The 144179-nt window shown below is 41.3% G+C and overlaps 1 pseudogene; it reads left to right on the forward strand.

Annotated features, from left to right (window-relative positions):
• Positions 1-10131: 10131 nt before the first annotated feature.
• On the forward strand, positions 10132-112055 carry LOC145076487 (putative sphingolipid transporter spinster homolog 2; annotated as a pseudogene).
• Positions 112056-144179: the final 32124 nt, after the last annotated feature.

A 144179-nucleotide genomic window follows, 5' to 3' on the forward strand; every position in this document is an offset into this window, starting at 1 on the left:
ACGATTTGTAAGGTTCCCAAACCCTAAATTTCGTCCACCCTTATATCCATAAGGATACATAGCTCAAAACAAAACTATCACACATTTGACAGTTTATGCCCCTTTATTCAATTAACCTCTTTAAGTCACCAAATTAATTCTTAATTAATATATGACTTATATTAATCAAATAACAATATTATTCCTTTAATATATTACTCTTATAATATATTAAAAATAATATCTCTTCTCTCTTAACAAATCATCCTATCAAGTTGCTATGGTGAAGGCAACCCAAAAGGACCATGCACAACCAGGTCAAGTATTTACCAAATATAGTTATAGTCTTAGACACTAATCCAACAGTCTCCCACTTGCATAAGTCTAGTAACTATATATGTAAACACAAACCGATTAGCAATCGTAGCTCTCAAAGACGCTGTCAACTCTGATCTTATCAGTCTCCTGTCCTTTAGATAAGGAATCGTACAGTCCTCTATTCAGATATTTAGCAGACAATCTCATGGAACTTATTGTCCTGCAATTTGTTTCTCGATCTCAGATTCATTTGACATAGAACTTAATTGAACACATCAATTCAGTCCTAACTGGGCCCGACACATAAGTCAAATCAAATCATCGAGCACCCGTGATATCGCTTTTATTCTCTTAGAATAAAAGTAACAGATAAACTTCGACTTATATGCATTTACTATCTACTAATCAACTATATACAACAATGCGTTTTATAACATCAATTTATTGATGCAGTTTCGCATTATCAATTCACAACCAATTAATAAACAACAAACCATATATCTTGGTTTTAAGACCATTTGATATTATCATCTTGCGATCACTCGTGTCACATTCCATAAAGAGATCCCAGCAAGTACGAGTTTATTCCAATGCTCAAAACTTGTTCATAAGCACTCACGAACGTTGTAGCAAACCTTTGCTATGTCTAATACCCATTTAGACAAACTACACACCAATTCATGACAATATTCATTCATACCTACTTGCAACATATGAACGATTTTGGACCATTCGAATAATTCGATTATTCTTAATAACCCAATTATTCAGGAAGTCAAAACATGCAAAGTGAAACAATAGTTAAACAATTAACATAAGACAGTAGCTTTACTCATAAATAATACTCTTTTATTTAATCATCAAATGTCAATTACATTTATCTATTACATGTTTCCAAACTATCTAATCTAAACTAATACCATCATATCGTCTTTTAGCCCAATGCTTCTAGCATGCTGTAAATGCTTAAACCTGCGCAGTCCCTTCGTAAGCGGATCTACTGGGTTATCCTCTGACGATACCCTCTTCACTACGAGGTGTCCTTTTTCTACTTGATGTCTAATAAAGTGATATTTTATGTCGATATGCCGAGATCTACCATGATCCCTCGGTTCCTTGGTCAAGGCAACCGCTCCCTCATTATCACAGAAAATTTCCATCGGCTCCTTTATGGTAGGCACAACTCCAAGATCACCAATGAAGTTCTTCAATCACATTGCCTCCTTTGACGCTTCGCTCGCTGCAATGTACTCTGATTCGCATGTTGAATCAGCTACAGTCTCTTGTTTGGAACTTTTCCAAGTCACTGCTCCTCCATTCAGGGTAAAGACCCAGCTCGACTGCGAACGGTAGTTGTCCCTATCAGTCTAGAAGCTGGCATCACTATACCCTCGCACCTTTAAGTCATCACTCCCTCCGAGGACTAAGAACCATTCTTTGGTCCTCCGAAGGTACTTAAGTATATTCTTGACCGCAATCCAATGAGCTCTACCGGGGTTCCCTTGATATCTACTGACCATGCTCAAAGCAAAGGCCACATCAGGGCGACTACAAATCATAGCGTAGATGATTGAGCCAACTTCGGAAGCGTAGGGTACTCGGCTCATCTCAGCTATCTCAGCTTCGGTACTCGAACTTTGAGTCTTACTTAATTTGGCATTACTCTGTATCGGTAGTTCTCCCTTCTTCGAGTTCTCCATACTAAAAAGTTTTAGTACCTTATCCAAGTAAGTATTCTGACTAAGTCATATTGGTTTCTTACTTCTTTCTCTCACTATCCTTATTCCCAAAATATAGGAAGCCTCTTCGAGGTCCTTCATAGCAAAGCACTTCCCGAGCCAGGACTTAACTTCCTGCAAAGTCGGGATGTCGTTTCCTATGAGCAGTATGTCATCGACATACAGAACGAGGAAGCAAACTTTACTCCCACTGGCCTTGACATATACACATGATTCATCTTCACTTCGTACAAATCCAAACTCTTTGACTTTCTCATCGAGCAAAGATTCTATAACAATGTAATTTTCAAAATAATTTTTCATTTTTAAAACATTCATTTACTCTTAAATTAATGTCAAAACATATTGTATCAAATGTTACTATCACAAAACATTTCCCCCAGAATCTAAAACATAAACTCCACAAGTGTGTACGAATCATGTCGGCGTCTTCCCACGCTCATCACTGGTACCTGAAACACATCACATAACAACTATAAGCATAAATGCTTAGTGAGTTCCCCAAAATACCGCATACAATACATACGCCACTCGAGGCTATAATACGACCTTCCGGTCGATGTGTCTCAGCGGGACCCTCCAGTCCCGTAGCTCGTTGGACCCTCTAGTCCGGTCATAGCTCGTTGGGCCCTCTGGCCCGGTCTGTATCGTTGGACCCTGCGGTCCGGTCTATAACATCATACAACATACATATAACACATAGCACATAAGACCCTTTGGTCCACACAATATACCACTCTAGGTAACGTATAGTGAGAAGACTCACCTCGGTGTCTCGGTAAATATCTGACTTGGTAGAAGTGTGATCTAGCCTCCGCCTAATCACATAAAGTAAATACTCTCATAAATACCACTGTACTCAACCCTAAAAGTCAACAAGGTCAATGGTCAAACTTTGACCCGACTCATCGGGTGCACTAGGGCGACTCGGCGAGTCCACACGTGTCCACTGACTCTCTTAGACCCTCTCTTGGCACGTCGAGTACTTCCCTAACTCCACGAGTTCCACCTGGCATGAATCGCAGGGCCACCTCGACTCAACTCGCCGAGTCTCAAGAACAACTCGGCGAGTTCCACTTGGACTCAGTCCCCCATGACTCTCCCTGACTCACCAAGTTATTCCCCAACTCGGCAAGTCCACTCACTATGTGATTTACGGGCAACCTTCATACTACTCGCCGAGTCTATTCTTCGGACTCGGCGAGTTCATGCCATGCACAAACTCTATACAACTCCTGAGGTCAGATCTGTTCCATACATTCATAGATATGGCCTTCCCAAGCATGATAATCACGTAAAGTTCGGACCTTGACTCTCATATAACATCTAAATGGTCCAAAATGGTGATTTAGCCCCAAAAATGCCATCCCAAGTTCATGGCTCCCAAAATGACTCATAAAGCTCTAAGGGTTGAGGCCTCTAGACCTCTTTGGGTCCAGATCCAGAACACAAACTCGTGAAGGGACCAAATACTCCACTTAATTAACCTCTAAAAGGGTTAGAAAACCCTAACACTAAGAATCAACACCAAAAACGAAGAAGGTCTGAGAATAATACCTCAATACAAATTCGCACCTCCTTCAGCCTCCTCTTGCCTTGGTCACTTCCATCTTGCAAAAACACCCACAAAAGGATCAAGAATGGCCTCTCCTTCCTCACAAACGCTCTAGATCTCTTAGGGTTTCTCTCTGGGGGTTGGCGGCCGCAAATGACAGCCATAAGGGCCTTTAAATAGGTCCCAAACCCTGGAAATTAGGGTTTCACTAAACAACATGGACTCGCCGAGTCCACTCGTGAACTCGCCGAGTCCAGCTGTGAACTCGCATACGAATTCGCGACCATACTCGGCGAGTTTAGACGCCAACTCGCCGAGTCTCCTCACAACACCCAAAAATAAAAGAACAAAATATAATACCTGGGAATCCGGATGTTACAATTCTCCCCCACTAGAATCAGACTTCGCCCTCGAAGTCTCACTCTGCAAACAACTCTGGACGCTGCTCCCGCATCTCACGCTCTGGTTCCCAAGTCAACTCTGACCCTTTCGGATGCTGCCACTAGACCTGCACCAGAGGCACCACCTTGTTCTGTGACAATAGTCAAATTCGGGTCAAGTCTAAATCGGACAAGGTCAACGAGTCAAACCGGTCAACTCAATTTAAAACCTTGTTTAATAGGGTTTATATTGTGTAATACTGTATAACTCACTATTTTAATGAGAAAACATCACTTGGAAAGTTCGTGTGTTTAAATTTCTGTAACCTTAGTGCTAAACAATGAACAAAAACAATAAAACAATGTTGCATACTCATAGGGAGTGTGTAAGATCCTAAAACATGGCACAACGGGGTCCAAGGACCTTGCATTGCGAAGCCGAACACTTTCATTCATCACACACGAAAACGCTCTCAATCGTTTTCACGCTATCTCTCCTTATGTGAAATCTCTCCCAAATCTCTCCAAGTATGTCAAATCTCTCCCAAATCTCTCTAAGCATGTGAAATCTCTCTCAAATATCTCTTCGTATGTGAAATCTCTCCAAGTATGTCAAATCTCTCCAAATCTCTCTAAGCATGTGAAATCTCTCTCAAATATCTCTTCGTATGTGAAATCTCTCCAAGTATGTCAAATCTCTCCCAAATCTCTCTAAGCATGTGAAATCTCTCTCAAATATCTCTTCGTATGTGAAATCTCTCCAAGTATGTCAAATCTCTCCCAAATCTCTCTAAGCATGTGAAATCTCTCTCAAATATCTCTTCGTATGTGAAATCTCTCCAAGTATGTCAAATCTCTCCCAAATCTCTCTAAGCATGTGAAATCTCTCTCAAATATCTCTTCGTATGTGAAATCTCTCCAAGTATGTCAAATCTCTCCCAAATCTCTCTAAGCATGTGAAATCTCTCTCAAATATCTCTTCGTATGTGAAATCTCTCCAAGTATGTCAAATCTCTCCCAAATCTCTCTAAGTATGTGAAATCTCTCCCAAATCTCTCTGAGAACGAGGAATCTCTCTCGAAATCTCTCCCAACTTTCTATAATCACTCGGGGCATCCCGACCCTCGAATTTGGCGAAAAATAGCCCAAAAACGGAAGTCTACGCGAAAAACGGACTCAAGGAAACGAACCCTCCGAACCGAAAGTACTATTCATCAACCGAACCGAAAATACTATTCACCAACCAAACCGAGAGTACTGTTCATGAGCCGAACCGAAGCTGCTAACCCATGAACCGAACCGAAGCCACTGTTCATCCGAGCCGGACCGCGCATAGAAGGAAGGTCCGAACCGAAAGTACTGTTCATTACTGTTCACAACAGTTCCTTCGGTTCTGGCCTCACTTCGGACCGAACCCTCGCCTTCGCTTCGGACAGCTTCTCATCGGACCGAGCCATCGCTTCGCGTCCCGCCTTCTGATTCAGCCACTCGCGTCCGAACCCTGCATCACCTGACCGAACTTCGGCCCAGAGACCGAGCCTCGGCCGAGATCCGAGGAGTCTCGCTGGGAAAGTTCATTTTTCACCCGTTTTTGCGTATTTTTGCGTTTTAAACCCATTTTTAATTATTTTAACATAGGATTTTCACCCAAAACTTTATTTTTAATTATAAGACCCCTAAATTAATGATTTAATCACATTTTAAGGATAAAATCTTATTTAAAAAGGAGTTGGTAAAGTACAAAAAGAAGAGTGTTGACCTTACCTTAGTTATGACGCAAGCAACCCCCACACCCACTCAATGACAACCCACACTCCTCCCCACCATACCTTGTACCTTTTACTCTCATTCACAAGTCACCCCCACAATCTAAGGGCTGATCATACACCCTCTCTCCTCATTCTCTTCAAACACTCTCAAATTTCACCAAGATTGAACTCCAACTCTTTCTCTCCAACTTCTCTCTCTCACTCACGATTTCAAGGCTAATCATCAAGTGTTCTTCCACTCTTGGTAAGTGTAATCCACCCTCCTTGTGATTCTCACACTTCGTTCTACTCAAATCATTGATAGCTCATACAAACTCCATAACTATCATGCTAGATTCTCGAAATCTTCAAGACATTCCAAGTGTCCTTGAGTTAAGCACCTCCATTCTTCATCAATCATCTACTGAAAACACTTAAGGTGAGTTCATACCCCTACATTTTCATGTTTTCTCAAGTTTTTAGGGGGGGGGGGGGGGGGATACAAGTTAAAACATTAAGAACATTACTACATTTTTCTAACAGCTTTCATCAGAAAAGTTCAACTCCATTCACGGATTGTTTTGGACATCTTAAGAATTTTTGTTTTCAAAACTGTTTTAGGTGCATATAGTTCCACTTCTTAGCTTTAAAATGACTACTTGCACATCTCCATACGATTTTTCTACAATTTATGGTGAATTTTACAAAACTGCCTATCATTCAAAGCACCAATCCGGACCAGTCTGTGATTATGGACTTTTTCACCCAAGTTGGAGGTCATTAAAAATCATGATAAAAATTATGAGTAAACTAGACACATTTTGGGAACTCTCAGAATTTACGGATTTAGTTTTCGACTTCGTATGATTTTCTATGGCTTTTCTAAAACAGTGCAGGAAGGTCTAATTTAGTTAACATCATATAATTTTCATAACACCTTGTAACATGTTGAGCAAGGTGTATATTATTACGTGTTCATGTATATTTGCAATATATGACATTCTTGTGTTAGTATCTAGACATAAACCTGTTAACAAATGGATTTTTACTAGACAAAGCATAGATTACACAAAGCGTTATTATTGAAGTATACCCATTACACACAAACGTTAAATAAACTATGTTAAGTAAAAATTACGTACTTTACTGTTACTACCTTCGTTTTGCCAAACTATAATAGGTATAGTTTACGATGGATTTCAAAATGCATACATTACAAAAAGGAAACTTTCATTATGATTAAGTGTAAATTCGTTAATAACTTTGTGAGACATCCTCTTCACATAAATCATAAGTCCTGTATTGTAACCAGAGTCTCCTGGAAGGAGAGCGTGATAGTTGTATATAGATCTATATTGGGATTGACAACCCACACCAGAGCTGCTCGCAACAGCTAGACCGGCAGGTCTGTGGTGACAAGTGTCATTTCAGTTCTACGACGCCCGAAGAACGTCGTATTTAGGCCACCTAGGTCATAGTATGGTTATAATAGCTCACAGAGAGTATTAACAAACTTAAGAATATACGAGAGTTTCACTGATATCATACGCGTTTGTATTGAAATAAACACACATTATTTTCTGTAAATAAGAAAGATTACTCATATATTTCAGTCTTTGGATACAAGACTACATTATTCATTTTAAGGAAAATATCGGATTTTTCTGGAACAACTATACAATTACATGACGAGCTTTTTCATAATTATATACAAAAACTTATGAACTCACCAACCATTGTGTTGACATTTTTTTTAAACTACTTGTATTCTCAGGAAATCGCTAAACAGGTAACAAAGTACTTTTGAGGATGGGACGTTGAGGCGTCAAACTTATCATATTTTGTCAACATATTGTAATTGATTTTGAAACATGTAATTCATACAATGATGTAACTCTTTCAATTATATGTATGTTGGTTGCGTTTACTTTCATCACTATTACCATTGTTGTTATGATACTACACATGAAGTCCTCCACCCCTGGACGTTTCCGCCATCCTTGGTTCGGGGGTGTGACAGATTGGTATCAGAGCACGGTTTATAGTGAATTAAGTATATCAAACAGCATAGGATATACAAACTATAAACACATTTGGGACTAAGAGCCTCTGATTTTAAAATATTCTAACCGGTTATACTTTTTGAAAACGAATAAGTTTTGTTTAAAAGTATACCTACATGCATTGCATACTCGCGTAGTGTCATAACTAGAAGAACATAAACTAAAAGAAGAGGAGTTGAACGCTACGAGTATGCCTTGGTATGAGTAATCAGTTTTGGGAAGGATATAGCCTGATCAACTATATTAGTCCGGAAAGTGATTTACTCATATCGGGGGATAGTCGTAGGAGGGAAACAAGTCTAATAACCTAACTTCACCCTACAAAGAGTGTTATAAGAACCAAATCTAAACATTTAAAATACTATAGGAGTATTTGTATGTTGCTATATCGCAATATTATTAATATCTACCGCTATCCGCTTCTTACCCCTCTATTCTCGCGCAGACGACATGGCAGGATTTCACCTACCAGGAGACCCATACTTTCCCAACCAGGGAAATGCCGGCTGGATTGAGGAAGAGCCCGAAGAGCTGATTGAGGAGGATCCCGAAGAAGATCCCGAAGAAGAGCCCGAAGAAGAAGAAGAGGAGGTAGACGAAGAAAAAGAAGAAGAGGAAGACGACGAGGTGGACATGGATGAAGATGAAAGTGAAGAAGAGCCAGAGGAGGAAGTCTTCAACCCTCCTTACATTGCTAGGGTGCCTGCTAACCGCTGGGGGCACAATGGGCCCGAGCCCCGTTGGGCAACCATGATCGAGAGGTGGAGTCGGCAACAGCGCCAGAGGTCACCCTATGGCGACCAACGAGGTTATTATGACCTCAGTCACGGGGGACCGGCCGACAGAGCTCTCCCCGTTATGACCCAGCACATCACGAACTTGGGGAACCAGAGTAGGGAAATGACAGACCAGATTCGAAATCTCAGCGCTATTACGGCAGCCACCGATGCACGCACCCGAGATTTGGAGAGGGACTTCTATCCATTGGACCGACTCATCGAGGACCTTACCGCTGCTCGGGCGGAGGTAAGGGAGTACCAGGTGAGGCACGCAGCTCTCGAGGAGAGAGTGATCGCGGCCGAGCGCCGGATTGCAGAGCTTCAGGGAGCCTCGACCTCATCCCAGGGCCGCCATGGATCAGATGCCTCATGCCACGAGTAGTGTTCACGCTACTTATATTCTGTTATAAATCAAGGATTTCGAGTATGCGTTGGTGCTACTCTTTATTGCGAATAGGTTAACCTCGCGACTAAGTGATCACACTAGTCAAAGGGGCTTTTGTACTGCCAAAACTTTAACTTTATATTAATGTAATATAGACCTTTATGAGATCAAATTCCTAAAAACATTATGTACTAGCAAATTATCAATGAATGTGGTTTGTATTTTATTTCCTTTGATGCTGACACAAACCAAGCACTTGACTCTGCTCGAGTCAACACTATTTAATTCATAAGTTTAATTGCATAAACTTGGCGATTAATTGCTTTCTAAATTAATAAACTCGGACAAAATACAATTGTGATGAAACAAGTAACGCTCGACTCGTATCACCATTGAAGTCTTACCGTCAAGCCTTTCTTTTTATTTTCTTATGTCAGAACCATGCCACCAAGGAAAAGACCAAGACCTTCCGGAAACTCAGCACCACCCACTCCGCCGCCACCTCCGGAGTTTGATCCGGTGATGTTTCAGGCTGCAGTAACAGCAGCCGTGGCGGCAGCAATGTCGCAAATGGGTACAAATGGTTCCGGCGGTTCCGGATCCGGGAATACTAACTCGAATCAGGGGGACAGCACGGGGCGCACTAAGGAGTGTACGTACAAGGACTTCACTAATGGCAAACCCGATTCTTTCGACGGAAGCGGGGGCGTCATAGCGCTGATGCAATGGTTCGAAAGGACCGAAGCAGTCTTCGAAATCTGTGCTTGTCCCGAAGCAAGCAAAGTCAAGTATGCGGCATTCACTTTCACAAGAAAAGCTCTTACTTGGTGGAATGGCCGAGTTAAGTCACTTACTCCTGCAGTGGCTAACTCCATCGGCTGGGAAAACTTAAAAGCATTGATGTTAAAGGAGTACTGCCCGAGGGGAGAAATACAAAAACTCGAAGAGGAACTCTGGAATCTCAAGATGTCAGGGATGGATCTCGAAGCTTATACCGCCCGATTCAATGACCTAGCACTCCTCTGTCCTGCAATGGTTACTCCGGAGGAGAAAAAGGTAGAACGATACCTTTAGGGGCTATCATCCCAGATTCATCATAGTGTTCTGGCCTCGAAACCCACTACCTTTGAAAGTGCCAAGGAATTGGCACAACAACTTATCGATCATAGGGCCAGCCGTGGCACCATGGTAGCCACCACCAACCAAACGAAAGGAGGAAGCAACAAGAGGAAGTTCTGGAACGTTAAAAAGAAACAACCGGTGCAGGACCCCGCAAAGAAGCGACAGACAGTTGCTGTCCGTGTAGCCACTACTGCTTCTGCTCCAGCGCCGCCAAGGCCATATGCTGGAAATCTCCCCAAGTGCAACTTCCACCATACCGGTGCTTGTCGGGAAATGCACTGCAGAAACTGCAACAAGAAAGGGCATACCGCTCATTTCTGTAAAGCGCCAGTACGATCAAACAACCAAGTTGCCAATGCGGGGGCAAGCCAAACCTGCTATGAATGCGGTGAAGCAGGACACTTCAGGAGAGACTGCCCCAAGGCACAAGCTCCTAATGTTGGTGGTGCAGGGAGAGTCCTGACGATGGGACACGGAGAAGCAGTCAAGGATCCCTCGGTGGTTTCTGGTACGTTTCTCCTCAATAACACATATGCATGCGTACTATTTGATAGTGGAGCAGAGAGGAGTTTTGTGAGCCATGAATTCAAACAATTACTAAAACAAACCCCTCATTCATTAAAAGATACATACGTAGTAGAAATGGCTAATGGGAAAGAAGAGCACGCTAATGATATATACTCAGGGTGTACCCTCACTCTAGACAACCATTCGTTTAAAGTAGACCTGATGCCGGTCACAATAAAATGCTTTGACATAATCATCGGTATGGATTGGTTAAGTTCACATCGTGCCGACATTCTATGTTACGAAAGGGCCGTTCACCTTAATCTGCCGAATGACGAAACCCTCTTCATCTATGGCGACAAACCCAGTTCAAATTTGCAAGTCATCTCTTGCGTCAAGGCCCAAAAGTACCTCCGAAAGGAGTACCACGCATTTCTAGCCCACGTAGTAGATACGAAACGAGAGGTGAAGGATGTCAACGACATTCCCGAGGTGTGCAACTATCCCGATGTATTCCCCGAAGATCTTCCAGGTGTACCCTTCGCACGACAAGTCGAATTCCGGATCGACTTAATCCCAGGAGCTACCCCCGTCGCCAAGGCTCCATACCGTTTAGCACCGGCAGAAATGCAAGAACTTTCCAGCCAGTTAAATGAACTGTTAAGCAAAGGATTTATCAGGCCAAGCTTCTCACCCTGGGGAGCGCCGGTCCTGTTCGTAAAGAAGAAGGACGGATCTTTTCGCATGTGCATAGACTACCGGGAGCTAAACAAACTCACTATCAAGAACCGATATCCCTTACCCCGAATCGATGACCTCTTTGACCAACTCCAAGGAGCAAGCTACTTTTCAAAAATCGACCTGCGGTCGGGTTATCATCAACTGCGAGTACAAGAAGAGGATATTCCCAAGACTGCGTTCAGAACTCGCTACGGGCACTATGAGTTTGTGGTAATGCCCTTCGGATTAACGAATGCACCGGCAGTATTTATGGACCTGATGAATCGAGTGTGTCGACCCTACTTAGACAAATTCGTGATTGTGTTCATCGACGATATTTTAATCTACTCCCGAAGCGAGGAAGAGCAGCGTCAACATCTCCGGCTAATCTTGGAAACACTGAGGGCTGAGAAGCTTTACGCCAAATTCTCTAAATGCGAATTCTGGATTAGAGAAGTGAATTTTCTTGGCCATGTGGTTAGCGAGAAAGGGATACACGTGGATCCCGCTAAAATCAAAGCTATCAAAAACTGGTCAGCACCTACAACCCCGACGGAAATTCGACAATTTTTAGGGCTCGCCGGCTACTACCGAAGATTCATACAAAACTTCTCGAAGATCGCCAAACCACTCACCGCCCCGACTCAAAAAGGTGTGGTATTCAAGTGGGGAGATAAACAAGAAACCGCTTTCCAGACATTAAAACAAGCCCTATGCAGCGCACCAGTTTTGTCTCTTCCAGAAGGAACTGACGACTTCGTAGTATATTGTGATGCTTCAAATCAAGGCCTCGGATGCGTGCTCATGCAGAGAGGAAAAGTCATCGCCTACGCGTCAAGACAGCTTAAAACACACGAAGTTAATTACACTACCCATGACCTTGAATTGGGAGCGGTGGTGTTCGCTTTAAAGATCTGGAGGCACTACCTCTACGGCACAAAATGTACCATCTTCACCGATCACAAAAGTCTTCAGCATATCCTCAATCAGAAAGAGCTCAACATGCGGCAACGAAAATGGGTTGAACTGCTAAACGATTACGAGTGCGAAATTCGCTACCACCCGGGCAAGGCCAATGTAGTGGCTGATGCCCTAAGCAGGAAGGAATATTCGGGCCGCCGAGTAAGATCCTTAACCATGACCATCCATTCCCACCTGGCCACACAAATCCGGGAAGCTCAACTAGAAGCCTTGAAACCAGAGAATGTGGCAGGTGAGGCATTAAGGGGAATGGATAAGAACTTAGAAGTCAAGGATGACGGAACCCGCTATCTCAGTAACCGGATCTGGACACCGAAGTTCGGTGGGATCCGAGACGTGGTCATGAATGAAGCACACAAGACTCGATACTCCATCCATCCAGGGTCAGACAAGATGTACCTAGACCTCAAAAAGTTATACTGGTGGCCGAATATGAAAGCCGAGATTGCTACATATGTGGGCAAGTGCCTGACTTGCGCCAAGGTCAAGGTGGAATACCAGAAACCCTCAGGACTACTACAACAACCTGATATACCGGAATGGAAGTGGGAGCGGATAACCATGGACTTCATAACCAAGCTGCCTAAGACTTTGAGCGGGTTTGACACTATATGGGTAATCGTAGACAGATTGACCAAGTCTGCGCACTTCCTACCAATAAAGGAAACCGACAAGATGGAGAAATTAACCAGAATATACCTCAAGGAGATTGTGCGACTGCATGGTGTACCAATATCTATCATCTCAGACCGAGATAGTAGGTTCACTTCGAGATTTTGGCAGTCCCTGCAGAAATCCTTGGGTACTAGGCTAGACATGAGTACGACCTACCACCCACAAACCGACGGGCAGAGCGAGCGCACTATACAGACCTTAGAAGACATGTTGAGAGCATGTGTGATAGACTTTGGTAAAGCGTGGGATACCCATTTGCCGCTGATTGAATTCTCATACAATAACAGCTATCACACCAGCATTAAAGTCGCTCCATTCGAAGCTCTTTACGGTCGCAAGTGCAGATCACCCCTATGTTGGGCTGAAGTGGGGGATACTCAGTTAGCTAGGGAGCAAATTCCGAATAGCACCCTCACTAGTCCTGAAATCATAAGGGAGACCAAAGAAAAGATTGTTCAAATTCGAGAAAGGCTGAAGGCCTCCCGAGATCGACAAAAGAGCTACGCGGATAAGCGACACAAACCTTTGGAATTCCAGGTTGGCGATCGTGTGTTACTAAAAGTTTCCCCTTGGAAAGGAATGATACATTTCGGCAAACGTGGGAAACTAAACCCGAGGTACATTGGACCGTTCGAAATCCTCGCCAGGATTGGTCCTGTGGCTTACAAACTTCGATTACCTCAAGAACTCGATAAGGTACATCCCACCTTTCACGTATCGAACCTGAAGAAATGTCTGTCCGACGAGACACTTGTAATACCTCTCGATGAGATCGAAGTTGACGAAAATCTCCACTTCGTGGAGGAGCCAGTAGAGATTATGGATCGGGAGGTCAAAAGAACGAAACAAAGTCGTATTCCCATCGTGAAGGTTCGATGGAACGCTAAACGAGGACCTGAGTTCACCTGGGAGCGCGAAGACCAAATGAAACAAAAGTACCCGCACCTTTTCCTAAACCCTTAAAGCCCTGGCCAAAGCGTAAATTTCGGGACGAAATTCCCTCTAACGGGGGGATGATGTGACAATAGTCAAATTCGGGTCAAGTCTAAATCAGACAAGGTCAACGAGTCAAACCGGTCAACTCAATTTAAAACCTTGTATAATAGGGTTTATATTGTGTAATACTGTATAACTCACTATTTTAATGAGAAAACATCGCTTGGAAAGTTCGTGTGTTTAAATTTCTGTAACCTTAGTGCTAAACAATGAACAAAAACAATAAAACAATGTTGCATACTCATAGGGAGTGTGTAAGATCCTAAAACATGGCACAACGGGGTCCAAGGACCTTGCATTGCGAAGCCGGACACTTTCATTCATCACACACGAAAACGCTCTCAATCGTTTTCACTCTATCTCTCCTTATGTGAAATCTCTCCCAAATCTCTCCAAGTATGTCAAATCTCTCCCAAATCTCTCTAAGCATGTGAAATCTCTCTCAAATATCTCTTCGTATGTGAAATCTCTCCAAGTATGTCAAATCTCTCCAAATCTCTCTAAGCATGTGAAATCTCTCTCAAATATCTCTTCGTATGTGAAATCTCTCCAAGTATGTCAAATCTCTCCCAAATCTCTCTAAGCATGTGAAATCTCTCTCAAATATCTCTTCGTATGTGAAATCTCTCCAAGTATGTCAAATCTCTCCCAAATCTCTCTAAGCATGTGAAATCTCTCTCAAATATCTCTTTGTATGTGAAATCTCTCCAAGTATGTCAAATCTCTCCCAAATCTCTCTAAGCATGTGAAATCTCTCTCAAATATCTCTTCGTATGTGAAATCTCTCCAAGTATGTCAAATCTCTCCCAAATCTCTCTAAGCATGTGAAATCTCTCTCAAATATCTCTTCGTATGTGAAATCTCTCCAAGTATGTCAAATCTCTCCCAAATCTCTCTAAGCATGTGAAATCTCTCTCAAATATCTCTTCGTATGTGAAATCTCTCCAAGTATGTCAAATCTCTCCCAAATCTCTCTAAGCATGTGAAATCTCTCTCAAATATCTCTTCGTATGTGAAATCTCTCCATGTATGTCAAATCTCTCCCAAATCTCTCTAAGCATGTGAAATCTCTCTCAAATATCTCTTCGTATGTGAAATCTCTCCCAAATCTCTCTAAGTATGTGAAATCTCTCCCAAATCTCTCTGAGAACGAGGAATCTCTCTCGAAATCTCTCCCAACTTTCTATAATCACTCGGGGCATTCCGACCCTCGAATTTGGCGAAAAATAGCCCAAAAACGGAAGTCTACGCGAAAAACGGACTCAAGGAAACGAACCCTCCGAACCGAAAGTACTATTCATCAACCGAACCGAAATTACTATTCACCAACCAAACCGAGAGTACTGTTCATGAGCCAAACCGAAGCTGCTGACCCATGAACCGAACCGAAGCCACTGTTCATCCGAGCCGAACCGCGCATAGAAGGAAGGTCCGAACCGAAAGTACTGTTCATTACTGTTCACAACAGTTCCTTCGGTTCTGGCCTCACTTCGGACCGAACCCTCGCCTTCGCTTCGGATAGCTTCTCATCGGACCGAGCCATCGCTTCGCGTCCCGCCTTCTGATTCAGCCACTCGCGTCCGAACCCTGCATCACCTGACCGAACTTCGGCCCAGAGACCGAGCCTCGGCCGAGATCCGAGGAGTCTCGCTGGGAAAGTTCATTTTTCACCCGTTTTTGCGTATTTTTGCGTTTTAAACCCATTTTTAATTATTTTAACATAGGATTTTCACCCAAAACTTTATTTTTAATTATAAGACCCCTAAATTAATGATTTAATCACATTTTAAGGATAAAATCTTATTTAAAAAGGAGTTGTTAAAGTACAAAAAGAAGAGTGTTGACCTTACCTTAGTTATGACGCAAGCAACCCCCACACCCACTCAATGACAACCCACACTCCTCCCCACCATACCTTGTACCTTTTACTCTCATTCACAAGTCACCCCCACAATCTAAGGGCTGATCATACACCCTCTCTCCTCATTCTCTTCAAACACTCTCAAATTTCACCAAGATTGAACTCCAACTCTTTCTCTCCAACTTCTCTCTCTCACTCACGATTTCAAGGCTAATCATCAAGTGTTCTTCCACTCTTGGTAAGTGTAATCCACCCTCCTTGTGATTCTCACACTTCGTTCTACTCAAATCATTGATAGCTCATACAAACTCCATAACTATCATGCTAGATTCTCGAAATCTTCAAGACATTCCAAGTGTCCTTGAGTTAAGCACCTCCATTCTTCATCAATCATCTACTGAAAACACTTAAGGTGAGTTCATACCCCTACATTTTCATGTTTTCTCAAGTTTTTAGGGGGGGGGGGGGGGATACAAGTTAAAACATTAAGAACATTACTACATTTTTCTAACAGCTTTCATCAGAAAAGTTCAACTCCATTCACGGATTGTTTTGGACATCTTAAGAATTTTTGTTTTCAAAACTGTTTTAGGTGCATATAGTTCCACTTCTTAGCTTTAAAATGACTACTTGCACATCTCCATACGATTTTTCTACAATTTATGGTGATTTTTACAAAACTGCCTATCATTCAAAGCACCAATCCGGACCAGTCTGTGATTATGGACTTTTTCACCCAAGTTGGAGGTCATTAAAAATCATGATAAAAATTATGAGTAAACTAGACACATTTTGGGAACTCTCAGAATTTACGGATTTAGTTTTCGACTTTGTATGATTTTTCTATGGCTTTTCTAAAACAGTGCAGGAAGGTCTAATTTAGTTAACATCATATAATTTTCATAACACCTTGTAACATGTTGAGCAAGGTGTATATTATTACGTGTTCATGTATATTTGCAATATATGACATTCTTGTGTTAGTATCTAGACAATGGATTTTTACTAGACAAAGCATAGATTACACAAAGCGTTATTATTGAAGTATACCCATTACACACAAACGTTAAATAAACTATGTTAAGTAAAAATTACGTACTTTACTGTTACTACCTTCGTTTTGCCAAACTATAATAGGTATAGTTTACGATGGATTTCAAAATGCATACATTACAAAAAGGAAACTTTCATTATGATTAAGTGTAAATTCGTTAATAACTTTGTGAGACATCCTCTTCACATAAATCATAAGTCCTGTATTGTAACCAGAGTCTCCTGGAAGGAGAGCGTGATAGTTGTATATAGATCTATATTGGGATTGACAACCCACACCAGAGCTGCTCGCAACAGCTAGACCGGCAGGTCTGTGGTGACAAGTGTCATTTCAGTTCTACGACGCCCGAAGAACGTCGTATTTAGGCCACCTAGGTCATAGTATGGTTATAATAGCTCACAGAGAGTATTAACAAACTTAAGAATATACGAGAGTTTCACTGATATCATACGCGTTTGTATTGAAATAAACACACATTATTTTCTGTAAATAAGAAAGATTACTCATATATTTCAGTCTTTGGATACAAGACTACATTATTCATTTTAAGGAAAATATCGGATTTTTCTGGAACAACTATACAATTACATGACGAGCTTTTTCATAATTATATACAAAAACTTATGAATTCACCAACCATTGTGTTGACATTTTTTTTAAACTACTTGTATTCTCAGGAAATCGCTAAACAGGTAACAAAGTACTTTTGAGGATGGGACGTTGAGGCGTCAAACTTATCATATTTTGTCAACATATTGTAATTGATTTTGAAACATGTAATTCATACAATGATGTAACTCTTTCAATTATATATATGTTGGTTGCGTTTACTTTCATCACTATTACCATTGTTGTTATGATACTACACATGAAGTCCTCCACCCCTGGACGTTTCCGCCATCCTTGGTTCGGGGGTGTGACATGTTCCTTAAAACCTTGATCTTCCGATCCCTAATCACCACCGGCCTCTCAGCATAATTCAGGCTCGCATCTACCTAAATATCTTTTAGTGGCACCACTGCCGACTCGTCAGCTATACACTTTCGCAGCTGCGACATGTGGAAAGTGTCATGAATCTGACCCAACTCTGCTGGCAACTCCAAACGATAGGCTACCCTGCGTACCCTCGCGATCACCCTGAAAGGTCCAATATATCGAGGCCCCAACTTGCCCCTCTTCCTTAATCGGATAACTCCTTTCCAAGGAGAGAACTTCTGGAGCACGAAGTCGCCGACCTGAAACTCGAGTTCGGACCGGCGTCTGTCCGCATAACTCTTCTGACGACTTTGAGCGGTAAAGAACCTATGTCTGACCTGCTGGATCTGCGCTGTCGTCGGAAGCACAATCTCGGTACTACCCATCACACGCTGCCCTACCTCTCCCTAGCAAATAGGGGTCCGACACCTCCTCCCATACAACAGCTCAAAGGGCGGCATGCCAATGCTCGAATGATGGCTGTTGATGTAAGAAAACTCCGCCAAGGGCAAATACGTGTCCCAACTCCCACTGAAATCCAACACGCATGCTCGGAGCATGTCTTCAAGTGTCTGAATCGTCCGGTCACATTGCCCGTTAGTCGGTTGGTGGTATGCGGTACTAAAATGCAGTTTCGTACCCAATTCCTCATGAAACTTCTTCCAGAATCTGGAAGTGAAACGTACATCTCGATTTGAGACAATCGAGATCGGCACTCCATGCCGCGATACCACCTCTCTCACATACATCTCCGCCAACTTCTCCGCGGAAAAGCTCTCACTGATGGCCAGGAAGTGAGTACTCTTCGTCAACCTGTCCACAATCACCCAAATTGCATCGACACCCCTCGCGGTCCTCGTCAATTTGGTGATGAAGTCCATGGTAATTTGCTCCCAGTTCCACTCGAGGATCTCTAACGGCTACAGCTTACCATATAGACACTGGTGCTTGGCCTTAACCCTGCGACAGGTCAAGCATCTCTCTACAAACCATGAGGCATCCCTCTTCATACAGTGCCACCAATACTCCCTCTTCAGGTCCAAATACATCTTAGTGGCCCTAGGATGGATCGAGAATTTCGATCGATGAGCCTCATCCATCAAAATGGTACGCGTGCCGCCCACAGACGGTACCCAAATCCGACCCTGAAAAGTCATAAGCCCCCGGCTATCGGTAACTAATTCCGATACCAACCCGACAACTCGCTCTCTCTGCTGGTTTTCTGGCTTCACAGCTTCAGCTTGGGCCCCATGAATAGCATCCAACACCGGGGTCATCACTGTCAATCTCAAACAAACATCTCGCATTGGGGCGCTCTCCACCCTACGGCTTAGTGCATCGGCAACAACATTAGCCTTGCCCAGGTAGTACAGGATCTCACAATCATAATCCTTGACGACGTCCAACCACCTCCTCTGGCGCATATTCAGGTTGGGCTGATCCATCGGATACTTCAAGCTCTTGTGGTCCGTGTATATCGTACACCGAACCCCATACAGATAATGTCGCCAGATCTTGAGAGCGAACACTACCGCTCCCAGCTCCAAAATCATGAGTGGGATATCTCGACTTATGAGGCTTAAGCTGCCTCAATGCATATGCTATCACATGCCCCCTCTGCATAAGCACCGCTCCCAATCCGGATATCGATGCATCACAATATACCACAAAATCTTCCATCCCTTCCGGAAGGGCTAACACTGGGGCTTCGCATAATTTCTGGCGAAGTGTCTCGAACGAGGTCTGCTACTCCGGACCCCAAGAAAACGCAACACCCTTCTGGGTCAACTTGGTGAGTGGCACGATGATCTTGGAGAAATCCTTAATAAATCTTCGATAATAGCCGGCCAAACCCAGAAAACTCCTTATCTTGGTGGGTGATCTCGGCACCTCCCACCTCATAACCGCCTCAATCTTGGCCGGATCGACCAATATCTCATTCTGGTTCACGAGATGCCCAAAAACTGAACCTCTCGTAGCCAGAACTCACATTTGGATAACTTGGCATAAAGCCTCTCCGATCTCAGAACTCTGAGGATCTCCCTCAAATGCTCCTCATGCTGCTCTCTGGATCTCGAATACACCAATATGTCGTCGAAGAACATGATCACTGAGCGATCCAACATCGGTCTGCACACCTTGTTCATGAGATCCATGAACACGGCCGGTGCATTGGTGAGTCTGAAAGGCATCACCACGAACTCGTAATGCCTATAACGAGTCCGGAATGCTGTCTTCTGGATGTCCTCCTCCCGCACCCTCACCTGATGATACCCAGACCTCAAATCGATCTTGGTGAACCAAGATGCTCCCTGCAACTGATCAAACAAATCATCGATCCTCGGCAATGGATAACGGTTCTTGACTGTTAGCATATTCAACTTACTATAATCAATGCACATCCGGTGCGAACCGTCCTTCTTCTTGTCAAAAAGAATGGGCGCCCCCCACGGCGAACTGCTCGGCCTGATAAACCCCTTCCCCAGCAGCTCCTGGAGCTACGAGGATAACTCCTGCATCTCCGAAGGCGCAAGGTGATAAGGCGCCTTGGCGATAGGCGCAACTCCCGGAACTAATTTAATACCGAACTCTATCTGCCTCTCCGGAGGCACACCCGACAAATCCTCTAGAAACACATCCGAAAACTCACACACTATCGGGACCTCATCCACTGACTCCGGTCCCTCTGAATCAACCCTCGCATCCATCACATATGCCACAAATCCCCTACAACCCTGTTGTAGACTCTGTCTCGCCCTGGCGGCCGAACAAAATGTTGACCCCGTACGTGTACCCTCGCCCGTACACCGTAATAACTCCCCCACTAGGGTCTCGAATCGTCACCAATTGACGCTCGCAGTCTATCATAGCCCCATATCGGCTAAACCAATCCATACCCACTATCACACACACGTCCCCCATCGCGATCGGAACCAGATCTATCGGAAACTCCACACCGAAGATCTCAAGGACACATACTCGAATCACATTCGAAGCATACATTGCTTGCTCATCAGCTATGGAAACTCGCAGAGGCTGATCCAACGCCTCTCGACGGGTACTAATATGCTGACTAAATGCTATGGAAACAAACGACCGACTCGCACCCGAGTCAAATAATACCAAAGCAGGCACATAAATCACAAGAAAAGTACCTATGCATATCATCATATAAGCTTAAAACTCAACTCAGATAAAATATGAATAGAGAATACATACCAGCCACAACATCTGGCGCCGCGCGGACCTCCTCCGCAGTCAACTGAAATGCTCTCCCACGAGCCTTCGGGGCCTCGGCCTTCACCGGCCGAACCTCAGTAGCCCTAGCAACAGGCGCAGATCCCTGCGCTGATCCCTGAAGTAGCTGAGGGCACTCGGCCTTCCGATGGGCGGTCTAATTGCAATGGAAGCAAACCGAAAATCCCTTGGGGCAATCCCTCGCGATATGCCCCTCCTTCCCATACTTGTAGCATACTCCAGCCCTGCATGACCCCTCGTCACTCTTACCGCACTTCCCACAAGTACGACCCTTCGTGCCCCCAAATCTCGAATCGGCGGGTCTAGACCGCTTGGCTGCTGGCTGAGACTGAGTCGGTTGCTGATCCACCCTTTGTGACTCGGCCTCCTCCCTGGCCTGACTCTCCAACTCAATCTCCATCTTCCGGGCATTTGCGTGAAGCTCAGCAAATGTCCGGTATGTCGAGTTCGCCACGAACTCTCGAATATCTCTCCTTAGAACACCCAGATAACGGCTCATATGAGCTTGCTCAGAAGACACCTACTCAGGGAAAAACATCGCCCTCTATTGAAACTTCCTGGTGATCGTTGTCATAGAATTAGTACCCTACTTGAGGGTCAAGAACTCCTGAATCAACCGTTCCCTCTCCACCGGGGGAACATACTCATCTCTGAACATAGTGGTGAACCTCTCCCAGGTCACCTCGGAAATCTTAGCTAAAGTAAAGTTCACCGTCACGAACTTCCACCAATCCTTTGCTCCCAGGCAGAGCTGGTTCAAGGCGAACAAAGCCCTCAAGTGCTCTGGACAAGAACACGTATAGAAACATCCTTCGATGTCAGAGATCCACCTCATAGCGGCAATCGGGTCCTGCGTCCCGTATAACTCTGGTGGCTTCGTGTTGCTGAACTCCTGGAACAACAACAAGTCACCTCCCTTAGGTCTGGCAGCAGCAACAACAGCAGTAGCTGCAGCTGCAACAGCCTCAGTCAGCGTTGCATACTGCTCATCAAAAGTCTCAATCAACGTGGTCTTGATGTCTCCAAACATCTCAGGAATCTCAGCCCGGATGGCAGCAGCCACCTCCTCATGAATCAATCGACGAATCTCCTCGTTGTTGACACCACTGCTCTCAGGTGTGTGTCGCGTCCCAACCATGATGCCTCTGAAATACAACAAAATTATTAGAGACTCGATCGATCATACTCATACTCGATGACGCAAACCTACTTGTCCTCCGTTGTCCAAAAGATTCTTACTTGGAATGCCCACTGATCCGGTGTCTTCAGTAGTACGGGCCCAATACTATTGACCACACCGCATCAACATTCACTCCAAGTCCTCCTCCTTGGATCTTGTATTACAAGTACTCTATTCTAATGAGCTCCTAACCGTTATCTACTAGCTCTCAAAGCATCTCAGCAGCAGAAATCTCCTAGGCTAAGGCATCACAAATCAGGCCACTCTAGTCCTAATATGTATACCTAGCCTACTCTAGCATGCATAATGTAACATAACATATCTCATAACACATAATGTAAGGGTACGTTTGGGGATTCACCGTTCGGGGGCTGGCTGATCGTACACACGGCTCTGCTCTATTTTTCTCAGAACTCTTTTACTCTTTTTCAAAAATTTTACTTCATTATCAAGATTTCGTCAAATCCTCAGTTTGATTTCAGATATGCCCGAAGATGCATCCGAATCCCTCAAACCAAGGCTCTGATACCAACTTGTAACAATGTAATTTTCAAAATAATTTTTCATTTTTAAAACATTCATTTACTCTTAAATTAAAGTCAAAACATATTGTATCAAATGTTACTATCACAAAACATTTCCCCCAAAATCTAAAACATAAACTCCACAAGTGTGTACGAATCATGCCGGCGCCTTCCCGCGCTCATCACTGGTACCTGAAACACATCACACAACAACTGTAAGCATAAATGCTTAGTGAGTTCCCCAAAATACCGCATACAACACATACTCCACTTGAGGCTATAATACGATCTTCCGGTCAATGTGTCTCAGCGAGACCCTCCAGTCCCATAGCTCGTTGGACCCTCTAGTCCGGTCATAGCTCGTTGGGCCCTCTGGCCCGGTCTGTATCGTTGGACCTTGCGGTCCGGTCTATAGCATCATACAACATACATATAACACATAGCACATAATCTCATACATAACACATAAGACCCTCTGGTCCACACAATATACCACTCTAGGTAACGTATAGTGAGAAGACTCACCTCGGTGTCTCGGTAAATATCTGACTCGGTAGAAGTGTGATCTAGCCTCCGCCTAATCACATAATGTAAATACTCTCATAAATACCACTGTACTCAACCCTAAAAGTCAACAAGTTTAATGGTCAAACTTTGACCCGACTCGTCGGGTGCACTAGGGCGACTCGGCGAGTCCACACGTGTCCACTGACTCTCTTAGACCCTCTCTTGGCATGTCGAGTACTTCCGTGACTAAACGAGTTCCACCTGGCATGAATCGTGGGGCCACCCCGACTCAACTCACCGAGTCTCAAGAACAACTCGGCGAGTTCCACTTGGACTCAGTCCCCCTGACTCTCCCTGACTCACCGAGTTATTCCCCAACTCGGCAAGTCCACTCACTGAGTGATTTACGGGCAACCTTCATACTACTCGCCAAGTCTGTTCTTTGGACTCGGCGAGTTCATTCCATGCACAAACTCTATACAACTCCTGAGGTCAGATCTGTTCCATAAATTCATAGATCTGGCCTTCCCAAGCATGATAATCATGTAAAGTTCGGACCTTGACTCTCATATAACATCTAAATGGTCCAAAATGGTGATTTAGCCCCAAAAATGTCATCCCAAGGTCATGGCTCCCAAAATGACTCATAAAGCTCCAAGGGTTGAGGCCTATGGACCTCTTTGGGTCTAGATCCAGAACACAAACTCGAGAAGGGACCAAATACTCCACTTAATCAACCTCTAAAAGGGTTAGAAAACCCTAACACTAAGAATCAACACCAAAACTGAAGAAGGTCCAAGAATAATACCTCAATACAATCTCTAGGAGCTCAAAAACCACCAAAATTGCACCTACTTCAGCCTCCTCTTGCCTTGGTCACTTCGTTCTTGCAAAAATACCCACAAAAGGATCAAGAATGGCCTCTCCTTCCTCACAAACGCTCTAGATCTCTTAGGGTTTCTCTCTGGGGGTTGGTGGCCGCAAATGATGGCCATAAGGGCCTTTAAATAGGTCCCAAACCTTGGAAATTAGGGTTTCATTAAACAGTGTGGACTCGCCGAGTCCACTCGTGAACTCGCTGAGTCCAACTGTGAACTCGCATACGAATTTGCGACCATACTCGGCGAGTTTAGACGCCAACTCGCCGAGTCTCCTCACAACACCCAAAAATAAAAGAACAAAATATAATAACTGGGAATCCGGATGTTACAGATTCCATCTGCGAGACGCTTTCTTAAGTCCATAAATGGACTTCTCAAGCTTGCACACTCTACTGGGATGCTCCGGATCGACAAAATCCTCTGGCTGAGCCATGTAAACATCCTCAGCCAACTTCTCATTAAGTAAAGCGGTCTTGACATCCATTTGCCATATCTCATAATCATGAAATGCGGCAATGGTAGCATCACCCTAATAAACTTTATCTTAGAAACTGGTGAGAAGGTCTCATCATAGTCAACTCCAGGAGTTTGAGTAAATCCCTTCGCCACCAATCGTGCTTTATACGTGTGCACATTCCCATCCACATCGATCTTCTTCTTGAAGATCCATTTGCACCCAACCGTCTTACGTCCGGGCACATTGTCAACCAAATTCCAAACTTGGTTGTCATACATGGACTGAATCTCGCTGTCCATCGCCTCTTTCCATTTTGCAGACTCTGGACCTGCCATGGCTTCCTTATAGCTATAAGGTTCATCAAGATTTATTAGTGTACCATCACTAATATACGTGTACCCTTCGGTAGTAATATGAAAACCATAAAACTGGGGTTGAACTCTAACTCTTTCGGAACGTCTAAGAGGTAAGGACTCGTCAATCGGTTCAATCGGAGTTTCCTCCTCAGGTTGAGTGTCAGCGGTAGAGGTTCCTTCATCACTCGATTCTTGAATCTCTTGAAGATCGATTTGCCTCCCACTGTCTCCTTGGTTTATGAGTTCTCGGTCTCGGAAAACACCTCTCCTCACAACAAAGACAACGTCGTCACTCAATCTATAGAAGAGATATCCAAAGGATTTATGCGGGTAGCTGATGAAAATACATCGCTCACTACGAGGTTCGAGCTTGTCGTGAGTCTCTCGTCTTACGAAAACTTCACAGCCCCAAACCTTGATACGTGCCAACGAGGGAGCTTTCCCTGTCCACATCTCGTGAGGTGTTTTGGCAACCTTCTTTGTAGGGACTCGATTAAGGATATGAGCGGCAGTCTCTAAGGCATACCCCCAGAATGAGATAGGTAGTGAAGCATGACTCATCATAGAACGAACCATGTCCAAAAGGGTTCGATTACGCCTTTCTGCGACACCATTCAACTGCGGTGTCCTAGGTGGCGTCAATTGCGAAACTATTATGCATTCCTTGAGATAGTCGTGGAATTCAAGACTTAGGTACTCTCCTCCTCGATCGGAACGAAGCATCTTGATTTTCCTGCCCAATTGATTCTCCACTTCATTTTTGAACTCTTTGAACTTTTCAAACGTTTCTGACTTGTGCTTGATTAAGTAAATATACCCATATCTACTATAATCATCGGTGAAAGTCACGTAGAAGCGGTTCCCATCCTTTGTGGTGGATCTAAAGGGCCCACATACATCGGTATGTATGAGATCCAATAAACCCTCACCCCTCTCACAAGTACCAGTGAAGGGTGACTTGGTCATCTTTCCAAGTAAACAAGATTTACACGTGTCATCTTCCCTAAGGTCGAATGACTCCAACACTCCATCCTTTTGGAGTTTGGCTATGCGCTTCTTGTTGACATGTCCAAGACGACAATGCCACAAAGATGCTTTATCCATACTGTTGGAAGAATCCATACACAATACATCATTTCCTAGGTTATCTACAACCATAACAGTTTCATAAATTCCATTACAAGGCATTGCTTCAAAGTATAAAACACCATTTAGATAAGCATAAATAGAACCATTCTCATTATTAAATGAATATCTAAATCCTTGTCTAAATAAACCATGAAAAGAAATGATGTTTCTTGCTATATCTGGTGAGTAGCAACAATTATTTAAATCTAAATTCAATCCATTACTAAGCACTAAAGAATACACTCCAATCTTGGTTATAGGTGACGATCTTCTGTTTCCTATGATTAGATTTATTCTTCCAAGCTCCACATCCCTATTTCATCCTAGTCCCTGCAAATCAGAACAAATGTGGTAACCACACCCTGTATCAAGAACCCAAGAAATAGCATGAGATGAATCAATAGATTTAATTGTGTAAATACCTGCGAAAGATGGCTTGATCTTTCCATCCTTGATGGCCTGCAGATATTCCGGGCAGCTTCTCTTCCAATGCCCTATTTTGTGGCAATGATGGCATTCTGCCTCCTTTGGGTTAGGGTTGGGCTTGGCAGGATCAACCTTGGTCCCATTAGAAGAGGAACCATCTTGGGACTTTCCCTTGCGGTGGTTCTTCGAAGAAGCCTTCCTCTTCTTTCCCCTTCCCTGCCCAATAGCCAAAACAGGAGTAGTGATCGGGTTTAGAGATGGTGCAACAGAATTGTCCTTAAGGTTGCTCTCAGCAGTCCTTAGGAGCCCTTGGAGTTTTCTTAGGGTGACCTCTTCCTTGTTCATGTGGTAGGTCATCCTAAATTGGTTGTAGCATGAGGGCAAGGAATGGAGAGCAATGTCGATAGCCAAATCTTCCCCAAAGTTGACATTCAACTTGCGAAGACGATCGACATACCTTTGCATCTTTTGCAAGTGTACGGTTAGAGATTCTCCACTTCCTATTTTAGCAGTGATCATATTCGTTATGATCTCATAGCGCTCTTTCCTCGCGCTTTGGTGGTATCGCTCCATCAAGTCTATATGCATCTTATAAGGATACATGTCCTCGTAGGACTTTTGGAATTCGGAGTTCATTGTGGCTATCATGATACAATGGACTTTCGTTGTATGACGTTCATGTGTCTCAAAGACAGCCATTTCTTCGGGAGTAGCAGTTTCTGGATTGATCTTCTCGAGCTTCTCGTCGAGAACATACTCTTTGTCCTCATAACGCGTGATTGTACGAATGTATCTTATCCATTCGCTAAAGTTCGATCCATCGAAGGTCACTTTTTGACAAAGGCTCATTAGCGTGATTGAGCTAGCAGCAGCGTTGTTTGCATTAGACATCTATAAATAGAAAGGAGCAAAGGTGATTAGAATTAAGTCCCTAATTAGCACCCAAATGAAAATTTAGGGCTAGGACCCAACAACATTATCTACATATTAGAAAAAGGATACCGTAATCCAACATGCAAATAATTTGGAGGTAAGTGAATGACGATTCACTAATTCTTCACCATGAAAAACATAAGCTTTAAGTTTTAAATGTATTGAGAATTCCTAGATTTCTTTGAGATCCATTGAAACCTTTCAATGGCATGTTTAAATATCACTATGCCCCTCTAGTTTGTGACTGGGATACCGAGGATCACAAAATGGGTGTGAATAACCATGCAAATCTACATGGTGCCTTCATTGTTACAATCACCTATTCGATGTGTCGGTAAACCACACACGCTCCATTGAACTATGACAAACAATGAATCACCCTTTGCCACCTTTGCTTAGAAACAATTAGTGTGTTGGTTAACCACACACGCTCCACTAACTTCTTAGCAAGGGTGCAAACTGTAATTTCATGGGATTGCATCAATTCACTTTTCCTAAAGTAACTAAGATTGGGAATTTTATATAACATGTTTAGTTACTTTATGTAGTTTCATTATACTTATTAATGAGGAGAGGTTTTCCCTATCCTACCCGTTCGGCTAACGATCCTCCACCAGTCAAGCAAGCGGTGGGTGTCAGTGTACACCCATTAAGCGCCATTTTATAGGCAACAACCTTATACCCACCTTATAGATTGGCTTCGTGAATGAGGCCTACTAACGGTAAGACTAGCATATTTAAACTCATACATACATATATATATATATATATATATATATATATATATATATATATATATATATATACATATATATATATATATATATATATATATATATATATATTAAGCTTGTAATAATATATAATATAGTATTGAATTTTAAACTTGTAAAATTCTAGGGTTTGAAATTTAAATTATTCAAATTAAACTTTTAATCATAAACTTAAATTTCAAAACTTGAGGACAAGTTTTAAACTCTTCAAAACATAAGGATCAAATAGCAAATTGATGAGATTAAAACAATAACTTTTAATCTATAAAGATCGATTAGATCGTGAACAGGTATATGAATATGAAACTGCAAGAACACAATATAAATAACAAGGCAGAACGCAATAAAAGGAACAAACAGCTTGAATCAAACGTGTTGAATGATTAAACAAAATCCTTAGAAGAGCTCGATTAAGAACATCAACTGTAAAGGATTGGAAGATTACAAGAGAACAAAATCGTAAACTCTGGAACGCTAAAACTGAAATCTTGAATCTTGAATCTTGAATCTTGAATCTTAACCTAATATGCATGCAAGCGATAACTTATATACTATACATAAAAGGCTCTCGGTTGGACAGGCCCAAACCGGAGAATACTAGGCTAATCTACGAGCCCAAAAGACGCAATACAAAACAGAACTTCAGCCCAACAATCTCCCCCTTTGCGTCAATTTGGAGCGAGACTATCACTTCGTACTTGGGCCGGCAGCTGAAGCTGGTACCTTCTTCTTCACGGTACTAAACAGACACTTGGTTATGGAAAGGATGGTCTGTCTAAACCGGATGTACCAATTGATCATATCTTCAAAATATTTGATGTCATCAGCCGAATTGTCCTTACACCGCTTGACGATAGATAGAACGTGTTCCAAGCAGGGAGTGGTGTAGAGGTGCTTGTCAGCTAACGCGAACAGACATTTCTGTCCTTCGGCTCTGGTGAACATCACAGAGTTTCGCCTCGAATCAATCTTGCCCATTTTCATCGTGTTTAGGTCACTGGCCGATCCCACAGGCTTGACTTTCGGTTTCTTCTTAAACACTGTGGCAACCTCCTGATCCATTAGGGCCACCTCCATGATGTAGCATGCCAGCATCCTTTTGACATGGTCTAAGATGGGACCATATTCGGCTTCGTTTGTCAGCAAGATGTTGTACAAGACTATCCAATCATGAGGGTTCAGATTGGGCAGATCCGCCAGAGAGATCATGTGAGCAGTTCTTGCAGATCCTCGGATAAGCTTGAACTTGACGTTCGTGAATCTCCCCACGGCAAACGGCTTCATCACCCGAACATTGACAATCTTCTGGGCGCTCCATGTAAGGTATTGAGGGCGAGCGGCCTCCAGATAAAAGTCAATGAGCTCCCTGTCAAGCTCATCGTTCGGATGTGGGACTTCGAAAATGTTGGAGAAGGCGTGGAAGATGAACGCCTTTCGAGTCAGCGGCATATCAAATTGCGAATCGACCGAGTTGATGCAGTCGAATGATATCACCGGCTCGAGCCATAGTATGCTTGGAGTCTCTATGGCCTCTTTTATCAGTCGATCCCTGGTCCAGGCAGGGAAGAGCAGCTTTCGGCTCTCAAGGAGATCGTTGGCTTCTTTTTGTTTACGTTCGGCTTCTTCAGCTTCACGTGCCACACGACTGACATCGTCATCAGTATTGCGACTGTTTTTCCTCTTTAACATGTCCGCAATAGTCTCCTTGTCTTCATCTTCATCTTCATCTTCATCTCCTCCCTCTGCAATGTTTTTGCCCTTGTCCTTCACACCCGAACCCGAGGCATGACCAGTTGGGGGTGGTTCGGTTGTGTGAGTTGCTTTTGAGGAAGGAGGTAGTTTCGATCCTTTCGTCTCATCTCCCCCTTGTTTCGGAATGGACACGAAACTGGGTAGGCCTTCAATTTTACTCAAGAGAGCCATGGCCGGAGAGAGTTTCTCAGCAAGGGTACGCCTTACCGAGTGATTGAGGATGGGGTCGTGTGCTTCCAGGATGTTTGACAGAGCGGCGTGGACATCCGAAACACACGTCTTGATGATTTCCCTTTCGGATCGAAGAGCCTCCAATTGTTGTTCGGAGTTGGAAAGTTGGGTGCTCTTGACCTTGAGGGCAGTAGTCTTACTTGCCAGGACGTCCATCAGTTTATTTTCAGCCGCAAGATCCTCCTGTAGCTTTGCCAAGCGGGCTTCAATGGAGGCACGGAGTGCCGAGTTGTCGTCGCTAAGGTTTTGTCTGAGGGTAGCGAACGAGGATAACTCCGTCTTCACAAACTGGGCCAATTGATTAACAAGTGGTTCCAGTGTTGTTTTGGTGGCTTCGGCGCTTTCCTGCATGGACTGCAGCAGGATTGTAGCGTCATGGAATAGTTTATCGACTTTTTCGGTCGCTGCCTCACAAGCTCGGGTGGAGGCGTCTATTGCAGCAGTAGCAGAGGCCACTGAGTCATGTTGAGCCCTAGAGAAGGCATCAACTATCCTCTGAAGGGCAGCTTCAGATAAGGATGACTGCTGATTGGAAGAGGAGGCGAGAAGTTGATCAACCTTCTCGTTCAGCTCGCGGAGATGCTTTTTGGTTATAGGAGCATCATCCTCCTCATCACTTTGAACTTGAAACGGACTATAGTAGACCGAATCAAAGTTCAGATGGTCACCACCGAGGTATTGATCATCGCCATCGGAGGCGTCTTCTGGAGATGGAGGTGGTGGGGAAGCTGGGGGTGTTATGGGTTTGGTTGGTTCAGGTTGAGTAGGTGGGGGGTTAGTTTCGGGTGGTGGTTGTGTATGGGTTTCGGTTTGTGGTGGTTCGGTTACGGGAGGGGTTTCGGTTACAGGTGGTGTTTCGGTTGAGGTGGTGAATATGGGTGGTGGTATAGGGAATGAGGTTGGTGGTATAATAGGGGTTATGGTGTTTCGATTCAAATCTTTTATGGGAATATGGAAGGGTATTTGAGTGACAGATTGGTGACAGTTGGGACGTGCGATGATCACGTAGGAGAGAGAGTGTCAGTTTCCTAGGATCACGCCGCCCAATAAGCGCCGGTTCAGAGAGATGAACCGTTTCCATTTCCACACGCGCCATTAATGCCTGATGGATGACGCTTCAATATTGTACACGCGTCCAATAGTGTCAGAAAAAGCGCGGCCTCTTCAAATTCACGCGCCCGTCTTTTTACCGTCGTTTGAATTTCTATCCTTTGAACTTCCGCCGCGTCAGCATCTTTTGTCTTTTCCCCTTTTTAACCTGCTGTCTTTTGAATAAAACGCCCACGTGGATTTTTAGTAACCACAACTTCATTATGAACCATCCATTAATTATCCAGCCTGTAAAATAATTAGTAACGGAATTTTTGAAAATCTAGGATTTTCGTGCAAAGAGTGTAAAAGATAAGGAAATAAAGCAACTCTTTTTGGAATAATCTGTGATGTCAATTATGACACAAAACTGATGATCCCGGGCATGAATCTCTTCCTTCAAGATCAAGAGAGACCTTAAAGTGTTAGTGTGGAATCCCGTTGAATTACGATCAAACATTTATTAATAAATGTTGAAAGGCTTCTTTTAATAAGATAAAATAAGGGTGGTTTCGCTTTGATTCATCAATTCAATTCTTGATATAAGAACGAATGTGAACAAAGTACTTGTGAGACCAGTGTAGTCTGTTGAACAAGTAGGTTGGAGTTGTTTTTTAAGTGACTTGGATAAGTATAAAATCTCAGATAAAAAAATTATAAAACTGGATCCCTTGGGAAGAAATGTTATGGTGTGTAACAATTTCATTGGAACCACGCAAAAAGAAAAGAAACTGAGATTTCATGAAGGTACATTCGTCAATTCATTGGTAAAAACTTGATCAAATTAATTTGTCACCGTCAATTCTTTGGTGTTGAATTTTGGGTTTCACTCAGCTCGTAGTGGCACGAAACTAAGATCATAAACACAGATGTTGCGTAACCATAAACCTCAGTGGTAGTTTCTGAGAGTCTCTAGGGTTACAGTGATGAAACGAATGTTATGGAGAAGTGTAATGGGGATGGTGAAAGAAGACATAGTACCTCTGCTGTGAAAGAAAGGACCCAGCAGGAGACTCTTAACTCATGTGAGAAGAGTGTGAGGTAGCTCGCGATTAGAATAAATAAGTTAGCCTTATTGGGAAGACAAGGTTTGTGTATACCAAGTCGTGAAGGCAATTATTCAAAATCTTATGAGGCTTGGGACACATACAGCAGCATGCTTCTAGGGACACTTAAGTAATTCAGCAAATATATCCCCATAGGAAAACGAACATACAGAAAAAAAATAAAAACATATTTTTGGAGTGTTTGAAAGTTATATATAAAAGAAAATAAAAATAAAAATAAATTAAAAAAGAATAAAAAAAAAAGAAAAGATTAAAAATAAGACAAAAAAACTTTTGATTAAAAAAAATGGAAAACCGAACCCGAACGTTCGGTTGATTTCGGTTGGAAAAAGTTGAAAAACCGAACCCGAACCTTCGGTTGGTTTCGGTTCAGGAAAATTTTGAAAAACCGAACCCGAACCTTCGGTTGGTTTCGGTTCTGGAAAATTTTGAAAAACCGAACCCGAACCTTCGGTTGGTTTCGGTTCTGGAAAATTTTGAAAAACCGAACCCGAACCTTCGGGAGGTTTCGGTTCCGGAAAATTTTGAAAAACCGAACCCGAACTTTCGGTTGGTTTCGGTTCAGGAAAATTTTGAAAAACCGAACCCGAACCTTCTGGAGGTTTCGGTTTTTGGAAAATTTAAGAAACCAAGGAGTTTAGATATGCAATAAAAAAAAACTTTTTACATAAAGAAAAACAAATTTTGCACAAGAAATATACAACTTAGAAAAACTACCTTTGAAGTAATGAGCGAGTGAAATGGTTGAACCGAACCCGAACGTTCGGTTGGTTTCGCTTCTTACGTTTGAGATTGAGAGGTAGTGTGAGGTACTGACTCTGATTCCATCATACCTAGGCCTTGCAAAATTTTATTGAATGAGGCTTCTGGAAGAGCTTTGGTGAAGACGTCATCCAGTTGATCAGTGGTTCTTACGAAGTGAACTTCGACATATCCATCTTCCACATGATCTTTGATGAAGTGATACCTCAGTGCTATGTGTTTGGTTTTAGAGTGTTGCACCGGGTTATGACAGATCCTAATTGCACTTTCAGAGTCGCAATATAGAGGGATCTTCTTCATATTGAGTCCATAGTCTCGAAGTTGACTCTGGATCCAAATCACTTGTGATGTGCAGGATGCAGCGGCAATGTATTCCGCTTCAGCAGTAGACAGCGACACACATGTTTGTTTCTTGGATTGCCAGCTGACCAACTTCCCATCAAGAAATTGACAGCCACCAGTTGTGCTTTTGCGGTCGAGTCCACATCCTCCAAGGTCTGCATCAGAATAGGCTTGAACGAAGAAACCAGAGTTGGATGGATACCATAGACCCAAGGAGGCGGTTCGCTTGAGATAGCGTAGGATGTTCTTCACTGCCAGCATGTGAGGTTCGCGTGGATTAGCCTGAAATCGAGCACAATAACATACTGAAAACATGATATCAGGCCTGCTAGCAGTTAGATACATCAGTGAGCCTATCATTTGACGATAGAGCGTGATGTCAACAGCCGGTTTATCCAGTGAAGGGGTAAGTTTGGTGCCGAATGCCATAGGGACTTTGACTTTTGAGTCTCCCATCATGCCAAACTTTTCTAGGAGAGTCTTCGTGTAAGCTTCCTGATTGATAAAGATGCCTTCGGGTCCCTGTCTTATATTTAAACCAAGGAAAAAATTAATAGGACCCATTGAGCTCATTTCAAACTTAGTCTCCATCAACTTTCTGAATTCAGCTGTTAAGCTGGGATTTGTAGAGCCAAAGATGATGTCATCGACATAAATTTGAACTATCATAAGGTGGTTACCTTCCTTTTTGCGAAAGAAGGTTGGGTCAACCGAACCTTGTTTGAATTTGGACATCTTTAAAAATTTTGTAAGCGTTTCATACCAGGCTCTCGGAGCTTGTTTGAGGCCGTACACAGCTTTATCCAGAATGTAGCAATGATTTGGATATTTTTCATTCACGAACCCAGGAGGTTGCTCCACATACACCGTTTCTTCAAGTTCTCCATTGAGAAATGCGCACTTGACGTCCATTTGGAAGACCTCAAAGTTTTTGTGAGCAGCATAGGCCAGAAATATTCTAACCGATTCTAGCCTGGCTACTGGAGCGAACGTCTCTTCGTAATCTATCCCTTCCTCCTGACAGTATCCCTTGACAACCAGACGAGCCTTGTTTCTTATGACATTACCTTCCTTGTCCATTTTGTTTCTGAAGACCCATTTAAGACCAACAACCGAAGCATCTGGAGGAGTTGGAATGAGGCGCCAGACTTTGTTCCTTTCAAACTCATTCAGTTCGTCTTGCATCGCTTGAACCCAATCAGAGTGATCGAGGGCAGTGTTCACTGTCTTCGGTTCAACTTTTGATACAAATGAGTTAAACATACAGAACTCAACTTTTGAGAATAAGGAGGTCTGTTTTGCCTTCAGTTGAGATCGGGTCAAAACCTTTTCAGATACATCACCAACTACTTGAGAGATAGGATGATCTCTGGTCCATTTTGTAAGAGGAGGGTAATTCGGATCAAAGGATGGATCTAGTTCAGCGTTGATCATCTCTTCAGGCTCGGATTGGCTATCAAAATCAAGCGTCATATCATCATGCTCCCCCTCAATTGATGAGTCTTGACAAGCATGAGGTTCAGGGGTTTCTTGTGGTGCTTGATTTTCAGCCATTGAAGCACCTCCGTTTGGAGGGGCATCTTCGGTTGGAGAGTTACCTTCGCTTGATGAAGGACCTTCGGTTGAAGTGGTAGAGCTTGGCTCCCCCTGGACTTGTGAGCTAGGCTCCCCCTCGACAAGAGAACTTGGCTCCCCCTCGACTGAAGCATTGTTGGTTGGAGATTCATCAGTAGGCGATTCTCCTTCATGCATTCTTCTTGCAGCATCTTCGACAATCTGCTTCATATGATCTATTTTGTTGTCGGCTGCCCCTGCTTCTGAGAGAGAAGCTTTTTCCGGTTCATCAAAGAGATCCAGAAAATTCTCGTACATATTGGCGATTGAGATTGTGACTTGACCAGTTTGAGGGAAGATTTCCCTGGCAGTGTCATCTATGGCCTGTAGCTTCTTGACATAGCTATCGTCGAAGGTCACATAGTATGTTTCGTCAATCCTTCTTGATCGTTTGTTTAGGACCCTGTACGCCTTTGAAGTGAGTGAGTAACCCAGAAAGATTCCCTCGTCAGCTTTGACATCAAACTTGTTGCGGTGTTCTTTTGAGTTAAAGATGAAACACCTTGAGCCAAAAACGTGGAAAAATTTCACATTGGGCTTCCTGTTGTTTAATATCTCATATGGTGTAAGCGTGAATCGCTTGTTGAGATAGGACCTGTTTTGTGTATAACAAGCAGCAGAAATAGCATCAGCCCAAAAATAAAGAGGTAAGGAAGCGAAACTTAACATAGTTCGAGCAGCTTCACACAGAGATCGGTTTCGTTTTTCGACTATCCCGTTCTGCTGTGGTGTGTAGGGAGCTGAGAAATTATGACTAATTCCCTTTTCTGCAAGAAACTCTTCAAATTCCTTGTTCTTGAATTCGAGACCATTGTCGCTCCTGATGTTGCGAACGACCTTCTTGAGCTGGACTTCAATTTGCTTGATAAACACTTTCAGCTTTTGAGTCGCTTCAGATTTGAGCTTTAGAAAGAACACCCATGTAAATCTAGAGAAGTCATCAACGACAACAAGAATGTACTTGCTACCACCGATGCTTTCAATAGATGAAGGACCACATAAATCGATATGAAGCAATTCGAGTGGTTCAACAACTTTTGTGTTAACAATGGATGGGTGACTTTGACGACTCTGCTTTCCCATTTCGCATGCAGCACATAAATGCTCTCTGTCAAACTTGAGCAATGGAAGACCCCTAACATGACCTCCAATGACAAGTCGGTTGATATCTTTGAAATTGAGATGAGAGAGTCTTCTGTGCCACAACCAGCTTTCGTCGGATTGAGCCTTTGATAGCAGACAAATAGCTGGGTTTCCTTTGATGGGTTTCATGTTCAACGGAAACATTTCACCCTTTCGCTCTGACTTCAGAATCACTTTCTTTGTTGTTTTCTCTATGATTTCAGAACCTTCATCATCGAATGAAACTTTGAGACCTGTACCTCCAACAAGCTGAGATACACTGATGAGGTTGTGTTGAAGTCCTTCCACATAAGCCACCTTTCTTATGGTAAAATCACCATTCGTTATCATCCCATATCCCTTTATGGTGCCGAAAGAGTTATTTCCAAACTTAACGTTGCCGCCATTTGCAAGAGATCTGTATTCCCTGAGTTCCTCCTTCCTTCCTGTCATGTGATGCGAGCAGCCACTGTCGATGTACCATTCTTCGTCAAACTGCTCGTCACTTATGACCTGCAAAAATTAAGCAGATTTAGGAACCCAAAGTTTCTTGGGTCCATGTGAGGTTTTCATGGGAACAGGAATAGTTAGAGAGATATCAACAAGATATGTTCTTTTAATTAAAGTTGTTTCATCTTTCTTTTTAATGGTGAAAACTTTTATTTTGTTAGGATTGGTTGTGTTCGCTTTAGACTCAGGTTTGAATTCACCGACTTTCTGCTTGTCCTTCTTTTCAGCAGATGGACGTGGTTTTTGAGAACCCATGGAATTAGAGTTAGTGCAAGTTGGAGATGAACAAGAAGAATTAGGAATAGAGGATTTGGATTTGGATGGAGGTGTCTTCCTTGCTGATGACTCTAGGTGACCCTTTTGCTTTTGATCGTTGGTGGGTTTAACTTTTGAGTCTTGTTCTCTTCTGACTTCAGAACCGAACCTCTGAGTTCGGTTGGAGTTGTTCTTGGAACCGAACCTTTGGTTTCGGTTGAAATCCTTTTCAGAACCGAACCTTTGCTTTCGGTTAGAATTTTCTTGCGAACCGAACCTTGGCTTTCGGTTGGTATCTTCTTGCGAACCGAACCTTGGCTTTCTTACGGGATTATTTTCATACTTCAGATTCTTGTCCTTGTGTGAATAGTATGCATTCTGGGAGTGCCAGAATTGTTTCCTTTCAGAAAGGTTTTTCCTGTATCTTAGGTTCCTTTCTATCTTTTTATCCCTCATCTGTTTAGGTTGATGATGAACGTTCGCTTTCGCTTTTGATGTATCCTTTGCTGATTCCTTTTGAACTTTAGGAGTTTTGCTTTGAAACGAGGGTGCAGAGGGAGTATCTGAAGAAGATTCAGTTTGTCCTGAGGAAGTGGAAGGAGTATCTGATGAAGTTTCACTTCGAGCTGTTGGCGTTGAAGGAATGTCTTCTTTTACTGAATGATCAACCTCTTGAGGAGTGTCTTTTGTACCACTTGTGCTTGGTTCACTGAAATTATCGGGCTTGTTCAAGGGTTCAAGTATGTATCTCCCTTTCTTCATCCAAGAGGTTCTTTCAGATAGGCCAACGGTTTCGTTTCCATTGTCAATAGGAGCTTCCCAGAAGAACTCATCACAGCCATCAGCATTGTCTTCGTTAACAATAGCCGTGAGTTCAGCTGTCTGATGTTCGGTTACTCCAGTCACTTTGTATACCTGATTCGGAGTGGTTCTGACCTTTTGATAGACAATAGCCTTTTCTACTAATTTCGGGGACTTTTGTTGGGACAATCTAGCGAATTCCACAGAATTTTCAGAAATAAGATTTTTGTGGTTTTCAGTTTCGCTTTTCACAAATTCTGAGCAGTCAACCGTATCCTCTACAGAAATTTCACTCATGTTTTCGTCCTCGTTAAGCTCAGATGCATTTTCAACATCAATTTTATTTTCTGAGCTTACTTTGGCATTTAGAGAGTCAAACTTTTGTATGGTTTCGGTTCTCAGTTTAAGTCTATCATTTTCGTCCAACAGATTTTTGAGCATGTCCTTATGGTCTTTGGATTTAATGAAGGACTCAATTTTGTCCAGTCCGATTTGATAAGTTGGGTTGACATCATCAGACGAAATCACACTCTCACAATTGTAAGCTTCGGCATCGATTTCATCCTCCTTAAATTCTAGGAATGGTAAAATCATGCGGTGAATCTTTTTGCCTATCTCACAGTCCAAATGTAGTTGAGTAATATTGGAATATAAACGTTTAGCTATTAAACAAATAACATTTCGTTGTTTTAACAATTTCAAATTGTCTCTCTGCAAATAAATGTTTTCGTCTTTGACTTTAATTAATTCCGACTCTTTTAACTCAATCCACATACGCCGCTCCTCACTCTTCGACGCCACCCTGCTTAATTGATCAGTCAGGTTAGAATTGGTGACTCTAGTTTGAGTTAAGCTACTATCTAAATGAGAAATTCTTGTGTTAACGTTTTTTAGTTCTTTCTCATATGAGGATGATGGTACTTTAGATGAAATAAAAACAGATTGTACCTTCTTTATCAGTTCATCAAGCTCATTGAACTGTTGGCTGAGTGGTTTGGCTGTGAAGCACATATCTTCTTGCGCTTTCGGTCCATTGCTTCCTCCATCGGTATTGTATCCCCTCATTTGGGATGCGCTTGACACCATGAAGCATTTTCCACCACTGCTTTCCTCCTTAGCCATATAAGCCTTTCCATGAGTAGGCTTCCTCACTTCTTCGTCTTCTGAGTCAGTAGACCAAACTTCGGTGCTACCGAACTCATCGTTATTAACCGAACCCTGCACAATAAGAGCATTAATAGAAGGGTTAGCGGTAGACTTTTTCTTCCTCAACTCATCCAACCTCTTCTGCAGTACGGCTTCCTCATCCTTTCCATCGTCCTTTTCAGCCATCTTCTTAAGAACACAGTCCTTAGCATAGTGGTTCTTGCCACCACAGTAGAAGCAGCTTACTCCTGAATCGCCATCTGCCTTCGGTTCCTTCTTGGACTCCTCAGCCTTCGGTTCATTATTTGCCTTTTCAGAGCTATAACTCCCCTGCCAGTTTCGGTTTTTGTTGCTGGGGAATCTCTTCTTTATGAACCTCTTAGGATTGGATACCATCATGGCATAATCCTCAGTTGTGAGGTCATATTCTTCCAAGTTGAGCTCTTCATCCTCCATCACAGCTTTACTTTTAGATAGGAGAGCCAACGAACCAAGACTGGACACCACGTTCTTCTCTTGAACAACAATCTTCTCTTGGGACTTTAGAATACCCACCAGTTTCGCCAAAGAGTATGATTTAAACTGTTCATGGGCTTTGACTGTAGACACTACTGCTCTCCATTCCGATCTCAGTCCGTTCAAGAAAGTAACCTTTTGTTCGATGAGCTTCCTTTCAATGTCGTGTTTGATCATCTTGCTGAGAAGATGATTGAAGCGATCAAACGTCTGGGTCACGGTTTCTTCGGCCCCTTGCCTGAATTCTCCAAACTCAGATAGAAGCAAGGTTTGGATGGAGTGTTCAAGATCTTCGTCTGTTGAATACAGTTCGCGAAGTCTATCCCACACTTCCTTCGCCGTAGTGCAAGAGCTTACTAGTCTGAATGTGTCGGACTGAAGGGCGAATCTGATCAACCTTAGTGCCTTAATATTGCACTGGAATTTATCTTTCTCATCCTGCGCAATATTCGTCACGTCCTTGAGCAAATCGTTGTAATCTTTTTGCGTCTTAATAACTCTGGATGTAGCGGAATGAGAGAATGGTCCATTGATAATGGCTTCCCATATGAGAAAACCATTGTCCTCCGATCCAATCACGTAATCTTCAAAATGATGTGCCCATACTTCATAGTCATGGGTGTATAAGATTGGAATCTTTGTCGTCGAACCAATGCTGTTGGAAATATTAATAGGGTTTGATTGCGTTGCGTCCATAATGATCGTAATAACCTGTTCAAAGATCAGACTTGTAATAAAGCAGATTAGGGCAAAACAATAAATACTAAGATACGTCAATTAAGATGACGGCTCAATAAATATCGATGATTGCGGAAAACCCTAATGAAAATCTTTTTCACAGAAAAGAAGTGTATCGATTACACAGCCTCCTGCTCTGATACCAATTGATGAGATTAAAACAATAACTTTTAATCTATAAAGATCGATTAGATCGTGAACAGGTATATGAATATGAAACTGCAAGAACACAATATAAATAACAAGGCAGAACGCAATAAAAGGAACAAACAGCTTGAATCAAACGTGTTGAATGATTAAACAAAATCCTTAGAAGAGCTCGATTAAGAACATCAACTGTAAAGGATTGGAAGATTACAAGAGAACAAAATCGTAAACTCTGGAACGCTAAAACTGAAATCTTGAATCTTGAATCTTGAATCTTGAATCTTAACCTAATATGCATGCAAGCGATAACTTATATACTATACATAAAAGGCTCTCGGTTGGACAGGCCCAAACCGGAGAATACTAGGCTAATCTACGAGCCCAAAAGACGCAATACAAAACAGAACTTCAGCCCAACACAAATAATGTAAATCAACAATTAAATTATCTCAATTTGATCTTATTCAATATTACTTGCAAGACAATCCACCAATAAAATTCAAATAATCAATTATTATCATATAAGGAAATTATTATTCAACTAATTGGTAATTATCTTTTTTTTGGTCAAGAATATACTCATATATATGGTTAAAATCGGATTTTAATGACCCAAAATAGTTAAGGCAAGTTTCCTCTAGTAGAACAACAAGAAATCCAGAAACTCCCTCTTTTTGACGCTCGAACTCGCCGAGTTCCCACTATGGACTCATCGAGTTGGAGCTACTCGCCGAGTCCACAGTGGAACTCGCCGAGTTCATCAGGCAGAAGCACAAAAATCGAATTTTTTAAGCAACAAGCAATCAATCAATGCATCAATTCAATAGAAATCAATCAAATCTCTGATACCACTGATGGGTTTGATCCATAAGAACTTTCCTATGGGCACATGCAAACCCTAATGCTTGGATCTAGGTTTCTCTAATTGAACATGCATTGAATCCAAGACTTACAATACTAGATCTAATGTAAACAATTGAATCTAATCATATGAAATTGGATCTAGAACAATACCTTGCATTACTTGCTTGATACTTCCTCTTCTTGGAGCTTAGATTCACACTTGTCACTCCTCTAATGGCTTACAAACACCAACTAGCAATAGGATAATATTGAGAGAGAGGGAGGAGGGTGAGAAATCGGCCCTGGGGTTCCTTGCCTTGCATGAGTGCCGATTTCCCTCATCCCAGGGGTCTATTTCTACTATGAGCTACTAGGGTTTCTCCTTAAACCCTAATTGAATAACTTAGGCCCTAAGCAATCCAAGATCCTCCTAGATACTAGGCTTGGACGATTTCTAAGGTTCCCAAACCCTAAATTTCATCCACCCTTATATCCATAAGGATACATAGCCCAAAACACAACTATCACACATTTGACAATTTATGCCCCTTTATTCAATTAACCTCTTTAAGTCACCAAATCAATTCTTAATTAATATATGACTTATATTAATCAAATAACAATATTATTCCTTTAATATATTACTCTCATAATATATTAACAATAATATCTCTTCTCTCTTAACAAATCATCCTGTTAAGTTGCTATGGTGAAGGCAACCCAAAAGGACCATGCACAACCGGGTCAAGTATTTACCAAATATAGTTATAGCCTTAGACACTAATCCAACATGCGATTCACGCCAGGTGTGACTCGTCGAGCAATGGGAGGAACTCGACGTGCCAAGCGGGACTAAAGAGTTAGTGGACACGTGTAGACTCTCCGAGTCGCCCAAGTGCACTCGACGAGTCGGTTCAAAGTTTGACCGTTGACTTTTGTTGACTTTTAGGGTTTGGTCAACAATGTGGCCTTTAAGCCAAGAGAGGGGTAAAATGGTCTTTTACCCTTCTGAGGGTGCTAAGAAAGGGTTGAGTATAGTTATATTTATGGGAGTATTTACTTTATGTGATTAGGCGGAGGCTAGATCGTATTTCTACCGAGTCATAGATTTACCGAGACATTTGAGGTGAGTCTTCTCACTATACTTTACCTAGTGTGGTAACAGAGTTATGTGAAAGAGTATTTTAGAGTTGTATGCCAGTGTATTTGCATGTTATTATGGGTTGTGATTTATTGTGATATGTGATATGCATGATTCAGAGTTTACATAGTTAGGACCAGTGGGTCCACAGAGTTATGGGACCAAGAGGGTCCCACAGAGATATTCGACCAGAGGATCAACAGAGTTACAGCCTTAAGTGGCTGATATGTGTTTATGTGGTATTTTGGGGAACTCACTAAGCAATTGTGCTCACAGTTTTATGTGTGCTGTTTCAGGTACCAGCGATGATCGCGGGAGACGCCGACATGACTCGTACACACGCACACTGGAGTTCATGTGTTTTGATCTTGGGATTTTGTATTAAGATAATGATGATACAATGTTTTAAAATGTGGATGTGAATGAAATTATATGGTTTTTAAAATGTGAAAAATTGTTTAAATTTTTACGGTGTTACAAGTTGGTATCAGAGCCTTGGTTTGAGGGATTCGAATGCATCTTCGGGCGTATTTGAACTCAAACTGAGGATTTGTGGAAAATGTTGATAATAAAGTAAAATTTTTGAAAAGAGTAAAAATATTTTTGAAACAAACAGAGCAGAGTCGTGTGTACGATCAGCCAGCACCCGAACGTTGATTTCCCATAATACCCTTACAATAAGTGCTATTAGACATGTTATGTTATGCTATATGATGAATTATGATATGCATGCTAGAGTAGACTAGGTATTCTTATTAGGACTAGAGTGGCATGATATATGATGCCTTAGTCTAGGGTTTTTGCTGCTAGCAATGCTTGAGAGTGTTTAGATAGCAGCGAGGTGCTTATGAGTTATCTGCCAGTGAGTAGCACATGATTTAAGAGAGTAGAGTGCTTGGAAATTTGATACTCTGGGAGGAGGACTTGGAATAAATGTTGAGTCGGTGTGGTCGGTAGTATTGGGCCCGTACTACCGAAGGCACCAGGTCAGTGCGCAACCCAAGTAAGAATCCTTAGGGTACCTGAAACCAAGTAGGATTGGGGGTATCGAGTGTGTGTATGCTCGATCGAGTCTTTGATATCTTGTGTTCTATTTTAGAGAGGTATCATGGTGGGGACGCGCCACAAACTAGGGACCAGTGGAGGGGGTGTGAGCGACGACGAGCTCCGCCGGATGATTCATGAAGAGGTGGTTGCTACCATCCGCGCTGAGATTCCAGAGATGTTCGGGTCTATCAAGACCACCCTGATAGAGACATCTGACGAGAAATACGCTGCTCTTTCTGATGCTACTGTTGCTGCGGCCACTACAGTTGTAGTTGCGGCTAGACCGCAGGGTGGTGATGCGTTGTTGTTCTGGGAGTTCAGCAACAGAAAACCACCGGAGTTTGATGAGACCCAAGACCCGATTGCAGCGATGAAGTGGATTTCAGACATTGAGGGGTGTTTCTTTACTTGCTCATCTCCTGAGCATTTGAGAGTCCGGTTCGCGTTGAACCAGCTTCGCTTGGGAGCGAAGGACTGGTGGAAGTTTGTGACGGCACACTACACGCCTGCTGAGCTTGCTGCAGTGACCTGGGAGAGGTTCACTGCTATATTTCAAGACGAGTACGTTCCCCAGGTGGAGAGGGAGCGATTGGCACAGGAGTTTCTAACCCACAAGCAGCGTACCGAGTTTGTTACAGCGATTACTCGGATGTTCCATGAGAGGGCGATGTTCTGCCCAGAGAACATGTCCTCCGAGCAGGCACGTATGAGCCGATATCTGAGCATTTTATGGAGGGATATACGGGAGTTCGTGGCGAACTCAACGTACCGGACATATGCTGAGTTTTAGGAAAATGCCCGGAAGAGGGAGATAGAGTTGGAGACTCAGGCTAGGGAGGAGGCAGAGTCTCAGGGGAGGGATCGGCGACCGGCACAGTCTCAGCCGGCAGCAAAGCGGGCCAAGCCCGCTGATTCGAGATCTGGGAGTCAGAAGGGCCACACTTGTGGCAAGTGCGGCAAGAGCCATGGTGGGGTGTGCAGAGCGGGGTCTTGCTACAAATGTGGCAAGGAGGGGCATATGACCAAGGATTGCCCCAAGGGGTTTGTAGTATGCTTTCACTGCAACCAGACAGGACACCGTAAGGGAGAGTGTCCACAGTTGTGAGGGACAGCCCAGGGAGCACCTCAGGGATCTGCCCCTGCTGCTATCAGAGATACTGAGAGTTGGCCAGTGAAGGCCGAGGTGTCGAAGGCACGAGGGAGGGCCTTTCAGTTGACTGCGGAGCAGGTCCGCGCGGCGCCCGACGTCGTGGCTGGTATGTTGGGATATTGTGTTTATTTTTTTGTTATGCATAGGTACTTTTCTTCTGAATTCTGTACCTGCATTGGTGTTATTTGACTCTGGTGCGAGTCGGTCTTTTGAATCTTTGGCTTTTAGTCAGCACATCAGTATTAGCCGAGAGGCGTTGAGTCGACCTCTGAGAGTTTCCATAGCTGACGAGAGGACGGTGTATGCCACCGAGGTGATCTGAGGATGTGTACTCGAGATTTTCGGCGTTGACTTCCCGATTGATTTGGTTCCTATTGCGATGGGAGATGTTCGTGTCATCGTGGGCATGGACTGGTTGAGCAAAGTTGGAGCGGTCATCGACTGCAAGAGACAGCTGGTGACTATACGAGACCCTAGTGGGGGAGTTCTTACGGTGTACGACAAGGGTACATGTGCTGGGTCAGCATTTTGTTCGGCTGCCAGAGCGAGGTAGAGTATACAGCAGGGCTGTAGGGGATTTGTAGCATATGTGATGGATGCGAGGGTTGATTCAGAGAGACCGAGGTCAGTTGATGAGGTCTCGATAGTGCGTGAGTTTCCGGATAGATTTCCAGAAGAGTTGCTGGGTGTGCCTCCGGAGAGGCAGGTAGAGTTTAGTATCGATTTGGTTCTGGGGGATGTGCCTATCGCCAAGGCGCCTTATCGCCTCGCGCCTCCAGAGATTCAGGAGTTATTCTCGTAGCTTCAGGAGCTGCTTGGGAAGGAGTTCATTTGGCCGAGCAGTTTGCCATGGGGAACGCCTATCCTTTTTGTCAAGAATAAGGATGGTTCGCACCGGATGTGCATTGATTACCGGGAGTTGAACAAGCTAACGGTCAAGAACCGTTACCCGTTGCCGAGGATCGACGATCTGTTCGATCAGTTGCAGGGAGCATCTTGGTTCTACAAGATTGATTTGAGTTCTGGTTATCATCAGGTGAGGGTGCGAGATGAGTACATCCAGAAGACAGCATTCACGACTCGTTATGGGCATTACGAGTTCGTGGTGATGCCTTTCGGACTCACCAATGCACCGGCGGTGTTCATGAATCTCATGAACAGAGTGTGTAGGCCGATGTTGGATTGCTCGGTGATCGTGTTCATCGACGACAAATTGGTGTATTTGAGAACCAGAGAGCAGCATGAGGAGCATTTGAGGGAGATCCTCAGAGTCCTGAGATCGGAGAGGCTTTATGCCAAATTCTCCAAGTGTGATTTTCGGTTGCGAGAGGTCTAGTTCCTAGGGCACCTCGTTAAGATATTGGTCGACCCGACCAAGATTGAGGCAGTGATGAGTTGGGAGGTGCTGAGGTCACCTACCGAGATCAGGAGTTTCCTAGGGTTGGCTGGTTACTATCGGAGATTTATCAGGGATTTCTCCAAGATCGTCGTGCCACTCACCAAGTTGACCCGGAAGGGTCTTGCTTTTTCATGGGGTCTAGAGCAACATGCCTCCTTCGAGACACTTCGCCAGAGATTATGCGAAGCTCTGGTGTTAGCCCTTCTGGAGGGGATGGAGGACTTCGTAGTGTATTGTGACGTGTCGATATCTGCACTGGGAGCGGTGCTTATGTAGAGGGGTCATGTGATAGCATACGCATCGAGGCAGCTGAAGCCTCATGAGATGAGGTATCCCACCCACGATCTGGAATTGGGGGCAGTGGTGTTCGCCCTCAAGATCTGGCGTCACTATCTGTATGGAGTTCGGTGTACCATATACACGGACCACAAGATCCTAAAGTATATAATGGATCAGCCCAACCTGAATATGCGTCAGAGGAGATGGTTGGATGTGGTTAAGGATTACGATTGTGAGATCCTGTACCACCCGGGCAAGGCTAATGTTGTAGCCGATGCACTGAGACGTAGGGTGGGGAGCATCCCGACGCGAGATGTTTGTTTGAGATTAACAGTGATGACTCTGGTGTTGGACACCATTTGTGGGGCCCAGGCTGAGGCTGTGAGACCAGAAAGCTAGAAGAGAGAGCGAGTTGTCGGGCTGGTAACGGAGTTCGTTACCAACAGTCGGGGGCTTATGACATTTCAGGGTCGGATATGGGTACCATTTGTGGGCGGAACACGTACCATTTTGATGGAAGAGGCTCATCGATTGAAGTTCTCGATCCATCCCGGGGCCACTAAGATGTATTTGGACCTGAAGAGGGAGTATTGGTGGCCCTGTATGAAGAGGGATGTCGCATGGTTTGTAGAGAGATGCTTGACCTGTCGCAGGGTTAAGGCCGAGCACCAGCGTCCACATGCTAAGCTGCAGCCGTTAGAGATTCCCGAGTGGAAATGGGAACATATTACCATGGATTTCATCACCAAATTGTCGAGGACTATGAGAGGTGTCGATGCAATTTGGGTGATTGTGGACAGGTTGACGAAGAGCGCTCATTTCCTTGCTATCAGTGAGAAATCTTCCATGGAGAGGTTGGCAGAGATGTACGTGAGAGAGGTGGTATCGCGGCATGGAGTGCCGATCTCGATTGTCTCAGATCGAGATGTGCGTTTCACTTCCAGATTCTGGAAGAAATTTCATGAGGAATTGGGTACGAGGTTGCATTTTAGTACCGCATACCATCCACAGACTGACGGGCAGAGTGAGCGGACGATTCAGACGCTCGAGGACATGCTCCGAGCATGTGTGTTGGATTTCGGCGGGAGTTGGGACATGTACTTGCCCTTGGCAGAGTTTTCCTACAACAAAAGCCATCATTCGAGCATTGGTATGCCACCCTTTGAGCTATTGTATGGGAGGAGGTGTCGGACCCCTATTTGCTAGGGAGAGGTAGGGCAACGTGTGATTGGTAGTATAGAGATTGTGCTCCAGACAACTGAGCAGATACAGCAGGTCAGACAGAGGTTGTTGACCGCTCAGTGTCGTCAGAAGAGTTATGCGAACAGGCGCTGGTCCGAGCTCGAGTTTCAGGCCGGCGACTTCGTGGTCCTGAAGGTCTCTCCTTGGAAAGGAGTGATTCGATTCAGGAAGAGGGGCAAGTTGGGGCCCTGATATATTACTCCTTTCAGGGTGATCGCGAGAGTAGGCAGGGTAGCCTACCATTTGGAGTTACCTGCAGAGTTGGGTCAGATTCATCACACTTTCCACGTGTCGCAGCTGAGAAAGTGTATAGTCGACGAGTCGGCAGTGGTGCCATTAGAAGATATTCAGGTGGATGTGAGCATGAACTATATTGAGAGACTGGTGGCGATTAGGGATCGGAAGAGCAAGGTTTTGAGGAACAAGGAGGTGCCTCTAGTGCAGGTCCAATGGCAGCATCGGAAAGGGTCAGAGGTGACTTAGTAGTCGGAGCGTGAGATGCGGGAGCAGCATCCAGAGTTGTTTGCAGAGTAAGACTTCGAGGAAAAAGTCTAATTCTAGTGGGGGAGAATTGTAACATCCGGATTCCCAGGTATATTATTTTATTCCTTTATTTTTGGAGGTTGGGAGGGGACTCGGCGAGTTGGTGTTTAGACTCGCCGAGTATGGTCGCGGATTCTTATCCGGGTTCACAGCTGGACTCGGCGCGTTCATGACTGGACTCGGCGAGTCCACGCTGTTTAATGAAACCCTAATTTCCTGGGTTTGGGACCTATTTAAAGGCCCTTAGGGCCACCATTTGCGGCTACCAAACCCCAGAGAGAAACCCTAAGAGATCTAGAGCGTTTGTGAGGAAGGAGAGGCCATTTTTGATCATTTTTTTGGTGTGATTGCAAGAAGGAGGTGACCAAGGCAAGAGGAGGCTGAAGGAGGTGCGATTCTGGTGATTTCAGAGTTCAGAGACTTCATCTTGAGGTATTTATTCGGACCTTCTTCAGATTTGGTGTTGATTCTTAGAGTTAGGGTTTTCTAACCCCCTTTAGAGGATGGATATGTGGAGCAATTAGTCCCTTCTCGAGTTTATGCTTTGGATCTGGACTCAAAGAGGTCCAGAGACCTTAACCCTTGGAGCTTTATGAGTTATTTTGGGAGCCATGAACTTACGATGTTATTTTTGGGGCTAAATCACCAAGTGAGACCATCTAGGTGTTATATGAGTGTCAAGGTCTGAACTTTACGTGATTATCATGCTTGGGAAGGTCAGATGTATGGATTAAAGGAACAGATCTGACCTCAGGAGGTCAATGGAGCCTGTGCATGGCATGAACTCGCCGAGTCCAAAGATCAGACTCGGCGAGTAGGGTTAGGGTTTCCCGTAAATCACTCAGTGAGTAGACTTGCCGAGTTGGGGAAATAACTCAGTGAGTCAGGGGGGATTAGAGGATTGGAGTTCAAGGCGGAACTCACCGAGTTGTTCTTGAGACTCGGCGAGTTGAGTCGGGGTGGCCCCGCGATTCATGCCAGGTGTGACTCGTCGAGCAAGGGGAGGAACTCGACGTGCCAAGCGGGACTAAAGAGTTAGTGGACACGTGTAGGCTCTCCTAGTCGCCCAAGTGCACTCGACGAGTTGGGTCAAAGTTTGACCTTTGACTTTTGTTGACTTTTAGGGTTTGGTCAACAATGTGGCCTTTAATCCAAGAGAGGGGTACAATGTTCTTTTACCCTTCTGAGGGTACTAAGAGAGGGTTGAGTATAGTTATATTTATGGGAGTATTTACTTTATGTGATTAGGCGGAGGCTAGATCGTATTTCTACCGAGTCAGAGATTTATCGAGACATCTGAGGTGAGTCTTCTCACTATACTTTACCTAGTGTGGTAACAGAGTTATGTGACAGAGTATTTTAGAGTTATATGTCGGTTTATTTGCATGTTATTATGTGTTGTGATTTATTGTGATATGTGATATGCATGATTCAGAGTTTACAGAGTTAGGACCAGTGGGTCCACAAAGTAATGGGACCAAGAGGGTCCCACAGAGATATTCGACCAGAGGATCAACAGAGTTACAGCCTTGAGTGGCTGATATGTGTTTAGGTGGTATTTTGGGGAACTCACTAAGCAATTAAGCTTACAGTGTTATGTCTGGTGTTTCAGGTACAATGTTTTAAAATGTGGATGTGAATGAAATTATATGGTTTTTAAAATGTGAAAAAATGTTTAAATTTTTACGGTGTTACACAAGCACATACACATACTAGTGTCACACAGACAATGAGTATTCTAACATATAATATCATGAGTCGGCATTAGTGCCTTCGACATGATGTACATGGTGAGGAAATTCACCTCAACTACTGCATCTCATAGGAAAATCTCTGGCTGCTGGTACGATGAATCCCCGAGCTATCATGTAACACCCTTAACCCAACAGCACCAAGAAAGGAAAAGAAAACCTTCAGTTAAGGAAGGGAATCGTCGAGTAGATAGAGTGACTCGACGAGTAGGAGCGCGGATAGTGTCGCGAGTTAAGTGACCTACTCGACAAGTCAGAGGACTGACTCGGCGAGTTGGTCAGGTTTTCGGAAAACCCTAAATGCGGGCCTTGTACCCTATTTAAGGAACATTATAGCCTCTCTTCAGCCTCCATGATACTCCCTCAAGTCCAAAATGAAACCCTAGTGCCTTCCATGTGTTATGAACCATTTTTGAGGGTTCTTAAGTGTTCTTGAAGCTTTGAAGAAGAAGAAGGAGTTGGAGGATTCAAGGAGGTGTTGTGGATCTAGAAATCTCATCTCATCCTCATCATTTTCTGGTAATCAAGTTCTCATCTTGACCTTTACTTTTATAGATCTCTTCTTTGTCATTTTTGGGGGTTTTTGGTCCAAGAACCCTAGCATGTGAGGAATGGACATCCCAAAGCATTATGTCTTTAGATCTAGAACCATTGAGGGTTGTTATGGCATAAAGGTGCAAGCTTTATGCCATAGGAGACCCAATGCAAGCTTATGGGATGTTGTTTTGGCCTTTCTAGCCCAAAAGGCCCATGTATGGAGGAAAAAGGTAGGATCTTTGCATGGTTGTGAGGTGGTTGGGTCCTGATCTGTCTATGGCTGCTTGAGTTTGGGGTATGGTGGCTTGTGAACCAAGATTTATTTCCTTAAGAGTTAGGGTTTGCATGGAAACCCATTAAGTGAGGGTATTAATGGGTAAAGTTGGAAACTTTACCTTCAAGAGGTCATTTCCAATTAGTATTCGGAGTTTTAGTCTTGGATCTGGAATGGAAGGGCTTAATCCATTAAGTTAGCCCAACAGACAGGGAACTCAGCGAGTCTAGGGAGAACTCGACGAGTTGGAGTGGGTTGTCCCGAGTTGAGTCGCGTTAGAACTTGACAAGTTGACTCGGTTTATCACGAGTTGGATCAGTTAGGGAACTCGGCGAGTCAAATGAGAATTCGACAAGTTGGTTCGCGATTTTAGGATTCTGAGCTTGAGAACTCGGCGAGTTGATGGAGCAACTCTGCGAGTCTTGTAGCATGAAAGTGTTGACTTTGACCATGGACTGTTAACTTTGACTTTGACCAGAGTTTAACTTAGTTTGACTTCTGGAGGACATTTTGGGACTAAGTGTTATGTTGGTATTGGTAGCTCAGGGAGCTAGAGGAGCATCGGTTCGGGAAGTTGTCAGATAGCAGTCAGGAGGGTATCAGCAAGAGTTTCAGCAGTGCAAGGTGAGTTTCCCTTTTTGTGAATGGGTCTAAGGCCACAATGTTGGCCCATGTACTTATGAGTAGGAAGACCCGAGGGTTAGCCCTAGGTATAGTATGCTAGTATGATAATCCATACCAAGGTCCGATGCCGGGCGGGATCCCAAGGATTGTTTGCATGATAGATTATACTTGTCGTCTGTATGATACTTGTATGTGCCTGGTTGGGACGTGAGTGTGAGTGAGGTCCTGTATCTCATCACTAGAAGAGTACGGATGGAGTTCCGTAAGTCATTAGTAGCAGATCAGGGGCGAGGCCCAAGATAGGAAAAGAGTGAGTGTGGGCGGGGGGGGGGGGGGGGGGGGGGCGTATCTCACTAATAGCAAGCGCTTGGACGGGGTTCCATGACTCATATTCAGTAGGACAGGGGTGAGGCCTAAGATAGGCGAGGCCTTAGAACAGGAATACAGTAGGGTACATTCAGTTTATGTGTTATATATTATGGTTATATGTAGTATGTGCTTAGCGGGCGGGGCCTAAGAGAAACATATATGTATCCAAGCGGGGCTCGAAGCCAGGCGGGGCCTGGAGTGGCGGGCCCGTTGTAGCGGGCGAGGCCCGAGGTAGTGGGCGAGGCCCGAAGTAGTGGGTGTGGCCCAATATTTGCAGTATGTGATTATGCAGGGTATGTGGTATGTTGGGGAATTCACTAAGCATCGTGCTTACAGTTTTTCAGATTTGGTTTCAGGTACTTCCAGTAGCAGAGGGAAGAGCTCGGGATGATCTCATGGCACACACCATTGATTATTCAGTCTGGGATGTTTTACTCTGATAATAATAATGTTTTGGAGCAATGAGATTTATGTTTTGACAGAATGATTTGATGACTTGTGGTTTTGTTATTAAACTTAAATGAAATTTTTAGACTGTATTTTTGGGACGTTACATATCAATATAATATAACATCTATTTAACAATTGGAGTGAACTCTACATCCCTCAATCTATACTTAGGGTAAAAAGACCATTTTACCCCTTACTTATTTTGGTCCAAGACTAAAGTCCAAACTCTCAATCTAAAAGGCCTAAAAACCAACTATCCAACCAAGGCCCACATATGGCCTAATTTTCCAAATTGGGCCCAAATCTCTACATAGGCCTTACCCTAAGGACCAACAATTTTTCCTAATCCAAAATACTTGTATTTAGGTGGCCCAACAATACCCCAAATAATAAAGCCCAAAAGATAGCCCAAACCCGAAGCCCACACATATGAGCCCAACAGACTGAGTACGCGGGGGGTACTCAGCACATACTTGCTTGAAGGCTTGTACATTAAGCTCCCCTACTAGTACGCCCAACGTACTCACCCTATTTAGCCAAACTAGATTTTAACACTTAACCCTTTAAGACAAAGCTCCTGAACATAGATCTGACTTCCTTGAGATGGGAAATCATGTAAAGTTGCTAAATTTACGTTCATGCATGGCTAAATGAAGCTCTTAAGCTTATATAGGGATTAATAAGGTACCTCATGCATGCATGAGTCCAAGAATCCCATAAAGCTTGAACCTTTATGCAAAAGGAGACCATATCAAGCTCAGATCTAAAAGAATAATCCCATAAAACGTTTTAACTCTTCAAACAACCGTAAAATGGACCAAAAGCATAACAAAACAAACTATGAAGAGATCTAATCATCTACAAGCCAAGATATGAACTTGATACCTTAAATAGATAGCAACAAGTGGGGTGATTCTGGATCTATGACCTTCCTTCCAAGCTAAGCACCTTGAATCTTCAAAGCTTCCTTCAAAATGAGAAAAATAATTAATATAATCCTCTCAAGGCTCAAGAACACCACCAATAAAACTTAATGGAAGATTTAGAGTTTTAGGAGGCTTCGGGGCTAGTAAAGAGACAAGCCCCAGGGTCTTAAGTTGTTTATAAAGTGCACAAAACCCTTAATTAGGGTTTCAACATCTCGCACGTACGCCCGTGTAACGCCCCGAATCTCAGGTATTGTCTAAATATAAGTTATTAGGTTAAGCCCTACTCGACGAGTTGGTTGATATAGTCGTCAAGTAGCAGTGGGAAGGATCGCAGGTTAAGTAACCTACTCGACGAGTCCATATTGGGACTCGGCGAGTAGGAGCTGGCAGCGGAAACCCTAAATCCCGGGGTTGTGCACCGTATTTAAGGGAACACAAACCTCTTTCAGTCTCTTGGCAGTCTCTTAACAAACCCTAATACGTGTGTGTGTGTGTGTGTGCCCATTGAGTGTTTGAAGCCTTGGAAGAGGATTTTGGTGAAAAGAGCTTGGGAAGAAAGTGGTTTGAAGCAAGGAGCTTGGAGAAAATCTGGATCTACTCCAGTTGTCATCTCTTGGGAAGGTATCAAGTTGTTATCCTCCTTTCTATTCTGTTCTAGACCTCCTTGGTTGGAGATTAGGGTTCTTGGTTGGGTTATAAAGTCATTTCCTAGAGTATGAGCCAAGATTTGAAGTTGTAACTTCAGATCTGAACTCTCTATGGATTGAAGGACCATAAAGTTCTTAGCTTTGGCAAGTTTGAGCCCCTCCCTAAGTGTAAAACCCCATTTCAAGCATAGTTTGGGCTTTTTGCAAGGGCGTATCTAGTTACATTGAAGGTGGGTCCTAGGACCCACCTATATTTTTAAAACATAGTATAAGTTATGTATGAAAAAAATTAGGAACTACCTTATAATAACTCAATGACTCAATCAGCTTAAAATTTAATCATTAGACAATAGCCTAGTCCGTTTAAGATTAAACAATAAAAAAGAAGAAGAAAATAACAAAAATACTTGAAATGTGAAACGTCGCTTGCGTTGAGGCGTGATCAACATCTCTAAAGTCAGGTGCGGAGCCAGTAGGGGGGCTAGTGGGTGTTGTGCCCCTTAACTCCATTGATATTAGTGTATTACAAGTCAAATAACATTGCAGCTTATTATAATTTTTTTATATAAGAATATAAACTCACGACATTATATAAATTACCATATAGACATATATCTCATTCAAATGGTTTATATATATATATATATATATATATATATATATATATATATATACACACACACACTACGATGTCCGTCTAAGCCCCCGTTAATCTAAAATTCTAACTCCGCCCCTGTCTACAACATCGTACAATGTTACCCCGATAATCGCTCCTACCCGGCCACCAGTTTCGCCTTATGTCATTCGTTGTCCGACCATCACAATCGCCACCGGCCCACCGCCGCCACTCTGCCAGCCGCCATCCTGCCACTAGTATTATTTATTCTCTCATTTTTTGTATTCGCTTATATAAGGAACCGCGTGGTTTTTGCTTCTAGATTCGCCACTGACTTTTTGAGTCATTGGATCCTTGCATGCACGTAAAGTTTGCAACTTTACGTGATAAGCAGGCCTAAGGAAGTTGGATCTACAATTTTGGGCCTTGCCATGGCTTAAAAGTTGTCTGCATGATAAAATGACTGAAGGGACTCGACGAGTCACATGATGACGTGCATTAGACTCGACAAGTTGGACGATAGACTCGGCGAGTCCGATGAAGATTGCCATAAGACTCGACGAGTTGAGTAATAACTCGGTGAGTCGGATGAGTTTTAACCAGGACACGTTTTCATGTATATCCTTCGAGTTACAAGGAGGGAACTCGACGGGTGGCCTTAAGGTTTGATCGAGATTCGAAGGAACTCGAAGAGTCACCCCGATGACTCGGTGAGTTGGATCTGCTTCAAAGGACTCGGCGAGTGGCCGAGTAAACTCGGAAAGTTAAGGTCAACATGGATTGTTGACCTTGACTAAGGACTTTGACCTTGATCAAGGATTAGCTATTCTGTGAGGATAGAGACTTATGAGCATGTCATATTATGGTAATAGGTGGTGGAGTCTTTGACAAGTGGTCGGAGAGCTTTGATTATTTACCGAGCTGACATCTACGAGATGAGTTATCCTCACTATACTAAGGGGTCTAAGGCACCAAGGTCGGACCCCTTTGAATATGTTATCCTATTAGTGTTAAATGTTGAGTATGAGCTAGTGTTGCATGCTAGTGGTTATGCCAGTTAGGTAGACTTGTAGGACTACCAGTGATGTTATATGATTATTGCATGCTCAGTAGTTATGTTATATGTTATGTGGGTTGGGTTGAGGTTGTACTACTCCATGCGGTATCCAACAAACCCTAGAGTATTCCAGATATGAGCTGAGGGCCCGGTAGGCATTCCAGACTCATACTGAGGACTCGGGAGTATTCTGGATATGAGCTGAGGGCCCCGTTGTAACACCGTAAAAATTTAAACAATTTTTCACATTTTAAAAACAATATAATTCCATTCACATCCACATTTTAAAACATTGTATCATCATTACCTTAATACAAAACCCCAAGATCAAAACATATGAACTCCAGTGCGCGTGTGTACGAGTCATGTCGGCGCCTTCCCGCGATTATCGCTGGTACCTGAAACACAACACATAACACTATAAACATAATTGCTTAGTCAGTTCCCCAAAATACCACTCTAACACATATTAGCCACTCGAGGCTACAACTCTGTTGACCCTCTGGTCAATGTGTCTCAGTGGAACCTTTCAGTCCCAACTCTCTATGGGGCCACCCCGACTCAACTCGCCGAGTCTCAAGATCAATTCGGCGAGTTCCACTATGAACTCTAGTCCTCTAATACCCCTCTGGCTCATTGATTTATTCCCCCAACTCGGCAAGTCCACTCGCTGAGTGATTTCCGGGAAACCCTAACCCTACTCGCCGAGCCTGCCCATGGACTCGGCGAGTTCATGCCATGCACAAACTCAAATGGCCTCCTGAGGTCAGATCTGTTCCTTGGATCCATAGATCTGACCTTCCCAAGCCTGATAAACATGTAAAGTTCGAATCTTGACACTCATAGGACGTCTAGGAGGCTTCACTTGGTGATTTAGCCCCAAAAGTAACATCCTTAGCTCAACACTGTTGGGTTATGTGCATACTAACACTCCTAAGTGTACATGCAACCCTAACTACCTTGGAACTATGTTTTCTCTATTATACATGCAATTATGAACATCCAAGGTATTATCCTAATCTAGCATACAAAATAATGAATATAACAAGATAGAATACATACCTCTTTGATGTAGAATGTCTTCATGAAGCTTGAGTGCCTAGTCCCTCAAGTGTGACACCTCAAATGGTTCACACAACACCAAATACACTTGGAATAACTTGAGAGAAATCCACAACTCATGAAATCGGCTAGCCCTTCTTTTACACACACTAGTGGCCGATTTTGGTGAATAATATGATGCTTATATAGTGTGTGACAATTAGGGTTACACCATGTAAACCCTAATTGTCATGACCTTTCATTTCCATGACCCATGGGTTATGTAACCTCCATGGAGCATCCATGGAGAATCCTATGGGTTTTAACCCAACTTGATTATCCATGGAGCTTTGGCCCACTATATAAGTTATGGATGATTTGCACAATCAACCCATATATTTAATTAGTCTTCTTTTGACCACATAATTAATTCTTGATCAATACTAATTAAATATTATTATTCTTATTATTAATACACTAGAACTATAATATATTAACAGCCATAAGTGTCTTATTTCTCTCATTTAGTCTATCCAAGTGCATGATGCCATGCAACCTAAATGGACCATGTCGGGTCGGGTCAAATCTTACCAATTATAGTTATGGACTTAGACATTAATCCAATAGTCTCCCACTTGGATAAGTCTAAAACTAATATTGCGTGTGACTTCAAGAACTGACTGGCAATCGTAGCTCTCAAAAGCTTCTGTCGTACTATGACCTTGTAGATGAACTCTGACCTTTGTCAATGACTTTTCCATTAGATAAGGGATCATATATTCCTCCATTCTAGATATCATATGGACTGAGACATGGATTATAATCATTCTATATGTCCATTTGTTGTTTCCCGATTTCCGATTTATGACGACTGACTACTTGAACAAATCAAATCAGTCCTGGCCCGGCCGAGCACTTCCATTTGTCATCATCAAATCATCGAGGGACCTAAAGATATCGCTTTTATCCCGAAGGTAAAAGGAATGGAAAAACTTCAACTCATATGGCTTGTTCTACTACTTGTTGAATCATACACAAAGACACGTTTTATAACATCGAGTTACCAATGCGTTTTCGTGCAATCAATGTATAACCAACTCATAGTAACAACTCATATCTCTAGGTTTAAAGAATATACGACATTATCGTCTCATGATCACTCGTGATAAAATCCATGAAGTGATTCCAATGAGCATGGGTTGAATCCAATACTCATAACTTATGAGCACTCATGAGTGTTGTAGCCCTTTGTCCAACATCTTAGACCTCTACAAGCCAACCCATGACAGTCTTAATTCATATCTACTTCCAACATATGACCGACTGTGGATGGTTTGAATAACTTAGTCAATCAGGAAAAACGAACTAGTTATTCTGGAAGTCTAAACATGCAAAGTGAAACACAATAATAATTGAATCCAATATGGTCTCAGAACTTATGAATATAAATAAAACACCTTTTATTTATCACCATATGATTATACATTATTCATTGTATACTGTTTCAGCTATCAACTTTATTCTTGAATTTAAAACAATAGTTGTCACATGCTCCAAGCATGTACTCTATGTTTTATAAACACTAGTCATGCCATACACCAAGTATGCATACTATGTTTGTCTATGATCTCTATTTTGTGAATTAGATCAATTGAACATCACTCCAATGATCCTCTTTTCACAATCCCAAATCCTTACTGCAAATTCAAGAATTCCAAATTCATGCCATTTACTGAAATCTGTTAGATTCTAAACTTATATTCTTTGATCCTCTTGTAATGATTATGCACAAAGTCGGAAAGACTTGACAATAATCATTACAGAGCATTCCAAAGTAGATCAGCTCCTTGGAAACATCCTTCTTGCATTAAGTTTCCTAATCTTACACAGATTGAATAATTTCTAACTTTGAAACATTTCCAGATTCCATTTTGACTATCACTTCTGAACAAGTGTTGCCTACTTACAGATTATGTCAATATGGTCCTTCCAGAATTATCACTATACTTACAACTGTCCTTGAGCAACCAATCTTTGGTAAACCTTAGATGGTCCTCGACAATTATTTAATCCTTTTTAGTCATATCCAATTCTAGACCTTTTCCCTTCTTAATGCCCCAGGCATTTGGAAAATTTTAGAAAGGATGAATATAGCACATGTAATCGATCCTGTATCTGAAGCATATAGGACACGATTCATGATGCCTCACATAAAGACTAAACCAGTCTTTTGCTATAATATTTCTATGTCTATTTGCCAAGTTCTCATAATTCAGATTATGAAAAAGGATGCCGTAATCATAATCGAATTTTAGAACGCATATAATGGACCCATATACAGAATTTCCTTATGTTGAGCCATTCCAACATGAAATTCATATATATATATATATATATATATATATATATATATATATATATATATATATATATATATATATATATATATATATATATATATATATATATATATATCCTTGACTAAATGATTAAAACCTCACGATCTAAGCTTATAGATTTGAGATGAAGTATAATTTCCTCTCCCTTAATTATAGTAAAACAACTCTTTCCCAATTGAAACTTTTTTGTTTTCTATAATTAACATTGCTAACTTGTAATACTTATCATAATTATCATGCTCCCACTAACACGATGATTATTAGCATAACACTTATGCTCCCACTAGCTTTGACATGTACTCAGAAATCAGCTGGACTTCTAGAAATCAATACTTTATTGACTTTCTTACCAAAGTTTAGATTTCTGATTCTAGATTGCTTTGATAAAACTTTATCAAAATCATACACCTCTTTTAGATAGCTCACAGGTGTGTCTAAACAATTTTAGAACTATAAAAAGGGATGCCGTAATCATAGTCTCAATTGTTTAGACCTTTTTGCCACTTCTCACAAGTCCATGTTAGTGTGTCGGTTAACCACACAGCTCCACTAACGACTTTGAGAATGCAAATATCACAATTGCTATCTACTTCAAATCTACTTGGTGGAAGTGATTCCTCACCATCATTTTCATGAATCGGAGAGAAGCCTTATGACCCTTAGATTTAATGGTGTATGTGTTCTTATCCATGTGAATTGTAAACCATAGTCACAAGACAAGGATAATGACAAATCCAAACTCATATGGACTGAACTCAATCTTAATTTCTTGCCACCTGGCAGCTCAAGGGCCTGCCATTGCTTCCAAGTTGTTGTGCAACCAATTGAGAACTCTAAGTACTCATATGCAAAGCCAACTTTAACTAGAATAGGCACATAATATGTCAACACGATAGGTTGTAAACCTCAAGTCATGTGCTAGTGAAGAACTTCAGGTTTTATTCTTGATTAGTTCTTGAGACTTTCAAGACCATTAGGACTCCCACTTTCCTCTTGACATATAAAACTCACTTGTCAAATATTCAATAGATAGTGTGGATTCTAATCAAGACAAACACTTCACACAATTGGCCTTAGTTGGTCTTTGTTTTATCCAAAACATCACAACTTACCAATTTCAAATGTACAAGAGTAGAAAACTTTTACTCTTACATTTGATAAGTGTTTTAAACCTTCTTTAAGACATGTCACTCAAGTTACAATCTTGGAGTATGACTCTAATACTTGTATTGGAACGAAGTATGATTCATCTTCTTGATTTAACCATTTCAACAATTCAAGTTTCTCTTCTTAGTCATAAGAATGCACTAAGATTTCCTTAGAGAACTAATTGTGCTATGGTTTCTTAATCATTAAGATGATCACAAAAACTGATACTAAAGTACTCTCCCATCTTTTCAGATTTGAGAAACTTTTATCTTTCTGCCTAATTTGATTCTTCTTATTCGCTCTGTCATACATTGGAACCTTTTCCAATGTCTCAGAGTTACACTTAACCTTGTAAGTATAACCATATTTACTGAACTTTAGTAAATAACGACAAAATAGTCTTAACGATTATTTCTGGTGGACTTAATCAGTGCACAAGAAAGTGTACCCGATCCCTTAGTCCATTACTTGACTCATATATGCATGCGAACAAGGAACTAGTCTTAATTTTCCAAAGCTGAAAGTTCTCATTCATCATATTGTACAACTTGTATGATTCCAAGTTCCGGTCCAATTGAACCTTAGGTGATGAGAATCTTTCCTTATTTGGTAAATTTAGACATTACCACAAATGAAAGAATAAATTTCATATTTCCACTCTTGCTATTAATGGAATCTTATAAGCAACAAAATTTTTCGCACATGCCATTGTAAGGATATTTTAAAATAAATAAAATCAGAAATTTTCCTTTTATTTTAAAACATTGCGGAAAACTATCCTTACTGTGCAAAAGCACATGAAAACTTTGTTGTTATCTATTCCTAAGCAATATATCATAACTCCTAAGAAGTAGCTCAAGAATCCGATCTTCAAATTATGCGATAGAAATCCATCTACACGATCAGATAAAGCATATTCCTTCTTTAAGTTTCTTCACTTTTCTTTGATTCTTAAAACATCAACATGTGACCCAGTCACATCATGTATCAAGAATCTCAGAATAGAAACTTAGTAGAGTTAGATAGTGGACTTTACCTGAAGTAGAGTCAAACTTATTGACTTTAACATCCTTAGGTAAATTTGGCAGCTTCGCAACCAATTCCCCTTTCTTTGGCAATGAACCCTTGATAATAGGACTATCTTAGACTTAGTCTCTCTCTTTACCATTTGGTCAACCGAGTTGACTATGGCCGATCCCTTTCCATTGGGAAGAGAGAGCTTTACTGGATATGCAATGTCATTATTGTCAATGTCCATAAAGTTTAGGAAGTTGATCTTAGCAAATAGATAAGATCATTAAGGGTCTTGTCATAGTCTGTTTCATAGGAGTTCCGAAGGAACTCACTATGTGACTTAGAAAGTGATTGAACCACCAATTTTCGCAAGACTTTGACACCCAACTCTCCCGGCTTGTCAATATGTGACTACATCTCCAAGATGTGGCCACACATAGACCTTTTTCTTGCCAATAGGCCTTGAGTGACCTTAAACTTTTCAGGAACTTGTGGGTTAGGGAGAATAATTGGAGGAGGTGAAAGAAGTATGATTTCCAATTGACATCATCTTCATTTAGGAAAGCTTGTTCCAAGAAATTTGGGAAGATCATAAATGTCTAAACCCGACATCTTTTTGGAGATATTCAAGATAGTTGATTTAAAGTCCTTAATATAACACCCAATATGAAATATTAAGGCTAGGACCCTACAAACTATTTTATAACTTGGAAGAGGGACGCCGTAATCCAAGCTATAAAATATTTGAAGGTAGGTGAATGACGATTCACCAATTTCCACCAAGATAAACGAAATGTGTTATTAGGTTTTAATTGGTTTTGAAACTCCTAGGTTCTTTTGAGATTCATTAAACTGCTCAATGGCATGTTTCAATCTCGAGTGTGCCCTTCAGGTTTTGTGACTGGGATGCCGATGATCACAAAACAAGGTGTGAAGTAACCATGCAAATTACTTGGTACCCTTAAGTGTTTACCCCTCAATCGATGTTCCAGTTAACCACACACGCTCCATCGATACTATGATAAACATTAAGTTACCCTTTGCCTACCTTGTTAAATACGAGTTAGTGTGCCGGTTAACCACACACGCTCCACTAACCGACTTAAACAAAGTGCAAAGTGTAATTTCATGGATTAGCACCTTATTCACTTTTTCCTAAGTAACTAAGATTGGGTATTTATAAAAGGTTTAGTTACTTAGTATTTATCATTAATACTTTTAATAAAGGGAGAATTCTAGTCCTTGTCCTACCCGTTCGGCTAACGACCCTCCACCGGTCAAGGAAGCGGTGGGTGAGAGTGGACACCCATTAAACTGCCATTTTATAGGCAGTAACATTATACCCCCCTTATAGACCGGCTTCGTGAATGAGGCCTACTAACGGTAAGACTGGCTTTACTCTTATACATATATATAAATATTATTAACTTATAATATTATAAAGTATAAGGGTTGAATTTTAACTTTTAAAATTCTAAGGGCTAACTTGGAATTAAAGTATTCATAAGTGAAAACTTTTCAAATTCCAAAACTTGAGGGCAAGTTTTGAAACTATTCAAAACTAATTAATTCCATAACCTATGAGTTTAAAGTAGTTTTAATCCAAAATCTCTTCAAGTTCCATAACTTGAGGAAAAGTTATGGAAGACTTTAAATTATTAAAGAATGTAACTTTTCCTTTATTTTGTAACTTATGGAATTAATTAAGGTTACACATTTTTTTTACTTAATGAAGTGACTCTTGAGCCTCCATAACTTGAGGACAAGACTCTTCATTTTTTGTAACATTTGCCAACTTTTATGAGTTTTATGAAACTTAAATGTGACTTTTCATAAAACTTGAGGACAAGTTACAAAAACACATTTTAGAATCAACTCTTATATTAATTTGGACTGAAAACAACAATTTCACATAACTTCATATTAATCTAAGCAACGAATAGGAACAAGATAATTCAAATCAAACTTTTTCTTGTAATTAGTCTAAACCTTAAACTAATACAAAACATGAATCTATTGACAATTATCTTTGAAATTGGATTAGCATGAACATTACCACATCAAAAACAAGTTTATAAGTCCAAAAACATCTTAGGGTAATGTTCCTAGTCCAATTCCAGCCAAAAAAAAGTCGAATATATGCTGTCTGGGGGTCCAACTCGTCGAGTGCACGAACCAACTCGGCGAGTTGGATGCATTTTGCCTTGGACTCGACGAGTTTGCTGGGCAGACAGCATCAAAACTCGATTTTTCAGCTACTTTATAACAAGAAAACAAGCCCAGGCTCTGATACCACTGTTGGGTTATGAGCATACTAACGCTCCTAAGTGTACATGCAACCCTAAATACCTTGGATCTATGTTTTCTCTATTATACATGCAATTATGAACATCCAAGGTATTATCCTAATCTAGCATACAAAATAATGAATATAACAAGATAGAATATATACCTCTTTGATGTAGAATGTCTTCATGAAGCTTGAGTGCCTAGTGCCTCAAGTGTGACACCTCAAATGGTTCACACAACACCAAATACACTAGGAATAACTTGAGAGAAATCTACAACTCATGAAATCAGCTAGCCCTTCTTTTACACACACTAGTGGCCGATTTTGGTGAATAATATGATGCTTATATAGTGTGTTACAATTAGGGTTACACCGTGTAAACCCTAATTGTCATGACCTTTCATTTCCATGACCCATAGGTTATGTAACCTCCATGGAGCATCCTATGGGTTTTAACCCAACTTGATTATCCATGGAGCTTTGGCCCACTATATAAGTTATGGATGATTTGCACAATCAACCCATATATTTAAATAGTCTTCTTTTGATCACATAATTAATTCTAAATTAATTCTTGATCAATAATAATTAAATATTATTATTATTCTTATTATTAATATACTAGAACTTATAATATATTAATAACCATAAGTGTCTTATTTCTCTCATTTAGTCTATCCAAGTGCATGATGCCATGCAACCTAAATGGACCGTGTCGGGTCGGGTCAAGTCTTACCAATTATAGTTATGGACTTAGACATTAATCCAACAAACATCTCCATAGCTCAACATAAAGCAAGCTGATATAAGCTCTTTAGACCACTATGGGTCCAGATCTGAAGTCTCAACGTGAATAGGGGCCATATCCTCACAATTTTCTTCCAATATAGGTCATAAAACTCTACATCTATGGATTCCTTCCACAACATAGATAAAGGGACGATATAATACCTCAAAGATGAAGTCTCTTGCTCGAAATCCACAGATGAACAACCTCCTTGGTCTCCTCTAAGCTGGAAACACCTCCTTCTTGAAAGAATCAACCACAAAGGTCAAGAAATGGCTCCTATCCTCTCACAAACGCTCTACTTCCTTTAGGGTTTCTTTCTGGGGTTTGGTAGCCGCAAATGACGGCCCTAAAAGCCTTTAAATATGTCCCAAACCCAAGAAATTAGGGTTTCATTAAACAGCGTGGACTCGCCGAGTCCACTCATTAACTCGCCGAGTCCAACCATGAACCCGGATGAGAATCTGCGACCCTACTCGACGAGTCTAAGCACCAACTCGCTGAGTCCCTTCACATCCTCCAAAAAAAAAGAATAGAATAATATACCTGGGAATCCGGATGTTACAATTCTCCCCCACTAGAATCAGGCTTCGCCCTCGAAGTCTTAATCTGCAAACAACTCTGGATGCTGCTCTCGCATCTCCTGCTCCGGCTCCCAAGTCAACTCTGACCCTTTCCGATGCTGCCACTAGACCTGCACCAGAGGCACCTCCTTGTTCCTCAGGACCTTGATCTTCCGATCCCGAATCACCATCGGTCTCTCAACATAGTTCAGGATTGCATCCACCTGAATATCCTCTAATGGCACCACTGCCGACTCGTCGGCTACACACTTTCTCAACTGCGACACGTGGAAGGTGTCATGAATTTGACCCAACTCTGCAAGTAGCTCCAATCGGTAGGCTACCCTTCCTACTCTCGCGGTCACCCTGAAAGGACCAATATATTGGGGCCCCAACTTGCCCCTCTTCCTGAATCGGATCACTCCTTTCCAAGGAGAGACCTTCAGGAGCACAAAGTCACCGACCTGAAATTCGAGCTCGGACCGGCGCCTGTCCGCATGGCTCTTCTAGCGACTCTGAGCGGTCAAGAACCTCTGTCTGACATGTTGTATCTGCTATGTCATCTGAAGCACGATCTCAGTACTACCCATCACACGCTGCCCTACCTCTCCCCAGCAAATGGGGGTCCGACACCTCCTCCCATACAACAGCTCAAAGGGTGGCATACCAATGCTCGAATGATGGCTGTTGTTGTAGGAAAACTCTGCCAAGGGCATGTACGTGTCCCAACTCCCACCAAAATCCAACACACATGCTCGGAGCATGTCCTCGAGCGTATGAATCGTCCGTTCACTCTGCCCGTCAGTCTGTGGGAGGTATACGGTACTAAAATGCAGCCTCGTACCCAATTCCTCATGAAATTTCTTCCAGAATCTGGAAGTGAAACGCACATCTTGATCTGAGACAATCGAGACCGGCACTCCATGTCGCGATACCACCTCTCTCACGTACATCTCTTCCAACCTCTCCGCGGAAGAGCTCTCACTGATAGCAAGGAAACGAGCGCTCTTCGTCAACCTGTCCACAATCACCCAAATTGCATCAACACCTCTCGCAATCCTCGGCAATTTGGTGATGTAATCCATGGTAATTTGTTCCCATTTCCACTCGGGAATCTCTAACGGCTACAGCTTACCATGTGGACGCTGGTGCTCGGCCTTAACCCTGCGACAGGTCAAGCATCTCTCTACAAACCATGCGACATCCCTCTTCATACAAGGCCACCAATACTCCTTCTTCAGGTCCAAATACATCTTAGTGGCCCCGGGATGGATCGAGAACTTCGATCGATGAGCCTCTTCCATCAAAATGGTATGCGTGCCACCCACAAACGGAACCCATATCCGACCCTGAAATGTCATAAGCCCCCGGCTATTGGTAACGAACTTTGATACCAGCCCGACAACTCGCTCTCTCCTCTGGCTTTCTGGTCACACGGCCTCAGCTTGGGCCCCACGAATGGTGTCCAACACTGGAGTCATCAGTGTCAATCTCAAACAAAAATCTCGCATCGGGGCGGCCTCCGCCCTACGGCTCAGTGCATCGGCTACAACATTAGCCTTGCCCGGGTAGTACAGGATCTCACAATCGTAATCCTTTACCACATCCAACCATCTCATCTGGTTCATATTTAGGTTGGGCTGATCCATTAGATACTTCAGGCTCTTGTGGTCCGTGTATATGGTACACCGAACCCCATACAGATAGTGATTCCAGATCTTGAGGGCGCACACCACTGCCCCCAACACCAGATCGTGGGTGGGAAACCTCATCTCATGAGGCTTCAGCTGCCTCGATGCGTATGCTATCAAATGACCCCTCTGCATATGCACCGCTCCCAACCCCGATATCGACACGTCACAATACACTACGAAGTCCTCCATCCCCTCCGGAAGGGCTAACACCAGGGATTCGCATAGTCTCTGGCGAAGTGTCTCGAAGGAGGCCTGCTGCTCTGGACCCCATGAAAAAGCAACACCCTTCCGGATCAACTTGGTGAGTGGCACGACGATCTTGGAGAAATCCCTGATAAATCTCCGATAGTAACTGGCCAACCCTAGGAAACTCCTGATCTCGGTAGGTGACCTCGGCACCTCCCAACTCATCACTGCCTCAATCTTGGCCGGGTCGACCAATATCCCTTTCTGGTTAACGAGGTGCCCTAGGAACTGGACCTCTCACAACCAAAAATCACACTTAGAGAATTTGGCATAAAGCCTCTCCGATCTCAAAACTCCGAGGATCTCCCTCAAATGCTCCTCATGCTGCTCTCTAGATCTTGAATACACCAATATGTAGTCGATGAACATGATTACCAAGCGATCCAACATCAGCTTGCACACTCTGTTCATGAGATCCATGAACACCACTGGTGCATTGGTGAGTCCGAAAGGCATCACCACGAACGCGTAATGCCCATAACGAGTCCTGAACGCTGTCTTCTGTATGTCCTCATCTCATACCCTCACCTGATGATATCCAGACCTCAAATCGATCTTGGAGAACCAAGATGCTCTCTGCAACTGATCGAACAAATCGTCGATCCTTGGCAACGGATAACGGTTCTTGACTGTTAGCTTGTTCAACTCCCGGTAATCAATGCACATCCGATGTGAACCATCCTTTTTCTTGACAAAAAGGATAGGCGCTCCCCATGGGGAACTGCTCGGCCGAATAAACCCCTTCCCCAGCAGCTCCTGAAGCTACGAGGATAACTCCTGCATCTCTGGAGGCGCAAGGCGGTAAGGCTCCTTGGCGATGGGCGCAGCCCTCGGAACCAAATCGATATTGAACTTTACCTACCTCTCCGGAGGCACACCCGGCAACTCTTCTGGAAATACATCCGGAAACTAACGCACTATCGGGACCTCATCAACTGACCTCGGTCTCTCTGAATCAACCCTCGCATCCATCACATATGCTATAAATCCCCTACAGCCCTGTTGTAGACTCTGTCTCGCTCTGGCGGCCGAACAAAATGCTGACCCAGAACATGTACCCTCGCCATACACCGTAAGAACTCCCCCACTACGGTCTCGTATAGTCACCAGCTGTCTCTCGCAGTCGATGACCGCTCCAACTTTGCTCAACCAGTCCATGCCCATGATGAAACAGACATCTCCCATCGCAATAGGAACTAAATCAATCGGGAACTCAACGCCGAAAATCTCGAGTACTCCTCGGATCACTTCAGCGGCATACACCGTCCTCTCGTCAGCTATGGAAACTCTCAGAGGTCGACTCGACGCCTCTCGACTAATACTGATGTGCTGACTAAAAGCCAAAGATACAAAAACCAACTCGAACCCGAGTCAAATAACACCAAGGCAGGTACATAATTCACAAGAAAAGTACCTACGCATAACATAAAATAAACACAATATCCCAACATCAAAATAAATACAAGAAAGGATACATATCAGCCACGACATCGGGCTCCGCGTAGACCTCCTCTGCAGTCAACTGAAAGGCTCTCCCTCGTGCCTTCGATACCTCGGCCTTCACTGGACGGCTCTCAGTAGCTCTGATAGCAGCCGGGGCAGATCCCTGAGGTGCTCCATGGGCTGTCCCTCGCAACTGTGGACACTCTGCCTTGCGGTGTCCGGTCTGGTTGCAGTGAAAGCATCCTTCAAACCCCTTGGGGAAATCCTTGGCCATATGCCCCTCCTTGCCACATTTGTAGCAAGACCCCGCTCTGCACACCCCATCATGGCTCTTGCCGCACTTGCCACAAGTGGGGCCCTTCGGACTCCCAGATCTTGAATCAGTGGGCTTGGCCCGCTTGGCTGCCGGCTGAGACTGCGCCGGTCGCCGATCCCTCCCCTGAGACTCAGCCTCCTCCCTAGCCTGAGTCTCCAGCTCTATCTCCCTCTTCCTAGCATTTGCCTGAAGCTCAGCAAATTTCCGGTACGTTGAGATCGCCACAAACTCCTGTATATCCCTCCTCAAAATGCTCAGATATCGGCTCATATGTGCCTGCTCGGAGGACACGTGCTCTGGGCAGAACATCTCCCGCTCATGGAACATCCTCGTAATCACTGTGACAGACTCAGTACCCTGCTTGAGGGTCAGAAACTCCTAGGCCAAACGCTCCCTCTCCACCTGGGGAACGTACTCATCTCAGAACATAGCAGTGAACCTCTCCCAAGTCTCTGCAGCAAACTCAGCAGGCGAATAATGCGCCGTCACAAACTTCCACCAGTCCTTCGCTCCCAAGCGAAGCTGGTTCAACGCGAACCGGACTCTCAAATGCTCTGGGTCCCATCAAACTTTGGTGGTTTTGTGTTGCTGAACTCCCAGAACAGCAACGCATCACCACCTTGCAGTCTAGCCGCAGCTACAGCTGTAGTGGCCGTAGCAACAGCAGCATCAGAAAGAGCAGCGTATCTCTCATCAAATGTCTCTATCACGGTGGTCTTGATAGACCTGAAAATCTCTGGAATCTCAGCGCGGATGATAGCAGCCACCGCATCATGAATCATATGGCGGAGCTCCTCTTCGCTCACACCCCATCCACTAGTCCCTGGTCTGTGGCGCGTCCCCACCATGATGCCTCTCTGAAATATAACACAAGATATCAGAGACTCGTTCGGGTGTACACGTACTCGATACCCCCAATCCTACTTGGTATCTAGTACCCTAAGGATTCTTACTTGGGTTGCGCACTGACCCGGTGCCTTCGGTAGTACGGGCCCAATACTACCGTCCACACCGTATCAGCATTCATCCCAAGTTCTCCTCCCAGAGTCCCAAATCCCAAGTACTCTACTCTCTCTCTACTCATATGCTAGTTGCTAGCTGATCTCTCATAAGCTCCTCGCTACTACCTAAACACTCTCAAGCATCCCTAGCAGCAAAACTCCTAGACTAAGGCATCATATATATCAGGCCACTCTAGTCCTAATAAGGATACCTAGTCTACTCTAGCATGCATAGTATAGGTCATCACATAATATAACATAATATATCTCGTAACACTTATTACAAGGGTATTTTGGGAAATCACCGTTCGGGCGCTGACTGATCGTACACACGGCTCTGCTATGTTTGTCTCAAAACTCTTTTTACTCTTTTAAAAAAAAGTTTACTTTTATTATCAAAAAAATTTCCTCAAACCCTCAGTTTGAGTTCAGATACACCCGAAGATGCATCTGAATCCCTCAAACCAAGGCTTTGATACCGACTTGTAACACCGTAAAAATTTAAACAATTTTTCACATTTTAAAAACCATATAATTCCATTCACATCCACATTTTAAAACATTGTATCATTATTACCTTAATACAAAACCCCAAGATCAAAACATATGAACTCCAGTGCGCGTGTGTACGAGTCATGTCGGCGCCTTTTTGCGATCATCACTGGTACCTGAAACACAACAGATAACACTGTAAGCATAATTGCTTAGTGAGTTCCCCAAAATACCACTCTAACACATATTAGCCACTCGAAGCTATAACTCTGTTGACCCCTAGTCAATGTGTCTCAGTGGAACCTTTTAGTCCCAACTCTTTATGGGCCCTCTGGCCCTAACTCTATGGACCCATTGGTCCTACTCTGTATACTCTGAATCATGCATATCACATATCACAATAAAGCTCAACATATAAATAACACGCAAGTGTATTGGCACATAACTCTAAAATACATTGTCACATATCTCTGTACCACACTAGGTAAAGTATAGTAAGAAGACTCACCTCAGATGTCTCGGTAAATCTATGACTCGGTAGAAATACGATCTAGCCTCCGCCTAATCACATAAAGTAAATATTCTCATAAATATAACTCTCGGGACTAGACTCAACCCTCTCTTGGCACCCTTATAAGGCAAAAGATCATTTTACCCCTCTTTTAGCTCAAAGGCCACATTGTTGACCAAATCCTACCAGTCAACAAAAGTCAATGGTCAACTTTGACCCGACTCGTCGAGTGCACTTGGGCAACTCGGCGAGTCTACACGTGTCCACTAACTCTCTAGTCTCGCTTGACACGTCGAGTTCCTCCCCTTGCTCAATGAGTTACACATGGCATGAATCGCGGGGCCACCCCGACTCAACTCGCCGAGTCTCAAGATCAACTCGGCGAGTTCCGCTATGAACTCCCGTCCTCTAATCCCCCACTGACTAACTGAGTTATTCCCCCAACTTGGCAAGTCCACTCACTAAGTGATTTACGGGAAACCCTAACCCTACTCGCCGAGTCTGCCCATGGACTCGGCAAGTTCATGCCATGCACAAACTCAAATTCCCTCCTGAGGTCAGATCTGCTCCTTGGATCCATAAATCTGACCTTCCCAAGCCTGATAAACACGTAAAGTTCGAATCTTGGCACTCATGGGACGTCTAGGAGGCTTCACTTAGTGATTTAGCCCCAAAAGTAACATCCTAAGCTCAACACCTCCATAGCTCAACATAAAGCAAGCTGAGATAAGCTCTTTAGACACTATAGGTCCAGATCTGAAGTCTCAAAGTGAATAGGGGCCATATCCTCACAATTTTCTTCCAATAAAGGTCATAAAACTCTATATCTTTGGATTCCTTCCACAAAAAAGATAAAGGGGCGATATAATACCTCAAAGATGAATTCTCTTGCTCGAAATCCACAGATGCACAACCCCCTTGGTCTCCTCTAAGCTGGAAACACCTCCTTCTTGCAAGAATCAACCATAAAGGTCAAGAAATGGCTCCTATCCTCTCACAAACGTTCTAGTTCCTTTAGGGTTTCTCTCTGGGGTTTGCTAGCTGCAAATGACAGCCCTAAGGGCCTTTAAATAGGTCCAAACCCAGGAAATTAGGGTTTCATTAAACAGCATGGACTCGTCGAGTCCACTCATGAACTCGCCGAGTCCAACCATGAACCCGGATGAGAATCTGCAACCCTACTCGGCGAATCTAAGCACCAACTCGCCGAGTCCCTTCACATCCTCCAAAAATAAAAGAATAGAATAATATACCTGGGAATCCGGATGTTACACCGGTAGGCATTCCAGACTCATACTGAGGACTCGGGAGCATTTCAGATACGAGCTGAGGGCCCGATAGGCATGCCAGACTCGTAATGAGGGCTCGATGGCATCCCAGATACGAGCTGAGGGCCCGTTAGGCATTCCAGACTCGTACTGAGGGCCCAGGGGTAGTCCAGCTTGTAAAGCTGTAGACCCAGTATATGTTCTGTTTTATTGATATGATATGCTAATGTTGATATTGTTATGTGGATTGTATGTGTATCGGTATTTTGGGGGTAACTCACTAAGCTTTCCGGCTTACAGTTTCAGCTTATTGTTTCAGGTACATCAGAGGATCGCGGCAAGGAGAAGGCGTGATCGTACAGCTCCTCCTATTATGTTTATGTTTCTGGGAAAAACTCTGATAATCAATATTTTGAAAACAAAGTTGTAATGTTTTGATGAACTTGATATGTTTAAAAAGTTTAAATTGGTTTGAAATTTTGGATGTTACTGCCCGTATATGTAACAACGTAAATTTTCAAAACAATTTTTCATTTTTAAAACATTCATTCACTCATAAAATATTGTCAAAACACATTGTATCAATTTTTACGAACACAAACATCTCCCCAGAATCTCAAACAAAATCTCCAACGCGTGTGTGTGTACGAATCATGTCGGTGCCTTCCCGCGCTCATCACTAGTACCTGAAACACATAACACAACAATTGTAAGCATAAATGCTTAGTGAGTTCCCCAAAATACCGCATACAACACATACTCCACTCGAGGCTATAATACAACCCTCCGATCAACGTGTCTCAGCGGGACCCTCCAGTCCCGTAGCTCGTTGGACCCTTTGGTCCGGTCATAGCTCGTTGGGCCCTCTGGCCCGGTCTGTATCGTAGGACCCTTCGGTGCGGTCTGTAACATCATACAACATACTCATAACACATAGCACATAATCTCATACATAGCACATAAGACCCTCTGGTCCACATAATATACCACTCTAGGTAGCGTATAGTGAGAAGACTCACCTCGATGTCTCGGTAAGTATCTGACTCAGAAGAAATGTGATCTAGCCTCCGCCTAATCACATATAGTAAATACTCCCATAAATACAATTGTACTCAACCCTAAAAGTCAACAAGGTCAACGGTCAAACTTTGACCCGACTCGTTGAGTGCACTAGGGCAAATTGGCGAGTCCACACGTGTCCACTGACTCTCTTAATCCCTCTCTTGGCACATCGAGTTCTTCCCCTGACTCGACGAGTTCCACCTGGCATGAATCGCAGGGCCACCCCGACTCAACTCGCTGAGTCTCAAGAACAACTCGGTTAGTTCCACTTGAACTCAGTCCCCCTGACTCTCCCTGATTCACTGAGTTATACCCCAACTTAGCAAGTCCACTCACTGAGTGATTAACGGGCAATCTTTATACTACTCGTCGAGTCTGCTCTTCGGACTCGGCGAGTTCATTCCATGCACAAACTCTATACAACTCCTGAGGTTAGATATGTTCCATAAAATCATAGATTTGGCCTCCCTAAGTATGATAATCATGTAGAGTTCGGACCTTGGCACATATATAACATCTAAATGGTCCAAATTTGTGATTTAGCCCCAAAAATGACATCCCAAGCTCATGGCTCCCAAAGTAACTCATAAAGCTCCATGGGTTGAGGCCTTTGGACCTCTTTGGGTCTAGATCCAGAACACCAACTCAAGACGGGACCAAATAGTACTCCACTTAATCAACCTCTAAAAGGGTTAGAAAACCCTAACACTAAGAATAAACACCAAAACTAAAGAGGGTCCGAGAATAATACCTCAATACAATCTCTATGAGCTCAAAAACCACCAAAATTGCACCACTTTCAGCCTCCTCTTGCCTTGATCACTTCTTTCTTGCAAAAACACCCACAAAAGGATCAAGAATGGCCTCTCCTTCCTCACAAGCGCTCTAGATCACTTAGGGTTTCTCTCTGGGGGTAGGTGGCCGCAAATGATGGCCATAAGGGCCTTTAAATAGGTCCCAAACCCTGTAAATTAGGTTTCATTAAACAGCATGGACTCGCCGAGTCCACCCTTGGACTCGCCGAGTCCACCCTTGGACTCGCCGAGTCCAGACGCGAACCCGCGTGAACATCCGCGATCCTACTCGACGAGTTTAGACGCCAACTCGCCGAGTCTCCTCACAACACCCAAAAATAAAATAACAAAAATAATACCTGGGAATCCGGATGTTACAATTCTCCCCCACTAGAATCAGACTTCGCCCGCGAAGTCTCACTCTGCAAATAACTCCGGATGATGCTCACGCATCGCACGCTCCGGCTCCCAAGTCAACTCTGACCCTTTCCTATGCTGCCACTAGACCTGCACCAGAGGCACCTCCTTGTTCCTCAAAACCTTGATCTCCCGATCCCTAATCGCCACCGGCCTCTCAGCATAATTCAGGCTCGCATCTACCTAAATATCTTCTAGTGGCACCACTGCCGACTCGTCGGCTATACACTTTCGCAGCTGCGACATGTGGAAAGTGTCATGAATCTGACCCAACTCTGCTGGCAACTCCAAACGATAGGCTACCCTGCCTACCCACACGATCACCCTGAAAGGTCCAATATATCGGGGCCCCAACTTGCCCCTATCCCTTAATCGGATAACTCCTTTCCAAGGAGAGAACTTCAGGAGCACGAAGTCGCCGACCTGAAACTCGAGCTCGGACCGGTGTCTGTCCGCATAATTCTTTTGACGACTCTGAGCGGTCAACAACCTCTGTCTGGCCTGTTGGATCTGCACTGTCGTCTGAAGTACAATCTCGGTACTACCCATCATACGTTGCCCTACCTCTCCCCAGCAAATAGGGGTCCGACACCTCCTCCCATACAACAGCTCAAAGGGCGGCATGCCGATGCTCGAATGATGGCTGTTGTTGTAAGAGAATTCCTCCAAGGGCAAATACGTGTCCCAACTCCCGCCGAAATCCAACACACATTCTCGGAGCATGTCCTCGAGCATCTTAATCATCCGCTCACTCTGCCCGTCAGTCTGTGGGTGGTATGCGGTACTAAAATGCAGTTTTGTACCCAATTCCTCATGAAACTTCTTCCAGAATCTGGAAGTGAAACGTACATCTCGATCTGAGACAATCGAGATCGGCACTCCATGTCGCGATACCACCTCTCTCACGTACATCTCTGCCGACTTCTCCGCGGAAGAGCTCTCACTAATGGCCAGGAAGCGAGCACTCTTCGTCTACCTGTCCACAATCACCCAAATTGCATCGACACCCCTCACGGTCCTTGGCAATTTGGTGATGAAATCCATGGTAATCTGTTCCCTTTGCCACTCGGGATTCTCTATTAGCTGCAGCTTACCATGTGGATGCTGGTGCTCGGCCTTCACCCTACGACAGGTCAAGCACCTCTCTACAAACCATGCGACATCCCTCTTCATACAGGGACACCAATAATCCTTTTTCAAGTCTAAATACATCTAAGTGGCCCCGGGATGGATCGAGAATTTCGATCGATGAGCCTCCTCCATCAAAATGGTACGCGTGCCGCCCACGGATGGTTCCCAAATCCGATCCTGAAATGTCATAAGCCCCCGGCTATCGGTAACGAACTTCGATACTAGCCCGACAACTCGTTCTCTCTTCTGGCTCTCGGGCTTCACAGCCTCATCCTGGGCCCCACGAATAGCATCCAACACCGGGGTCATCACCGTCAATCTCAAACAAACGTCTCGCATTGGGGCGCTCTCCGCCCTACGGCTCAGTGCATCGGCTACAACATTAGCCTTGCCCGAGTGGTACAGGATCTCACAATCATAATCCTTGACCACGTCCAACCACCTACTCTGGCGCATATTCAGGTTAGGCTGATCCATCAGATACTTCAAGCTCTTTTGGTTCGTGTATATCGTACACCGAACCCCATACGGATAATGTCGCTAGATCTTGAGAGCGAACATTATCGCTCCCAGCTCCAAATCATGAGTGGGATATCTCGACTCATGAGGCTTAAGCTTCCTCGATGCATATGCTATCACATGCCCCCTCTGCATCAGCACCGCTCCCAATCCGGATATCGATGCATCACAATATACCACAAAATCCTCCATCCCTTCCGGAAGGGCTAACACTGGGGCTTCACATAACTTCCGGCGAAGTGTCTCGAACGAGGTCTGCTGCTCCGGGCCCCAAAAAAACGCAACACCCTTCCGGGTCAAATTGGTGATTGGCACGGCGATCTTGCAGAAATCCTTAATAAATCCCCGATAATAGCCGGCCAAACCCAGAAAACTCCTGATCTCGATGGGTGATCTCGGCACCTCCCACCTCATAACCGCCTCAATCTTGGCCGGATCGACCAATAACCTTTTCTGGTTAACGAGATGCCCCAAAAATTGAACCTCTCGCAGCCAGAACTCACATTTGGAGAACTTGGCATAAAGCCTCTCCGATCTCAAAACTTTGAGGATCTCCCTCAAATGCTCCTCATGCTGCTCTCTAGATCTCAAATACACCAATATGTCATCGATGAACACGATCACCGAGCGATCCAACATCGGTCTGCACACCCTGTTCATGAGATCCATGAACACCGCCGGTGCCCATAACGAGTCTGGAATGCTGTCTTCGGGACGTCCTCCTCCCGCACCCTCACCTGATGATATCCAGACCTCAAATCGATCTTGGATAACCAAGATGCTCCCGACAACTGATCGAACAAATCATCGATCCTCGGCAATGGGTAACGGTTCTTGATCGTTAGCTTATTCAACTCACGATAATCAATGCACATCTGGTGCGAACCGTCCTTCTTCTTGACAAAAAGAATAGGCGTCCCCATGGCGAACTGCTCGGCCTGATAAACCCCTTCCCCAGCAGCTCCTGAAGCTGCGAGGATAACTCTTGCATCTCCGGAGGCGCAAGGCGATAAGGTGCCTTAGCGATAGGCGCAGCTCCCGGAACCAACTCAATACCGAACTCTACCTGCCTCTCCGGAGGCACACCCGGCAATTCCTCTGGAAACACATCCGGAAACTCGCGCACTATCGGAACCTCATCAACCGACTTCGGTCTCTCAGAAACAACCCTCGCATCCATCACATATGCCACAAATCCTCTACAGCCCTACGGTAGACTCTGTCTCGCTTTGGCGGCCGAACAAAATGCTGACCTCGCACGTGTACCCTCACCGTGCACTGTAAGAACTCCCCCACTAGGGTCTTGAATCATCACCAACTGACGCTCGCAGTCTATCACAACTCCGTATCGGCTCAACCAATCCATACCCATTATAACACACACGTCCCCCATCGCGGTCGGAACCAGATCTATCGGAAACTCCACACTGAAGATCTCAAGGACACATCCTCGAATCACATCCGAAGCATACACTGCTCGCTCATCAGCTATGGAAACTCGCAGACGTCGATCCAATGCCTCTCGACGGATACTAATATGCTGACTAAATGCTACGGTAACAAACGACCGACTCGCACCCGAGTCAAATAATACCAACGCAGGCATAGAACTCACAAGAAAAGTACCTACGCATATCATCATATAAGCATAAAACTCAACTCAAATAAAAGATGAAAAGAGAATACAAACCAACCACAACATCGGGCGCCGCGCGGACCTTCTCCGTGGTCAACTGAAATGCTCTCCCACGAGCCTTCGGGGCCTCGGCCTTCACCGGCCGAACCTTGGTAGCCCTAGCAGCAGGCGCAGATCCCTGCGCTGATCCTTAAGAAGCTGTGGGCACTCGACCTTCCGATGGTCGATCTGGTTGCAATGAAAGCAAATTGAAAATCCCTTGGGGCAATCCCTCGTGATATGCCCCTCCTTCCCACACTTGTAGCATACCCCAGCCCTGCACAACCCCTCATGACTCTTACCACACTTCCCATAAGTGTGGCCCTTCGCGCCTTCAGATCCCCAATCAGCGAGTCTAGCCCGCTTGGCTGCCAGCTGAGACTGAGCTGGCCGCCGATCCACCCTCAGTGACTCAGCCTCCTCCCTGGCCTGAGTCTCCAACTCAATCTCCCTCTTCCAGGCATTTGCCTGAAGCTCATCAAATGTCCGGTAAGTCGAATTCGCCACGAACTCCCGAATATATTGCCTCAACACGCTCAGATAACGGCTCATACGATCCTGCTCAGATGACACCTGCTCATGGCAAAACATCGCCCTCTCATGAAACTTCCTGGTGATCACTGCCACAGAATCGATACCCTGCTTGAGGGTGAAGAACTCCTGAATCAACCGTTCCCTCTCCACCGGGGGAACATACTCATCTCTGAACATAGTGGTGAACCTCTCCCAGTTCACCTCGGAAATCTCAGCCAAAGTGAAGTTCGCCGTCACGAACTTCCACCAATCCTTCGCTCCCAGGCGGAGCTGGTTCAAGGCGAACCGAACCCTCAAGTGCTCTGGACAAGAACACGTATAGAAACATCCCTCGATGTCGGAGATCCACCTTATAGCGGCAATCGGGTCCTGCGTCCCGTCGAACTCTGGTGGTTTCATGTTGCTGAACTCCCGGAACAACAACGAGTCACCTCCCTAAGGTCTGGCAGCAGCAACAGCAGCAGTAGCTGCAGCTGCAGCAGCCTCAGTCATTGCCGCATAACGCTCATCAAAAGTCTCAATCAATGTGGTCTTGATGTCCACAAATATCTCAGGAATCTCATCCCGGATGGCAGCAACCACCTCCTCATGAATCAATCGACGGATCTCCTCGTCGCTGACACCACTGCTCTCAGGTGTGTGTCGAGTCCCAACCATGATGCCTCTGAAATACAACGAAAATTATCAGAGACTCGATCGAGCATTCACATACTCGATGATGAAATCCTACTTGTCCTCCGTTGCCCAAAAGATTCCTACTTGGAATGCCCACTAATCCGGTGTCTTCAGTAGTACGGGCCCAATACTACTGACCACACCGTATCAGCATTCACTCCAAGTCCTCCTCAATGGATCTTGGATTACAAGTACTCTATTCTCATGAGCTCCTAACTGCTATCAACTCGCTCTCAAAGCATCTCAGCAGCAGAAATCTCCTAGGCTAAGGCATCACAAATCAGGCCACTCTAGTCCTAATATGTATACCTAGCCTACTCTAGCATCCATAATGTAACATAACACATCTCATAACACATAACGTAAGGGTACTTTGGGGATTCACCATTCGGGCGCTGGCTAATCGTACACACGACTCTGCTTTGTTTGTCTCCAAACTCTTTTTACTCTTTTCAAAATTTTTACTTCATTGTCAAAATTTTCCTCAAATCCTCAGTTTGAGTTTAGATACGCCCGAAGACGCATCCGAATCCCTCAAACCAAGGCTCTGATACCAACTTGTAACAACGTAAATTTTCAAAACAATTTTTCATTTTTAAAACATTCATTCACTCATAAAATATTGTCAAAACACATTGTATCAATTTTTATAATCACAAACATCTCCCCAGAATCTCAAACAAAATCTCCAACGCGTGTGTGTGTACGAATCATGCCAGCGCCTTCCCGCGCTCATCACTAGTACCTGAAACACATAACACAACAACTATAAGCATAAATGCTTAGTGAGTTCCCCAAAATACCGCATACAACACATACACCACTCGAGGCTATAATACGACGCTCCGGTCGATGTGTCTCAGCGGGACCCTCCAGTCCCGTAGCTCGTTGGACCCTCTGGTCCAGTCATAGCTCGTTGGGCCCTCCGGCCTGGTCTGTATCGTTGGACCCTTCGGTCCGGTCTATAACATCATACAACATACACATAACACATAGCACATAATCTCGTACATAGCACATAAGACCCTCTGGTCCACACAATATACCACTCTAGGTAACGTATAGTGAGAAGACTCACCTCGATGTCTCGGTAAGTATCTGACTCGGAAGAAATATGATCTAGCCTCCGCCTAATCACATAAAGTAAATACTCCCATAAATACAACTATACTCAACCCTAAAAGTCAACAAGGTCAACGGTCAAACTTTGACCCGACTCGTCGAGTGCACTAGGGCGACTCGGCGAGTCCACATGTGTCCAGTAACTCTATTAATCCCTCTCTTGGCACATCGAGTTCTTCCCCTGACTCGACGAGTTCCACCTGGCATGAATCGCAGGGCCACCCCGACTCAACTCGCCGAGTCTCAAGAACAACTCGGTGAGTTCCACTTGAACTCAGTCCCCCTGACTCTCCCTGATTCACTGAGTTATACCCCAACTCGGCAAGTCCACTCACTGAGTGATTAACGGGCAATCTTCATACTACTCGTCGAGTCTGTTCTTCGGACTCAGCGAGTTCATGCCATGCACAAACTCTATACAACTCCTGAGGTCAGATCTGTTCCATACAATCATAGATCTGGCCTCCCTAAGCATGATAATCACGTAAATTTCAGACCTTGGCACATATATAACATATAAATGGTCCAAAATGGTGATTTAGCCCCCAAAATGACATCCCAAGCTCATGGCTCCCAAAGTAACTCATAAAGCTCCAAGGGTTGAGGCCTCTGGACCTCTTTGGGTCCAAATCCAGAACACCAACTCAAGAGGGGACCAAATACTCCAGTTAATCAACCTCTAAAAGGGTTAGAAAACCCTAACACTAAGAATAAACACCAAAACTGAAGAGGGTCCGAGAATAATACCTCAATACAATCTCTATGAGCTCAAAAACCACCAAAATTGCACATCTTTCAGCCTCCTCTTGCCTTAATCACTTCTTTCGTGCAAAAACACCCACAAAAGGATCAAGAATGGCCTCTCCTTCCTCACAAGCACTCTAGATCACTTAGGGTTTCTCTCTGGGGGTTGTGGCCGCAAATGACGGCCATAAGGGCCTTTAAATAGGTCCCAAACCCTGGAAATTAGGATTTCATTAAACAGCGTGGACTCGCCGAGTCCACCCTTGGACACGCCGAGTCCAGACGCGAACCCGCATGAACATCCGTGATCCTATTCGGCTAGTTTAGATGCCAACTCGCCGAGTCTCCTCACAACACCCAAAAATAAAAGAACAAAAATAATACCTGGGAATCCGGATGTTACAGTATACACACATGTACGCCCAATGTACATGTCCGGAATCCCGTCCCACCTTTACATGAGTACACTAAGCGTACCAAGTGGAACGCCCGACGTACTGCCCAAGGACCAAAATGCAAATTATTTAACTACAATGGTAAGATAGGAACATACCAGGATTTAGGTGTTACAAAAAGGGTATGAACAACTCAAGTATACGGATCGTTTCCTGAACATTCAAATCATTCCCTCTGAACAATCTTTTCCGACAACGACCGACTTAACCATCGGAGTGCCCACCCAGGATCTCCTCCCGAAACGCAACTGACGTTCTTCGTTTATGAGTGTGACTATAGGTTCCAGTTAGACTTCCGAACTAAAGACTTCATCCAAGGGACGACTTCACATATATATATATATATATATATATATATATATATATATATATGTATGTATATATAACAAATAACAAATAAATCAAACATATAATGCTTGCCATATATAATGAATAAGAAAAATTATGAAAAAATACTACACATTTTAATAACGTAAAAACTCTAAAACATCTATGATATATACAAAATGTACGATCGATTAAAAAAAAATCAAATTCTCACTTTTTTTTCCTAACGATTGAAGTTATTAGTTTTTTCGTATTACATGTCATCTCAACCACTATTATTGCAAGAAAAAAAAGTCAATTGCAATAATCATTGATGCAACAAAAGTTATTGTCTTATCTCTTCTTATTTGAATGAATAATCCCTTTAAATAGATGAATGTCTTAGAAACCCCTAAATGTCTTTTGTGAGCAAACTTTACTTATATATCCTACTAATATCGGTACAATATTAGGAAATTGAAAAGTCATTAGTAAATGTTATTAATTTTTAGAACATGAAAAGTCATTTAGTTAAAGTCTATTGAATAGTTTGATTATTTGGTTGAAAGTTGAAAGGTTTTAAAGGTTTCAAATGAACATGGTGCAAATATTTCACGTATTTTTAATTATATTCATTTGAATAAACTTCTTTATAATATATATATATATATATATATATATATATATATATATATATATATATATATTGGTGTGTGATTTTTCAACATGTTTTTATTTTTGTTTTCCTAATGCGATGATGAGGTGATTCAAGTCAATAGCCATGTTAGCCAAAATCGATATGGTAACTTGCCACATAGGAATGACCAGATAATATGTTAAAAATGATAATAGGTTAAAAATGAAATGTTTTCTGAAAACTTATGGTTTTTACATGACATAAAAATTAGGGATAAAATTAGAAAGATGTAAAGCTAATAACAATTATGATAATAATTCATAGAAAAAGTTGTAACTCTCTTGTTTTGTTCTTTAAATGTTTGAAATTAAACACATCGTACCAAATCTTGACTATATTTACATAATAGAACTCAGTAATTTCACTTTAAGTGTTGTATCATGTATGCATGTGTTATGAATGTATCTTATTTTAACTATTTTAATTTATATCTGCATTAATTTAAGCAAAAGAAATAAATCCATTCAATATACTAACCTAGTACTAATCTACAAGATATTTCAATTTATTAATTGAGATATCTCAATTAAAACATTATAAAGTTTCGTATTAAGTACATAAAATGACAACATACTTTTATTTGACCCATTTATGTCATCAACTTTCTTTAAAATGTGTTTAGTCATTGAATAGTGTAACGACTCAAATTTCCAAATAAAATTTTCATTTTTAATTAACCAAAACATTCCCATAAATTGTGAAATATCAATGACAATTGTTTTCAAATCCATAACAAAAACATTTTATATCAAATATCAGAGTGTCCCATCAAATCAAATGTCGGAGAGTGCATGTCCATCATCAAGCATTACCATTGACCTTAGGCTCATAAGTACTTGAAACAAATCAACATATTGTAAGCTAATGTTTAGTGAGTTCCCTAGAGCATACTACACACAGTCCACATAATCACATATACCATATTAGCCATAAAAGTTACATAAACCAAATTAGTCATGCATACAACATATAGGGATGTCGTGGGCTCCCCCCAGGGTCTTTGTAACAACCCGGAATCCAAGTTAGCATTATAACCCTTCTATTTTGGAGAATTGGCTAGTTAGTCCCTTAAAGTGAAAGATGTAGTAGGTGAGTATGATGGGCGTATCGGGGGTACGCCGCGCGTACTCGCATGCTTAATTTGTACGCGGGTCATCCGGGTACACTGGACATACCCAAGATTACGCCGAGCGTAACCGACCCAGATGCAAAACCCTAATTTTTGGCCTTGCACTATAAAAGGAACATGTAGTCCTTTGCCCTAGCCACCATACACCCTTGAGAGAGAGCCCTTGAAGAGCTGAGATTCGTGCTTTAGCTTGTGTGTGAGTTTTTGAGCTTCAAGTTGTCTTTTCAAGGTGAAGAAGGAGAAGAAGGAGCCATTGTCGGAGCTAGAAGTTGAAGAACAAGTGTAGATCCGAGTTCTACAGTGGTTGGAGGTTCTTCCTGAGGTAAAAAGCTCAAAGCTTTCCTTGTTCTTCATGAGTTTTGCTTTTTGGACCATTTTTAGGGTTTTTGGTTCAAAGTTGGAGACTTTTTGTGCAAAGAGTCTCCATAAGCTTAGATCTGACCTTTTCTAGTGTATTATATGTTGAGGAGTCATAAAAATCGAGTCTTGGATGTGGATCTTGTGGCATGCATGAGTTATAGTCTCATTATGGAAAGAGGAAAGGTGTTTTGAGCACAAAGTGACCTTTACAGCCATGCAAAGGCTTAAAGGATTCAAATTTATAGATTAAGTCATGTTAGAAGGGTCATATCTGAATTTTGGATGAAAGTCTTAACCGCTTAAGACCTAAATAAGTTGGATGAGGAAGTTGGGCATTACGTTGGGTGTAATCCCAGTACGCATGGCGTAAGGGGTCGCGTACCCTGATTCTGTGAAGGCTCCGGGTACGCCCAGCGTACACGTTTGGTACGCGCAGCGTAACTCGGAGGGTTGAATTTTTGTTGACTTTTAGGGTTTGGTCAACTTTAGTGTATTTGAGCCATGTAAGGGGTAAAATGGTCTTTTACCTCTCCTGAGAATGATTAGAGGACATGGTCTAGCCTTAGGAATTATGTTGATGACAAGTGATTATTTCATATGATTAGGCGGAGGCTAGGTCTTATTTCTCCGGGTTCGAGATTTTCAAGTTACCGAGTTACACGAGGTGAGTCTTCTCACTATACGTTACCTAGAGTGGTATTATGTGTTGAACAGAGGGTCTTATGTATTATGTATGAGATTATGTGTTATGTGTTATATGTATGTTGCATGGTGTTACAGACCGGACTGGAGGGTCCAAACGATACAGACCGGGCCGGAGGGTCCAACGAGCTATGACCGGACCAGAGGGTCCAACGAGCAACAAGACTGGAGGGTCCCACTGAGACACACCGACCGGAGGGTCGTATTATAGCCTCGAGTGGTGTATGTGCTGTATGCGGTATTTTGGGGACCTCACTAAGCATTTATGCTTACAGTTGTTGTGTTGTGTGTTTCAAGTACTAGCGAGGACCGTAGAAAGGCGCCGGCGTGACCCGTACACACTAGAGAGAGGATTTGATTTTATGATCTTGGGATATGTTATGTTCGATAACTACTGTTGGATATTTTTGAGAATATTTTTATGTGAACTTGGTTGGTGAAAAATAAAAAAATTTGTTTTGAAAATTTCGTTGTTACAAGTTGGTATCAGATCCTTGGTTTGAGGGACTCGAATGCACCTTTGGGCGTATCTGAACTCAAACTAAGGATTTGAGAAATTTTCAACAATAAAAACTAAATTTTCTAAAAGAGCAAGGGGTTTTGAGACAACCAGAACAGAGCAGTGTGTACAGTCAGCCAGCGCCCGAACGGTGAATCCCCAAAGTACCCTTACATTATGTGTTATGAGATATGCTATGTTATATTATGCATGCTAGAGTAGGCTAGGTATTCATATTAGGACTACAGTGGCCTGATTTGTGATGCCTTAGCCAAGGAGATTTCTGCTGCTGAGTTGCCTTGAGAGCGAGTAGGTAGCAGTTAGGAGCTCATGAGAGGTCTATCGGAGGGTAGCCAATGTATAGCGAGAGTAGAGTACTTGTGATCCGGGATCCAAGGAGGAGGACTTGGGGTGAATGTTGATGCGGTGTGGTCAGTAGTATAGGGCCTGTACTACTGAAGACACCGGATCAGTGGGCAGTCCAAGTAAGAATCCTTTGGGCATCGGAGGACGAGTAGGGTTGCGTCATCGAGTACGAGTATCCTCGATCGAGTCTCTTATATTTATATGTTGTATTTCAGAGGCATCATGATTGGGACACGACACACACCTGAGAGCAGTGGTGTCAGCGGCGAGGAGATCCATCGATTGATTCATGAGGAGGTGGGTGCTGTCATCCGGGCTGAGATTCCAGAGATGTTTGGGGACATCAAGACCACTTTGATTGAGACCTTTAATGAGCGGTATGGAGCAGTGACTGAGGCTGCACCTACTGCTGTTGTTGCTGCTGCCAGACCTCAGGGAGGTGACTCGTTGTTGTTTTGGGAGTTCAGCAACACGAAGCCACCAGAGTTCGATGGGACGCAGGACCCGATCGCTGCGATGAGATGGATCTCTGACATCGAGGGATGTTTCTATATGTGTTCTTGTCCAGAGCACTTGAGGGTACGGTTCGCTCTGAACTAGCTCCGCTTGGGAGCGAAGGATTGGTGAAAGTTCGTGATGGCGAGCTTCACTTTGGCAGAGATCTCTGAGGTGACCGGGGAGAGGTTCACCGCCATGTTCAGAGACGAGTATGTTCTCCTGGTGGAGAGGGAACGGTTGATTCAGGAGTTCTTGACCCTCAAGCAGGGTATTGATTCTGTTACAGTGATTACCAGGAAGTTTCATGAGAGGGCGATGTTTTGCCCTGAGCAGGTGTCTTCTGAGCAGGCTCGCATGAGCCGGTATCTGTGTGTTCTGAGGAGAGATATTCGGGAGTTCATGGCGAACTCGACTTACCGGACATTTGCTGAGCTCCAGGCAAATGCCCGGAAGAGGGAGATTGATTTGGAGACTCAGGTCAGTGAGGAAGCCGAGTCACAGACGGTGGATCGGCGGCCGGCTCGGTCTCAGCCGACAACCAAGCGGGCTACACCCGCTGATTCGAAATCTGGGGGCGCGAAGGGTCGCACTTGTGGGAGGTGCGGCAAGAGTCAAGAGGGGTCGTGCAGGGCTAGAGTATGTAACAAGTACGGGAAGGAGGGGCATATCGCGAGGGATTGCCCTAAGGGATTTTCGATTTGCTTTCATTCTAACCAGACCGGCCATCGGAAGGTCGAGTGCCCTCAGCTACTTCAGGGATCAGCGCATGGATCTGCGCCTGCTGCTAGGGCTACCGAGGTTCGGCCAGTGAAGGCCGAGGCACCGAAGGCTCATGGGAGAGCTTTCCAGTTGACTGTGGAGGAGGTCCGCGCGGCGCCCGATGTTGTGGCTGGTATGTATTCTGTATTTATCTTTTATTTGAGTTGAGTTATTGTGCTTATATGATGATATGTGTAGGTACTTTTCTTGTGAGTTATGTGTCTGCTTTGGTATTATTTGACTCGGGTGTGAGTCGGTCGTTTGTTTCCTTGGCATTTAGTCAGCACATTAGTATTCGTCGAGAGGCGTTGGGTCGACCTCTGCGAGTCTCCATAGCCGATGAGCAAGCAGTGTATGCTACGGATGTGATTTGAGGATGTATCCTTGAGATCTTCGGTGTGGAGTTCCCGATAGATCTGGTCCCGATTGTGATGGGGGATGTATGTGTTATAATGGGTATAGATTGGTTGTGCCGATATGGAGCTGTTATAGACTATGAGCGTCAGTTGGTGATGATATGAGACCCTAGTGGGGGAGTACATACAGTGTTCGGTGAGGGAACCCGATATGGGTCAGCATTTTGTTCGGCTGCCAGGGGCGAGACAGAGTTTGCAGCAAGGCTGCAATGGATTCGTAGCCTATGTGATGGACACACGAGTGGCCGTTGGGAGGCCAAGTTCGATTGATGAGGTTCTGATAGTGTGCGAGTTTCCGGATGTTTTTCCCGAGGAACTACCGGGTGTGCCTCCCGAGAGGCAAGTGGAGTTCCGTATCGATTTGGTTCCGGGAGCAGCACCTATCGCCAAGGTGCCTTATCGCCTCGCGCCGCCAGAGATGCAGGAGTTATCCTCGCAGCTTCAGGAGCTGTTGAGGAAGGGGTTTATTCGACCGAGTAGCTCACCTTGGGGAGCACCAATCCTTTTTGTCAAGAAGAAGGATGGTTCACACCGGATGTGTATTGATTATCGGGAGTTGAACAAGTTGATGGTCAAGAACCGTTATCCGTTGCCGAGGATCGATGATCTGTTCGATCAGTTGCAGGGGGCGTCTTGGTTCTCCAAGATAGACTTGAGGTCAAGTTATCATCAGATGAGGGTTTGGGATGAAGATATCCATAAGACAGCGTTCAGAACTCGTTATGGGCATTACGAGTTCGTGGTGATGCCTTTTGGGCTCACCAATGCACCAGTTGCGTTCATGGATCTCATGAACAGGGTGTGCAGGCCGATGTTGGATCGGTCAGTGATCGTATTCATTGATGATGTTTTGGTGTATTCGAGGTCTAGAGCACGAGGAGCATTTGAGAGAGAACCTTGGAGTTCTGAGATCGGAGAGGCTTTATGCCAAATTCTCTAAATGTGAGTTCTGGTTACGAGAGGTTCAGTTCTTGGGACATCTCGTCAACCAGAATGGGATATTGGTCGATCCGGCCAAGATTGAGGCGGTCATGAGGTGGGAGGTGCCGAGATCACCCACCGAGATCAGGAGCTTTCTGGGTTTGGCCGGTTATTATCGGAGATTTATTAAGGATTTCTCCAAGATCGTCGTGCCACTTACCAAGATGACCCGGAAGGGTGTCGCATTTTCCTGGGGTCCGGAGCAGCAGACCTCATTTGAGACACTTCGCCAGAAGTTGTGCGAAACCCCGGTGCTCGCACTCCCAGAAGGGATAGAGGATTTTGTGGTGTACTGCGATGCATCGATATCCAGTTTGGGAGCAGTGCTTATGCAGAGGGGGCATGTGATAGCATATGCTTCGAGGCAGCTGAAACCTCATGAGTCGAGGTATCCCACCCACGATCTGGAGCTGGGAGCTGTGGTCTTCGCCCTCAAGATCTGGCGTCACTATCTGTATGGGGTTCGGTGTACCATATACACGGACCACAAGAGTCTGAAGTACTTGATGGATCAGCCCAACCTGAATATGCGCCAGAGGAGATGGTTGGATGTGGTAAAGGATTATAATTGTGAGATCTTGTACCACCCAGGCAAGGCTAATGTTGTAGTCGACGCTTTGAGCGGTAGGGCAGAGAGCACCCCGATTCGAGACGTTTGTATGAGGTTGACAGTGATGACTCCGATGTTGGACACCATTCGAGGGGCCCAGGCTGACGTCGTGAGATCGGAGAACCGCAAAAAGGAGCGGGTGATTGATATGTGTATTTTTATATATATTTTTATGCACTTTATCTCAATATTTTGACCTTATTTATTCTCTCTTAGAACTAAAAAGTACTATAATGCTTTGAATTATGTTTTGCAGCTATTCGTTGTCGATAAAGCACAAAAGAAAAGACTGAAGCGGAAACCGGGCTTAGAGGCTAAACGAAATTAAAAATGTTGGACTAGACCGATTACGCCCCGCGTCCAAAGCAATTACGCCTCGCATAACGACCAAATTGACTTACGCCCCGCGTAATGGCTGGCCTCGGATAAGTTCAATCGTGTAGTAATCCTTAGTACGCCCAGCGTAATCCGACTTACGCCCAGCGTACGTAAGTCGGCTACAAAGGTTATAAAAGTCGAGTTTCAGCTAACCAGGAGGGGGGATTCGACTACCAACTTAATTTAGTCGATATTAAACTTCTGTTAAGCCGTTTTGAGGGTCTAGAAGGCGGACGGAAGTTCGTTAAGCTAACGGAAGCGGAAATCGGAAGGGTCGGAGAGCGGATACATATCGGTAGTCATATGGTTTGTTAACGTGACCATGTTTAGCATTCCAATGTGGTACTTTTCTATATTTAGTTTCTGATTTGGGTGTAAAAACCTTTTACTTTGTGTTTATGTTTGAATGAATCTTTGATTATTAGACCAATTGCAATATTGAATTTGTTTGTTTATGTTTAATTTATCTTGCCAAGCTTGTTAAAAGATCCTTACGTATTAATGATAATTATTTGTTGTTAATTGTTAAGTAAATTAAGTAGGATGAACATCTGCTTGATTACTTGTCTCTTATGATTTTGATGACCATCGAGATTATAAGTCTAGGAATAACGAATGTGAAACTATGATTAACTTGAGAATAAGAAAGTTAATGTGTGAGCCTTGTTTGATCACCATCAACAAGAGGTTAAATTGAATTAGTAATTCGATTAACTATATTTACAAGTCTTGCTTGATACGAACTGAACACTAGGAAGCATGTTAGTTTAATCAACTGATCACTGTTTAAATTGACTTGTTTGCTAAAGGATTAGTTATAGTGAACGCGAATCTAATCATTTTAGGAATCGGTGAACATGAATAAATGAATTTGTGTATGCAATTGTCTATGTTTTTAAGGTGTAATTTATCTAAACCAAAGTACCTGAAGAGATGTGCTTTCCTGTTAGTTTATCGAGAGTTGTTAATTGTTAGTTTGAGATTTATTAAACCATTTTCTTTATTATTTTCGTGTGACCTGTAACCTATAATCAAATATATTAAATTAATCCACCGTTCCTTGTGATCGACACCCGACTTACCTAAGCTATACTGTAATCTGACTAGGTACACTGCCTATAAGTGCATAGATAGTCTAAGTTTGTTAGGTTATAAATATTAAAATTAGTGGGTACTTTTGTGCATATCAGTGATCGGGCAGGTATCGGAGTTCGTTACCGATAGTCGAGGACTTATGACTTTTCAGGGCCGGATTTGGGTACCGTTTGTGGGCGGAGCGTGTACCATCTTGATGGAGGAGGCCCATAGGTCGAAGTTCTCGATCCATCCCGGGGCCACTAAGATGTTTTTGGACCTAAAGAAGGAGTATTGGTGGCCCTGTATGAAGAGGGATGTTGCATGGTTCGTAGAGAGGTGCTTGACCTGTCGCAAGGTTAAGGCCGAGCACCAGCGTCCGCATGGTAAGCTGCAGCCGTTAGAGATTCTTGAGTGGAAGTGGGAGCAGATTGCCATGGATTTTATCACCAAATTGCCAAGGACTGCTAGAGGTGTCGATGCAATTTGGGTGATTGTGGACAGGTGGACGAAGAGCGCTCACTTTCTTGCTATCAGTGAGAGCTCTTCTGCTGAGAGGCTGGCAGAGCTGTATGTGAGGGAGGTGGTATCGCGGCATGAAGTTCCGATCTCGATTGTTTCAGATCGAGATGTGCGATTTACTTCCAGATTTTTGAAGAAGTTTCACAAGGAGTTGGGTACAAGGCTGCATTTCAGTACCGCATACCACCCACAGACGGACGGACAGAGTGAGCGGACGATTCAGATGCTCGAGGACATGCCTCGGGCATGTGTATTGGATTTCGGAGGGAGTTAGGACACGTATTTGCCCTTGGCTGAGTTTTTCTACAACAACAGCCATCATTCGAGCATTGATATGCCACCTTTTGAGCTGTTGTATGGGAGGAGGTGTCGGACCCCCATATGTTGGGGAGAAATAGGGCAACGCGTGATGGGTAGTACGGAGATTGTACTTCAGACGACAGAGCAGATCCAGCAGGTCAGACAGAGGTTGTTGACCGCTCAGAGTCACCAGAAGAGTTATGCGGATAGGCGGCGATCTGAGCTCGAGTTCCAGGTTGGCGATTTTGTGCTCCTGAAGGTATCTCCTTGGAAAGGAGTAATCTGCTTTAGGAAGAGGAGCAAGCTGGGACCCCGGTATATTGGGCCATTTAGAGTGATCGCGAGAGTGGTAAAGTAGCGTATCGCTTGGAGCTACCTGCGGAGTTGGATCAGATTCATGATACCTTCCACGTGTCGCAGCTGAGGAAGTGTATTGCCGATAAGTCAGCGGTGGTGCCATTAGAAGATATCCAGGTGGATGCGATTCTGAATTATGCTGAGAAGCCAATCGTAATCTTGGATCGGAGGATCAAGGTCCTGAGGAACAAGGAAGTGCCCCTGGTTCAGGTCTAGTGGCAGCATCGGAGAGAGTCCGAGCTGACCTGGGAGCCAGAGTCGGAGATGCGGGAGCAGCATCCGGAGTTGTTCGCAGCATGAGACTTCGAGGGCGAAGTCTGGTTCTAGTGGAGGAGAATTGTAACAGCCCGGAATCCAGGTTAGCTTTATAACCCTTCTATTTTGGAGAATTGGCTAGTTAGTCACTTAAAGTGAAAGATGTAGTGGGTGAGTACGCTGGGCGTACTGGGGGTACGTCGCGCGTACTCGCGCGCTTAATTTGTACACGGGTCAACCGGGTACGTTGGGTGTACCCAAGGTTACGCCGAGCATAACCGGCCCAAATGCAAAACCCTAATTTGTGGCCTTGGACTATAAAAGGAACATTGAGTCCTTTGCCCTAGCCACCATACACCCTTGAGAGAGAGACCTTGAAAAGCTGAGATTCGTGCTTTATCTTGTATGTGAGTTTTTGAGCTTGAAGTTGTCTTTTCAAGGTGAAGAAGGAGAAGAAGGAGCCATTGTTGGAGCTAGAAGTTGAAGAACAAGTGTAGATCGGAGTTCTACAGTGGTTGGAGGTCCTTCCTGAGGTAAAAAGCTCAAAGTTGTCCTTGTTCTTCATGAGTTTTGCTTTTTGGACCATTTTTAGGGTTTTTGGTTCAAAGTTGGAGACTTTTTGTGCAAAGAGTCTCCATAAGCTTAGATCTGACCTTTTCTAGTGTATTATATGTTGAGGAGTCATAAAAATCGAGTCTTGGACGTGGATCTTATGGCATGCATGAGTTATAGTCTCATTATGGAAAGAGGAAAGGTGTTTTGAGCACAAAGTGTCCTTTACAGCCATGCAAAGGCTTAAAGGATTCAACTTAATGGATTAAGTCATGTTAGAAGGGTCAGATCTGAATTTTTGATGAAAGTCTTAACCGTTTAAGACCTAAATGAGTTGGATGAGGAAGTTGGGCATTACGTTGGGCGTAATCCCAGTACGCGCGGCGTAAGGGGCCGTGTACCCCGATTCTGTGAAGGCTCCGGGTACACCCAGCGTACACGTTTGGTACGCACAGCGTAACCCGGAGGGTTGACTTTTGTTGACTTTAGGGTTTGGTCAACTTTAGTGTATTTGAGCCAAGTAAGGGGTAAAATGGTCTTTTACCTCTCCTGAGAATGATTAGAGGAAATGGTCTAGCCTTGGGAATTATGTTGATGACAAGTGGTTATTCATATGATTAGGCGGAGGCTAGGTCTTATTTCTCCGAGTTCGAGATTTCCGAGTTATCGAGTTACACGAGGTGAGTCTTCTCACTATACGTTACCTAGAGTGGCATTATGTGTTGACCACAGGGTCTTATGTATTATGTATGAGATTATGTGATATGTGTTATATGTATGTTGCATGGTGTTACAGACCGGACCGGAGGGTCCAAACGATACAGACCAGGCCGGAGGGTCCAACGAGCTATGACCGGACCAGAGCTCAAATCTAACACCTTTATGCATCTAGCATCCTCACAAAGCTCAAATCTAACTATTTTAGTCTTTGGAGCTGCTCAACTCTCAAGAGAAGGTCCAAAACCAACTAAAGGGATAATATAGAAAACCCTAGCTAGATCTAATGAATAAGATGGCAAGATCAAGACTTTATACCTCCAGAGGCTCTTCAAGGTGAACTAGATGCATATTCTTGAAGCCCAATGCCACTCCAATCTTGCTTAGCAATTCCTTCTTCTTGAATGAACTATAAAATGGCCACAAATACACTCATTAAGCTCAAAAACACTCCCACAAGGGATCTCTGGTGTAAAAGGGCGAAATGAGGCTATGGAGGCTGATTAGGGTTTGGTCTAAGATAAGGGCGAAATGAGGCTATGGAGGCTGATAAGGGTGTTTAAATAGGTGTGATTTCCGAGAATTAGGGTTTTGGCCCTCTGTCGTGTATGCCCTGTGTACCTATATGTACGCCCTGCGTACGCAGCCACCCTCTATGTTCATGCATCCTTAGTATGCTAAGCGTACTCCTAGAGTACGCCTCGCATACTAAGGGACCTTTTATGCCATCTTTTCCATTTCAAGGGTCTAAAGAGTAATACCTGATTTGGAGTGTTACAAATACCATGTTAACAAGTCAAATTGTATTGCATTAATGCCGAAGGGTATACTCAACAAGCCACGAAGTATGGAGAGCTTCAGGTAAGCAACCGATACCACCACAAGCCAATGTTATGGTCGTTGGTGTATTCCTAGCGAAGAAGTGACGAAAAGAGAAATAGGAAGAGGTTTGCAAGAAAGAAGAAGGGAAATGAAGAGAGAAAAAGAAAGGGATTGGTTCATTGCTCATGTCACATACCATGAACCACCATAGTTGTGGCACTGGGGATGGTATGCATGATTTAGCCCATCATGCCACTTGGCCATGACAATTGATTATGGCTTGTACCTGAGGGATTAATGTATCAATGACATGTTTATATTTTGCTCTTGTACTATGTAAATTTATATATTACTATTTTAAAATATATCTTTTTACCTATATTAACAATTTCAATACACATTTATAGTTAGTTCATAGAATACACTATCAAGCCATAACCCTTTTCATTATGTGTTTTTATGTTTACTTACCGTGTCAATTGTCAATTCTCGGTCATTAAAGAGTCTAGGTAATCCAGGTTAATATTTATTTACAATATAAATAAGTTGGATTTTTAATTTAATAATATCTTACCACCATAAGTATGGAATCTTGACCTATATTAATTAACCGAGGTTTATACGAGTGAAGAAAATTATAGAATATTATTTATATTGTGTTTGACACATCAACTGAAAAACTAGCCTTTAGGCTATCGGATATGGGTGGTGAAGACTACAAATGATGAGAGAGAAGGAGCTCTCTTTTTCGTCTTCCTCCTCTCTCTTTCTCTCTCCGTGTCTCTCTTGACGAAGGATTCCATGTGTGAACGCCGCCTCAGGCGGTAGATTAGTGTTGGTGGAATGTGTTGTGATGAGGTGGCATCTCATACACGTGTTTATAATGGATAACCTTAACTTATAAACTAGTTATCTCAAGTAACTTATCAAAATGATTGCATATAAGATACAATAAACTACTTTTATGATATCACAAAACACTAATTGCAATAAACTTAAAAAAATAAATAGTTTATGTTCGTCAAATCGAACCTTAAGGTTCAAGGAAAGCCTAAAAATACCAACAATGGCACCATCGTTCCCTGCCACCACACCACCATACTACCGTTACACTACTAAACAATCATCACACGAGATTTCTATTTCTCTTATCGGTTTGAATGGTAAAACACCATAACAATCTTACCTCTATTGTGAGAGAGTGCAACGAAGTGAAGGTGACTCGTTAGGGGCAATGAAGGAAATGATAAGGGAATGGATTAGATGCATACATATTATTAAATATTTTTTCTTAATAAATGCATAAAAATATATGAAGGGTAGTATTGTCAGTTTAAGTCATTTAGGGACCAAGACCAAAACAACACAGCAAAATACATGGATGGTCCGAGTTACAAAAACATTTAAGGACCATGCGTACATATTAGCCAAACCATATGGACCATTCTTGTAATTTACCCTTACCTATAAAAAACTGCATACATGCCGCATATTCAAAATACATTGATCAGATTCGAAGTCTCCCGCCACCTATCACCGTCTCGGTCGGCCGTCACAGCCTTCCTGTAAGTTCAGGCGAGCTTTTTTTCTTTAGGCAAATCCAAGTACTTGCTTTAGCAGCCGCGCCAAAATTCCAGTTTTTTTTTGTATTAAATCCATCAATGTGTGTTTCCTCAAGTCGGATTGATGATTATTAATTTCGGGTCTCTACCTTAATTACCAAAACGAAGACTTTTATTCGGGCTTTCTATGGTGGGAAAAAAGGGTTTCGCAGAAATTATCTTTTAGGTTTTGGATATAGATGTGATGTGGAGAAGGAATCATACATAGAATCAGAAGAAAAACTTACATTTTCCATCATACTGTATCTATTCACTTATAAAAAAAAAGTAATCGTACATGAAGAAAGGCTTAACACGGGACTTGAAGATCAAGAAATTTCAAACCCTTGTCTCACACTGAGACAGAGACGAAGGAAAAAAATAGCAATAGATCCAACTCCATTACCTGAGTCTGCTCCTTCTTGGTTCACTCCCAAAAGGTACACGTACATTCTTCATGTTTCTTCTCTTTTCCCCTTTTCACTTCTTGATTAGATAAAAAAACAAAATCCAGCTAACTAACGTGGGAATTCACACAATGCACAGGTTGCTTGTGTTTTTCTGTTTTATCAACATGTTAAATTATATAGATCGAGGAGCAATTTCCACTAATGGTGTAAATGGGAGCCCTAGAAGTTGTACAGAGATTAATGTGTGTTCAGATGGTAGTGGAATTCAGTAAGTCGTTATCTTTATAACATCATTAGTCATATGTTCTTTAAACTTTTTTTTTTCTACAGGGGTGATTTCGATCTAAGTAATTTTAAAGATGGTATTCTATCTTCTGCTTTCCTGGTTGGACTTGTTATTGCATCTCCAATATTTGCATCCTTGGCCCAGAGGTAATTTCTGTCTTTCTGAATCATTAGATAAAGTATAACATGTCTGATTTTTTTTTATTTTTTATTTTTTTTTTTTTTTGTGTGTGTGTGTGTGTATATGAGCACAGCATTAATCCTTTTAGACTTATTGGAGTTGGATTGTCAGTGTGGACACTTGCTGTAGTTGGTTGGGGCTTTCGGTTGATTTTTGGTCAATCACTATCTGTCGAATGTATGTTGACCATTTTACCCTTTCAAACACCATCAACCTTCATAAATTTTATGTCTTTTTTTTGGTGTAATTGAAATGTTGTTGTTTTTAGGTTAGTTGGTGTTGGTGAAGCTTCTTTTATAGGTCTTGCAGCTCCATTCATTGATGAAAATGCTCCAGTAGCTCAGGTTCTCTTTGTTACTTGCTAATTCCCCCACATTTATATGTTTTGTGTTTCTAATTTTTTATTAATGTAATTTGCAAATTTGCAATAGCTAAACTTATATCCATTTTGTTTTGTAGACAACTGCATGGCTGGGAATATTCTGTATGTGCCTACCTATTGGAATTGCTGTTGGTGATGTCTATGGTGGATTGGTATGCCACTATATTTTATACGACATGATAAGATGGGACAAAACAAGCATTCTAGGGCTCTTTTTATGATGAGGGTATTCATGTTTTTTGTACAGACGAGATGTGTCGCATCTTGTCAAACCTTTTTGGTTTGTGACAAAAATTTGCAATTTATGTTCCATTCACATCAGTCTTAGTCCAATACATGTCAAATGCAGTATAACCTATTCGGTTATGCTCTTTGATTTATAGGTTGGAGCTGGTTTAGGTTGGCGATATGCATTTTTCGGTGAAGCAATTCTTATGCTTCCATTTGCTATTTTGGGTTTTGTAATGAAACCTTTGCAAATGAAAAGTACATTCAACAATTCACAGTTAATTAGTATTTTATTAAGGGAAATTTTTATTAAAGTTCTATTATTTTACCCTAATTTAAAAATAAGTCCTAAACTAAAATTTGTTTACGAAAAAACATGAATTACAGGTAAAATTGTTGATTTGGCCCTTTTTCCATTTTCATTGCCGATGTTGATACCTAGTCATTAAACGGAGAACTTTTCATTAAAGTCCCATTATTTAATCCTAATTTACGAATAAATCTCAACCTAAAATTTGTTTACGATTTGTCCCTTTTCTCCCTCTAACACATTTTATCGGTTTTATTGTTGACTTGGATGCTTAGTTATTAAATAAGCTGATGAAATGGATATGTTGGGTTATATAATGTTACATTTATCATAAAACTTGATATCCTGTTGCTATATATATATATATTGGAATATAAAATGCATCCGATACAAATACATAAACTAGCAACAACTTTATCATTTTTGAGGTTTAAGAAATTTCAAGTTGTCTATCTAGTTTTATGTAACCCATCATATCCATCTCATCAACTAATGCCCGCCGTTTTTCCTGGTAACGCACGTGTTATTGGTTTTATTATTGACCTGGACACCTAGTCATTATCAAGTTTTACGGTAAATGTAGCATTATATAAACCATCATATCCATCTTATCAACTCATTAAATGGCTAAACATCCAGATTAGTAATATAACCGGCAAAATGTGTGTTATAGGAAGAAAAGGACCAAATCATAAACAAATTTTATTTCGAGACTTATTTGTAAATTAGGGTAAAATAATGGGACTCTAATGGAGATATCCTCATCTCATTTAATTACTAGGCATCCATGTCATCAATGAAATCGATAAACCGGAAAAAAAAAGGATTAAATCGTCACTTTTACCGATAATTCATGCTTTTTCATAATAAAAAAATTAGTTTGGAACTTATTCGTAAATTAGGCTAAAATAATGAGATTTTAATGGAGATTTCTCGTTTATTAGCATTAAAATAACACTTTTTTTTCACCATGGTTTAACAAGTTCTATGTTTATGTAAGTATGTCTACTGCTAAAATCATCCTAGGGTTCTTAAATGAAGAGCTCCCAAAGAAAAATTTTTCCAGGTCTTCCATAAAGGAGTAGCATATAAAGTTACATCCACAAAACATGTTTTATATTCTTTACACTGGCATTTTTTTTTTTTTGCAGCTATGTTTCATTTACTTCAAATCAGTTATCAAGATTTGGGCAAGATATGAAGGCTCTTTTGAGTGAGAAAGTATATGTTGTAAATGTTCTAGGTAATTAATATTCTTTAATCTCAACTATTGTTCTCACTCAATTTATTATTTGCTGATTTTCTACTTTTTAATGGCTTTTTAGGTTACATAGTGTATAATTTCATCATTGGTGCATATCAATACTGGAGCCCAAAAGCTATTTATGGCATATATGAAACGGTAACAACATTTTATATATAAACTGAAACTGTTATGAAAGATATAAAAAATCTTTAGACTTACAAAGTGTTAATTTTGGATTTTTCATATTTTATAGGACAATGCTGATTTATTATTTGGAGGAGTCATTATTGTTGGTGGAATTGTGGGGACAATAGGAGGAAGTGTTCTTTTGGATCGCATGAATTCCACAATCTCCAATGCTTTTAAGGTCCATATTTATATTTATTAATAATATTTGGAGGACATGACAGAACAAACTTGTAACAGCCCGGATTCCCAGATATTATTCATTTATTTATTTTTGGTAAATTGTGAGGAGACTCGGCGAGTTGGAGCCTAGACTCGCCGAGTAGGATCGCGGATTTGGACGCCAGTTCGCGTCCGGACTCGGCGAGTCCACGTTGTTTAATGAAACCCTAATTTCCCGGCCCTGAGCCCTATTTAAAGGGCCTTATAACCCTTCATTGCAGCTACCTTCGACCTTGAGAGCACCAGGGCACCTGTGAGTCCTTGTGAGTGAGAAAAGAGGTCATTATTCATCATCTTTGTGTGTGTTAGCAAGAAGGGAAGAGGAAGGCTAAACTAGGAGGGTTGGGGAGCTTTGATCTACTTCCATTTTGGCAGAAGAAGCTATTTGAGGTATTATTCATAGCTTATTCTCGTGTTTCTATGTATATGGTCAAATCTAGGGTTTCTTCATGCCTTGTATGCCTTGTAATTTGAGTGTGAGAGGTCCCTTTGGGAATTGGTACCTAGATCTGGATCTTAGTAGGTCCAGAGAGTCCCAAATGCCCTGCTTTATGCCTATCCTTTTGAGTTGGGGACTTAGGTTACCTTTTTAGATGTCATTTCACCAAAAGAAGTCTTGTAAGCGTTGCATGGTAGCCAAGATTGTAACTTTACATGATAAATGTGCTTGGAAGGACTGGATCTATGAGTTACTGGAACGAATCTGACCTCAGGAGTGAGTTTGAGTTCATGCATGGCTTAGACTCGCCGAGTCCGAAGAACAGACTCGGCGAGTAGCTTGAAGATTGCCTTTAACCACTCAGCGAGTGGTCTTACCGAGTTATGGGTTGACTCAGTGAGTCAGGGAGAGTCAGAGAGGGTTGACAGGTGGACTGAGTCAAGCTGGAACTCGCCGAGTTGTTCTTGAGACTCAGCGAGTTGAGTCGTGGTGGCCCCGCGATTCATGCCAGGTGGAACTCGTCGAGTCAGGGAAGTACTCGACGTGTCAAGAGAGGATCCTAGGGAGTCAGTGAACACGTATAGACTCGCCGAGTCGCTCTAGTGCACTCGCCGAGTCCGGTCAAAGTTGACCGTTGACCGTTGACCAGAGTTGACCAGTGTTGACTTGATAGGGGTAGTCAACTTTAGTTGTGAAAGTGTTAATTAGAGGTATATGATGTTATAGGAGGATTATAGCTCGGAGGATCGAGCGCGAGTGATTTCCAGGATTCGCGAGTTATCGAGATACACGAGGTGAGTCTTCTCACTATACTTTACCTTGAGTAGGTATCCAGAGTTTTGTGACAGAGTATTTGTATGATATATGTATGTTATGTGTTGTACTGCATTATTTCTATGTGATTTATGTTGTGCATGTTTATAGAGTTGGAACCAGAAGGTTCCTAGAGTTAGAACCAGAGGGTTCACAGAGTAGGGTCTACGGACCCACAGAGTTATAGCCTCAAGTAGCTAATATGTGGTATGTGTGGTATTTTGGGGAACTCACTAAGCTTTGTGCTTACAGTGTTGGTGTTTATTGTTTCAGGTACTAGTGATGACCGTGGGAAGGCGCCGGCTTGATCAGTACACACACATGGGATTTTATGATATGTGATCTTGGGATTCGTTGTATGACATTGATTGGAGTTTCAAACACTGATGTTTATGAAAATTAAATGAATATGTTTTTAAATTATGCGAAAAATTGTTTTGAAATTCACGGTGTTACAAAACTGTACTATGTTTTGAGATTAGAAGCAAGACCGGTGTCAATGGGACATTTCAAATTTTGTCCCACCCAAGAAACGTAGGGTGGGAAATTTGTGGTTTATATGAATTGATTGAATATATCTATATCTTCTACTCTAATAAATAAATAAATTTTTTTTGCCATATGTCGTACTCGTATTCATTTTAGCACATGTCATTTTATGGTTATTTTAAATTAACTTTTTTTCCACATGACATTTTGTAGTTTTTTTTATAATCCGTATAATATTTATATGTAACAATTATAATAATAATAGATAGATATCAATTTCATTAATGCAAACTTTCCTTTTAATTTCAAATTTTCAAAATTAGTTTAATGACATAATTTACTACAATTCATTATTAATACCTATGACATGGTAAAATTCAATTTTGAATTTGATTTGATGCTATGTAGAAACAAGGTCTCAACGATTACTAGAGTGACATAATTAACTTCAAATTCTATTCAGTTATAACCTGTTTACATTTTTAACATTTTAAGAGTTGTAAGCTATCTTAATGATTTAATATTAACATATTTTTTAATTTGGTTTCATTTTTATACCACGTTCATTGCTCCAAATGGAAACAAACTATTAGCTTTAGATATACATGAAATGGAAAAGGTTAACTATCATTTCAAAAACCTTAATGTCCCATTTGTTGTATTAAAAAAATGATATTGAGTAAATTAACCATTATAAACGAGTTTTTTAAAGAAAACTAACCATTTAGAATTTGATCTTCAAATCTTGGAGTTCTTTTTTGTTTTTTCCAAAGAAATCTCTATAGTTATGTCTGAAATGTCTATTTCGAATTTTTTAATGTCATAGTTTTGCAATCTATTGTTTGATTTCATGCCCTAATATTGTATATAATTCTTATTCACTATATGTGTTTAACTTTTTATTAGATTTGAGTAAAAATGATTTTTTTGCTAGAAATTCTGGAACTGTTCATTGGATTTCAAACTTGTTCTTGAAAATTCGGAGTTTTTGAGACAACTAATGTTCACTCATTGATAGTAATACATATGTTGCATTATCTAGAGATAAAACATAGATGAATTAAAAATATTAATTTTAGATAATGATGATAAACTTAGCAATAGAACATCTAATGTTGTATTCAAAGGAGTTTTTCAAAATTTGTGATTCAGGTCAATTCTTTAAAATATGTCCATAGTTTTCTCTTATTAATATAGATTAAGTAATTATTTTAGTTGTATTTATTTCAAAATTTTACTTTAAAAATGCTTGATCTTTAGATCTTTATATACACCTTCTTTTTAATTAAAATATGTAATATACGGGTCTCACAACATATATATATATATATATATATATATATATATATATATATATATATATATATATATATATATATATATATATATATATATATATATATATATATATATATACACACACCCCCCTTTTGCAGTTACTTTCTATAGCAGCATTTCTTGGAGCAATATTATGCTTTAGCGCCTTTTGTTTTAGCAGCCTATACATTTTCTTGGTTCTCTTTTTAATTGGGGTGATTCTTATTTTTGCCATCCAGGTAATTAATTTGTTACTTATTTGAATTAACGTTGAAAGCAACTAATAATAATGTACTTTCATTGATTTTTTTTTCTTCTAGCATCCCACTTTCATTTCTTCCTATTACTACTTTGTACTTTGAAAAGAAAAATAATTTATAGTGATATCTTCCTAGGAAAAAAACAACTTTCATTGATATATGCTAAGCCACCTATGCAGTTTACTTGTAACAAAGGGATAAAACATGAAAGATACCTAAAGAATAAGCTTCGGGGGTAAAGGGTATATTAAGTAATTTAGTAATGAATTTGTAGTTTAGGAATAGAATTGTCGTTTTTAAAGTAGGAGCTAGATAGTTGTAACATCGTACTTTTTTTAACACCATTTTATATTGATAAAAATGTGCTTTTATAAAACTTTTGAATCATTATCAGAGTTTACAGCTCTCGGTGTTACAAAACAATATCAACAACCATAGTAAAAGAGAAAATGATTAAACAACCTTCTCTATTCCTTTCGTCATTGTCACTAGTTGCACTCTCCTCTTCCACTTCTATTCCTGAGTACATAAGACATTTAAACAAACATGTCGTAGAAAGTTCTGGTGAGCTACATGGGTTTTGACACATACTCTCATTCTTTTCTTTATTTCATATACTTAATTATTCTTTACACAAAGAAGCACATAAATCATAGCAACTAGAATCCTAGCAAGTACGGCCAACAGAAGAACGAATCAATTGTGCCAACGGTAACCCATTCGTGTTACACATAATTCAAGACAGATCTATGTTGCTGCATGAAAACACGCCGCAATACTCTATCATACTCATGTTAACCCATGAGAATCCGGTACTGGGAACCAATAAGATAATCTAAGCCTTCCACATATGCTCTTTATAGAGATATAGATTTTCTTTAAATCATTTATTCCTTTTTTCTTCTTTTTACATTTTCCACTATATAATGGCATTTTACACCATCTATTCCATCTACTTTTCATTAAGATTTTAGTAAACATTCACATCTAATATTTATCATATAGCTTTTCCGTAAAGCCCATAATAAATGTATACATGCTCATGCTTTATGCCCCAAACAACTTTCGACAGAGCTCATATTAAAATTCACATATAGGCTTATGCCAACTCATTAATAATTACTAAATGGCTGTTGAGCTTATCTAGAGCTCCCATCACCCAATTATATATCATACAATATATCGATTTATCAAACAACCAACAATGTCCCTTTTTTCCTTTACCAAGGAAGACGGGACTTATATTCAACGATAGATTTATCAAATAACATCATTTACTTTACTATGTACCCAGAAAATCCACGTGTACTCGCATGACTAGTTAGTGACAACTAACTAGTATACTGGCTTTCGGCTTAGTATTGCGTTTCAATTTATCATCTTGCCAAAACCTATTTGGGTAACGTACCAAACCTCTTACAATCATATAAACCTACTATTACATCTACGATAAGGGCTCATTACCTGAGTCTAGTAACCATTCGTTACCAAACTTGTCAAATCCGACATCATGTTTACTAGACAGCTTAACCCCGACAATTTCCACATAATATAACTCTAGTGTTTATGGGCTTTCATACTGACACACATGAAATACATAAATTATATGACTTAAAGCTTACCCTTAACGTTGGTATCGTGAAAATCAAGGCTATATAGTAACGATCACCGGGCCTCCCGTGAGTTTAATCCCTTTAATCCTTCACTTCTTTCTTCCCTTCTGGCCTCCTAATGTTTCTTGGCTTAAAAGTGATGAAATAGAGACCTTAAATACATTTTTTTTTGTTAATTTGGTTGCTCCGTGCCGAGGTTTCGCAACAATTTTGTCTCAACTTCGGACGACCATAACTTTCTAATACGGACTCCGATTTTAACAAACTTTATATCCACACAATCAGATCAGAGTCAACAAAAACTATCCTTTAACGATCGCTTACAAAAAAAACTTATAAATCGTCTTTTATAATGCAATAAGTACAAGGGTGTACGTATTACATTACCAAAAACTTCACCTACCGCTATGATAGTTCACCCTTGGATGTATTTAAACCAAATTCATCTTATAACACATAGTTTGAGATTTTTTGGTCATTAAAACTCTCTTTTGTTACTCATTCACTAATAAACTTCACATTTTCTGTTAATCCATTGCTTATGAAGTAACGATTTTCCAGTCGTTATGTTGCGTGTCACCCAAAACAGTTAAGAAGATAAGGCTGCCAATTATAAACACTTGATGTTTTGGGGTAGCATTGGGAACGAGAGTAATAGTTCAAGGGCAAGGTGAAAGTAAAGGAGTCGTATTATTCATAAAAGGTCTTGAAATTAAGGAGGATTTCCTTCCTTTAACATTGGGAAACTCGGATGTGCATACCTAGGAAAGATATGTAGTTTAAGTTAATCAGGTTACAAATTAGGAAAAGGTGGGCGATATTTCAGAGTTTTTATCAGCAATATTACAAGAATATCAAGACCTTTTTAACATGTCAGAAGGACTACCCCCAATAAGAGGGAGAGAACATGTCATTAGACTTTAGGACGGGACTGAACCATTGAGTTTGAGATTGTATCGGGACCCACAATTCCAGAAGTGGAGATAAGCAAACTTACTAGGAAATATTGATAATTGGCATCATTCGGCCCATTTTCAAGTCTAGTTTTTTTGGTGAAGACAGAAGAGGACTAGTGTCTGGGTTATCATGCCTTGAACAAAGTGATGATAACCAATAAGTAGGGCTGGCAAATATGTATCGTAGAGAACCAACCAATATGTTATCAACCGAACCAATTGAATTGGTAGCCAACATGTTCGGTAGCCAATACGTTTGGTCGGTATTACCATACCAATTAAGTAAACTTGGTACGGTAACGGTATAAAATTTTGAATACCACGGTTGTACCGTACCAACCAATTCATATATATATATATATATATATATATATATATATATATATATATATATATATATATATATATATATATATATATCAATTAATATATATGAAGAAATATTAATTATCACATTTTTATGTTTCAATTAAGAGTAGCAAGTCTGGCATTACTTATACATTACTCGATTTCTTGTATATTACTCAAAACAAGAAAACCAAAAACAATTAACTAATCACTTCTTAGATTAGTATATATTTTTTTTTGTTAATTCTTTATATATAATGTTTATAAGACGGTGAGACAGCGATATAGTTACTATATAACAATGTCATAGTTGAATACATTTACTTTTTATTGTGCATGATGGTTATTTTATTTTATATGCATATAAAAGGTACTAAACATCAATGACAATTTTTTTTGTTTAATTTGTTTTCTATTATGGAAAATTTTCTAACCGGTGGGTTGGATGATGATTACAATGTGAAGCCTAATATAGTTAATCATGTGTCAAACTCTTCAAATTTAAAAATTAGTTAAACCATTTGGCATATACCAGTATCAATATGTACCAACCAAATTTTTTGGTAGCCAAATAAACTGGTACTAAGTATAGTTGGTACGGTACTGGTAGTTAAATTCTCCTACCAACTATAGTTTGTACGATACGCGGTTTGAAGAAAAAAAAGTCGGTATCGTACCAATTCCACCCCTACCAATAAGTATCCAATTCGATTGATTGAAGAGTTATTAGATAAGTTACACGTGTCACAAATTTTTGCTAAATTGGATCTGTTTTATCCATGCTTAATTTCAAACAGTATGTTTGTAGTCGAACTGACACATCCAATTGGGTTGTATTATTGAATACATGATATTATTACATGATATGTATATATATACATAATTACAATTACAATCTAGACCCTGAACTATTACTAATTGTCTAATATCCCCATCCCCCCTCCCCACCCAAAGTAACGGTCGGGTAAGGGCATGTAGCTTGGATCGTAACCCCTCATATCTTTGTGAAGATAACGGCTTAGTGAAAATATCAACAATCTGATTAGGAGTGGAGATCAATCTCGACATGCTTTGTGCCAACATGGAACATAGGATTCGCAGACAGATAAGTAGCACCAAGATTATCACACCATAAGATCAGTGCTTTAGTGACTAGAATGCATAGTTCTCATAACAATGTTTCAAGCCAGGTAAATTCAGCAATAATATCAGTTAGGGCTTTGTATTCAGCCTCAATGGATAACGGAGAGACAATCTTCTGTTTCCTTGTTGACCACGAGACTAAATTCAAACCAAGATATATATCATATCCCCCGGTGCATCAACGATCATCTGGACAGCCATCCCAAACAGGAAAAGTTTATTCTGGTTTCCTTATGCAGTTAGGGTTTCCTTCTACAAGTATAGTCTCCTTTTATCAGCTTAAATAAATAGGGTTAGGGTCAGCTCTCGGCTCTAAGAAAGCACAAACAGGAAAAGTTTTGTGAGTCATTTTCATTTGTTTGGAGATCCTTGAGTCTCGAATATCATGAACCTAGCATTAAGTTATAAGTAATTGAGTTTGTCAGTTTGGTCATATCAAATTGGTATCAGAGAAACGATTTTGGCATAATTCACTCTTCATCGAGCACTGCTCACACTCAGAGCACTGTTTCCACCTTATTGTTCATTTGTGCACTATTCACGACGTACTATTCATCAAATTTATTAATCAAATCCGTCAATCCTAGCCATGGCACTCAAAGTTGATACCACCATCAATACACATATGATGCGTTGATGCAATATAGTGATAGTGTTTTTCCTAATTTACCCTTGGCCGACATTGTATTCAAGTAGGAGTAAAGCCCAAGTCTAGTTTATTTTGTTTTTTTATTTAGTCTTTATTTGTTGAGGTTTTCTAGTGGTATTAGGTTTCATATTGTTTAGCTATAAGTACTGGGTCAAAAACGTGCATCAGGTTTTTTGGTGTGATATTCTGAATTCGTTTTTGTTTTGCAATAAAGAGTCGAGATCAGTTTCTCAATTCTTGGTCATCAGGCACACGATCGTGTGCCTGTTCTTTGCGTTTGACAATACGCCTAGTTAAATTGTCTTTTCCTGTAGTCACAGACTACATTAGGTGGTATCAGAGACCAACATCCATGGCGGGCGAAGAAACCGATTCTGGACGAATCGTCAAGATCGAACAAACCCTCCAAACCCTCCAACAATCCTTGCAACAAATTACAGAAAGTTTAGCACTTCTTACAACCAACAACAATCAGAATTGTAAGGAGCAAGCAAACCAAGAAGCACTCAATCGCAATAACCAACCACCGCTCGTACAGTTCATTCGCAACCAGCAACCCATTCAGCGACCTCCTCCAATCATCAATGCTTATGATCGAATACGGATGCAGGAACAAGAACGGAACAGGGAAGACTCCGATCTAGAAGAAGATGACGGTGATGAAGGTGCAAGAGGGCGTCCGGGTCTACGTAGGGATGCACATGATTTCGATTACCGCCAAAGAGCCAAAGATGTACCCTCTTTTAGCGGATCCATGAACATCGAAGGCTTCCTAGACTGGATGAATGAGCTGGAGAATTTTTTTCAATTCTATGATATCCCGGGAAATAAACGGGTCACTCTCGTGGCTTACAAACTCAAAGGAGGAGCTCATGCTTGGTGGAAGAACCTGCAAACCACACGAGAACGACAAGGTAAATTACCTATTACTTCCTGGGATCGAATGGAACGTGAACTAAAGCGCAAGTTCTTACCCCCTAATCATGATCAAATTTTATTCAACATGTTTCAAAATTGCACGCAAGGAGATCGATCAGTGGAGGTTTACACCACCGAATTCCATCGATTAGCTGCTCGGAATGACCTCACAGAAACCGAATCACAATAGGTCTCGCGCTATACTAACGAATTACGCCCTCCGATTCAAGACAGAATGTCCCTAGTACCTGTATATACATTGGATGATGCGTATAATCTAGCTATCAGGGCAGAAACACAATTGGCAAAGAGTAGTAAAACCTTTTCATTCCCTGCTAATCGGAATAAATTCACCAGTGGGTCAACATCACAACCAACAGAAAACAGCCAAGTGGTTACAAAAACACCAGCACCCGACAAGGGTAAAGGCGTCACCGCAACCGCTACTACCACCCTGAAATCCACCAACCCTTACGCTCGACCCATACCAGGGAAAGGTTTTAAATGTGGTATCTCGGGTCATCGATCTAGCGATTATAGAGGAACAACAGCCAAAGTTAACCTTACCACAAGAGAAGAAGGAGAAGTTGATGATGAAGTTGTTAGTGAGGAGGGTGACAACGAAGAAGTTGAGATTTGTTTTGCAGCTGACGAGACTTTTTGTGAGGATGACACTGCTAAATCATGTGTCATTCGCCGCATTATGCTTGCGCCTAAAGTAACTGAAGAACCCTCGCAACGCCATAACCTGTTTTGGACTCGTTGTGTAGTACATCAGAAGATATTTGACGTTATTATTGATGGTGGGAGTACAGAAAATATTGTTTCTCGAACAATTGTGCAACAACTCAAACTACCTACCAGAAGGCATCCGCACCCATACAAAATAGGATGGATCAAATCAATTGGGGAGATCCGCGTCACTGATCAATGTAAAATCGCTTTTTCTATTGGAAAATATAAAGATGAATTGTGGTTTGATGTTGTGGACATGGATGCATGTCATATTCTGCTTGGGCCACCTTGGGAATTTGATAAGGATGCGATACACAAGGGCAAGGAAAATACATACTCCTTTAAGGCTAATGGGGTGAAGATGATTTTAGTCCCTTTGATAGAATCTAGTAAACCCATGACCCCTCATCACGATGTGAAGAAAAATAGCCTGGTGGTGTTGTCTCATCGAGATTTTGAAGAAGAGATAAAGGGGGAATCTGTCATTTATGCTATTGTTGCTACAGGTTCTATCCAGGAGGGGGCCGAAAATAACATTCCTGCCAAATTAACACCTATCCTATCGAAGTTTAAGTCCCTTATTCCAAGTGAATTACCAGCAACACTTCCACCCATGCGCGATATTCAACACCAAATTGATTTCATTCCGAGATCTAAGTTACCCAACCTAGCACACTATCGCATGAGCCGAAAAGAGAACCAAATACTACAAGAACAGTTTGAAGATTTATTGAAAAAGGGTCTCATTCGTGATAGCATGAGCCCTTGTGCAGTCCCCGCTCTGTTGGTTCCAAAGAAAGATGGTAGTTGGCGAATGTGTGTTGATAGCAGGGCTATCAACAAGATAACAGTGGCATATAGATTTCCAATTCCCCGATTAGATGACATGTTAGACATGTTGGAAGGGTCCAAGGTGTTTTCTAAACTTGACCTACGAAGCGGGTATCATCAGATCCGTATTCGCCCTGGTGATGAAGGGAAGACAGCATTTAAAACTAAAGATGGTCTATACAAGTGGTTGGTCAAGCCTTTCGGTTTGTCCAACGCTCCCAGCACTTTCTCTCGACTCATGAACCAGGTGTTAAAACCTTTCCTTGGATCTGTTGTGGTCGTTTATTTTGATGATATTCTCGTGTATAGTAAGACAGAGAGTGAGCATCTTCTACACCTCACGGAGGTTCTTACTGTTTTGGACAGTAATAAACTTTATCTCAACCTAAAGAAATGTAGTTTCTTGACCAATCAGCTACTATTTTTAGGTTTTATCATTACTGCGGATGGAATTCGAGTAGATGAGGAAAAAGTAAGTGTCATACGCGAGTGGCCGGTTCCCAAAACCGTTAGTGAAGTCTGTAGTTTTCATGGACTTGCGACCTTTTATTGGCGATTTGTTCGAAATTTTAGTTCTATTATGGCTCCTATCACCCAGTGTCTGAAAAAGGGTCAGTTTCAATGGGGAGATGCAGCTACTCGAAGTTTTGCCCTCATCAAAGAAAAGTTGACTTCTGCTCCTTTACTAGTTTTGCCCAATTTCGATAAACTTTTCACTTTCGAGTGTGATGCATCGATTATAGGCATCGGTGCTGTTTTGTCCCAAGACGGGAAACCCGTGGCATTCTTTAGTGAGAAACTTAGTGAGGCACGGAAAAAGTGGACTACTTATGAGTTAGAATTTTATGCGATTTATAGATCCATATAACATTGGGAGCAGTATCTGTTCCATCGTGAGTTTATTCTTTATATAGACAACGAAGCACTTAAGTATTTTAATAGTCAACAAAAATTAAATCGCATGCATGGGCGGTGGGTTTCATATCTGCAGCGTTTTTCGTTTGTTTTAAAACATAAATCCGATGATCAGAACAAGGTGGCTGATACGTTGAGTCGTCGAGCTGAGTTATTAGTAACCTTACGAACAGAAATCCTTGGTTTCGAAGATTTGAAGGAGTTATACGCTGATGAAGAAGATTTTAAGAAGATATGGAGCAGCAAGATAGTTCCACCTATGTTTAAGCTTGATGGTTATCTGTTTTATGATCATCGTCTCTGTATTCCCCGTACTTCTTTACGGGAAGAACTTATCAAAGAATTGCATGGAGGCGGATTAGGAGGCCATTTTGGAAGGGATAAGACTATTGTGTTAGTTGAAGAGCGTTATTTTTGGCCGCAATTACGACGGGATGTGGGTCGATTTGTTGCTAAATGTGTTATTTGTCAGAAAGCCAAAGGCCAATCCCAAAATACTGGTTTGTATACTCCATTGCCTATTCCTGATGGCCCTTGGGAAGATATTTCTATGGATTTTGTTTTAGGTCTTCCCAAGACAACAAGAGGAAATGATTATGTGTTTGTGGTAGTTGATCGTTTCTCCAAAATGTCCCATTTTATCCCTTGCAAGAAAACGGCGGATGCGTCTAATATTGCCTTATTATTCTTTCGGGAAATAGTTCGTTTACATGGCATTCCTTCGACAATCACATCTGATTGTGACTCCAAGTTTCTTAGTCATTTTTGGCGCAGTCTTTGGAGGTTATTTCAGACCACACTCCAATTTAGTACCTCTTTCCATCCCCAAACAGATGTGCAGACTGAAGTGGGGAACAAAACCTTAGGGAATTTAATAAGGTGTCTTTGTGGCGATCGCTTTAAACAATGGGACCAATTTCTCGCTCCAGCTGAATTCGCTTTTAATAACATGGTCAACAGGTCAACTGGTAAATCGCCTTTTCAGATTGTTTACCAAAGGCAGCCTAAACATCCACTAGATCTTATTCAGTTACCTACATTACCTAGGCACAGTTTCGCAGCTAAAAATTTGGCTAAAAAAATCGAAGCAGTCCAAGAAGAGGTTAAACAAAAGCTAGCGTTGTCTAATGCTAAGTATAAAGAAGCACGTGACAAACATCGACGTGAGAAAGTATTTGAAGTGGGTGATCTCGTTATGGTTCATTTACGAAAAGAACGGTTCCCAGTGGGTACGTATAACAAGCTCAAGATGAAGAAAATTGGCCCTTGCAAGATAATTCGGAAAGTGAATGATAATGCCTATGTTGTTGATCTACCGGATGGCTGGTCGATTTCGCCTACGTTTGATGTGTCTGACCTCACCATTTTTCAGTCGGATCTGCCTTTGTATCCTGATAATCACTCGAGGACGAGTTCTTTTTCAAGCAGGGGAGAATGATGCGTTGATGCAATATAGTGATAGTGTTTTTCCTAATTTACCCTTGGCCGACATTGTATTCAAGTAGGAGTAAAGCCCAAGTCTAGTTTATTTTGTTTTTTTTTTATTTAGTCTTTATCTGTTGAGGTTTTCTAGTGGTATTAGGTTTCGTATTGTTTAGCTATAAGTGCTGGGTCAAAAACGTGCATCAGGTTTTTTGGTGTGATATTCTGAATTCGTTTTTGTTTTGCAATAAAGAGTCGAGATCAGTTTCTCAATTCTTGGTCGTCAGGCACACGATAGTGCCCCTGTTCTTTGCGTTTGACAATACGCCTAGTTAAATTGTCTTTTCCTGTAGTCACAGACTACATCAACATAGCAAGGTCTTTGATCTTGAGGAGGGTTTGGAAGAATTCCCAACTCAATCAGTAAAACGATTTGAGAAGATGGAGATCTTAGCAGTTAGCACTATAACCAGAGATTTGTCAAAATATAACGTCCAGAGAAGAAAAAGAATGAATATACAATCCCATAATTAGGTAGATTTTTCAAAGTACACTGCTTTAATAAAAAAAAAGTTAAACGTACAATGTTGTTATAGAAATAGATAAAAGTAAATTGTTATTTCTTACCTTTAGCCATTTGAATATTATCATCTATGACAGTTATATTATTTAGATTATGACAAAAACACAAATAAATAAATAAATAAATAAAAACAGGGTCCTGTGAATTTTGTATGTCTCCATGCTGTTAAACCAAGTTTACGACCATTGTCAATGGCAATTTCTAGTGTGTCAATTCGCATCTTTGGTGACGTGCCCTCCCCGCCACTTTTCGGAATCCTACAGGTTTGAAAAATACCTTTTTATTTATTTATTTATTTATTTATTTATTATTCATTTTGAATTTATCAATGATTCCTAATAGTTTTATCTGTAACACTCACAGGACAAAGTTGATAATTGGAGAACATCTGTTTGGATCTTAAATTCAATATTGTTTTTGGCAGCCGGAATATGGTTTATAGGTAAAGGGCATTTTTGTCTTTTTATACAAATGAACTGAAAATATTGTTCGTGATGTGGTTTGTTTGTTTTTGTAGGTATCTTTCTTCCTAGTGTGGATAGATATGAAGAAGATAGTGAGCATTTGGGGACAGGTGTTGAGCAGCCAGATGCGACACCGTTGCTTCAAGCTAAGGTGGCTAATGAAGATATTACTTCCGCTGTTTATAAAGGAAAAGGAAAAACGAAAAGATTGTTGTAGTTGACATATGGTATACTCATAGATGTGGTATACTTATACTGTGATTTACCACTTTGTGTATTGTAAAATATATTTTTTTTCTCGGTTTTTTTATACCAATAAAAACAAATAGTTACTTAGTCATAGACTAAGTAAATATGTATTTAAGATATTTAAAAGATTGACTAATATTTATAGCTCTAATAAAATGTGGCTACTTTTATCAACAAATCTTAAAACGTGATTATATATAGACAAATGTCATGAATGATTTTGTTTGGTATAAAAATATATTTTAAACAGTTTTTATGAAACTTTTTTTTGTATTAATGGTCATTTTCGACAAAAGTTGGTATGTCAATGGTCCTTATGTATAAAGTCGATTAGAGAGAAATGTTAATTATCATTTGTGAGATTTTCTAAAACTTAATATAAATATTATAGTTTCTATGTTTTAGTTTTTTTCTTTTTTATTTTATTTATGATAATTAATACAAAACTTAATAGACTTTTCTAAAATTTTACAAATGGTCTTTATAGAAGTTTCAAAAAATTTCACAACTGGTCCTTATGTAAAGTTTCATAAAATTTCACAAATGGTCCTTATGGAAATTTAATCGTCGATCCATATACATAAGGATGATTGGCGTGTCAACTTTTGTCAAAAGGGACCGTTAATGCAAAAAGAAAAAAAAATCATAAGAACCATTTGAGGGAAGTTTTTAAACAAAAGTGATCATTCAAGGAATTTTGTCTTATATTTATGATTTATACAAAAAATCGGTGCAATTTTTTTTTTTTTGGATTTTGATATTTTGTGGTAGTAGAAAATCAGTGGCGGGCGCGAACTGTTTTAGTAGGGGTGTCCCGTGTACTTCAAGCGGATGCACCTAATAGAAAAAATCAAAAAAAAAAAAATTACACTGCGTGCCGGAAATTGAGCAGTGGTCTGGGACCCCAAATGCCCCACTAAGGTCCGCCACTGTAGAAAATATAAATCTTTTGAGGTTAAAAAAAATTAACCATAGATTTTGACGATATGTTTTTGATTAATTTTTTGGGTTGATGGTATATAAAATTATCCAAATTTTATAATTCTAATCATCTAAAACAATAAAATGATAAATATAAAAATAAAATATTTTATTATTACAATGCAGCAAAGTTTTATACAATATTATTATGTATGAAATATTAAAATGAGAAATATAGAAAAATTAGTATGGTCAATGGAACGATAATGTGACCATGCATTAAATTTTAGTAAAGTTTAACGAAATGTAAAGCAGTACACTAAGTGGAATCTCGATGACAAAAAATAATAATAAGTTTTCAAAAGAATTTGTTAGGGTCAAATGAGAAGTGGTTGTTGAAGAAGTTGAATCTGGGAAGACGGAAGAAAATGAAAAACAGAAAAATGTTAGAACAATATGATTCTGGAATTAAAAAAAGGTAGTGGTTACTTAGGAAACGAAACAAAAGTTAAATGAGAATATAAGAAAAAGATGAAAGAATTTTGTTTTAGTTGTAAAAAAGAATTGAGAATTGTTGTAAATGTATAGCTGATGGGGATGAATGGAGTGTTTTTACTAGTGACGACACAACTCAAGCAACTGAGGCCATATCCTTCCAAGGTGATGGTGATTTTAAAATAATGAGATAGTACAATAATGCCTGGTGGTTAGGAAGGCTTGTGGAGAAGAAATGGAACAAATGTGTTGTGCACTATGATGTAACAAGCTATTTCGTTGTTTTTAATCTTGAGGACCTTCGAATTCATCAGGAATGGAGAGTTATTGGTGCTATCTGAAATAAACTATGTAACCGAAATATATATATATATATATATATATATATATATATATATATATATATATATATATATATATAACTTGTTTTTGTTTTTTTTACATAAAAGGAATATCAATAAAGAAGTTGCAAAAATCACACAGTTTGAAAGAAAGAAACACATAGAGTTAAATAAAACAGAAATTAAAGAAGAAATAGGGCAAGACATAAAGAGCATTCCCAATTCACCAACAAGAAATATGATTTTATTGTTCATCTAGGGGATTTGTGAAGATATCAGCGAGTTGGTTTGTAGATGGATCATACATCAATCCGGTCTTCCTTTTTTAACATTGTCCCCGATGAAATGATGTCAAATCTAGATGTGTTTGGTCTTTGAATGTTGAACCAAATTCAGGGTGATGAGAATGGTGCTAGTATTGTCACAACATATGGGAGTTTTGGAGATCTTAAAGTCATAATCCTGAAGTTGATTTTGAATCCATAGGATTTGAGCACAACATCTTCCAACGACAACGTATTGTGCTTCAAAGGTTAAACATGTCACTAATGATTGTTTGTTGTTAGACCAGCTGATAAGTTTGTTGCCCAAAAGTTGACAACCTCCATATGTGCTCTTTTTTTATATAGTGTATTCTGCATAATCAGAGTCAGTGTAACCAACTAAATTGAATTCAGAATTGCGGGGATACCATAGCCCAAGATTTAGGGTGTGCTTCAGATAACAAAAAATCCGCTTAGCAAACAAAATATGTGATTCTTTTGAATTAGCTTGAAAGCTAACACACATGCTGGTAGCAAACATGATATCAGGACAACTTACGGTTAAGTAAAGTAGTGGACTAATCAATTCCCATGTAGAAGAAAAATTCACATTTTCCATGACTGATCAACAAATATTTTCAGTGTTGGGGATATTGGAGTCTTAAAAGGTTTGCAATCAGCAAAAGAGAACTTCTTCTGCATATCGGAGATGTACTTGCTTTGATTTATGAAAATTCCTTTTGATTGTTATTTGACTTGAAGACCCAAAAAGAATGATAACTCACCCATCATACTCATTTCGAACATTCTAAACATAATATCTCCAAACTCCTTACTTAGTGAGTCACTTCTAGATCCAAATATAATATCATTTATATATATACTTGAACACGAATAATGTCAGGGCTTGATTACTTGATAAACAATGTGTTTTTAATAGCTCCATGCTTGAATCCATTTTCAAGAAGGTGTGTCGTCAGCATGTCATATGCCTTAGTAGCTTGCTTTCGTCCATAAACGACTTTTATCCAAATGGTAAATATGATCAGGGAAATCTTCATTTTCAAAGTCAGGCGGTTGCTTTAGAAAGACTTCTTGCTGGAGATCTCCATGGTGAAAAGCATTCTTGACATCTATTTGAAAAACTTTGAAATTAATGTAAGAAGCATAAGCAAGAAAAAGTCTAATAGCTTCTAACTTAGTTGTAGGAGAAAAAGTTTTATCATAGTCCAAACCCTCAAGTGGGGTAAAACTCTAAGCCACGATCCTTGCTTTATTTAGAATGACCAGTCCATCTTCATCCATATTTTTGCGATAAACCTAATGAGAACCAATATTTGTCTTTCCTTTGGACGAGGTACAAGAGTCTATACATTGTTCCTTTTGAAAATGAAGCTCGTCTTGCATTGTTTTTATCCATTTTGCATCCTTCAAGGTTTCATCAATCTTCTTGGGTTTAAATAAAGAGACAAAGTTGACAAATAGGCAAAAATTTCTTGTGACCTGACGACAGGTTCGAACACCAGTGAAAATATCACCAATGACTTAAGATATAGGATGATACTTAACGCTTTGAAGATTTGATGGTTCAGGGTCAGTGGGAGAGACATTAGATACAGATGGTCGAGAGGTTAGGGTGATTTTAGGGTCAGGGGGAAAATGAGCATACACACATGTCACTGAAAAAGGCAGTTTAGGACAAGGTATGATTCATCATCAAACTTGGCATGAATAAACTCTTCAACTTTCTTTCTTCATAAGTTGTACATCCTGAATGCTTTTGAAATGGAGGAGTAATGAACAAATATCCCTTTATCTACTTTAGTTTTGAACTTCAATAGTTGGTCTCTCTTACTAAGAATTGTAACGACAGAAAAATACAACCAATTTTAAATTTTTCAAAAACAACTCGATTCCATTAAATCATTACAAAAAGGTTTTCAATACAAAACATTTAGCGTATTCCCATAATCACATTACTACAAAATCATGAGGAACGGTACGATCACGCCTTCGTCTTGCCATGGTCTCCTGAAGAACCTGAAAAACATAAAACCACAACTGTAAACCTGAAAGCTTAGTGAGATATCCCCAAAATACCAACCACATATACCATACACGCATAACATGCCATAACATATCCGATCACAGAACAGCCATGCACTTTCGGGTCTACTGTGTGACTGATCCGCCGCACCGGCCTACAGTCCACCTGGTCCACCCTCTGAGTCTAGCCATAAACCTCGAGTCTACAGTGTGATTGGTCCGCCCGCACCGGGCCTTCAATCCACCTGGTCCACTCTTCGAATCTAACCACATACATCGAGTCTGCAGTGTGATTGGTCCGCCCGTGCCGGGCCTTCAATCCACCTGGTCCACTCTCTGAGTCTACAGTATGACTGGTCCGCCCACACCGGGCCTTCAGTCGGCCTGGTCCACTCTCCGAGCCTCGGCACGTCTGGTCCGCCCTCTTGGGGCCTACAGCCTATCCGGACCGCTCGCTGGGCCTTCGGAACAACCGGTCTGCCCTGGGTATCTTGGCCTACAGCACAAAGCAGGACCCGCCTCAACCCAACTCCAGTCCAAACAACCATGTGCACATATACATACAATCATATAGCAATTCATAGTCAACAAGCAGATCAAACAGATCACATAACATATCATCATCCTAACCAGGATACCGACCTATCAGGTCACTAGCATAGCATCTCCCTATCTCTCAAGATACCGATCTCAATCAGGTCTCTAACATATACCATCCTAGCTCTCAGGATGCAAACATATCAAAGCAATAACATAACAACAACTACCCGGATCTCAATCCGATAAGGGTCGGCCTTGGTGCCTTAGACCCTATTGATATAGTGAGGATAACTCACCTCGATACTGTCGACTGAACAGATAACCCAAGCTGCTCCGACCACTGATACGATCTCCACCACTGGACAACCACCACGGCACTGAACTCAAAACAATAACCAACAATTACCAAAATGCCACGGAAACCACTGGTCAACCTTTGGTCAAAGACAAGGTCAAAGTCAACCCCTGACTGACTCTACTCGCCGAGTCAACCCGATGACTCGCCGAGTCCCCATACTCAAAACTTCCCTCAATCCGCGACCTAACTCGCCGAGTCACCCCAAGACTCGTCGAGTCCAACAACTCTGAGTCCACTCGCCCACAACTCACCGAGTCATCCCTTGACTCGCCGATTCTCGACTCAACCAGAGAATATTGGGACTCTTCGACAAGACTCGCCGAGTCCAAGAACAGACTCGCCGAGTCTAAGGCTATCTTCAACCTACTCGCTGAGTTGTTCATACAACTCGCCGAGTTCCAGGCCATCTTCATCCAACTCGCCGAGTTGTTCTTCCAACTCGTCGAGTTCCAGCTCATCTTCAAGCAACTCGTCGAGTCCACCCATGTGACTCGTCGAGTACCACCGGTCTGAATCCATACAGAAGCACTCCAAGCCATGCAATTGATCCAAAACATAGATCTAGCCTCCTACAACCCATCCATCACGTAAAGTGGCAAACTTTACGTGAACCCAAACAGATCTAGGCCTTTAACACTTTAGGGCTAGGGTTTGGGACATGATAGCTTCACTACACACTCAAACGCAGGGACTTTCAGGCATTCCAACCTTTCTCCATTCCAGATCTGAGGTAGCAACCTCAGATCTAACCTCTAAACTCCAAAACACCAAAAGATAAGCTCCCCACAAACCCCATAATGATGAATCCATAAGAATAACAGCCCAAGGACGAGATATTACCTCAAAAGAACGCCCCAACTGCAATGGAACTCGAATCCAAGCAAAGCCCCTTGCTCCAAGCCTCCTTCCCTTCAAGATTTCCTCAACAATTGCTTCTCCAAGCTTCCCAATGCAATATGATCACTCACACACGAAGGCTAAGGGTTTCTAGACTTGAGGATGAGTAAAGAGGCTGGGGGAATGGATGTTATGTTCTTTATATAGGGCTCAACCCCGAGAATTAGGGTTTTCTCCACTCAGCGCCTACTCGCCGAGTCCATCTTACTGACTCGCCGAGTCGGCTACTTAACACGCGACCAAGTCGCGACTCTACTCGCCGAGTCCACCCATGGACTCGCCGAGTCGCTCTTTCCCAATTTACTCTTTTAGCCCTTCAACTCTACTCTTGATATTTCGGGATGTTACAAGAATAAAACAAACACAACCAAAAACATGAAAGTATGAAATGTCAGGCTTTTTTCCTTTAAGAGTTCATAAGAGGTTTTTCATGGTGCTTCACAACAAATGAACAATTTTGAGTGAAGCATGGAGTGCTCACAACTTCATCCCATGATTGGAGTGACAGGCCGGTGTCAACTACCATGGTACGACCAACATCAATGAGAGTATGGTTACATCTTTCAGTGACACCATTTTGTTTAGGAGTTTGAACTGTGAGAAGTTTTGAATGATCCCTTTTTCATCACAAAAGACTCCAAAGTTTAACTTTTGAACTCAGTGCCATGATCACTTCTTAACTGCTTAACTTTCAAATTAAATAGAACTTCAGATTATTTGATGAATGAAAAAATATATTATGCATCGTCATTCTTGTTTCTTAGGAACATGACCCAAGTATAGCGTGAAAACTCATCCAAAATCACAATAGAAAATTTCTTGACGGCGAGTGATGCAATAGGGATAGGGCAAAGAAGATCCATATGAAGAAGACTAAAAGGAGTCATGATGGAAGAGCATTGATTTCGCCTGAATGAGGACTTCGTTTGTTTACCTTTTTCAAATGTTGAGCACATTTTTTCTTTTAAAAATCTCATCCATGGAATTCTAATCAGAAGTTGACCATTAGCGATTTTTGAGATAGATTTGAAGTTGAGATAAGACAGTCTTTTGTGCCATAGCCAATCGATATGAGATTGGGAACGAGAAAAGAAACATCCTCTAAGAGAATTATCAACGGAAAACATGTTCATAATGTAGATGTCATCATAACTTTTTATAGTGGGAGTAGTAACCTTTTTGGAATCAATGATGTTTCCTTACTTTTTTGTTGAAGTGAACCGCATAATCAGCATCATATAGCTGAGTTATATAAATCAGGTTATGCTTTAGACCCTTAACATATGATACATTTGAGAATTGAATTCACTTGCACTTGATTGTTCCATGTCACTTGGTATGACCTTTGTTGTTGTCTCCGTAAATACCTATAGGGTCATCTTTCTTAACATAATCTTCCAAGAGAGAATTAAATCATGTTATATGCTTTAAGTAACCACTATTGAGATAAGTGGTAAATGACTAAATGTAACATGGTTTGGTTTAAAATTTCAATATGTGTTTAACAAATAATATTATCATGTAATTCGTTGTGATATTTTGGATAAACGAAATGCATATACACATATTATATGTAATTTATGTATTCGACCAAACGAAAACGACTATGAGTATGTTTGAATCTACTGACATCAATTGATTATATATGAAAATTTCACGTTCTGAACATATAGTTAATAAAAACAAATATGATCATGTCAATTACATATATGGTTAGACCATCCATAAGGCATGGATACATTAAACAATTGAATAGGAGGGGATGTGTAGTTGATATACAATGGTAATTTGCAATCTATTTGTAACATCCCAATTCCCAGGTATGAAATTTTAGGAATTTTATGCATTTTATAAGTCCTACTCAACGAGTTGGGAGGCCCCAACTCGTCATGTAAAAATCAAGAAGGCCATGTATTTCATAAAACCTACTCGACGAGTTGGAAGGCCCCAACTCGACGAGTTGGTGGCTGAACATGAAACCCTAAATTTTAGGGTTTGCGCCATATATATCTCCTTAAGCCTTTGATACTGATCCCTTATCAGCCTCCAAACCCTAATATCGATCTCGTGAGCCCTAATCTTCATTTCCTCTCATATTGTGAGCTAGTGTGGCACTTTGGAGCAAAAGAAGGAGAAGTTGGTGAGAAGGAGGAAAGGATCTAGCAAGCAAGCCTTTGATCTTCAGTTTGGCACTATTGTGGACTAATGTGAGTATCCGAAACCCGGTTTATATATATATATATATATATATATATATATATATATATATATATATATATATATATATATGTATATATGTATGTATAGCTAGATCTTGAGTTTTGTCCCTTTTCTCTCCTTATTCTTAGTTGTTGCATGCATGGACTTCTTAAAGCTTGCAACTTTATGAATCTCCAGGGAAAGAGGGCCTCATGGTGGGTTAGATCTGACTTTTCATTGAGCTTTGATGCCATGCATGGATTTTAGGGCATATTTCCCCCTTTTTGGCCCATTTTGGCTTCAACACATGCATTGGACATTCATGTCTATAAAGCATCTATCTTTGGGACGTTTTTGAGGTTGGAACCTCTTCTGGAAAGGATGGGTTCCATAACTCTAGAGTTTTGGGCTTAATGGTTAATCCTTTGGGTTTTCAAGCTTTGAATTAGAACTTTTGAGCATTTGGGATGGCCCCAAAGGATAAAGTTGGAAACTTTATCCTTTTAGACTTATTTGGGGTTCAGATCTGAGCCTTAGAGTCCCTGGAATCGAAGGATCATACGAATGTGTGCAACAGGGGGAAAACTCGACGAGTTGTCTTGCCGACTCGGCGAGTTGGCTCGGGGTTCCCCGATCTTCTAGATACTGTGCAGACTCAACAGGTTATCTTAACGACTCGGCGAGTTGACTTGGGCTTTCCCGGTTTTCTGAATATTGAAGGAACTCGACGAGCCAGTAGATACAATCGACGAGTTGGGTCAACATGGACTGTTGACTTTGAATTTGACCATGGTTGACCAAGTTTGACCTTGAGGGTATTTTGGGAATTTTGGGATTTTGATGGAGTTAGTCACATGGTGGTTGTAAGCAGTTGAGGTCGGAGCTGTATTGGAAGTTGGATCTTATCAGTCAGTGCTGCTTGTGAGATGAGTTCTCCTCACTATACTAACAGGGTCGAAGGCACCATGGTCGGCCCTTTGGATTGTATCCTGGTTATCGTATGATGATATGTGTAGTGTTCTGTTAGATCTGTATCCTAGTGTATAGGATGACATTATGATTGACGATCCGTTAGGCCTATATGATTGTTGTATATACTAGCTAGCGTTTGATATGATATGTGATGGTGTGTGATGGTGAGTGGGTTGAGGCGGTCCTGCTTTGTGCTCAATGCCAACAGACCCAGGATGGCCCGGATAGACTGAAGGCCCAATGGGCATACCAGTCAGGCCGGAGGCCCGGAGAACGGTCCAGACAGCTGAAGGCCCGGTGAGGCGGTCCAAACATGCTGAAGGTTCTAATAGTGGTCCACATAGACTGAAGGCCCGGTGAGGCAGACCAGTCATGTTGAAGACTCTGTATGCAAACTATTTGTTCATGATATTGTTCCGGTTTGTATGATGTTGGTATTTTGGGGGAAATCACTAAGCTTCGGGCTTATAGTTTTGGGTTTTCCTTCAGGTAGTTCGGATTGTCGCGAGAAGGCGAAGGCTTGATCGTGCACCTCCTCACACTTTGAGTCATGATTTCTGGGATTTCTCTGATGTTTAAACTAAGTCCATAACTATATTTGGTATGTACTTGACCCGGTTGTGCATGGTCCTTTTGGGTTGCCTTCACCAAAGCAACTTGACTGGAGGAATAATATAGAAAGAGGTGATTATGATTTATTAATATATTATAAGATTAATATATTAAAAGATAAATCATATTTGTTTAATTAACATTGGTCAAGAATTAATTAAGAATTAATTTTGTGATCAAAAGGAAGTTAATTGAACTAAGGGGACTGAACTGTAATTATGTGATAGTTGCAAAGTTGGGCAACGAAACCCTAATAGATAGGGTGGACGAATTCTAGGGATAAAGCCTTAAGAATTCGTCCATGATAGGGATTCTAGAATTATCTTATGGGTTGCTTGGTGGCTAAGTAAACAGATAAGGATAATCACTGAAACCCTAATTCCTACACCTATATAAAGGACCCTTGGGCATGAGAAATTCGGCCACTTGAACCCTAGAAGTCCTAGAGCCGAAACTCTCCTCTCCCCTCTCTCTTGCTTCCTCCAATTGCTATTGGTGTTTGTGATTCATTAGAGGCACAACACTTGAGGTGCTAAAGTTCTCAAGGCTTCAAGATCTTCAATCAACAAGGTAAACATCTAGATCTACTTTGTTATGTTAATTTCTATTATATACACTAGATCTAGGGTTTGAAAGTCTTGGATGAATTGCATGTACAATAGATAAACTTAGATCCAAGCATTAGGGTTTGCATGAGCACATAGGATGTTCTTTTGGCTCAAACCCATCAGTGGTATCAGAGTTATGTTTGGTTTCTATTGTATTGATGCCTTAATTATTCATTCATGCTTTAAATTTGATTTTTGGGCTATCTGTCTGATGAACTTGATGAGTTCCATAGAGATCTCGACGAGTTGAATGAACTCGACAAGTTCCCAAGTGAACTCGACGAGTTTAGCTGTCAGACAGAGAGATTTTCGGGATTTCTTGCTGTTTTGCTTAAGGATAATTACCTAAATCATTTTTTACTAATAAAATCTGAATTTTATTGTTGTTTTATGATTATCCTTACCAAATCAAAAGATAATTACCAATTTTTTGAATAATAAATTCCTTATTTGATAATATTTGATTATATAAATTAATTGTTGAATTATCTTGTAAATAAAATTGATTAGGTCAAATTTAGACAATCATTAAATTAATTGGTTAATTTAAATTATTTGCTATTTGATCCTTTATGTTTGAAAAGTTCAAAACTTGTCCTCAAGTTTTGAAATTTAAACTTTATGATTAAATGTTTAATTTGAACTATTTAAATTTCAAACCCTAGAATTTTACAAGTTTAAAATTCAACCTTATACTTTATAATATTATAAGATTAATATATATATATATATATATATATATATATATATATATATATATATATATATATATAACTTAAACGCTAGTGTTACCGTTAGTAGGCATCATTTATGAAGTCGAACTATAAGGGGGGTATAAGGTTATGGCCTATAAAATGGTCGTTTAATGGGTGTCCACTCTCACCCACCGCTTCCTTGATTGGTGGAAGGTCGTTAGCCGAGCGGGTAGGATAGGGCAACCCTTTCTCATTAATAAGTATAACGAATTATAAAATTAACTAAATGTTTTTACAAAATTCTCAATCTTAGTTACTTTAGGTAAAAGTGAAATTGATGCAATTCCATGAAATTACACTTTGTACCCTTTCTAAGACGTTAGTGGAGCATGTGTGGTTAACCGGCACACTAATTGGGTTCTAAGCAAAGGTAACAAAGGGTGACTCATTGTTTATCATAGTTCGATGGAGCGTTTGTGGTTAACCGGCACATCGAATATGTGACTGTAACAATGAGGGCGCTATGTACATTTGCATGGTTATTCACACCCGTTTTGTGATCCTCGGCATCCTAGTCACAAACTAGAGGGGCATATCGAGATTTAAACATGCCATTGAAAAGTTCAATGAATCTCAAAAGATCTAGGAGTTTTCAATACATTTAAAACTTAATCTCTTTTTCGTTTTTCATGGTGGAGAATTAGTGAATCGTCATTCACTTACCTTCAAATTATTTACTTGTTAGATTAAGGCATCCCTTTTCTAATTTGTAAATAATGTTGTTGGATCCTAGCCGTAATTTCTCATTTGGGTGTTTAATTGGGGATTCATTTCTAATCAAACTTTGTTCTTTTTCCTTTTCAGATGTCGAACAACAACAATGCTTCCGGCTTGAATTCCTCCGGCTCATTCTCACTCATGAACTTGTGCGGGAGAGTGATCTTTGATGGGTCCAATTTCAATGATTAGATCTGCAAAATCCAAATGGTCCCTCGTTACGAGGACAAAGAGTATGTCCTTGATGAGAAGTTGAAGGAAATCAACCTCAACACTGCTACTGCCGAAGAGATCGCCGCCTTTGAGGCCCATGAGCGTGATGCTACGAAAGTCCAGTGCATCATGCTGGCGACCATGACTGCAAAACTCCAGAAGTCCTATGAGGACATGTATCCCTATGAAATGTATCAAGACTTTCTGTACCAGTAGCACCAAAGTGCGAGGCAAAAAAGATATGAGATCATCACTTCGATGATCACTACTAGAATGGGTAATGGAGAGTCCCTTACCACCCATCTGCAAAAGATGAAGAGATATGTTGAATGCCTACTGAAGTTGAATGTTAACTTTGATGAAGAGTTGGCAATCGACATCATCCTTCATTCCTTGCCTCCCTGCTACAACCAATTCTACATGACCTACCACTAGAATAAGGAAGAGGCAACTTTGAGCAAGCTTCAAGGCTTGTTAAGGACTGCTGAGAGAAATCTCAAAGATAAGTCTATTGCATCAACTCTAATTCCCGCCATTGCCCCTATTTTGGCAATTGGGCAAGGGAAGGGTAAGAAGAGGAAGGCTCCCTCAAAGAGCCACCACAAGGGAAAGTCCTAAGATGGCACCTCTTCTAGTGGAACCAAAGTTGGTTCTGCTAAGCCCAACTCAAACCCCAAGGAGGCAGAGTGCCACCACTGCCACAAGATAGGGCATTGGAAAAGAAGTTGCCAAGAATATTTGCAAGCTATCAAGGATGGGAAGATCAAGTCGTCCTGCGCAGGTATTTACACTATTAAATCTAATGATTCAACACATGCTATTTCTTGGGTTCTTGATACAGGATGTGTTTTTCACATATGTTCTGATTTGCAGGGATTATGAAGAAATAGGGATGTGGAGCATGGGAAGATAAAAATAATCATGGGAAATCAAAGATCGTCGCATGTCACCAAGATTGGAGTTTATTCCCTGGTGCTTAGTAATGGATTAGGTTTAGATTTAAATAAGTGTTGCTATTCGCCAGATATGGCAAGAAACATCATTTCATTTCATGGTTTATATAGACAAGGATTTAGATATTCATTTGATAATGAAAAGGGTTCTATTTATGCTTATCTTAATAGTGTTTTATATTTTGAAGCATTGTCTTGTAATGGAATATATGAAACTGTGATGGTTGTAGATAATATAGGAAATGATGTGTTGTGTGTTGATTCTTCCAATAGTATGGATAAAGCATGCTTGTGGCATTGTTGTCTTGGACATGTCAACAAGAAACACATAGCCCAACTCCAAAAGGATTGAGTGTTGGAGTCATTCGACCTTAGGGACGATGACGTGTGCGATTCTTCTTTACTTGGAAAGATGACCAAGTCACCCTTTACTGGCACATGTGAAAAGGGTGAGGGTTTATTGGATCTCATACACACTGATGTGTGTGGGCCCTTTAGATCCACCACAAGGGATGCGAGTCGCTTTTATGTGACTTTTACCGGTGATTATAGCAGATATGGGTATATCTACTTAATCATCCACAAGTCAGAAACCTTTGAAAAGTTCAAAGAGTTTAAACAAGAAGTGGAGAATCAGTTGGGCAAGAAAATCAAGATGCTTCGATCTGATCGAGGTGGAGAGTATCTAAGTATTGAATTTCATGACTACCTCAAGGAATGTGGAATCGTTTCGCAATTGACGCCACCTAGGACACCGCAGTTGAACGGTGTGGCTGAGAGGCGTAATCGAACCTTACTAGACATTATTCCTTCCATGATGATTCGTGCTTCACTACCTATCTCATACTGGGGGTATGCCTTAGAGACTGCCACCCATATCCTTAACCTAGTCCCTACGAAGAAGGTTGCCAAAACACCTCATGAGATGTGGACAGGGAAAGCTCCCTCGTTGTCACATATCAAGGTTTGGGGTTGTGAGGCTTTCTTATGATGAGAGACTCACGACAAGCTCGAACCTTGTAGTGAGCGGTGTATTTTCATCGGCTACCCGCAGAAAACCTTTAGATATCTCTTCTATAGACCGAGTGACAATGTTGTCTTCATTGCGAGGAGATGCGTTTTCTGAGAGCGAGAACTCATAAGCCAAGGAGACAGTGGGAGGCAAATCAATCTTGAAGAGATTCAAGAGTCGAGCGATGAAAGAACCTCCAACACTAGCGCTCAACCCGAGGAGGAAACTCCGGTTGAACCGATTGACGAATCATTACCTCTTAGACGTTCCAGTAGAGTTAGTGTTCCACCCGTGTTGTATGGTTTTCATATAACAAGTGAGGGTGATACGTATATTAGTGATAGTACACTAATAAATTTGGACGAACCTAACAGCTATAAGGAAGCCATGGCAGGCCTGGAGTCTGCGAAGTGGAAAGAGGCAATGGATATCGAGATTCAGTCTATGTATGACAACCAAGTTTTGAATTTGATTGACAATGTATCGGGTCGTAAGATGGTTGGGTGAAAATGGATCTTCAAGAAGAAGACCGACATGGATGGGAATGTGCACACCTATAAGGCACGATTAGTTATGAAGGGTTTCACTCAAACTCCCGGAGTGGACAATGATGAAACCTTCTCACCGGTTGCGAAGATAAAGTCTATTAGGGTGATGTTGGCCATTGATACATTTCATGACTATGAAATATGGCAGATGGATGTCAAAACCGCTTTCCTTAATGGAAAGTTGGTTGAGGATGTTTGCATGGCTCATCCAGAGGGTTTTGTCAATGCGAAGCATCCCGATAGAGTGTGCAAGCTTGAGAAGTCCATTTATGGACTGAAACAAGTGTCTCGCAGATGGCATCTTTGTTTCGACGAGAAAGTCAAAGAATTTGGTTTTCTACGAAGCGAGGATGAATCATGTGTATATGTCAAAGCTAGTGGGAGTATAGTAAGCTTCCTCATATTGTATGTCGATGACATACTACTCATAGGAAACGACATCTCGACATTGCAGGAGGTCAAGTCCTGGCTTGGGAAGTGCTTCGCTATGAAGGACCTCGGAGAGGCTGCCTATATTCTGGGAATAAGGATAGTGAGAAACAGAAGTAAGAGGCTAATAGGACTTAGTTAGAATACTTAATTGGACAAGGTACTAAAGTGTTTTAGTATAGAGAATTCAAAGAAGAAAGAGTTAGCAATCCAAAGTAATGCCAAGTTCAGTAAGACTCAAAGTCCGAGTAACGAAGTCGAGTGATATGAGTATATTTAGTTATAAAATTCATGCATTATCTTAATACTTTATGTTAATTTTATCTCAAATAATGAACCAAAGGTGCTTAATTAGCTTAAATATTTCACTTTCAGTAACAAAGACATGCTCGGATGGAAAAGGAAGCGGAACTGGCGATTGGACGCATGGATCTTGGATTTTGAAGAAAGAAGGATGTTGTTGGACAGCTTGACCCCTCGTCAGTGTTTTGGCCATATCTCATGAACCGTAACTCCGATTGACGAGATTCAAAATTTCTGAAAAGTAGACACAATTTCGGACGACTTTCGTGTTTTGAGAAAATGTTGATTCGAAAAGTACTCGGCGAGTAGGGTCGATTACTCGGTGAGTTGTATCGAACTTTCGCGATTCTAGACGCGCTGACTTGCCGTACACGGGTTTTAAGTGACGGACTCGCCGAGTAGGTCACTGGACTCGCCGAGTAGCCTCTGTTTTGTGAAAATCTATATAAAGGAACTTTCAGATCCATACCCTAATATATAGGTAAACCCTTGGAGGCCAATTGTCGACTAAAGGTGCTGCTGGAGCGTGGGAAGCAAGGGAATCAACCCTACATTCAACTTTAAGGAGAATCAAGTCAAAATCAAGTTTACTCTTACCTAATCTCTTGTTTGAACTATGTTTTTACCAATTGATTTCGTTTTTGAGCTTGTTTCTGCTGTAATCATGGCTAAAACTCATAACTTCTGTTTAGGTAGATGAATTTGTGAACATGGATTGATTATTTGATTAGGATTAATTTTAATTGGTGATTATGTTTTATTAAGCTTGTTAAAGAACCTTATGTGTTAACAATAACTATTATTCTGTTAATAAATTAGTAATTAAGTTGTATGAACATCTCTTAGTTATTAATTTCATATGATTTATTGTGACCACATAGTTGTATGTCTAGGAATAACGGATGTGAAACTAGAATTAACTAGAAGATAGGTAAGTTAATGTGTGAGATTTTTTGATGAACATCAGCAAGATGTTAATTGAAGGGCCAATTTAATTAACCATTACAAGTCTTATTTAACCCGAATCAATAACTAGGAAATCCGTTAATTTAGACAACTGGCCACTGCTTGAGTTAATTTGTTTCCTAAGGATTAGTAATAGCGAATGTGAAACTAATCATCTTAGTCGGTAGCCAATGAAGAATTAATCCGATACATTGAAATCATCCATGGGAACAAATGAGTCGAACCTAAACAGAAGTCCTCTTTATTATTGAATTTAGTCGATTTTTATTTGCGTAGCTCTTAGTTTCTTAGTTTAAGTTTTAGTTAATTGTTTAAGTTTCTAGTCTTGCAAAACTAGAGAAAACCCTCTTTCTATTACTTGTTTTATTTAGATAATATTAGCATTTATTTTAATTGTTTACCATTCCCTGTGTTCGATACCCTACTTACCTGAACTAAACTGCTAATCGATAGGTACACTGGCTTTTGTGTGTTCTTCTTTGTGTTTAAGTTAGTAGGATTAAAACTAGATCGTTTCACACACATCATCGAGATAGAAGAGATGATCCGAGTACCATACGCTTCCGCAGTTGGCTCGATCATGTATGTTATGACTTGTACTCGCCCTGATGTGGCCTTCGCTTTGAGCATGGTCAGTAGATATCAAGGGAACTCTGGCAAAGCGCATTGGACCGCAATCAAGAATATTCTTAAGTACCTTCGGAGGACCAAGGAATGGTTTCTAGTCCTCGGTGAGAGTGATGACTTAAAGGTACGAGGGTATAGTGACGCCAGTTTTCAGACCGACAGGGACAACTACCGTTCACAGTCGGGCTGGGTCTTTACCCTAAATGGAGGATCAGTGACTTGGAAAAGTTGCAAGCAAGAGACCATAGCTGATTCAACGTACGAATCAGAGTACATTGCAACGAGCGAAGCATCGAAGGAGGCAATATGGTTAAAGAACTTCATTGGAGACCTTGGAGTTGTGTCGGCCATATAGGAGCCTATGGAAATTTTATGTGATAATAAAGGAGCGGTTGCCTTGACCAAGTAACCAAGGGATCATGGAAGATCTTGACATATCGACAGAAAATATCACTTTATTCAACATCAGGTAGAAGAAGGACTCCTCGTAGTGAAGAGGGTATCGTCAGAGGATAACCCAACTGATTCGCTTATGAAGGGACTGAGTAGGGTTAAACACTTGCAGCACGCTAGGAGCATCGGGCTGAAGGACGATATTAGTTTAGATTAGATAGTTTAGAAACGTGTAATAGATAAATTATAATTAACATTTGATGATTAAATAAATGAGTATTATTTATTAGTAATGTTACTGTCTTATGTTAATTGTTTACCGATTGTTTCATTTTGCATGTTTTGACTTCCTGAATAATAAGAATTATTCGAATAGTCCACAGTCGTTCATATGTCGGAAGTAGGTATGAATGAAGATTGTCATGAATTAGTGTGCAGATTGTCTAAAATGTATTAGACATGGCAAAAGTTTGCTGCAACGTGCATGAGTGCTTATGAACTTTAGTTGAGCATTGGAATAAATCTGCGCTTGCTAGAATCACTTCATGGAATTTATCACGAGTGATCGCAAGACGATAATATCATATGGTCTTAAAACCTAGATATATGGTTTAATGTTTGCTAATTGGTTGTGCATTGATAATGCGTAAACGCATCAGTAACTTGATGTTATAAAACACATTGTTAGGTATGATTTGATTAGTGGATAGCAAATGCATGTAAGTCGAAGTTTATTTGTTCCTTTTATCCTAAAAGGGTAAAAGCGATAGCAGGGCCCCTCGATGATTTGATTTGACTTATGTATTGGGCCCGGTCAGGACTGAATTGATGTGTTCAATTAAGTTCTATGTCAAATGAATCAGAGATCAAGAAACAAACTGTTGGACAATAAGTATGACTATGTTCCATGTAATCGTTTGCATGATATCTAGAACAGAGGATTATACGATCGCTTATCTGAAGGACAAGTTATTGATAAGATCAAGAGTTTTGAGAACTGTGATTGCTAATCGGATCCAGAAGTTGCATTTGCATTTATAGTTATTAGACTCATCCAAGTGGGAGACTGTTGGATTAGTGTCTAAGTCCATAACTATATATTTGGTATGTACTTGACCCGTTTGTGCATGGTCCTTTTGGGTTGCCTTCACCAAAGCAACTTGACTGGAGGAATAATATAGAAAGAGGTGATTATTATTTATTAATATATTATAAGATTAATATATTAAAAGAGAAATCATGTTTTTTAGTTAACATTGGTCAAGAATTAATTAAGAATTAAATTTGTGATCAAAAGGAAGTTAATTGAACTAAGGGGACCGAACTGTATTTATGTGATAGTTGCAAAGTTGGGCAAGGAAACTGTAACATCCGGATTCCAAGCTACATTAATCATTCGTTTATTTTGGAGATTTTGGAGAGACTCGGCGAGTTGATGCTTAGACTCGCCGAGTAGAGTCGCGATTTTCCATCCGGTTTAATGACCGGTCTCGGCGAGTCGATTAGTGGACTCGGCGAGTCTGCGCTGTTTAATGAAACCCTAATTCACGGGGATTGAGACCTATTTAAAGGCCCTTATGGCCTTCATTTGCGGCTACCAGTTGATAAAGAGAAACCCCAAAGTGTGTGAACGTTTTGAGAGAGAAAGGAAGCCATTTTTTATCCTTGTGTGGGTGCTTTTGCAAGAAGAAGGTGGCCAAGGTAAGAGGAAACTAAAGAGGGTGCTATTCTGTGGATTTTAGAGCTTAGGGATTTCATCTTGAGGTAAATATTCGATCCTCTTTCAGTTTTAGTGTAAGCTTTGAGAGTTAGGGTTTCTAGCCCCCTTTTAGAGTATGATTTGTGAAGCAAATGGTCCCTTCTTGTGTTAAGGCTTCGAATATGGATCCAAAGAGGTCCAGAGACCTTAAATCCTTGATCTTTATTGAGTGTCATTGAGTTTGGATGGCATATTGAGGCAATTTCTTCAAATAGAGCCATTGGATCTTTGCATGGGCATCAAGATCCAAACTTTATGTGTTCATTATGATCAAGGAGGGCAGATCTATGGGTTAGAGGAACAGATCTGACCTCAGGAGGTCATTTCTGTTGAGCATGGCATGAACTCGCCGAGTCCCAAGAAGAGACTCGACGAGTAGGGCTAGGGTTTTCCATAGTTCTCTCAGTTAGTAACTTGCCGAGTTAGGGGAATGACTCACTGAGTCAGAGGGAATTAGAGGACTGGAGTTCCAGGCAGAACTCGCCAAGTTCATCATGGGACTCGACGAGTTGAGTCGGGGTAGCCCCGCGATTCATGTCAGGTGTAACTCGTCGAGCAGGGGAAAGACTCGATGTGTCATGCGAGACTAGAGAGATAGTGGAAACGTGTAGACTCGTCGAGTCGCCCTAGTGCACTCGACGAGTCAGGTCAAAGTTTGACCGTTGACTTTTGTTGACTTTTAGGGTTTGGTTAACAATGGAGCCTTTGAGTTCTGAGAGGGTAAAATGGTCTTTTACCCTTCCGAGGGTGCCAAGAGAGGGTTGAGCCTAGTCTCGATAGTTATATTTATGAAAGTATTTACTTTATGTGATTAGGCGGAGGCTAGACCATATTTCTACCGAGTCAGAGATTTACTGAGACATCTGAGGTGAGTCTTCTCACTATACGTTACCTTGAGTGGTAGTTATGTGTGACTGGAAGGTCTTATGTGCTTACATTGAGTATTATGTTGTATGTGACATGCTATGCATTATGTCTTTCTGATTTATGCTATGCGGAGTTTATAGACCGGACCGGAGGGTCCAACGATTCATGAGGCCGGAAGGGTCAAGCTGTTGGGTCAAAAATATGGTTTATACTTTACTTTTCTAGGCAATTATATTTATCTAATATTTTATTAATTTATGGCCATGTTTACGGCTGAGTTTACGGCCGTAAACTCATTTACGACCCATTTGTTTCCGGCCCATGTTCCCTAGTATAAATAGAGGTGTTAGGGTGAGGAGTATAGATTGATGATTGTTGAACAGAAGTAGTTTACGGTCAGAGAGAAATCGTGTGTGTGAATCTTTTGTATCCGGATTATAATTCATATCAATACATACAAGATTCATATTAATTCTTCTTCTCCTTCTCTTCTTTTTGATCTGACATCATCCGTTTGATTGGGATTCCGCACCATCAAACGGATCTGACTGATACACGGGCAGATTAGGGACTTACAATTGGTATCAGAGCCAAGTTGTATCAGTCAAAAAGATTTATTGTTTCGTTTGGAATCTGAAAAATTGGTGTTTACGGTCCAAGCTTACGGCCGTAAACTCCGAGTTCTTGGGCCGTAAACTCTTTTTGGGGGCAATATTTGATCTTATTTTCGTAATATATTTGCGTTTTTGGATAGATCTCGCAAAATTAAAGGGGGTTTGTTCTTTGTGTTTTTCATAAAAAGGGGTTTTTGATTGAGTTTTGGAGCTTCAAAGTCGAATTTTCACGTAATTTTGAAGGGTTTTCGACCGGAGCTTACGGCCGGAAACAGTTTACGGCCGGCGGCGGATTCGGGTTTACGGCTAGGGTTTCCGGAGTTTGCGGCTCGGACGTGGCGGCTTGGAGATCAGCTCGGCTCTGCAGCAGCTAGCTGCAAGCTCTTCAATAAAAAGGCAACAGCTTTGTGTCTGGCAAGGATCGAACCCGGGTCTATTAAATCATCCTTCCCTCCGCCTTACCAGTTGAACCAAGGAGCAACCTGTTACTAGCCTTCCGTTTTTAATTCTTAAACACTTCCATTCGCATTCAAGTTTCGCAATTTTGACACTTTTAACCCCAAAACTCAATTCCTTTTTATTTTAAATTCCTTTTTCATCCAAAATAATAAAATAAATAAATAAATTAATTAATTAATTAATAATAATAATAATAAATTGTTTTTGTTTTTGACTTTTTATTTAAAATTTTGATTTTGTCTTTCAAGTTTGTCTTTTGTTTTTAAATTTTGACTTTTTCGTTTAACCTTTAAAATTTCAAATTTAACTTTCGGTTTGACATTTAAGTTCGACTTTTGAGTTTGATTTTTTTAATTTGACTTTTAAGGTTGTTTTTAAAAATTAAAAAAAAAAGGGCTTTTTAAATTTGACTTTTAAGTTTTATTTTAGCTTCTAGTTGTATTTTTTTATTGATTTTAAGGTCTACGAGGGAATTTGAAAACATGAAAGAGAATCGTCAGAAGACGTTAAGACAAAATTTCAACTTTTTCAATTTTATCCCTGGAGAAACCCTGGAAGCTCAGTTGCAGCAATTTACTACACTTACTACTGAGATGAATATAGCCGGGATCTTCTTGTCTAAATCTGACACAAACAAAAAGCTATTGAATTCACTTCCAAAATCGTGGGATATGGACGTGGCTGACATCAAGAAGACAAAAGATCTCAATCGTCTTAGTCTGGCTGATATAATTGAAGAACTTAACGCTTTGAATTGTCGAAAAACAATGAGTACAGTAAACCTTCCGGTCAATGAAGTGTCGTGTTCTCATTCATGTGAAGTTTCATGTTCTCAATCATGTGAAGATACGATTAAATTTCTTCGGGAACAAATTGATTTATTAAAAGGGGAAGTTGAGGACCTGAGATATAAAGGATATCAACTCAGGAAAGGACAAAAACCCCTGAAGGCTGAGTTGGAAGCAAAAACCAAGGACTTTAGGAAACTTCGGGAAGACTACAGTAACAAATGTGAAAACTATGATTATGTAGTCAAACAAAATGCTGAGCTTGTGGCTGAAGTTGAATCTTTGAAAGGAAAGTTTGAAACTACCAAACTTGATGTTAGAAAATATGATTTCTCAAGTGAGGTGGTTGAAAATATGATAGACCAAAACATGCAGTTTAAAAGGAATCAAAACAAGGGTCTAGGGTATGATAGTGTACCTCCTCCTTACAATCATAACTACACATCCATCCCTATGACAAAGAAAGAAATTGACAGGGAGGCACATCTTAAATATGGAAAACCAGCTGGATTTGTGTCAGGAGGAGTTATTAATGTTGAAGATACTAATGTTGCTACTACATGTGCAGGTAAAGTAGCAGAAGATGAGAACAAGGAGAGCACTTCTGAACAAACCAATGACTCTTTGAACTCAGAATCCGTTGCTTCGAATTCTGTTGCTCCCAACAAACCTGTCGTTGAGAAATACAGGCCTCCAATTCCAACGCAACAAAGTGCCTGTTGCAATTGTGCATGTGGGAACAACAAGAAACGAGGAAAAGATACGCCACCAGGGGCAGGAAGAGACAACTCCCCAGTGAAGAAAAGGACATGTTTTCACTGTGGAACACCTGGACACATTGCCAGAAATTGTCCTAATTGTGCGTATGTTCCCTACTACGCACAAGGCTGGCAGAACGCGTCAAGAGGGAGACACTCCAAAAGATACCCCTCGAGATCACGATCAGACATTGACGACTGGAATGCCAAGAAGTCCAAGAATTCAACTCCCAAGGCCAAGCATCCAACCCACAAGGCAAAGAATTTGAATCCCAAGGGCAAGAAGGGAATGCCGATCAAGAAGCCCAATCCAAGAGATGCTCCTGTGAAGCCAAGACCGGTTAGGTCAAAGTTATCTCGGCAGCCGGCTTCAAGTTCCAAATCAAGTGCCGAGCCACCCATCGGATCGAAAAAGAAATGGGTTAAACCCAACTACAAATGGGTTCCGAAGGCTCAAACTCCCAAAATTCCTAATGCTTCTAACGTTTCTACATCTTCTGTTTGTGATAAGCAGGATATGTCATGGGAGAGAGTATCATGCGTTGATGACAAAGGTCGACCCAGTTTCAAAATGGACTGGGTTCCAAAGACCAACTAATCCCGCTCTGTGCTGGAGCAGCTATGGAGGCATATCATCAGACTTCGGTTTGTTGGTAGTGGCTGCTCCTGGCATATGATTGGGGACATCTCTCAACTGTACAACACTCAGAACATTGTTTAAGAGCATGTGTCCTTTTGCGGGAAAGGAAGAAAAGAAGGGATCACATGGGGTTAGTGCTTAATGACATTAAGAATTTTTGGATCTGTTCTGAGATTACGCGTGTTGTTCTCAGACCTTCTGGATGCAAATTCAATCGGTGACTTACGGTTTGCGTTTTCTTCTCTATACTCCTGTGTTTTTCTTAAGCTGATTCGCTTTAAAGACTAATTTCTGTTTTAGGATAGTTTAAATTTGCGCATTTACTTTCGTTTCTCTCCTATGCACAAATTTAGGGGGAGAAATAAAAACAAAACAAAAATTTAAAAATTTAAAAAAAAATCCAAAAACATCAGAAAATCAGAAAATAAAAAAGTATATATATTGGTTATGAGTCTGTGCTTGAGGGAGATGTTTTGGGAAGTGATATTATCAAGTGATAACAGGCAACCTGAGTCTGCATAACGTACCCGAAGTTGAAGGGTCTATGCTCTGACTTGATGCGTCGGTAGGCACGAAAAATTTTAAATGGACTTGACTAGGGAGAGTTGAACTTAGGAAATTTATAGACTTGAAAAATCTTGACCTAGTTAGATACGTTTAGCCTGACAATACGACGCTCGGATAGGTTGAGCAGGGAGATATATATGGGAATCTACTCGTCACATTAAATGAACCCGTACTTGGAACCGTGGTTTAACTTTTCCTCAATGTGCGGATTATGTCCTTAATTCCGGTTGGATGGGGCGACTGGTAAATTCCGATAAATTAGGTCTGTAGAATATCATTTTCTTTCTTTCCGTCTGTTAGTCATATGTTGTCTCCTTTGCGTGACTTATAATCCGACCTGGTACACAACATATGCAACTCTATTTCTCTGCAGGATATATATATATATATATATATATATATATATATATATATATATATATGTGTGTGTGTGTGTGTGTGTGTGTGTGAATCTATGTGTGAAATACTTCTCCACTGTTAGCCATATGTTGTCTCATTTGCGCGACTTCTAATCCGACCTGGTACACAGCATATGCAACCTTCTTCTTCTCAACCCCTCTGAAGTAGTTAGCAATAGAATTCTGAATCTCTTCTCTCTCTGAATGGTTGTCTGCTCACCCAGTGTAAGGAGTACTCTGGAAGTTCTTGATGGCTGGGGCATATCAGGAAGCGAGAAACACGTTCCAGTACACTTAAAATTGAACACATACGGATTGTTTATAGATCTCGCTGCTCAATTTAGGTGGACAACAATATCCCTGGTCGTCGTCAGATGAATGGTCCTTAAGATATAGTATCTATGAAATTAGGATCAGATATAATTTTTAGGAACTTAAGTTCACCTGTCTTGTAACAAATAGTATGTCCTAAATTTGTCACAATTTTTCGTGTTTAAGTGGACAACAATACCGACGATCGACCAGAGAAAGATGTGAATATGGAAGGTACCGACAAGTGGATGAAGGCTATCTAAAAACTTTGATCCCAAATCACTCTTAAAGTTAGATATCATTTTTATTTTTGTTAAATTTGTCATAGTTTCTTCTAATTTAAATATTATGGGAGAATTAAAAATTAAAAATAATGAAAAAAATAATAAAGAAATAAAAAAAATTCAAAAATCAAAGAAAAATTAAAAAAATTAAAAATCCAAAAATAGTGTTATTTCTGTTTTATTTCTTGTTCAGAAAAATAAAAAATCCAAAAATATTTTTATTTCTGTTTTATTTTGTGTGCTAAGTTTTCTTTTAGTTTTGTTTTGTCTTGAAAAGTGATTTCAGGTATAGATAAGACTCATGGAGTTTGTGTTGAAGATTTCTGAGCCAAAGCCTCGTCCGTGAGCATCGAAGAATTCTCATTCGAAGGAGCAAGAAATGAAGATCATTCTTTCAACATTCAATCTTTCAACCCCAGAAGCAAAGTGAAGCTGAAATTGAAGATTATGTGACGGATTGCATTGAAGCCTCCTCAATCAGTCTGCTGCTATCTTTGTACCTGCTGAAGTGATCCAGAAGATTTGTTCTCTCTGAAGATTCTCAAGCTGAAAGCACTATCTTTCAAGAATCAGTACGTCAAGCCTCCTCACCAAACGTGCATTCAATGTCAAATTCTGAAGAAAAACCCAACCACTCAAGACGAAGTCAATTATTGAAGATTCATATGTTCATCCTGATGCTGTGAAGAAATCGAAGGTTAAAGCTGAAGCCAAACTCTCATTGAAGATTGACAAGAAGAGCCAGCTACTTTTTAGGGGGAGCTTGTTGGGTCATTAAGAAAAGAAATCTATAAACCAAGGGGGAGATTGTTGGGTCAAAAATATGGTTTATACTTTACTTTTCTAGGCAATTATTTTTATGTAATATTTTATTAATTTATGGCCATGTTTACGGCTGAGTTTATGGCCGTAAACACCTTACGGCCGTAAACTCATTTATGGCCCATTTGTTTCCGGTCCATGTTCCCTAGTATAAATAGAGGTGTTAGGGTGAGGAGTATAGATTGATGATTGTTGAACAGAAGTAGTTTACGGTCAGAGAGAAATTGTGTGTGTGAATCTTTTGTATCCGGATTATAATTCATATCAATACATACAAGATTCATATTAATTCTTCTTCTCCTTCTCTTCTTTTTGATCTGACATCATCCGTTTGATTGGGATTCCGCACCATCAAACGGATCTGACTGATACACGGGCAGATTAGGGACTTACACAAGCAGACCGGACTGGAGGGTCCAACGATTCATGAGGCCGGAAGGCTCAAACAGACCAGACCAGAGGGTCCAACGAGCTTAGGACCAGAGGGTCCATAGAGTTATGGGACTGGAGGGTCCCACTGAGACACATTGACCAGAGAGTCAAACAGAGTTATAGCCTCGAGTGGCTAATATGTGTTATATGTGGTATTTGGGGAACTCACTAAGCTTCGTGCTTACAATGTTGTGTTATGTGTTTCAGGTTTTCTCAGGATCATGGGACCGCATCGGCTCGATTGTACACACCAGAGGAAGCGTTGTTTTGAGGATCATGGTTTATTAATTGATTGAACAAAAGAGTCATGTATTGTAATTTAAACAAAAATGGGATTTTTATTAAAAGTGTTAAAGAGATAAACGATTTTAAATGAGAAAAATTTGTGTTGAAAATTTCGGTGTTACAGAAACCCTAATAGATAGGGTGGACGAATTCTAGGGATAAAGCCCTAAGAATTCGTCCATGATAGGGATTCTAGAATTATCTTATGGGCTGCTTGGTGGCTAAGTAACCAGATAAGCATAATGACTAAAACCCTAATTCCAACACCTATATAAAGGACCCTTGGGCATGAGAAATTCGGCCACTTGAACCCTAGAAGTCGTAGAGCCGAATTTCTCCTATCCCCTCTCTCTCTCTCTCTCTCTCTCTCTCTCTCTCTCTTGCTTCCTCCAATTACTATTGGTGTTTGTGATTCATTAGAGGCACAACACTTGAGGTGCTAAAGTTCTCAAGGCTTCAAGATCTTCAATCAACAACAAGGTAAACATCTAGATCTGCTTTGTTATGTTAATTTTGATTATATACACTAGATCTAGGATTTGAAAGTCTTGGATGAATTGCATGTACAATAAAGAAACCTAGATCCAAGTATTAGGGTTTGCATGAGTACATAGGATGTTCTTTTGGCTCAAATCCATCAGTTACACCGTTAAATATGTTGGGTTTTATGCAAAAAAAAAAAAAAAAAAAAAAAAAAAAAAACTCATTATTTTGGGAAATTTGTTGATAAAGTCCTAAATCCTTTTTTTAACATAAAAGTTTCATTAGTTTGGGAAAACCATATAATCTATCATTTCCCATTGGAAAAAAAACAAAGTATTAAATAATCGGGACTTTTCTGTTAAAAAAAAAGACTTTATAAAAAATTTCCCAAAATAATGAGACTTTTCCGCATAAAACCCCTAACTATGTTCTACTAAAGTTCAATCAATTCAATAAATTAATTATTGGGAATTAAATGACAAATTTACATGAAAAGTGGCATGTGAATTAGCGATCTATTAAATTTTATAGAATTTAATGCATTATGGAATGTGGACACCATTATTATATAAATACATGAATGGTCCATCGGGTTTGGAGTAATATGTGTGTTCTTAGTCCCTGAATCTTCTTTTTTCTACTCGAAAGGTCCTTAATATGTATTTTTTTTACGCGTTGGTCCTTGATAGACCTAAAATGACTATATTACCCTTATTTAACTTTTTTTGGTTTATTATTATATAAAATAAATATAAAAAATAAATAATAAAAAAAATCATAAACCTAATCTAATTGTTTCCACTTCCCACTTCCTTTATTCCCTCTCATACATTTTCTCCCACATGAGATTCTTCATTCAAGGTTTATCCATCAGCGTCTTCCTTCCATGGGCCCCTCCACCATCCTCCACCACAGCATCCGATGAAGCATGCTCCTGAACGCCGCCCTTTTCCATTGTCCATTTTCCCTTGTCGATGCCTCAAACCAACTTTATATCACCGATTACATTTGATTTCAAGTTTGATTCTCGTTTTGATTTGGAGTTCTAAAGTTGATTTCAGTTCGAGATCAAATTTTAGTTTAATGTTTGAATTCAGTTTTATCGATTTGAATATGGAAATCGATTTGCATCAGGTGGTGTGATGGTTATGTTTGTAGTGAGGGCGAAATCCCCACATGGTGCAAATCGATTGCTTCCAGAGTGCAGATGGTGCATATCGGTGGCGTGAAGTGGTTTCCGACAACGGTGGATCATCTTATGGTCTACAACCCCAACACCCCTCACCACCACCCTCCTTTCTTGGCCTACAACCCCGTGTAACACCCATAAGAATCAGACCAAATTTGAACTTTTTAAAACATTTAGAAACCAACAATTATTACCAATTTGTTTTCAAGTCAGTACTATATCAGAGTATCCCAGAACCATAGTCATAAAATGTGAGGAGTTGTACGATCACACTTTGCCTTGCCATGATCCCCTGATGTACATGAAACAATAAACTGAAATTGTAAGCCCGAAAGCTTAGTGAGTTCCCCCAAAATACCAATCCACACTAACCAGGACAAATATCATATCAATACAAACAACATGCATAATGAGCCTTCAGCATGACTGGACCGCCTCGCAGGCCTACAACCTATCTGGACCGCTCGTTGGGCCTTCAGCCTGACTGGACCGCCTCGCTGGCCTACAGTCTATCTGGACCGCCCCAGGTATGTTGGCCTACAGCACAAACCAGGACCGCCTCAACCCAACCCAACCACATATATAGCACATAATCAAACAATAAACACAGATCATACAGACTACTAAGCATAGCATCATCCTATCTACCAGGATACCGATCTAACAAAGCATAACAACATAACAAAACCCTAACTACCAGGGTACCGATCTAACAGATCATAGCAGCATAACAACAACCTAACTACCAGGGTACCGATCTAACAGATCATAACATCATAACACACCCTAACTACTAGAATACCGATCTAGTAGATCATAACAGCATAACAACACCATAACTACCATGGTACCGATATACCAGATCATAACAACATAACAACACCCTAACTACCAGGGTACCGATCTAACAGATCATAACAGCATAACAACTAAATCCAAGATAAAAATCCAAAGGGGCCGACCTAGTGTCGTAGACCCTATCAGTATAGTGAGGAGAACTCACATGGCATTGCTAAAGTCCTGTAGATAAAATTCCAGCTGCTGGTTGACAACTTCCCGAACTGTCAGCATCAAGCAATAACCAATTAACAATTGGGTTCCAAGCCCACGGTCCAACTCACACTCCAAAAGACCCAAAAGTCAAGTAATGGGCTAAAGCCCAACATATGGCCCAATTTTTCAAATTGGGCCCAGACCTCTACATGGTCTTTCCTTAAGGCCTATTCAATTATTCTAGTCCAAACTCTTGGTATTCCCATGGCCCAATATCACATAATTATTAAGGCCTAGTTATGGCCCATCTATGGCCCAATTTTCCAAATTGGGCCCAAGTCCCTCAAAAGGGCCTTACCCTAAAACCCATCCAAATATTTTAGTCCATTCACTTATTCTTGGAAAGCCCATCAATAGTCCAACCACCAAGGCCCAATAAGAAAACCCAAATGAATTTAGGGTTTTCACATGAAATGACAATTAGGGTTAAGTGTTTCTTACTTAACCCATTAAGGACTTAATCCATTAAGTCCAATATTGCCTTAGGTTAATTTGCCAATGATTATTATTTACTATTTTAAGTTTATTACATAATTTTCGTGTGTGTCCCGATCAATATCCAAAAATTAGGGTTTTATGTCATTAGGGTTTTCCAAACCCTAATTAGGGTTTCCTACCCAATACTAGTCCATTAATCACATGGTTGGGGTTTTAGGTCAATTAGGGTTTCATTGGGCTCATTAGGGTTTCGTCAGGCCCATTCTGTCTAAGCATCCCAAAAGAGTCCAAAAATGCAAACGAGGCACACCGCCACCCAACACGGCGGTCGGTGGCGGCAATAAGTGGCAACCACCACTCTACGGTGATGGTTTGGGTTTTTCTCTTCATTATTCCACTTTTGTTACAATTACAATGCTGAAAACCAAAATAATACACACACTCACACACACACCTAAATCCATGGCAAAACACGCACACAACCACCATCGCGCGGCGGCTGGTGGTGGCAGAGCAACAAAGGCAGTGGTTACCACCATAGTTGGCAGCCATAGTGGTCTTCCTTAGTTTCCGACCAACCCAACACCATACAAAACCTTGACTGGATCACACCCGAGGATATGCACATACACGAGCCCGGACAACGACACCACCACCTACTTAGCGGATCACGGCAATGGCAGTGGCTGAGTTTGGTAGTAGTGGCATCGACGACTTCATCTTTGACGAGTTCGGCGCACGACAACAACAACCCCGGTACCTCCGGTCTTCTCGGCTAACTTACGTCAGAAGTACAGTGGCGGCAGCAAGCTTCGTCGGCAACGAAGGGGGAGAAGGTGGCCGCGAAGGTTGAATGGCAGTCTACAAGCGAACGGTGGCGGCCACGCACACATATTCCTCTTCCCGTTGTTAGGGTGAGCAAGAGGGGGTGCTCTGGTGGTTTGGGCTCCAACTGAGGTGGTGTGCGACTCGACGGAGGAAAGTAGTGGCGTCGGAAGTTGAAAGAGTGATGGCGGCGGCTGGATGCATCATTAGGTTTAAGGTTTAGAGGGTGACGGGAATGAAGGGTTATAAACCCCGTCCACATAAAATATTTGGCCATACTTACGCTTCCAGTCCCTCCTTCTCCTTTTCCTTTCAATACAAATCCTTAATTTCCCTTTTTAACCCCTGCCTTTAAAACTCTTTACAATTTGAGTTCGAATTTTACCATTTAGCCCTTAGCTTCCAACATCTCTTCATAATTAGTCCCAACAATTACCTAGCAGTCCCTGCCTTCATAATTATTTACGAAACCAATCCGAAACTCACACTTTTAACCCTCGGAAATCAAAAGTATATCATTTGGCACCCCGAAACCAACACTCCATTAATTATTATCTGATTTTGAACTATAACAACATATAATAATAATAATAATAATAATAATAATAATAATTGCTTATCGGGGTTCCGGGTTTATCATTTAATTAATTTATTTAAAACGGAATGTTACACCCCGACATCGCAACCCACTTTTGGTCTGATCTTCTGCATTGTTGCCTTCTATCAACATCCACAATTGTCGGTGGTGTTGGATATAGAAAAATAGATGAGACACGGGCAACACCTACTTTTTCTATACGCATAGGAAAAACATTCGATTTTTTTACCTATTTTTCTTGCATCGTTAACACGTACTTCAACTTCGACAACACCTAGTATGTATTCTTATATCCGTCGGTCCACCCAGTTACATTAGGTTAATTTTTTATTTTTTGTTTTGTTTGTTTTTACTTTGTCGTCTTAGTAAATAAAATTTCTACAGATAAAAAAGATAAAAACTAATTTGCTTTATTCTTTAAGATTTTGAAATCAAACGCACGGCTAATCTTGAGTTCTTGACAATGTTTACAAAATAGAATAATCTCATTTAGAATGTTATATGAATGTATCTCGTTTTATATGTTATATGCATTAATTTAACCAAAAATAAATAAATTCATTCATTATCTTAACCAATTACCAACCTACTTAGATATTTCAATTGATATAAATTATGATATCTCAAAGTTGGAGTCTTACAATTTTTTCTATGACGTGAACTTAAATAAGATAACCCCTTAAATCAATTAAAATACCAAAAACTTTTAAAATACCACAAACTTTAGTGTTAATATCATAAAAGATAAACTTAAATAAGATAACAACCTAATGAAATAGGAAAATTGAGTAAACTAATCCTTATAAACGACTTTGCTAATTAAAATACCCAATTTTTTTTTGTGAAATGATCACTTTTTCCGAAAAAGTGTATTCCGAAGTACGTGAGAACGTTTCGGACTTGGGTCACTCAAAGTATTCCGGAATACGATATTTCATAGTATTTATTTTCGTTACGAAGTTGTGGGTGGTTGGTAGGAATTACGTCCAGAATCTGACACTCCGTACATTCCGGACTGAAAAAGTATTGTTAATACGCTGTCACGGGTGTATTAAGCAAATAAAATTTCACTGCTAGTTGCACTAATAATATAGCACAAGGAAACATGGTTGAATCCTCAGGGACACAGCCTAACGGTCAATACATTTTTGCATCAGATACATTCTAGTAAATAAAACAGAAATTATAAAAGGGGGTTTTTGAATTAAGCTAAAAATGCAGTGAAAATAAATTAAACAAAATCAGTAATAAAAACAATTTCAATTCTGTTGTGACTTTCCTAATCAAGCAATCATCCTAGATCTGGTTATTCATAATGTGTTATATCTAAGTTGGTACCGAGAAAAACTAACA

Source organism: Lactuca serriola, chromosome 9, assembly GCF_051521515.1.
Source record: "Lactuca serriola cultivar US96UC23 chromosome 9, Lser_US96UC23_V15, whole genome shotgun sequence".
In the NCBI taxonomy this organism is placed as follows: domain Eukaryota; kingdom Viridiplantae; phylum Streptophyta; class Magnoliopsida; order Asterales; family Asteraceae; genus Lactuca; species Lactuca serriola.